This window comes from Polyodon spathula, chromosome 2 (genome assembly GCF_017654505.1).
Source record: "Polyodon spathula isolate WHYD16114869_AA chromosome 2, ASM1765450v1, whole genome shotgun sequence".
NCBI lineage: Eukaryota > Metazoa > Chordata > Actinopteri > Acipenseriformes > Polyodontidae > Polyodon > Polyodon spathula.
Genome location: NC_054535.1, coordinates 62,200,098 through 62,344,276, shown reverse-complemented (window position 1 = coordinate 62,344,276; position 144,179 = coordinate 62,200,098). Strand labels below are relative to the sequence as shown.

At 40.1% G+C, this 144,179-nt stretch overlaps 2 protein-coding genes across 2 annotated transcripts in view; one reads left to right on the top strand and one right to left on the bottom strand.

Annotated features, from left to right (window-relative positions):
• The first annotated feature begins 53,297 nt into the window (after positions 1-53,297).
• On the top strand, positions 53,298-119,788 carry LOC121299003 (guanine nucleotide-binding protein subunit alpha-14). Its single transcript, XM_041226432.1, has 7 exons — positions 53,298-53,798; positions 82,772-82,956; positions 105,861-106,015; positions 113,778-113,906; positions 115,570-115,699; positions 116,404-116,557; positions 118,580-119,788. The coding sequence occupies exons 1-7, from the start codon at positions 53,678-53,680 to the stop codon at positions 118,768-118,770; spliced, it is 1,065 nt and encodes a 354-aa protein (XP_041082366.1). The 5' UTR covers positions 53,298-53,677; the 3' UTR covers positions 118,771-119,788.
• A 22,606-nt stretch (positions 119,789-142,394) lies between these two features.
• LOC121326825 (vacuolar protein sorting-associated protein 13A-like) overlaps positions 142,395-144,179 on the bottom strand; it is a 120,378-nt gene continuing 118,593 nt past the window's right edge. The window contains 2 exon segments of the mRNA XM_041270379.1: positions 142,395-142,543; positions 143,826-143,900. Of these exon segments, the coding sequence (XP_041126313.1) occupies positions 142,493-142,543; positions 143,826-143,900 (126 nt within the window). The 3' untranslated portion in view covers positions 142,395-142,492.

Sequence of the window (144,179 nt, the reverse complement as noted above, 5' to 3'; positions counted from 1 at the left end):
CCAGGGAACGTCCGTGGCTGCAGCTGTACACTGGGTAAGGGCTCGGAACTCTTCCCTCTGCAACACTTGTGGCAAGGGCAGTAAGGGCCCCCCACTGTGGCCTGCCCAATGGAGGTGGCTGGGTCCAAGACATCCAATCTGGACTCCGTGAAGGACAGCTCGCCTGGGCTAGGGGGTATAGGCAGAGGGGACGGGGAACGAGAGTGTAGGGGGTGGCGCTGCCCGGTGGTAGGGGGCAGCCTGCCCTATGACTTTAGTAGAGTGTCCAGCATGGTCTGCTGAGCCCTTACAGTCTCTACCAGTACCACGAAACCTCGCTCGGCAGAGCTTGGGCACCTTCGAAGCGACTGTGACTGTGATCATCTGTGCCTACGTAGAGAAGGGGAGTGGTGCCTGAGAGGCGACCACCTGTCCCCTGGTGAGCGTCCCCTCAAGTAGTACCACCTCGGCAGTGACCATCTCGCCTCCCCTGAGAGGTGTCTGTGCATCTGTATTGGTGGTAGCGAAGGGAGGGTGACCCAGATGCGTGTGAGAGCTCCCTGGCCACTGTAGCAGGGGGAGTCCTGGATGACCTTTGCAGAGGCTCTTGGACAACTGATCTCCCGAGTCAATCAGAAGAGGGGTCAAAACCAGCTCTAGTCAGTAAACTGATGTGAAAATTAGGCGAGAGCACTCTTTAGTAATGCTGGAAAGCACGATTTTACCATGGAATTTTTATAAATATGTGGATAAATATCCAACAAATCAGACCATTTCGATTCAAGAAAGCAAAACACAATCTGATCTGTCTCAGTGAGATGAGAGAAAATGGTGATGTGCTACTGTGAGGACGTCCCTCTTCAACAGGTGGGAGGGACTTCCACCTCACAGGAGGGCCCTGATAGGGCAGCTTTTTTATATATGCTCCGTAATTGACGGTCAGAGAGGCTCTTCCCATTAGGTAATGGTTTTCATTCGAATTGAATGGGAAACTCTTTTTGCTCATTATCTTGCCTGGAACATCCTCTTCACAATTTCTACATTTATTCAAATTGCTATTATCTGTACAAACAGTTCGATCTGAATCTGATTTTACAGAAATTGTGGCAAAATATTTTCGTATAGCATTTTTTCACCCACCATCATTTTGTGAGATTTAATAACTGATGCTACGGACAGAACATGCTTCCTTCAACTGTTTGAACAAATGCCACCTTTCAGAACACTGTTTGTGCTGCCAGATTATGAATGTTCAAAAATTCACTCCATTTTCAATGAAAGCTGGGTATTTTGAAGTTCTGAAAAAAATTCTGCAAGGAAAGCAAAAAACTGCATCTTATTCGCATTCCAGCATCTTATTTGGCCAGCTTGCTATTCGCATTCCAGCTTCCTATTCACATTCCAGCTTCTTACTCGCATTCCAGCTTCTTATTCGCATTCCAGCTTCCTATTCCCATTCCAGCTTCCTATTCCCATTCCAGATTCTTATTCGCATTCCAGCTTCCTAATCGCATTCCAGCTTCTTGTTTTTCCAGCTTCCTAATCGCATTCCAGCTTCCTATTTGCATTCCAGCTTCTTATTCGCATTCCAGCTTCTTATTCGCATTACAGCTTCTTATTTGCATTCCAGCTTCCTATTTGCATTCCAGCTTCTTATTCACATTCCAGTTTTTTATTTGGCCAGCTTCCTATTCGCATTACAACTTCTTATTCGCATCCCGCAAATGTAACACAAATTGAATATGTAACTTGGGTATTTTGAGGCACTTATTTCAAAGCTGATTCTCACACAGGGGGAACCCCTCTATGTCACTGTGACAGAAATACAATGAATTCTGGTGATAAATCTCTCTCCCGACCTGTGAGGGCGCTAAAGAACAGGAGGAGAAGTATCTGGAAGGGCTGGCCTGACAGTTCATTTCCAGGACCGGGAAGTCGGTCAGCCTGGAAAGAAGCAAGACTCTGTTGTAAGACCGTATTGACCTGAAAGTTAAACAAGGGGCAGCTGCAAGTAATAAGGCAGCTGCAACTGTTTATCTAGATGTCATGCGGAAGTACATATAGGGGCCAGGGTAACGCTGATCTTTTCCTTCGTTTGGGTTAAACATTATTTGACGGTCACCAGACCTGGAAAAAGAACAAATAAACCCCTTTTTCTGTTATATGTTACGTGTGGTGTGTTAAATGTTGGTGTATAGGCATTGGTACACGGGATATAAACGGGTCTGTGTTTCACGTGTGTTTAGAAATGTATAATTGTATTTAGGTATGAGGATTGCACAGCACTTCACGTGCAAGTAAAAAGTAATAATATGTGAGCATGGGGAATTGCACTTTATTAATTCATGTGCAGTTGTACCGAGACACCAATTGAATGATTGATTAGCAATCCAGTCTATGGAACAGCTGCATAAAAGCAACATGTTTTCACCCACTCGGGGTTGGGTGTTCGGTGAGTGGAGAACGGGAGAGAGAGGAGGAGAAATCGTTTACAACAATTGCTATTGTGTGCTGGTGGGACCAGCACAATACTTGTGTATTCAAAACTCACTGTGTTTGTCAGTGTGTCTGTCCGTACACCGTTTTGTTAAGTGTAGTCCGTTTTGTTTATGTCTTTTATTTTGGCGTACAGTGCCGTGTCCTGTTTCTGTTTGTTCAACCCGTTTATTTTGCAATAAACCTGCACAAGCAGGAGCCATCATTGTTTCATTTCATCCATCCTGTCTGTTGTGTTCATCATTTCCGGGTCTGACGCCGCCCACTTCGGCCGTCTTTGTGACACGTGGTGTCCTGCGTGGGATTTATCAGCGCCTCCAAGCGTCAGACCAACAGAGGTGTTTTGTGTGGGAAAAAAAAGACGAGCATGGGGAAAAGTGGCCAGAGAAAGCAGCAACCTCCCCAGCAGCCAGAGCAGGTGCTCTGGTTTGAGATGACTGCGTCCAGGGAAATTCGGGACAACCTGGATGCATTTGTGGAGGCTTGGGAGAGACAGGGGGGATGGTGCCTCCTGTGCAAGCGCTAAGGGCATGGAGTGGCTGACTGCCCTCTCCCGGATACAGAAGGGGGGCAGTCTCCACGCCAGCAGCCGGAGCCAGAGCGCCTAGAGGCCCAGGAGAGGAAGATGAGGAGGAGGCAGAGCATCCACCGCCCAAGTGTCCACCAGCAGGGGAAGAATGCCTCCTGATGTTGCATCCAGAGGGAGAGGAGCCGTCTCCAGCGCCAGAGGGAGAAGTCCCAACGCTGTCTCCAGAGCCGCACCAGTCCCCTACAAGAGAGGCAGAGCCGCACCAGTCCCCTGCTAGAATGGCAGAGCCGCACCAGTCCCCTGCAAGAGAGGCAGAGCCGCACCAGTCCCCTGTAATAAGGGTAGACTACACGCCGCTCCCACCTCCGCCGCCAGGAGACTACACGCCGCTCCCACCTCCGCCACCAGGAGACTACACGCCGCTCCCACCTCCGCCACCAGGAGACTATAGGCCTCCGCCACCTCCATCGGCAGGAACAGTGCAGCAGGAGCTGCCTCTGCCTCCGCCACCTCCATCGGCAGTAGCAGAGTAGCAGGGGCTGCCTCTGCCTCCGCCACCTCCATCGGCAGTAGCAGAGTAGCAGCGGCTGCCTCTGCCTCCAACACCTTCACCGGCAGGAGACTAAATACCTCCATCACCTCCATCGGCAGGAGCAGAGCAGCAGGAGCTGCCTCTGCCTCCTCCACCAGCAGAGGGTGAATGCCTGCTGGGTCCCCGTCCACCAGCAGAGGGTGAATGCCTGCTGGGTCTCTGTCCACCAGCAGAGGGTGAATACCTGTTGGGTCCCCGTCCACCAGCAGAGGGTGAATGCCTGCTGGTTTCACTTCCCCCACCAGCAGAGGATGAATGCCTGCTGGTATCACTTCCCCCACCAGCAGAGGATGAATGCCTGCTGGTATCACTTCCCCCACCCTCACGAGGTGAGGAGCTGGAACTGCCTCTGCCACCATCACCATCAGGGGGAGAGGAGCAGGTTGCGTTCATCATTTCCGGGTCTGACGCCGCCCACTTCGGCTGTCTTTGTGACACACCTATTCACCGAATCACAGTTGTCTGCTCATCACTCCTGCACTGCATCACAGCTACACCTGTTCCCCTTACCAGCCACTTTGCCACAGTCACCCATATGTATTTATACCTAGATAGATATATAGGGATACCTAGAAATTTAGTGAGCAAGGCATCTAAGGGTGTAAGGGGCATCCAAAAATGTGCACCCATGCATTCTGTACTGGTTATAATGGGCTACATTTTGGGGTGCTTCTGTTTGTGGGGTACGGCTTGCTCACTAAAATCTTTAGTGTTCTTGCAAAGAGGGGGTGATAACCTATCTAGGGATACCTCGATATTTAGTGAGCAAGGAGTCTAATGGGGTAAATGGGGCTAAACAAGTGGGTAATATCGTGTACCGCTATTCTGCTTATACAGATTTATTATTCATATTTTTGTTTTTTTGTTTTTATGTTTTTTTTTTAAAGAAAGAGCGATTTTTTAAAAATAGTAGCAATATATTAATTGATCATGATGTGTAAGTGAGTTAAAACACACAGAAAAAGGACACGCTGCTTTGTCAACTACACCGCTAATAAGGAACTGGGAATAAGTAACCAATTTCCAGGTGGTGTTTAATTATTGGTGCTGATATGAATGCTGTGATGAACACGGCTCTTGATAGATTGAATATGCAGCAGGGAAATACGCAGTCTTTGGCATCCTTTACACCACAGAGAGTTGATGCTTGGCGGGTTTTCAATCCATTAGTTAAGAATTCACTTTTCTTTCGGCGAGATATAAATCATTCTCTAGGATCAATTTCATTTTTGTATCGAAATCTCTCTTTTCTAATGTGCTATGCACTAAGTCAACCTTTTTTGGGTACTGTACCCCCAAAACACTTTCACCTTCCTGAAGTACCTCCTTATGTGTGTGTGACCGGTGTGATTCCTAGATTAGGTGTAAATTTGACTAAATTAGGTTTAATATCGATATTATTTGTCTGTCTGTCATTTACCTGTGAATAATGATAATGTATTACTATAATAATACTCATACTTTTCTCAGTTTAATATTTGTATGACTTTTTCACATCTTCAAGAGTCCAGACCAGTTATACAAAAACAAAGATCAAATTTTATACACATAATAGCAGCCTACTCTCAATATCACCCATATCTATAGATTTGCGTATGACACATGAGGACTCACCAATCAATGAGAAACTTGACCCTGTCTCTCAATCATAAGCTTTGTCAGTCTCGGGGACAGTATGGCAACAGCTGTTATCAGGCTTTTCTCCAAGTTGAGTCTTTTCCTGTGCCTGGTCTTGATTATGGTCATAGATGAAAATGTCACTTCACATAAATATGTAGATCCAAATTGCAGCAGTTCATTCAGTGCATGTTTCCCCAAATCAGAATATTCCTTCTCCACATCACACCAGAACTGTGACAGTGTTGTCTCTGAGTACCTCATCTTCAAGCCACGGTCTGAGAACACATCCAGCAGATTTTCCTGCAGTCTGGTAGGAATGTTGTTGTTCGTACTTTCAGTCATGAAAGGATTACGCAACCAGTCAAGTTTGGCAGACTTATTTTCAGTGTCAGGGAAGTAGGAGTTGAACTCACTGTTGAGTTTGGATAAATGTGTGCTTACTAGTTGCACCATAGGAGCTCTGTCAACATCACCTGTAGAAAGGTAGGCTTCAAGCTGCTGGAAACAACTTATGTCCCCATCTTCACATTTCCTCTACCAGAGTTTGATCTTCTTCATGAATCCACACACTTTGTCATATATGTTTAGAATGTGTGTGTCTTTACCTTGCAGAGTTAGATTCAGGTTGTTCAGTTTGGTGAACACATCAGCAAGATAGGCAAGGTGAGCTACCCAGTCTGTGTCCTCGAACACAGCCACAAGGGGTGTGAGTGCTCTGACAGAAAAACACTTACTTCGTCGCTCAGCTCAAAAAGCCTCTGTAGTGTTTTCCCTCTCGATAGCCAACGTACGTCGGTGTAAAGCAGTAGCTGCTGGTGCTCAGTCCCACTGTCATGACAGAGCCTTTCAAACAGTCTGTGATTCAGAGGCCTGGACTCGATAAAGTTAATTACTTTCACAAAAGATCATGCAACTCAGGACTCATTCTCTTGCTGGTCAGTGCCTCCCTGTGAATGACATAGTGATTCCACTCAACGTCGGGGTTGACCTTCTTTATTTGGGTAAGTAATCCTTTCACCCTCCCAGTCATTGACGCCGCACCATCCGTGCACAAATGAGTACAGGATTTCCAATCCAGATTGTGCTCTGAGAAAAAGCTGTCAATAATGTGAAACACATCCTCACCTATAGTGCTCCCCGTTAGCTTCTTGCAGAACAGAATGTGCTCATTAATTTCCGAAATGTCTCTGTATCGCACAAACGCAAACAACTGGGCTTCCCCGCTGACGTTGTTCAATTCATCCAACTGCAGAGCAAATGAACCGGAATGTTTTAACTTTTCCACCACTTGATCAATAATATCAATGCCAATGTCATCGATCCTGCAGCACACCGTGTTATTTGACAATGGTACAGTCTTCAGCGCATCAGCTGCTTTCTTATCAATCATTGTTTCTGCGAGAATAACAGCAGCAGGCAAAATTAGTTCCCCAGCTATAGTAAACAGCTTTTGGACTTCACCACAAGTAGCGACACAGCATATGAGGCTTCCAATGCTTTGGTTGATACTGCAGTTGCTTTCTTTAATTTCTCTTGACTTCCCTTAAATTCCGACAGCTTTCTATGGAAAAACTCTGCTGTCTTACCCACACAGGAAAGATGCTTGGTACTGAGGTGCAGTTGTAAATGGGCTGGTTTCATGCTATTATTTGAGAGCACATCGCCTCAGAGGAAACATAGTGGCTGAGGCGGCTCCGTAGGTGTGGATATGAAACCGAAGAGGACATACTGTTCATGAAATTGACGGTACTTTGACTTGTCAACTTTCTTTCTTTTCTCCACGTGTTCACTTGACCTGCCGTTAGCGTTGCTGCTGCTTGGAACAGTGCGTTTTTTTAGCCATTGATCCATAGTTAGTGTCTTTCTTCTACTCAAAGCTAGCTGCCTGTTACCTGAAATCGTGAGTGACTCTGGCGTGTGGCCGCGGAGGAGCGAGCAGAGGGTCAACTGGTGGGAAATGACCAGGGTGAATAAAAAATACACACCGAAACTAAAGTAAAAAATTGTCCTATAAATATAAAATAAACTAGTGATTTCACACCAGCGACCTCAGTAAATGTTTTCCTGCCTATTGAGATTGAAATAACTTGAACATTATTGTTTGGAAATATTTTTCCCAATATATATATATATATATTTTTTTGCACATTTTTGAAAATCTTCTCACGTACCCCCTGGGGACTGCCCACGTACCCCTAGGGGTACGCGTACCCCCGGTTGGGAAACACTGCACTAGGTTAATACCAGATGACATTCCGAATCGAGCCACACGATGGCGCTTCAATACTACTTTGTTACAGAACGAATAATTTTGTATTTCATTCCAATCTAAAATGGATGAGTTTCTTGATTTGAATTGTGATTCAGTGAATGATCCTCGTATTTTATGGGACACAATAAAGGGCTTTATTAGAGCCTCTGCTTCATTGTTTACCTGTAGTCTCCGAAAAATACAGTTTGAGCAAAATTAAAGATCTGGAAGTCAAATTATATCATTAATCACATTTTAATGGCCTATAAAATGTAAAAAATAAAAAATACTATTATTCTTAATAAACACTGCTGCATCCATTTCAGTGATTAAAAAAACTGTCTCGCTCTGCTACCATGAAAATAATAATTCTGCCTAGCCCTGTGAATGAGAAACTCAGCACGCCGTCTGAGTAACAGATTGAGATCTTTCCCAGTAATATCCAATTCGAGTGCAATGCTTTCAGAAAAAGAACTCTGTAGAGTATGTTCTAAATATGGATCATGGACCACGCCTACCAAAAACACCACTTTTTTGTTTTTGCCACACGTGACGTATTAAAAGGGAAACAGTTCTCAGTCTGTATGTCAGGCTGCGGAAGGGTGGTGGGTAATTCACTGACACAGGAGACAGACAGGTGAATTTGGCAACACCGCACAGGTTCCCAGTTTTATTTCAGGGTGCCATTTTTTCTTTAGTCCCGCAGATGGCGCTGTGGGTCCATGGTCTGATTTACCAACGATGGTAAACAGAACCACGGGCATACCAAGAGATGGTACACAATACCGGCGCCCTTGCAGGTGCTTCGAAACAATAATTCAAAACAGAAGGCACAAAGAAACAGGGAAAATAAAACAGTAACAAAAACTACAAAGAAAAGGTGCTGCACTATGCAGCGATATCCCGGTCGCCGCTGCCCGTGCGACCTGGATCACCGTCCTACACTGCCGGCTCACTAGCCTGCTCTGATATACTAATCAGGGGTTTGCCCAAGGGTTCCCCGCCCTCAATGTCTCGCTCTGCACCTCCATTTCATTCTCTCACACTGGTTCTCGGTCATTAACCAGCACTTCTGCACTCTCGGCGCGTTTAACAGGGCAGATCTGAGGAAACAACAGAGCGTTAATTTATAGGGCTAACAATCTCCCAAGACACACCTCTCAGCCATTCAGAGAGGGAGAAAGTCCACACACCCACTTTTCCACCTCCCCGTGTCACTGCCATGACTCACAGGCGGTTGTTGGACGACTGCCGCCCTCTTCCTGCAGCCCGTGAACACGCCAGCAGAGTCAGCACAGATCTCTCTCTGTTACACAGGCCTACAGGTCTGTGAGAGAATAATAATAATAATAATAATAGAGAGTGGAACAAGCAGTGTTTTTGGTGATATATGTGTTGTGTTTGTTTATTAACTGTCTGTGTTTGTTTCACTGTAGACAGTTAGAGCACTACTCCGGAGCTGTCGCAAAGTGTCAGCACTGTCCGGAGCACCCCTGCACACCACCATATCTGTGTATTCACCACGCACCCTCACGTCTGCACTCACCCAGGACTGGTGACCATGGGTTCATTTTTGTTGTGGACTGTGCCCTGTTTTGTTATCTCCGTGCTTTACACATTTTTGTGTATCGCCGGGGATTTATTATTTTACGGTCACCAGACCTGGATTATAAATAAAATCACCTTTTCACTGGAAACTGTTGTCTGCCTGTCACTCCTGCATCGCATCACCGCTACACCTGTTCCCCTCCACTAGCCACTTTGCCACAGGAAGGCTGTAATCACCTTGGGGAGGGAAGCAGGGTTGGTGCTCAGAGCCACCCTAGTGCCATCCTCCCAAATATGCATGCAGGAGCTGTGTACTTACAGTACCTGCAGCTCACTGATGTGCTTAGCAGTGGTGATAGCCAAGAGGAAGGCTGCATTATATACAGATACTGGAGTGTAAGGAATCAAACGGGGCCTTCGTGAGAGCCTCTAGTACAATATTAAGGCTCCATTCGGGGAGAACAGTCCTCCTAGGAGGGAATAATTGCCGTGTGCCTTTAAGGAAACGAGTAGCCAAAAAATGTACAACCGGAGACATAGAATCTACGGGGGCATGGTAAGCAGAGATAGCGGCTAAATACACCACTAAAGTGTAAAGCGATCTTCCAGCATCGAGCATTTCTTGCAGAAACTGCAAAATGACTGGCATAGGGCAAGTAATGGGGTCATGGTTCCCAGCCAGACACCAAGTTTGAAAATACTTCCACTTACAGGTATACAATGACCTAGTGGAGTCTGCCCTAGCACTCTGCATCATTTCCACAACCCCGTCTGATAGCCCTAGGGCTTGCCAGCGGTCCCTTTTTAGGGGCCAGACCCATAGCTGGAATCTGCCCGGTTTCCGGATGCCAAAGAGAGCCTTTCACCTGACTGAGGAGATCCAAACGAAGTGGAATCTCCCTGGGCTGGCCATTCAACAGCGGGCATAGGGTCGAGAACCATATTCTCCTGGGCCACTTGGGAGGCGGTTCAGTACTACTCCCATGTGCACACCTTTGAGCAGGTGAGGGAATCCTCCACCAGCGTAGGGCTGCTGAGTATGCATAAGACACAGTCAGCCAACGTTGTCTGTCGCGTTTGGCATTGAGGTGCAATGCATTGATCCACACTTGCAGCGGGCGCATGCAAAGCAGACCCAGATGAATGGCCGAGATAGCTGCGGCCATCAAACCCAGTAGTTTTTGACACAATCTGAGGGTGACCTGAGAACCCTGTTGGAACAGGGAGAGGCACCCCCTGTATAGCTGTAGGTCCCAAGCGAAACTGAAGTGCATAGCCGTTTTGCACGGTGGCGAGCACCAATGTGTCTGTCAGTACTGCAGCTGTTGTACTGAAAAGGGGGTCTGAGGCCACCAACCTTCAGGAGTCATGCTCGGGATGCCGAGGATGGGGCTGGGCATATTGGAGCGAGTAAATATGGAGATGTGGGGACTAGTGACAGTTCTATTCTGCTCGCCAGCAGCTCGACCTACCCAATGCAGAGGCACGGGGAGGGAGTAATGTGGCCACCTGACGGGACGTCTCACATTCCTGGTGGAATCTTTGCAATATCTCTTGCACAGCTGGCCTAAATGTATGACCTGGGGATATAGGCACATCAAGCAGTGTGACCTTATCCGCATCAGGCTTGAGAGCCATAGCTGTCTACGAGCCACCACTAAGCTAGTCAGGCTCTGGCCAAGGGCTTGACTTGACAACCGGAGACTTGCAGCAGTGTGCTGGGCAAGGAGGCGCAGCTCCTTGGCCACAGGCTTGGGGAGCGGGGTCTTGCACAGTACACCATCCAAATACGCAGTCAGCACACTCGTTGTATTAGCCAAGTGAGTTGCCTGCACTTTTGCTGCGTATGCTCACTTCAAATGTGTCTCCGTCACCCTGCATTGGGGGTTCAGGCACGCCTAAGATCACCCACAGGCGGGGCCTTAACCAGAGCCGTGATGGTGGAGTCTACTGGGGGGAATCCCTCCAGGCCAAGATTATCTGCACCTACCAGGAGGAGCATACCTCCTCCAAAAAATCTGGGAAGACCAGGAACCTCTGGGGGTGGGGAGCCAGCGCTTGCGTCTGGAAAATGAACTGGCGTGGTTCAGCCCCTGGTGTCCAGGGGACTTGCAGGAAAGCTGCAGCACATCCCATGAGTGCCGAAATGGAACTGGACAGTGGGGTGGTACTGCCCTCTGAGACACTTTCAGAACTAGGCTCTTCCTCGGCAAGGGTCTCACCCACTTGCATCTCTGAGCAGAAGGAAGCCCCGTCACCCGAGGCCGCTATGGACTTCGTGTCCTCCTGTGCCAGCTGAGGCGACCCTGCTCACCCCTTCTGCACTCCCATGGGAGATGGGGGGTATGGCGATTGGGGCTGTGGGACCTGGACAGGGGCCTGTGGTGCCTGTTTAGCCAAAAGCTCTAGGACCTGTGTCATCTGGGACTTGAGGTCCATAATGTCCCTTGCCTGCTTGGAGCGCTTCACCCGTCTCGCGTGTGGAGATGGGGAGCGACTGCGGGCGGCCTGTGCATTGGGAAAGCCTGACAGGGGTCCCTGGGACAGGTCATCTGGGGCGCCCCGAGCCGCTGGCGATCTGGCTGTAGAGGACGCGGAGCTCGCCCCTTTTGGATCTATCTAACGGTGCAGCTTTGTTGTGCACTACCACTGAGGCACTGGGCACCGTGTGTCGCTTATACTAAGCACCTGTACTCCGAGATAATAGTATCATGGGTACCGCAGCACCAGGGAGGCCGCTACGCAATGTGCCTACCCTAACGCTGTGTGGTCAACAAACACACTTGGTCAGCACGTAGTGTGTACCAGGGGGGGAACGTAGGTTGAAGCCGTGGTGGGCAAGTTTAAGCAGACAATAAACATGGTGAAATTTGTTTACAAGCCCCGACTCACCGAGGTGGTGGTGGCGGGCCTGTGTGGCCAGCAGTGTCTACTTGACAGTGCGGATACGGCAAGGCCTAACCCGTGGAGAGCATGGCTGAAATGTCAACTCAACAGCGAGGGTACGGCAAGGCCTAGCCCCGTGGAGGACATGTGTACTGTAGGTAAAGGGAGAAAGAGTACACTCTTTACAAGGCCTGACTTACCGAGGTGGTGGCCTGTGTGGCCGGCAGGGTCTACTTGACAGTGGGGATATGGCAAGGCATACCGCCGAAGAGGGCATGTGTACTATCAAGAAGAATAGACAATTATTCGCGGATGACTGCACAGGCAGTCACTCACATACGACAGACAGATAAAAAGAGCGGCCTACAACGCAAGCGAGGAGGCCGCTGAAAGACAGAAAGAACTCTGTCTTTTAAGTCGTTGATTCCTGGAAAGTGGCAAGCCGGCTTTCAGCATGAATGCAAGGGAAAGAAAACAATACTCATTCGATTCAAGATGCTCTTTCCTTATCCACACTCAACTAGACATAGAGGTCTTACCTTACTGTCTTGAGAGGGAAAAAGAGGAGGATCTTCCTGCGAGTGACGGTTTTATTCCCTTGATAGGCGGGACCGAGTGTGTCATCACAGGAAGGGGCCTATCGGCAGCTCCGGTATAGAGAGCTCAGCAATACCTATCTGGAGGGCAGGAATATTCCATACCAATATATGTGGTGGTCGTCTTCGTATTGAAAGGGAACAACATGTAACAGAGCATCAAAACAAATCCACCAAAACAGAAATAAACTAACCAATATATAAACTGGAGCACAAGAGAGTGAAATGTAAAAAGAAAGTTGGTTAAGGTCTAAACAAAGGAGTTATAACAGTGTTAAAAAGAAAGTACTGTTTAAATAATTGATACTTGGTCTGAATTGCTGTTGTATGCAAAGTAAACTACAGTCCCAAAAATCTATGTGAGCGCAGATCGTACCTGACAGGAATGCTGGGACTACAAAGGCTGCCAGTATAGGAAGCATGGAGAAATTAAGTGTAGTGTGGTCCTAGGGAGAACGGTAATCTTATGTATGGAATGGTACTAGAGAGGTGTATTGTAAAGATTTAAAAGTATTGTGTATGCTTAAACAGGTCTTGGTAAAATGTGCCCACTTAGCGCAATACTGGGAAGGTATAAAGTAATAGACCTACGTGCAGATAAAGCAAAGAAGTAGTAACAAGCTAAGACTACAATATGTTACAACACAGCAAGTGCTAGAGCAAGCGTGGAACTGAATGGAAAGATGGTTTGTCTGTTTTCACACAAGACTGCTGCAGCTGTTTACAAGCCAACACAATGTGTCTTTGCCTCAAAGTAAGAACTCTTATTGTATTCTAAAACAAACATCAAACAGTGCAACAACGAAAACCAAACCAAGTATCAGTTCATAATAAGAAGCCAACACTGAAAGATGTTAATGTTGTGGTGCATAAATTAAAATGTAAGAGATGAAAAGAAGGTTACCGTGAACTGTGTTTAAAAGAAGATCGGCAATATGTGAATGTTTGTACAAGAACCCTATTGTGAATACAGGAAGGTGTTATTAATTCAGGGGTTGCTAAATAAACCTGTCCAGTCAGCCCAATTGGAAAACAGGCTGAACTACTGTGTTTTTAAAGGACAAGGCCTGTCACGGAAAGTAGGTTCAAATAAGGACACAGAGACTGGACATTGTCAGAGACTCTTTGTTTCAATCGCTTTGAGAAAGACCATTGCAAATGGTGTGGTAGCATCACAGGAGTCAAGCAGGTGGAGCCACAACCTGTAAGAGAAAAACAAGTTCCATTTCAATTGAATGACAACCATTACCGAATGGGAAGAGCCCTCTTTGACCACCAATCGCTGAGCACATATAAAAAATCTGCCCTATCAGGGCCCAGCTGTGAGGGGAAAGTCCCTCCCACCTCCTGCTGAAGAGGGTCGTCCTTACAGTAGCACATTGCCATTTTCTCTCTCACTTCACTGATACAGGTCACAGATTGCCTTGTGCTTTCTTTTCCTGAATTTGGCTGGTTTGTTGATTTTTTACAGTCAAATTTTCACTTTTCCACGGTAGAATCACGCTTCCGAATATTCTAGAGAGTGCTGCTACTTTATTCTCACGTCACTTTACTTACTAGAGCTGGTTCCGACCCCTCAGGAGATTGGTAAGCAGCCTGTGGCAGAGCAGGGCTCTGCCCTTGGAAATACTGGCAGGGATGGAGTTAAATTCTTCTCCCTGCCCAGGTTGATTGCCCCAATTAATCAATAATCATTTAACCACCTGGCATAAAAGGAGACCTCAGCCTCCCAGTAGAGAGGAGGGAGTTGAGGAAGCAGGTTGGTAGTTTTTGGTTTGTGTGTATTTTTGAGATTTGTGAAGGCATTGCCCAGCCTGTAAACCTTTATTTTGTACATTTTGCTTTTTGTCTTTCTTTTTGTGTTTAAATCCCTTTATTTTGCCTTTGTGCACTTTTATTTTGTGTTATTTATAATAAAATTAGTATTTTTTTGAACTGCAGACTGTCTCTGGGCCTCTATCCACTCACCAGCCTGCCACACCGCCATTACTCTTTTTTTCACTGCACAAGGCTTCGCGTAGTTTCCAGATACCATGTTGAGAGCTGTTTCCTGTGCTGTAAGGAGACCCCACGGGCTCACGGTGTCGTCCTCTATGCCGATTTAATCAGCCACAGCGACCGAAAAAAAAAAAAACAGCTCAGGCCTAGCGCCACTCTCAAGCCTCGTGCTCTCCTTGCGCAGCTGCACTCGCCCTCGGCGACCACGCCGACTGAATCGGCTGCATACCCTGGTTGATTCGACAGTGGTGAACCTCTTTGGAGCAGTATACAGCCCGGTACCGACCGTGCTGCCCATCGGCACAGACAGCGCCCTCTTCGACACCGATCCTGGCACCGATTGATTCGGCACCAATGAATAGCTTCGGAGCCATCTACAGCCCGGCACCGACCTCAGCGCAGATTACCAACCACTTACCAACCACTAGATCTCTGCACCGAGCGCAGCAGCCTCACCTACGACGCCATGTCAGTACAGTCGACTGGGTCCTCCGCTGTGTTCCACCAGTGCGACCAGTGCGCGGCGAAGCTGCCCAGGCAGGATAAGCAGCGGTCCTGCGTCAGCTGCTTAGGGCCAGACCATGCGGCCAAAGCACTGGCAGGTGAGCTGGACTGCTCTCCGTGCAGAAAGTTCTCTAAACAAACAAAGTGCAGGAGAGCAGCCACATCCCCAGCAGAGTCTCTGTCCCCGAGCCAAGGGAGAATGAGGTCAGTGGTCCAATGTCCTCTGCAGAGGTCCTCTAGGACCCCCCCTGCTACAGTGACCAGAGAGCTCTCCCACACACCTGGGCCACCCTCCCCTTCCCCACCACTGGTACAGAGGTGCAGACACCTCTCAGGGGAGGCGAGATAGTCACCGCCGAGGCGGTACGGCTCGAGGGGAAGCTCACCAGGGGACAAGCAGTCGCCGCGCAGACACTGCTCCCCTTCCTCACACAGGCGCAGATGATCCCTATTGGAGTTGCTTCAAAGGCACCCAAGTTAGGCCGAGCGGTGCTTTGCGGAGCTAGTGGAGACTGTAAGGGCTCAGCAGACCATGCTAGAGACCCTACTAAAGTCGCAGGGCACACTACCTCCTACCACCACCGGGCAGCCCCACCCCCTACACTCTCGTTCCCCGTCCCCTCTGCCTATACCCCCTAGCCCAGACGAGTTGTTCTTCACGGCGTCCAGATCAGATGTCTCGGTCCCAGCTACTTCCATTGGGCAGGCCACAGCGGAGGGCTTGTTACTGCCCCTGCTGCATGTGTAATGCAGGGAAGAGATCCGGGCGCTAATGTAGCATGTAGCTGCAACCACGGACGTTCCCTGACCAGTAGAACAGGAGGGAAAGGGGAACCGCTTCCTCCAGAAAAAAAGGGCAAGCCCTCCCTTTGTGCCAGGACTTCCTGGAATTGAAGCGCTCCTCTTGGAGCAACCTAGCATCTCCACCCTCAGCCTCCAGAACAGCAGAGTCTCTGCTGCACACTGCAGGAGCCCAAGAAGCGGGCCTAGGCACATTCCCCACTATTGGGGACATGGTCACGGTATTGGTGCAAGGTTCCACCTTCACCAAGGGGGATAAGGGCCTGTCCGTTTAAACCTTGCAGGGCAACGGATGCCATGCTAAGGAAAGCATACGCATAGGCAGCGCTGTCAGTTAGAGCAGAGAAAGCTGTGGCTATAATGGTGCTTTACCAGACCCAGCTAGCAGAGAGTCTGCAGGCAAGATCCACAGAGGCAGACATAGGGGAGCTCCAGGTGGTAGCAAAGACGATGACTGACTTAATAGGGTAGTGAGGCATCAGGGAGGTTGCTAACAGCGATGGTGGCCGCTCGCCGGCATTTGTGGCTGACGCAAGCCAAGGTTGTGTTGACCAAGAGGGTGGCGTTACTGCATGCTCCCATTACACCAGGGCAGACATTTGGGGCGAACATTTATGTGAGTCCTGAGAGGTCCCACAAGACCACAGAGGTTGCCTCCAAATTCTCGCACCTTCCAGCTTTCCATCAGAGCCCAAGATGGCATTCACAGCCTGCTAGGGCAAAAGGACCTGAACACCGCCCTCCACCCCAGAGCAGGCAAGCAGGCAGAGGCAGAGCTGGTGGCAAAAGACCACCGCTGGCCAGGTGTAACCGGTTCTCCGACTGGAGACCGAGGCCGGGGCCTAAGAAAGAAACAAAGGCTCTCAATACACCAACAGAAGACCAACTTTGTACCGTCTCAGTCCACAGTGTTCTTTGGGATCAAACTGAACTCTGTGAGCACGCTTGCCTCACTGTCAGAAGACAAGATTTGGTCATTGGAAGCTACACTCTCCCTATTCAGAGAGGACGCTCTCCTACAGATCAGAGTATATCAAAGGTTGTTGGGGCTGATGGCAGCCACCTCGAGAATCCTTCCACTAGGGCTGCTGAGAATGCACACGCTTCAAGCCTGGGTAAATACGCTCAAAGTGCACCCGATCTGAGATCGGTAACGGCTGGTGTGAGTGTCCAGACAATGCCGGAAGACACTGGAGTGGTGGCTCCATCCTGGCAATCTGCAACTCGGATCTCCCCTCAGATTCCCTCACAGAAGGGACGTGATCACTACAGACGCTTCCAGCCTGAGCTGGAGAGCGGTCTGGAATGGGAGAGAAATAAGAGGTCAGTGGAAGGGACATTGGAAGCGAGCACACATAAATGCCCAAGAGCTGCAAGCAGTGAACCTGGCGTTATCTCTTTTTCACCAGAAGTTAGTGCACAAACATGTGCTGGTCCGGACAGACAATACTATAGTGGTAGGCGGCTTGCGCTTGCCGGGCCTTCACCATGCAGTACACAGACCCCTGTCCTGGACGCACAGAAACTTGCGTTCCATCAGGGCAGTTCATCTCCCTGGTGTGGACAACAAGGCAGCAGACTTCCTGTCCAGAAGAGCTCCAAACATCTCAGAATGTCCCAACTCTGGGTCTGGCCATTGAACTTAGCCATCTGTTCAGACGAGGTTTGCCAGATGCAATAGTAGAGACAGTACAGTCTGCTAGGGCGCCGAACACTAGAGCCCAGTACTCATATAAATGGAAAGTTTTCCAAGACTGGTGCCTTGCCAAAGGTCAAGATCCTATGACCTGCCCTATTGAGACAATATTAACCTTCTTACAACACTTGTTTGACGCAGGAAAATCAGCGTCCACTTTGAAAGTATACCTGGCAGCAATATCAGTGTGCCATGACAAAATTGACTCGGTGTCCCCTGGGGCACATTTCCTGGAAGTGCAATTTCTTGAAGGGGCTCGGAGGCTGAGTCCTCCCATAAAAAGTATGGTCCCCAAGTGGGATCTAGAACTGGTACTGCGGGCCCTTATGAGTCTCCTATTTGAGCCCATGGTGTCAGCAGAACTGCACCCTGTTTCATTGAAGGTGGCATTTTTACATCTGCCCAGATGAGTAATTGAGCTTCACGTTCTGTCCATTGATTACACATACATGGCTTTTACGGGAAATGACTTGCGGGTAACATTAAGAACAAATCCATTCAAAGGTGGTATCCTCATTCCATATTAACCATATATTCCATATTTTGGAAACTTTCAGACCTGACCCGCACGAGTCAGAGGAGGACTGTAGACAGCACATGCTATGCCCAGTTCGGGCTCTGCACTGTTATCTGGATAGGACGGCGTCCTGGAGACAGTCCAACCAGCTGTTTGTCTGCTATGGGTCCCACTCTAGAGGTCAGTCTAGCGCACTGGGTGACAGATGCGATACACTTAGCGTATGAACAGACGGACTCCCCATTACTGGGGGACATTACGGCCCCTTCTACCAGGGGCCAGGCAACTTCGTCTCCTTAGATGAGTTATGCAATGCTACTACATGGACAGCCTTGATGTGGCAAACCAAGCGAGACCCTTTCTGGGCTCTAGGGTGTTGCAGGCGTCATGCCCTTAGGCATCATGTGGGCTCTGAGGCTATCGCCGTGAGGCTGTACTGTTGGTAATCTGGAGCCACGACAGCTTTGGTACAGCTTCCCATTCGGTAATGGTTGTCATTCAATTGAAATGGAATGTTAGGTTATTACCATAACCCTGGTTCCTTGAAAGAGAATGACAACCATTACACTTCGAGGTCGTGTCCCCAGCTGACCTCTGTTTTCGAAAGAAAATGGCAATGTGCTACTGTGAGGACATACCTCTTCAACAGGAGGTGGGAGGGACTTTCCCCTTACAGCAGGGCCCTGATAGGGCAGCTTTTTTATATGTGCTCAGTGATTGGTGGTCAGAGAGGGCTCTTCCCATTCGGTAATGGTTATCATTCTCTTTAAGGGAACCAGGGTTATGGTAATAGCCTAACGATATCACTATTATCATTGCTGTCAGTGTACTTCCAGTGAAACTGTGGCAATTCTAGTTGCAACCACAAGGACTGTGTACACTGCCATATCAGCTCTGTCCATGAAGGGGCAGGGTACAAGCACCAAAGTATATTTCCAGGACTGTCCAAAGGAGGGCAGTCTTGATATTTACCTGCAACTATTGGGTCCACACCGACACCTGCAGGATAAAACAGTGTTGCAAAACATCAAAGAAATCAAAGTCAACACCTGCAGTAAAACAAACAGGACTCTATAAACAAAAGAGAAACTGTTTAAAGTGTGTCACTTACTATGTGTTAAAGTCTCCCAAGGAAGGACTGTGTTTTGTTATGTTGGTTGTGACACTGAAGAGTGCTTGTTTATGAACTTTTAATTTGTGTTGAAAATCCTAAGTTCTGATATTTGTTAAAGTTTAATAAAAAGATCCAAGCTGCTCTCTAGTGGCCAGCCTCAGTACTACTGTGTCCAGATTAATTCTTCATACTGCCAGCTCTAAATTCTCTTAAGTAGAACTAAAAGTTCACAAATGATTGTTTACAGATGGGCGCTCGATTGAGACTTGCTGCCTGCTAGGTTTGGTTAAGAGGAAGGGCAGCGAGCGATTGGCTGTGCCAGTCCTCAATCAGGTGTAGCAGGTTCCTAGAGCCAGATGCCTCGTTCAGTAATGCTAGCACTCACCCTATGTAGCACCTTTTGTTTGTAGTTTTTGTATTGTGTTTTATTTTGATTTTGTACAGTCTTCTGTATGTGTCCTCTATGTGTTACCATCGCTGGTAGAGTCACATGAACCGTTTGTTTACTTTCTGTTTTGTGGTTAATAAATCCTGCGCACCTGTGCAGCCATTTCAAAGTCAACTCCCATGTCTCTGTCTTGCAATGCGGTTACTCACACATGTGACACAAGTACCTTGTCACAATACCGTGTTGATCAATCTGAAGGAATCTTCATGAAAGTACTATATATTGATGTTCAATTCAAATTTGCCATTTTGTCATTATTCTGATATCAGGCATCAGTGCCTGAGCTCTCCAGGTCAGAGAGAGGAGAGGAGAATAGCATGATTGACAGTATCAAAGGCAGAGGAGAGGTCAAGGAGAATTAGGATGAAGAAGAGGGAGGCAATGCGAGCAGGGAGGAGAGAGTCTTCCAATATAAATTGAAGTAACTTTAAAAAAATGATGATGATTAAGTAGATTCAAGAAAATGCAGAGTCCTTTTCTTCAATCAGTTGCCAGGTTTACTGAAATATGCAAGGAGTCTGGTCCCAGGTACAGGACAAACAGAATACTCATCATTACAATGTTTGCATGACATTAAATACCCTTCTGTATAGATGGTCCACCTCCCCTTTCTCTGACACTTAACCAGTGGTCAAGGTAATTTAATTTATTGTGTGAGTGTGTGTGTGTGTGTGTGTCTGTGTGTGTAGTCTAGTGTGACAACCTCTGAACTCTGTGCATTATTCACACTCCTGGAGACAAAAGGTCCATACTTCTGCCTTTTGTTATCTTCTTGCGACCCCCTTTGATCTTAGTGGCATTATCTCTTTCGATCTCTTTGAAGTCTTTAGAGCCTGTCCCCTTCTAGTCCACAGCATTGTTATCTCGTTAGCTTGCAGTCAATGCTGGGGAAGAAACTTGTAGACACAAGGTCTCTATCAATTGTAAGCAGTACATGCAATTTGAACCTGCAGTCTGCTATCTGCAATATTAGTCTCTTTTCAGAAAAGAACACCAGTATAGCTCTGCCAGTCCACATGCGTAGCAAACTGCTAATCAATTCTCGATCCATGTTTTCCAACATAAATACTAAAAAGAAAGTACTTACTCATTTGTATTAAGTGCATTTATGTACATTATCTTAATTCATTGTAGGCACCGACCTGGCCATCCACTCCGCAACAGGGATATAGTGGAGTTGTGTGCATGCATGTTGTACTTCTACAGAACTAAATATCTAACTGTGGTGAAACTTGGAAATTATTTAGCACAACTTAATGAAGGTTGTGGTAGAGTGGCCGGGTGTCTATGGTGGTCAGAAGGCAGAAAGGAGACTCAGGACTGAAGTGCAAGTTTATTTTTCTTAAAGCAAATTATAAATAACAATATAGCTCACAGAGCCAAAATAAAAAGGTTAAACAAAAACAAGTCATGAACATAAAATGAAACAGAAAATCCCTCACCCAAGTCTTTCACTATCACGTTGGGTTTTTAAAATAAAAATACAGAAACAGGTGTTTCTCTTCCCATAGCAACAAACCTCTATTTTCCCAGCTCCCTGGTAGTCTCTCTAATGGAGCTTTGGGCTCTCTTTTTATAGGATGTGGTTGTTCCAAATCAACACCATGTTAACCCCATCCCTGCCAACCACCACCAAAGCACACAACAACACTTGCACTATTTACAGGCAGAGCTCTTGTTGCGCCACAAAGGTACTGAGAGTTTAGAACAGTGCAGGTCTGATAGCAGCTATACAGATATTCATTGTTTTCTAACAAGCGAGCAAAAGGCAGTGAACAAAACAACCTGGCAGTAAGACTCTCCCGACAAAGCTAAGAACACTGTGCAGCCCACCTGATGTACTGCAAGTGAAATTCCACCTCATCCCTGCCGTATCCATGGTAAAGACATGCCCATTAACAATATACTATTCATGATGTCATTTAGTTTGTGTACCGATGGTAATCAGGAAGTCTATTGTCGTGCTACTTTACTGTTTTCATTTGGTTAAAACAAACTCACTTGTGAGGTGCTCAGTAAACATTAGGGATTGCATTGCAACCGGTTAAACTGGTGAATTATGTTTTGTTCTGTTTGGTATTTACAAATATATGCTTTATGTCTGACTGTAGCCCAACACTGCAATTTATTTTATCTTAAGGATCATTGAAAGAAAAGCTTAAAAAGTCCTGTTTAAAGTATTGTGGTGTTTATCATCTTGTTTTATGTCGAAATGTTTCAAACAAGGCAAATAGAAAAAAAAAAAAAAAAAGATACAGCCTGAAACCGCATATTGTAGCTGCATCAGCAGATTATATCATAAATTGTATGTAGAAGGTTTTGCATTTAATTTTCATTAATAGAGGAAATGGTAGCCGTATTAGTCCAGAGATGATAGACAAAGAGAAGTAGAAGTGATAGCTTTTATTGGACTAACTAAACAAATATTAATCACAAGCTTTCAAGACCTCAAAGGTTTCTTCTTCAGGTGAAAGTAGGAAAGAGAGATTGATGTTTAAGATACCTTTGAGGTGTTGAAAGCTTGTGATTAATTTTTATTTAATTAGTCCAATAAAAGATATCACATCTCATCTTTGTCTAGCATTTCATTTTGAAACAACTGCAAATGTATTAAAACTGGTTTTGAATACACTAGGTTTATACCTTTATGAATTAACTCCTAAAAAGATGGACTTAGTGAATAATATATCTGCAAGCACCTCTTATAATTATAGTTAATCTGTAAAGACTAACAACAGGATGTTCGGTGGAGAATACACTATGAATTTCAATTACTTATAAATAGTTTGTACCACCCTCTGTAATTAATATAAAGTATTGAAATGGAATGCTTGTATTGTTTTTGGTCTCCTGCTAGAAGTAATTTAATGGATGTATGCATGCCTATACAACATATTTGCAATATGCTACACTAAATATGCAGGATTTTGAGAAAAAAATAAAAAGATTATCTACATAGTCAGCTAGAAAAAAACTAAGTTGGTGCAGGAGACATGTTTGCGTACTGTAGCTTCCTGGATTGTTCTGGGAACAGAGATCACAAAGTTATGCAAACTGGCCTGTTTGTCTGAGCTTCTGCTGAGATGAGCAATGCAGACAACAGTGAGCCTAAAATGTTGAAGCATGTTCACAAATCTGCATCTAAGGGATCAGTGGAATGCTAAGTAGAATATGCAGCACCCTGAGACTTGATGTTATTTTGGCTGCAAGGCTAAATCTTTATAGATTTAGCATTCCAAGTGCTGGGGTAGTTAATAAGGAGTTTTGGTTAATAAATAACAAATGCCACATGTGTCTTGGGAAACTCCCTTCATGTACTACCACATACATACTGCAGCTAAATGGACCCTGAGCTCATTGCAACTGCTGTGCCTGTACTGAAAGTAATGTGAATGGTGACACTGTCAGGAGAAGGATATAAGAATGTCTGTGTTTATCCTCACTGGATATTGATCTTATGGGTAGTGTACAACAAGAGCCTTGTCAGCAGCTGGTTACATGGAACAGTATTTGAACTGTTAATATCTCATAAACCTGAAGGTGTTTTTCATTGTGGAAACTGTAAATCTCAATCTAACTCTACTGTTCAATTTTACCTTCAAGCTAAGATGGTGCCATTGGAGTCGAGTGGGTTTTTGGTTTCAGGATGATAGATATATCACTTTGAGATATTCTATGATTCTCTATGTTCCAATTTGATTATTGGTACAAGACAAATTAATAATTTTATGCACACTGTACACTAAATGTGTTGGTGACCTTGGCATTCAACTTTGACCTAATCTGACTGCCATATTGCTATGTCACAAGATTTTCAATTTATAGACTAGAGACAGTAGAGCTGTATTCTATGATTTTCTCAGCTGTTCTACTGAGCTTTATCTGGAAAATGTCTGTGTAGAGGTGGCAATCTAAGTTTCCATTCATTCATGCAGCTCAAATACTGTATTATTTTCATTTAAATTTTTATATTTGTTATATTCTGCTTTGGTAAGTTTGTTAAAGTAGCCTAATACACGCTGACATTATTTTACAAAAATGTTCCCTGCCGTTCTGAAAAAAACCTGATAAAGTGATTTTTTTTTTTTTCTCATTGCAGCTTGAAGGTTAAAACTAGTTCCATTCCATTGGTATTGCACTTGTGGGTCAAATGTATTGAGCTTTTGTAACAAGTATTGTGATTTACTGTATATAGACAACTTTTAGTGCTACAAAAGGTACTTTTGATTATGATTTTATAATAAGGTTATAATTGCATTAATTCGCTCTGAAGGTAATACGTTTTACAGTTATACAGATAATACATCACTTGGTGGGGAATACATACGAAAAACAATTATAAAATTGAAATAAACAAAATCCATAGGTCCTGTGGTCCTCACAGTTGATACCAATTGTATAAAGTCAAGTTGCAGTAAAACCTAAACATTATAACCACTGTCCATATCAATGATACAGATCACATGATATGCTAGAATGATTTGTGGACAGCAGTCTTCTTTCCTGTTTGCTTTGTTACAGAACCAAATGGAAGAGAGCAAAGCATTATTTTGGACGATAATCACATATCCCTGGTTTCAAAATTCATAAGTCGTTCTCTTCTTGAACAAGGACCTCCTTGAAGAGAGGATCATGTGTTCTCATTTAGTTGGCTACTTTCCTGAATATGATGGTAGCTCACTCATTCACTTGTTTCCTCCTTCCCTCCCATTGTCCATTGCTCCTTCACTCACTCCCTCACTCTGGGTGAAATAATCCATAAACATTGTGTTAACTTTCACTGCTATGCTATGCTGATGACACAGCTCTACATATCTGTAAAACCTGATGATACCCTGGCTGTATCAGCCTTAGCTGAATGCTCTACTTGTGTGAATAAGAACATAAGAACATAAGAAAGTTTACAAACAAGAGGAGGCCATTCGGCCCATCTTGCTCGTTTGGTTGTTAGTAGCTTATTGATTCCAGAATCTCATCAAGCAGCTTCTTGAAGGATGCCAGGGTGTCAGCTTCAACAACATTACTGGGGAGTTGGTTCCAGACCCTATTCTCTGTGTAAAAAAGTGCCTCTTATTTTCTGTTCTGAATGCCCCTTTCTCTAATCTTCATTTGTGACCCTTGGTCCTTGTTTCTTTTTTCAGGTTGAAAGTCTCTTCGGTCGACATTGTCAATACCTTTTAGAATTTTGAATGCTTGAATCAGGTTGCCACGTAGTCTTCTTTGTTCAAGACTGAATAGATTCAGTTCTTTTAGCCTGTCTGCATATGACATGCCTTTTAAACCCAGAATAATTCTGGTCTCTCTTCTTTGCACTTAGCAGCAATATCATTTTTGTAGCAAGGTGACCATAACTGAACACAGTATTCAAGATGAGGTCTTACTAATGCATTGTACATTTTTAACATTACTTCCCTTGATTTAAATTCAACACTTTTCACAATATAGCCGAGCATCTTGTTGTCCTTTTTTTTTATAGCTTTCCCACATTGCGTAGATGAAGTCATTTCTGAGTCAACATCAGCTCCAAGGTGGATGTTACAAACATTTTTGCAGTTAAACTCTGATAAGACAGAGTTTCTGTTATTAGGTTCTCGGCAGTAACTAGAAGCAACAACATCTCTAAAAATAGATCTAGGCAATTTGACCAGGGGTCTTACTTTCTCTCTTGTCTGATGGTGAGAAATGAATTCATGCTTTTGTGTCTTCTCAACTTGACTATTGTAATGGTCTATTTGCTGAGTTTCTGGGTCAAGCTATAAATCACCTGCATCTCATACGGAATGCAGCTGCTAGGCTTCTCAGCAGAATGAAAAAAAGAGACCATGTAATCCTTCTCCTGACAGTGTCACCACTTCATTTTTAATCTGAATTCTAAACTTAGTTTTTCTTAAATTTCTATGCATATGAATTGTATTTAGATGTTCTTCTGTTTTGTCCTGTACATCGCTTTGGTATGCTTTTTATATGAAAGGTGCTATACGAGTATTGATTGATTGATTGATAACAGGAAACGATAAGCATAATCTTGAAGTACAAATTTTATATGTGCTCTTTCAAAAACTCCTACTAAGACAATGCCCTTTACTAAATACTATTCAGCAGAGAATATAATAGCCATGGCTCCAAGTAAGTGGCTGTGGCAAAGTGGCTGCTGATAGTGAACAGGTGTATAGCAGGTGCAGTGCTGGTGCAATAATCCAAAGAAACCAACAGACAACAAAATACGGATGAAAAGGTTTGTTTAATATTTGTTTATAATCCAAGGGTCTGATTACCAGACAGTAAATAATAACAAGCTTGCAATACACCACCATGTGTACTGCACAGTATTGAAAAAGTGTTGCAGTCCCGTAAATAATACACACAGTACTTAAACACACACAATTAGACACACACACACACCATCACCAGTACAAAGTGAGTGCTCTCAGTGCTTGTGTTGCAGTACAATATATTACGTGCTTTATTTGTGAACGACAGTGATAACAATGTTAATCGTGACTGAAGTGCAGTGTTGATCCGGTTTGTGCTGGCCCTTAGCGACAGCTCCGGATTTGTGTTTAGTCGTCTAGTGCTACAATCGGAAAACACACAGTTGCTAAACAGACACGGACAAACAAACAAAAAACAATCCCAAATATTTCCAATAGGCTTTCTCTGCGTCTCTCGCAGTCCTTCCAGTTTCTCACCAAAAACCAAGCGAAGGAAAACAGTAACGTTTCTTTAGCCCCTTTTATGCTACCCCGCATAACCCCTTGGTAAGCGATTCCAGCTGCGTCTATTGCTTGTAGCTGCTACTTCATTTACCTTCCGGGTCTTTACGTTCCTGCAACGGCGTCTCGCTTTCATCCAGGCTTTTTTTTTTTTTTTTTAACCTACTCTGTAGTTTAGCAGGTTGTTCCGCATCACATACGCTGGTTTCAATAACTTAATGCAAATTAAGTTATTTGAGCAACCTAGTAAAAACTGGGACCTGAAACCCATCGTATCCATGGTCTTTAGATTTGAAATTAATCTTACTCTGGTAGAGAAAAAGAACTGAGATACTGTGCAGTTAAGTCCTATAGTGAAAACCAGCGTGGTAATTTTAAAAACCTGCACAACCAGTTCTGGTCAGCTAAAAGTGCACCTGTCTCCTGTCACTGATCAGAAAATGAAAGGTTCTTTGCAATACTTGTTTTCAAAAGGCGTGAACTATTTCCAAACAAATGCATTTTAAAGGTAAAAATGCAGTGCTACTAAAATGAGGACACTGAAGGCCACATTTTAAAGTGTGAAGGACAGGGTTTTCTCAGTGGAAAAGTAAGAAGGACAGGGTTTTCTCAGTGGAAAAGTGAGAAGGACAGGGTTTTCTCAGTGGAAAAGTGAGAAGGACAGGGTTTTCTCGGTGAGAAGGATAGGGGTTTCTCAGTGGAAAAGTGAGAAGGACAGGGTTTTCTCAGTGGAAAAGTGAGGATGACAGGGTTTTCTCAGTGGAAAAGTGAGGAGGACAGGGATTTCTCAGTGCAAAAGTGAGAAGGACAGGGTTTTCTCAGTGGAAAAGTGAGGAGGACAGGGTTTTCTCAGTGGAAAAGTGAGGAGGACAGGGTTTTCTCAGTGTGAAGGATAGGGATTTCTCAGTAGAAAAGTGAAGGGCAGGGTTATGTCAATGGAAGTGTGAAGGACTGGGTTATTTCAATGGAATGGTGTGAAGGACAGGGTTTTCTCAGTGTGAAGGACAGGGTTTTCTCAGTGGAAAAGTGAGGAGGACAGGGTTTTCTCAGTGTGAAGGATAGGGATTTCTCAGTGGAAAAGTGAGAAGGACAGGGTTTTCTCAGTGAGAAGGATAGGGATTTCTCACTAGAAAAGTGAAGGGCAGGGTTATGTCAATGGAAGTCTGAAGGACTGGGTTATTTCAGTGGAATGGTGTGAAGGACAGGGTTTTCTAAGAAGGAAAGTGTGAAAGGCCTTGTTTTCTCAGTAGAAAAGTGAAGGGCAGTGTTATGTCAATGGATGTGTGAAGGACAGGGTTATTTCAGTGGAATGGTATGAAAGACAGGGTTTTCTAAGTAGGAAAGTGTGAAGGATAAGGTTTTCTTGGACAGGGTTTTCCATAGAAATAACGCTGTCTTTCACATTTTTTTTTTACTGAGAAAACCCTGTCCTTTACACTTTAATGTGTGTCCTTCAGTTTAGTAGCACCCAAAATGGATCTCTGACACTTACTGTTTGTGATGACTTAAGAATGAACTGCAGAGAAATTGCACTTAAATACCTGTTTCCATTTAATTACCTACAGATTTCAACTTTAACCACTCACAATACTGATGTGTATAAGACTACATGTATACAGCAATAACTTGTATATGAAATAAACTATGAAATACTGAATAATACATTTTTAAAAAGTTACTCTGAATAGTTACTACTTCATAAACATTTGCATTTCACATGGAATTTTTGATAAGTTGGCATTATGTTTGCTGTACTTTTCAGGAAATGCGTTGATATGCTCACTAGAAAAGTGAAGGGCAGGGTTATGTCAATGGAAGTCTGAAGGACTGGGTTATTTCTCCAGTGGAATGGTGTGAAGGACAGGGTTTTCTAAGAAGGAAAGTGTGAAAGGCCTTGTTTTCTCAGTAGAAAAGTGAAGGGCAGTGTTATGTCAATGGATGTGTGAAGGACAGGGTTATTTCAGTGGAATGGTATGAAAGACAGGGTTTTCTAAGTAGGAAAGTGTGAAGGATAAGGTTTTCTTGGACAGGGTTTTCCATAGAAATAACGCTGTCTTTCACATTTTTTTTTTACTGAGAAAACCCTGTCCTTTACACTTTAATGTGTGTCCTTCAGTTTAGTAGCACCCAAAATGGATCTCTGACACTTACTGTTTGTGATGACTTAAGAATGAACTGCAGAGAAATTGCACTTAAATACCTGTTTCCATTTAATTACCTACAGATTTCAACTTTAACCACTCACAATACTGATGTGTATAAGACTACATGTATACAGCAATAACTTGTATATGAAATAAACTATGAAATACTGAATAATACATTTTTAAAAAGTTACTCTGAATAGTTACTACTTCATAAACATTTGCATTTCACATGGAATTTTTGATAAGTTGGCATTATGTTTGCTGTACTTTTCAGGAAATGCGTTGATATGCAGTTCTGATTTCAATGCAGATTACTCAATTCATAGTGTTTTAGGGGAGGGGATATTTAAATGTCAGTGTCTGCTTTCTAAGTAGGAAAAGAACAACTCTGAATATCACAAGGAGAGCTTCATGTGTTGCCATGAAGATAAAAACATTTAACAAGAGAAATTAATTCACGTGTTGTCACACACATTCTGAATTACGCCATGCATTAGCTACTTGCTTGGTTACCTTTCCAACACACACACGCAAGCACGTACACATGCACACACAATTATGTAAAATATAATTTCTACTAAGTACAAGTTTTACTACTTAGAATTTATATTTGTGTGTTTGTGGACATTTAAAAGTTACATTTCATTAACACTAGAACTGCCTTTTACAATAAGTGCTTTTATTTTGAATATGACCAACAATATTCAATTTTTTAAAATACAAGCTTACTGTTATCTCTACTGGACCTGGCATCCATCAAATCCTTCATTTTGTACAAAGAATGCACCAGGGAAAATATCAGTAGGAGAGATTTTATCTTGAAGCTAGCCATAGCACCTCAGCAGAAACATTTTGATCAAAAAACTGCAGACTGCAGCAGCTCAACCTGGATTCTGTGCTGCAAGTGACACACACCAAGAGAAATCATATGTTACTTCAGTTTTAGATTAGAAACTACTTATGTTGTATGTACATAAACCTGTTTACACCTGTTTACACATTAGTTTCTTTTGAAAAGTTTATTTTATTCTAGTTTTTTTATTTTCTTTTGAAATGTTTATTTTATTCTAGTTTTTTTTTTAATTTTTGAAGTAGTGCTTTATATGTGGCAAGTTAATAAATAAATCCATTTATGTTTAATTGTTAATTTAATTGCGACGTTTTGGCAGTTCGGATGTTTAATATGTGCTGGAATAAAACTTTTGAGCTGTATCCAATAATTTGTCTTTCATTTTAATATTGATGATGTTTAAAATGTAATGTGATAATGACTGCCACCATTATTTTTAAATCAGATCTGTCCCATTAGAAGGGCAAAAAGTATTACAGTTTGTCTTTCTTCTTAAACGCTTTCTAATATTATGGAACAAATTATTTCTGTTTATAAGAGTCTACATCTAAGTTATGTAAGTTATTCAATTTACAGAGGCAGTCACTGAACAAACAAAAAAAATCCTGGATCTCTGAAGCACACCCTGCCAACTCACCACAATCAACTAATCAACAGCCTAAAGACTGCTAGAAGGGTGCGTTCATAAACATACTCTCAACTTAGAGCGCACTCTGGCAATAGCGCTCTAGATTTACTTTTGCAACACCTGCCAAATTGTGGAAGTAACCAACAAAAAAGTAGCCAAAATAAGCTAAATCCAGTACCATACTTGTGTTTAATAATATATATTACAAAAGCATAAATATGTATTTAAAAAGAAAGTAATATAAACAATGTATTTATTGATCTGATTTGCTTGTTTGTTTTTTTTTTCTCACAATTAACAGTACAAGCAGAATGTTGTCTAAAATTAATTTGTCCTTAACTGTCTCTAAAATATAAATAAAAAAAATAAAAAAAAACAATATGCACTGATACAGTTCTTAGTGAGTTTAGCAACAAACATAAAAACCTTTTATTTCTCCATATTCTACAATTAAACAAGAACCCCAGTCAAATGCATATGAGTGTCAATCTTGTGTAAGAATTCTGATATTAACCGGTGCTGTGGAAAGAAGTAAGCAGGTTCACCATTTTCTTGAGCTGGATTTGTTGAATGCAAGTGTGAGCGATAGTATGATTTGTCATTTTATTGGGTGCTGAACTCCATAACAAAGACAGGGCTTGGGGAGGGCGTGATATACTATACAGGGCAATGTGGTGTGTGACAGGGTAGCGTCAAAACCCAGGCTGGTTACCTGGAGTTATGTGCAGATACAGAAGTTGCAGTGAAGCACTGCTGCGCACTTCATTAACCAAAACAAACAAGAACAAGCAAAACACAAGGGCCAAAATAAAAGGTTTAAACAAAGAACAACACAATTGCAGGCTGGGTATTAGCCTTCAGTACTATGTTGCCAAAGAATCTCTCTCTCTCACTCACTCACTCACTCACTCACTCACTCACTCACTCACTCACTCACTCACTCACTCACTCACTCACTCACTCCTCCTACAAACAAAAGATTTTGCTCTCTTTTATACAGGTGGCCACTCCCCAATTAGTATCAATTACCTAATTGAGACATGGCCACAGCTGTGATTGCTGGCAGGGACAGATTTAACCCCATCCCTGCAAACCTTACAGTCCCACACACACACACTATTTACAGCAGCAGGGCTTGTGCCACATGGTGATTGAAGTCCTGCACTGGTGACAACCTTACAATCAAAAGGAATAGCCAAAAAATAGTCAAACCACCAAAGACAATATTTACCCGTTAGGTGCTGTAAAAACAAACCACATTTGGCTGGAAAAACTCCAATCTGGCAGCACTGTCTGGCTATTCACAAACTCCCTTATAAAATGGCTTAGATAAATTAATTGCTGTGTTTGGCTTTGATTGGCAATTATAAATGCTGCGAATAATATACGCAGTGACTTTGAAAGTTAATTGTTACATTTCTATTTCAGGGAACCAGGGTTATAATAATAACCTAACATTCCCTTTCAAGTATGCATTGTAACCATTACCGAATGGGTGAGTATACCCAAGCCGTCGCAAGGGCATGATTGCAAAACGACCAGAATGTTACAAAGCCAAACCGAGAGGCTGCCTGTGCGTTACCATTCGACATCCCAGTAACAATTAGTTAGGGTGAACAATTTAAACTCTATATTGACTGGGAAGTGGCCTTTAACACTAATTGCAAAACCAGGGTTTTGAGGATCCACGACAATTAGCATGTAGAACCTAGTGAAGGTATGGAGAGTAGCCCACACCACCAGAGTGCCCTAGACTGGATGGCCAGGCAATTAATTCCCAGGGTTCGGTGGAAGTCAGCCATTTTGAAAGGGGACTGAGCTATGGCACACATAATCGTCGGCCTGGAAGGGAAACGATGCGGCAGCCGTGGATTGGAGGAGCGGTTGCAATCGTTAACCAAGGAGACGTGATTGAAAGTATATAAGGGGATGTAGCGAGGTGATCTGTTCCTTTGTTATGGTTAATGGTGAACCGGAAGGAGAACCCATATTGTTATTGTGAGTGTTTTGTTTGTTTTTTTGTCGTCTAAAATACTTGTTTGTTGTTATCAGACGGCTAACACGATCACGATCAGGCCACACACAAAACTCGGACAACACTGCACTTGAGTCCACCACGCCGTGTATTGCCTGTTATCACCTATTATTCACTGTTATCATCAGACTGTGTGTAACGGACTGAGTATACCGTTACTATATAAAGGGAAGAAAAAAAAGTCTGTTTGTATCAGAACGGCAGGGTGCGCAGAGATGGCGGAGTTCATTGAATGGAGGCTTACGTTCAATGAACTTGCAGTGCCTCTGTTTAGAAAAATAAATAAAGTAAAACTCACTTTAATTCAGCTGAGTTATTTGGTGGGTTTGCACTTAAAATAATAAAGAAATGTCTAACTGGGTGCAGTATTACAGTCGTTGCGTGACAGTAAATTGACTGCAAATTAAAATAAGTGTGCGTTTGCATTGAAGAAAACATAGTATATCGGTTTTATAATGGTGAATGGGGAAATAAAACCCCAAGATCGGAAAATACATGCAATACAAGCCTGTAAGCAGCCGGCAAATAAAAAGCAACTAGGGGCACTTCTGGGCCTAATAGGTTACTACAGATTCTTTATAAAATATTTCGCTACTCGATTAGTTACACTGACAGAGTTGACAAAAGGAACAAAATCAGACAAAATTGTGTGGAACTCGGAAGTGGACAGGGCATTTAAGGATTTAAAAGCAGCCATTTGTAAGGAGCCAGTGTTGATCAGTCCAGATTTTAATAAAACCTTTATTTTATAGACAGATGCTTCAGCTGTAGGTTTAGGGGCAGTGTTGTCACAAGAAAGGAATGGAGAAGAACACCCCATAGATGATGCTTCAGCTGTAGGTTTAGGGGCAGTGTTGTCACAAGAAAGGAATGGAGAAGAACACCCAGTCTTGTTTTTAAGCAGGAAGTTGTTGCCCAGGGAAGTCAAATATGCCACTGTAGAGAAGGAGTGTATGGCCATTAAGTGGGCAGTGGAGGCACTTCGTTATTACCTATTGGGTAGAAGGTTTACCTTAATGACGGACCATGCACCCTTAAAATGGCTGTACCGCAACAAAAGACAGGAATGCAAGGGTGACCCGTTGGTTCTTGTCATTGCAGCCCTATTGTTTTGATCTCCAGTACAGAAAGGGCAAGGAACACATCAATGCAGATTTTTTTTCGAGGTACCCACAGTCTGAGATCAATCTGTTTGCACAACAGGTTGAGGTTAAGCCGAGAGGTTGGGTTTATGACGGAGTCTACATTTCCAACCAGCACTTAAAGGCCCTTGGGCCTTGGTGAGAGGAAAAAAAGTGTGTTTTGTTGTGTGCTTGGCTTACCTTCTTTCTTTTCCCAACCATACGGGCTAGGGTACCCTAGCACGTTTTCCCAGGGTTAGGGGGTTAGGGGGGGGGGGGGGGGGGGGGGGGGGGGGGGGGGGGGGGGGGGGGGGGGGGGGGGGGGGGGGGGGGGGGGGGGGGGGGGTAGTGTTGGGTGGGGGGGGGGGATTGGTTAAGTAAAGGAGCAAAATATGAAAGAACATAAACTAACTGGAGGGTAAACAAAGAAATTAAATAATATAATGTGCTTGAGGTTAAAACTAAAGATGAGATAATTGATTAACTACTAAATGATAATGATGTGATAAAAATGAGAGTTAAAATAATTAAATCTGGTTTAAAGTAAATAGGTCTTATTTAGCAGAGACCATACATGAGGGGCATTGGGGCCCAGTAGAGGTTACTGGAGTCAAGAACCAATGCCAGGTTTAGTCAATGGAGTAATTAGTGGATTAATTAGTTAGGTTTAAAAAGAGGTGAGTGTGTGTGTATATGTTTGGTGTGGGTGATGGTAGGAGTTGGAGAGTTGGAGAGGAAGAAAGCTGGTTGTTATTGTGAATAGTGTGAGATGGGAAAACAAACTATTGGAAAAGGTATTTGGATTACGATTTGGTTTTGGTGACGAGGTATCAGACTTAGCCTGCCTTGTTATTAGTTAGGGAAACATCTGTGTAGATAGGGCACGAGATCGGGTTTTGTTTTATTTTCTTTTATATTGTAAATAAACACATGCTATGGCATTTCCTGGTATCCTGTGTCTAAGTCTTTATTTAAACAAGGAAAACATTTGACCAGAGGGAAATCTGTCACTACATATATATATATATATATATATATATATATATATATATATATATATATATAAATATAGTATTTTTCCACATAGATTGTAGAATCATAACTGTTTGACAAATCTGTTTGGAGTAAGCATGATTTACATGATCAATAATTAATAATTAAATGTTTTCTATTAGAAAATATACAGTTTTTAATTAAGAGCACGTAGTAAGTATGATAAATGAGTAACAACAATTTCGAATAAGAGCAATTACAAAAAATGTGAATATGGATACATTTAAGAGTCAAATCAAGTACAAGATACAGAAAATAGTTAGAATTAAGAACAGTAGTAGAATACGACTAAGCATCGAGCAGTTGAGTGCAAGTACAGGATGATGCAAATTATCTTGGGGCAATGCGTTCTTTGCATAGCAATTACAGCTGCAATGAACCAGGATGTGGGTGATGTCCTTTCAATAGTTGGTACAAGTATGTAAATCTCATTGCCCCAAACCTTTAACTATTCCCCCTAAGAGATACCAGTCTATTACAAAACATGTCGCTTTAGCCTCTACTCATTAAAATTTCGGTGTTCAGAAATGTTTTCCGAAGCTTCATTGCTTGCAAGGTTTATTTCGACAGCCTTTTTCTGTTGGATTTTTCACCTGTTTTATACATCAATTAAGGGTGTTTTACATCTGGACCACCTTAAAAGTAACCTAATTTGAAGAAGTTGCCCGACTTGTTGACATTTTTGCAACATGTCATGAAACAGCAGGCTAATGAAGCACACATATCTAGAAGGGAAGGGTGAAAGCAGCACCAAAACAAAACTGCACAGACTGGGCACTAAAACAATGCAAAGCGTCTTGAAAAATCTCTAGTCTAAAATCATAATTTTTATTGTGTTCATACTTTAATGGGTGTAGACGTTTGTAAGACGTTTCTCACTGATTTAGTGTCCTCATGGGGCAGGATTGACTCTTCCGTGAACATTTTGATTGCTAAAAGATGGAAATGATTATTCTTTTGAATATTTATAGTGAAAGTATAGCGTTAAAGATGTTTTGCATTGTTTTAGTGACCAGTCCAGGCAGCTTTATCCAGATTGAAATATGAATTAGCGTTGTGTTGAAGCAAGGCTGTCAGTTAGATTAGGAGAGACCTGGAATAGTTGTAACATTTCTTTACCTTTCCCTCCATTACACACACAGATGGTTTGAGCTCAGACTTTGACACAAATAACTTACATCTGTCCTTTATCAATCCCCATAGTTATCCTATTTTAAGAGCTGATATACACAACAAGAGGGCTTGAAATGTAAGGTGTCCAATGTTACAATTAAGCCTGTTTGGATTTGCCAAGTGGTCAAAGATGGTACTGCAGGAAGAACACAGACAACAGAAGTTTGCAATCCTTTTTATTTTCTTTAAGCTCCAGAAACTTAACCAACAGTGTCAAAACAAAAGAAAATTTCAATGAAAATAAACACAAAATAAACTTTTTAAAAAGAAAAGAGAAATTCCTAAATGCAGGAAAACAGGAAGATGATATTTTCTGGACACTCAGGAAGCACCCATCTCTCTCTCTCTCTCTCTCTCTCTCTCAACCCTTTTATACTGGAGCTGAGCTTACTCGTCCCCTTAGAAGAAACCAAAAACTAGATCAATAAAATTTACAAACATTTAAATACAATTCCCAAACTCCTTTATAAATACATCACAGTAAGTATATAAAATAACTAGGTTTTGGCTTAAAATCCCACCTAGAATAATCACAATAAGTGTTAAATTATACTTAGTACAAGTTAAAACACCACTTTAATGTATAAATGACACCTTTTGCCATGAATGGTAATATCAAATTTCATTGGCACCTATAATCAGGACTTACGGTAAAATCAATGCCCCACATAAACATGGCGCCTCACTTGGTCGCTTGTTTCACTAAAGCACATTTCTGGTGGTTAACTGACAACACTACTTCTTGAAGTCTCTGAATGATCCACTTCAAGTAGCCTAGGTGATCTCCCCAACTCCCCTTCGCACTTATAATACAAAAGACATCACAGTGAACTGAAAATGTCCTATACGTGTCCATAAAGCTTAATTTCCTTTGATTCAGGTGCCAACGGTACCTGCCAGTATCGTTTACACAAGTCCAGATTACTTAGGTACTGCACCTTTCCCAACTTTTCCACCATCTCATCGATCTGGGGCATTTGGTATGGATCAAACTTGGAAATGGAGTTGATTTTTCTGAAGTCAATACAAAACCTCAACTGTCATCTTTTTTTGGCTCCAGCACTATGGGACTGCTGCACTCGCTATTAGATTCTTCGATCACCCCTAAAGATATAATTAACTCCACCTCAGCTTTCAGTTCTGATAGCAATCGTTCTGGAACTCGGTAGGGCCACTGACGAATTTGACTTTTCCTCTTTTGCTTGATTTGATAGTTCACAAGGTTTGTAATTCCAGGCTTCTCCTGAAACACTTCAGGACTGAGACAAGTCATTATCTCTCCTTGTTGTTCTTGTGTCAAATAACTCAAGTCCCACCTCCCTGTCTCACCTTTTTGAGGGAAGTATATTTGTTCTTCCTCCTCTTCATCCTCAACTACTCTGATGCACATCTGGTGGCTTGCTTCCTCCAGTCTTGGAAATCACTCTATTAGCAGGTTAATATGGGACATCTGCCTTGATTTTCTGCGTTACAATCTCAAGTCACTGGGCTTTCCTTCCCCAGCAAACCCCCTTCAAATGGACCTTGCCCCTTGGCTAAAAGCTTAATCTCTTTAGTTGGTAATACTAGTAAAACTTTCCATCCTGGATTAAAAGAACAAGATCATGCTAACTTGTCATACCAGGTTTTCTAGTATCTCTCCGCCTCAGTCATATTCTCTCTTGCCAGGGTGGACATCTACTCCAACTGGTCTATCATTTTCAGGACATAAGATGCTATGTTCAGGCTCGTAGGTGCTCTGGACTCCCACTCTTCCTTCAAAATGTCCAAAGGCCCTCTGTAATAGAGATCTAATGATTCTTGGTGTTAGAGCTCCCTACCAACCTGTGAGGATGCTGTGTAAAAGGAACACAGTACCCTGGACTAAATGGCATGACAATTTATTCCTTGGTTTAGGTTTAAGTCAGCCATCTACTAAAGGGGCGGAGCTACAGTACCCAAACTCAGTGACCCAGATGGGAAATGGCGTGGCATCTGCGGATTGGAGGAGCTGATGCGCTCATTAACATAAGGGCTATGGGGGGCGGTATATAAAGGGTTGTAGTGTAAGTAATCTGTTCCTTGGTAAATAGTTAGATTCAACCTACAAGGAACCCATGTTATTTACTGTGAAACCAAAAAGTGTTATGTTTGTTAGTCTGTGGAAGTAAGAAGGAGACTGTTGTTTGTCAATTCTAGACTACTAACACGATCCGGAGTTGCCACTGTTCAGCCAGCATCAAACCCGGACACCAGCATTTTTGCTTTGTTCATGGAGAACTGTCTTTGCACCATGAGCACTAATATCACTCACTGTTAACTGTGTCTCTGTTTTGTGCTACGTGCCGGTGTGCAGGACTGGACTTTTGATTACGGGTCAAACCCGGGGATTATAAATACAGCATTGTATCATGCCATCATTATTATTTACAGTTGTTTGCCATCAGGCTCTGGACATTGTTCATTCAATAAATACCCTTGCACCTGTAAATCGTTGATTATTCAATCTACTCTGCTGCATTGCCTTCACCTGCACTCATTTACCCACTTGTCCACACCCTCTTACTTGCCTGCCATACAACAACTCAAAGGGGGAAAATCCAGTGGATACTTGAGGAACTTCGCGGAAAGCAAATCGATATGAAATCCACTGGTCCCAGTCCGAGCCGGTATCTGACACAAACTTGCACAGCATGCTCTTCAATGTGCTATTAAAACGCTCTACCAGCCCATCTGTCTGCTGTAATAAGGCATGGTCTTTATTGCCTTTATTTCCAACAACTCATAAACCTGTTTTAACCCTTTGTGGTCCATTTATTCAGCACCTGTTATGCGCATCAGGTCCAATTTATTTTCACACATGCTGATTATTTTACATGCGCTGTTTAAAAGTAATTTTATTCAAAGTAAAACAGGTTTAAAAGGATATCAACAGGACACTCAGTACTTCACTCCATCCCCTCCTCACCCCTTGTTCACTGTATTTATCACATACCTCTTCATAGTCGTGCATACTGATAAATCATCTCCGGATCACTCCTTTTATCAGCAGAAAAAAATGACTGAGTCCTGTGCTTGACGTCTTTTTGTTGATGTCGGATAGGGTCATTGTTGTAATGTTGGACATAGGACCACAAAAGGTTAACTGCTGCAATCTAAACTTTGTACCCTGGTCAGTAGCACCTTTTTATAGAAAAGCCGGCCTTAATGGAGTACTTCTATATAGACCTGCGGCTGGATGTTTTCCCCTGAGCTCCAGTGGCAGATGGCGGGAACCTTTTTCAAGGCTCCTGCCCAGTGGCAGTCAATGCCCCAACCTGAGCACTTTCCCAAACCTCAGTGGCAACTAGACACAGATGCTCCATTCACTCCAGGTCGGGGATGTCGTCCATGTGGATCGCTTAACCCGCTACTTGGGACATGACCGCAGGGACGCCGCTATAAGCACCTCAGCAAGCCCTACTCCTGACTTGCTTGGCCCAGAGATCAGCCACCTCAAAACCATCACTAACCCAACCAACAGCTTCGAGTCTGCAACCAGGAGCCTCTGTCCACAGTCAACCTGTCAGAGCCGACGCCATAGGAGACTGCCTCAGCCAACGGGTGGATTAACACTCCCGACCGGGGCGGCTAGGAAGTGAGAGGGGGCAATATAGCGAGCAGGCAGATCACTCTTGCTACCGCCACCTCTCGGACTGTCTCCCCACAAACACAGCAATGGGAGAACCTGCTGTGACAGAGCTGCCAGGACCCCAGCCATACAGACAAGGCTCATTTTCATGAGTGGCGGAGATGTGCATGCTGGGGGACACTGTTATGATTGTTTGGCAACGCTCTGCCGGACCGGGACACTTAATTTCATGTTCAAAGGTGTTTTTTATGCCTATTTTTGACGGTCCACCTGTCTTTGTCTCGTGTGTCTGTGGTTAAATTGTGTGAGAGTCACCTCAACTCCCATTTAATTACCATTAAAGAGATTCTAAATTGAAATCTGTTTCCTGTCTCTTTATCCTGCATCATGCTGAGCAAGAATGCAATAATAATAATAATAATAATAATAATAAATAAATATTCAAGATTCAACTAAAACAAATTACTTTACGCCAAGATAATGTACTGTAGCTATTTTTGTTTAAACCACTGTACTTTGAAACGTTAATAACAATCTGTGTTTGTTCTGATTTTAGGTGAGGTAAATAAAGGAACTTGTGTAACAAGTATTTTTTTATATTTTAAAACGGCTCTCGTTTGAAACGTTAACTATCTATTTTTTTATATTTTACCCAACGATAAAAATAGTACACATTTACGTGTTAGTATTAAAATCTCCGAAGAAGGGTATAGCTTCAAAAGGTACGCATCCCATCTGGTATATCCAGTCTGGTACATTGAGTCTGGTACATCCAGTCGGGTACAGTTGCGCGTGCACACCCCTACAGTGACACAATGGGGTAGGTGTGACACTGAGAGAAGGAAATAAAAAAAAAAAAACAGCACCATTTTATTTCAAACCAACAACAGAAGAGGAGAGTTTGACACATGTAGTAAGTTTAATTCAGTCCCATGTGTTGATAAATACACATGAGTATTAATACAATAGTTTTTAATGACCTAAAAGGTCTAATCTGAGAAATCATTAATGTAATGACAAAAATCATATCAATGTTATATTTATTCATGTGCGTCATATAAAACATCTGCATAACTGAAAATATACAAATATACAAAATTAACATAAATGTGTGTGTGTGTGTGTGTGTGTATATATATGTATATGTATATATATATATATATATATATATATATATATATATATATATATGTACAAAGATCCTGCAACTCTCATGGTTCGTTGCCCCTTTAAATCAGGACACAGGACACAGAAATGTATGTTTATTTTCAACCGGGCTCCTTCACACAGCAGCAGCCCTGAGCAAACTGGTTGCTTTCTTTAAATACCCTGCACCTGGCTCTAATTTACAATAATCACCAGGTGCATGGAATAATTGATAATAAAACAATTAACACAAATATAAATAAATTAAACCAATGCGCATTTGCATATGTTTTTTTCAGCAGGTAGGAAATTAACCCATATAAATTAACATACATAGAGTGGTGATCAAAGGTATTTGCACCCTTAATTGGAAACAATGTTATTCTCTGATTTTTTAAGAGAATCACACTGTGTCTTAAATTTCTTCAATACACTGTAATCTTTCTTCAAGCAGTGTAATCAATGTGTTAAGTTTAACCAACAATATGTATAACACTTAATACATTGGCAAATTACATTGTTGGAAATAGAGAGTCACGTAGAATGTGCATACTTACAACTAATATATATATATATATATATATATATATATATATATATATATATATATATATATATATATATACACACTGAGGAGACTCGTGGCTTGAAAAACTGGTGGGGCACAGCCCCCCCCCCCCCCCCCCCAAAAAAGAACTAAAGAAGCGAAACCGTGCTCAAATCCGACGCACAAATTTTTATGTAAACATTAACCTAGCTTTCTAAAGCTTTCTAACTGTCCCAACCCAAGAGGGCACTAAGCAGAGGTACTTGCATGCCTGTTCAGAGATGGGACGGCTTGGAGAGAGGGGCAGAAAAGGAAGTCAGCCATCTTGGTGCAGGGCGGAATGACCATATTAGGTGACACAATCACTGTGATCAGCTGTGTTGCATTAGACAACTGGCAGGTGTGCTGAGTCTCGCTGATCATGGGGTGGAGTCCACTGGTATATAAGGGCTGTCATTTTGTAAGTGCGAGGCTTGTTGAGGTAATACTGGAGCTAGGTTCCTGAGCTGTGTGTTTGTTTATGTGGTTATTTTTGTGCTACGTGTTTGTGTTTATTGTCAGAGTGATCCCTGACGCCAAGGAGCTGCCGCACCACTGCCAGCACTTTTCACCTTGGAACTGGACACTTAAGCACCTGAGCACCTGCACTTTTCACCACCCCAGGAGTGCATCCAAGGAGCTGAGAGGGACTCCTCTGTTGGGACTTATGATTTATATTTTTGTTGCTTTGAACTGTGTTTTTTTTTGTTAATAAAGTTCACCCTACCATTGTGGTAGGGTATTTGCAAATTTAAAAGTGACTCTGTGATGTCTGCTCCACACCCACACCCACTGCACCGTCACATTTGATGTTCAGAAGAGGGATCACTAGAGATGGATCCGACTACCTTGGTGACGTTATTCACAACGCTGGACCAACAGAGGGAGGATGCTGAACGGAGGAGGGAAGCCTGGGAGGTGAAGAGGCAGGAGGAGCTCGCTGCCCACTACACTTCACTTATCAGTGGCCCAGATGCACCAACCTGGTGTGGGGCCAGCGGCGGTAGGGGAAGATGGACTCCCCATAGGTTCAGTCCCCATCTGAAGCTGCAGAGGATGCTACCGGAGGAGGACCCGGAGTCTTACCTGGTCATGTTTGAGCGCGTGGCACTAATGGCTAGGTGGCCCCAGGAGTGGTGGGCGAAGCCCAGGCGAAGCCCAGGCAGCCTACCAGGCTCTGGACAACACCGCCGCTCAGGATTACAAACTGATTAAGCAGGCCATCCTCCGGCGGTACAACATCACTGGGGAGACCTACCGCCGCCGGTTTCATGAGTACCGAAGGCCTCCGGCTACCCGCCCCCACGTGGTAGCACAACAGCTGAAAGATCAATCTGACCGGTGGCTCTGCCCCACCGAAAAATCGGGCCAGGAAGTGGCCGAGCTGATTAACATCGAACAGTTCACAAGCGTGATGGGGGCAGAGACCCAGAATTGGATTGTACAGCACCAGCCCACCACGCTGGAGGCGGCCATCAATCTGGCTGAGGCCTTTGAAGACGCGTTGTCGCCCTCCTCAGCATCAACCCCTCCCCCTCCCAAGAGTCGGATCCAGCTCCCCAGCCCACCTCCACCTTCACCGAGACCATCCTTGACACCCGTTCCAGCACGTGCCACGATGGGCCACCTCCCTCCCAAACAGTGGAAGCCGAGAATGGCCCCTAGCTGGGGTATAACAGGGGGTTCATCCCCCCCACTTGCTCAAGGGCAGTGGGACAGGTCGGCTCCCTTGGTGTCCTCGGCCCCCGTCTGCTGGAGATGCCACGAGCCAGGTCACATTCAGCAATTCTGCCCTGCAGCGATGGAGAGTGATGTGGCTTCCCACTACCCGGCTCTTGAAGCAGGTAAGTCCGGGGGAAAGGGTCGGGAGGGGCCTTGTGTCATTGCTGTGAAGATTGGTAATAAGAGTACCCATGCCTTAGTGGACTCAGGATGTGGGCAAACTATGACTCGGTCTGCTCTCGTGGAAGGTACATCTTGGCAGCCACATGCCCAGGTGGCTATTTCCTGTGTTCATGGAAAAACCAAGGTATATCCGACCACAAAATTATATGTGACTGTGGGAAGTCGGACAGACCGCGTAGTTGTGACTGTCGCGGATAGTCTGCCCTATCCTGTCATTTTGGGGAGGGACTGGCCATGTTTCAAACAGCTGTTATTGGGTGAAACAGGGCCAGCCCAAAGTAAGGTAGTAGTTGCAAAGGAGGATCGTATTGGCCAAATTTTTCCGATGCAAGCTGAAGTGTTCTCATCTCGCTTCTGGTCCAGGAAAACAAAACGAGAGCGACGGGCTGAGAAGTGGGAGGGGATAGCAATGAGACAAGGGTGGGACTTGATTGGAGAAACTTCTGTGCCTGTTAAAAGCAGAGGAAAGGGTATAGGGGTGCAGTGTGACCTGCGGGGCAGAGTTACTGAGAACCCCAGTGCACGGGCTACCATAACCTCGCTCGACATACCGAAGTTCTGGGACCGGGATGTTGACCTGGCGTGGGAGCAAAGTAATGATCCCACCTTAGTTAACATCCGGGCGCAGGTTTGGTCTGTCGAGGGGAAGGCTATTGATGATACACATCCGCTCACATTTCCTCACTATGTCATATCCGGGCAGTTACTGTATAGGGTAACCCAAGCCCTGGACACAGGTTCTCCTGTAAAACAATTATTGGTTCTGGGGCCTTTTCAAGCTGAGGTGATGCGGTTGGCACACGATATACCTTTTTCGGGGCACCTTGGTTCTGAAAAGACACTAGAGTGAAAATTGGCTCAGTTTTATTGACTTGGGGTATGTGGCAAAGTGAGGAAATATGTAGCGGAATGCTTTGAGTGTCAAAAGGTGGTGCCGGGTCGAGTTCGCCCTGCCCCGCTGGTCCCACTGCCCTTGGTGGGGGTTCCCTTTGAACTTATTGCAATGGACATAGTGGGCCCATTGATTCCCTCTGAGTCAGGATATACGCATATTTTAGTAGTGGTGGACTATGCAACGCGATATCCTGAGGCAGTACCTTGAGGTCCACTAGTGCAGCTGCGGTTGCAACTGAATTAGTAAAGATTATGTCTATAGTAGGGATCCCCAAAGAGATTTTGACTGATTTCATGTCTAAATATCTTGTTCAAGTTTATAAATTATTGCAAATACGCTCCATCCGCACGTCAGTTTACCATCCGCAGACTGACGGCTTGGTGGAGCGGTTTAATCAGACCTTAAAACAGATGCTGAGGTGGTTTGTAAACCAAGAACAGAAAAATTGGGCAAGGCTTCTCCCACACCTTCTGTTTGCAGCGAGAGAGGTGCCACAGAGCTCAACTGGGTTCTCCCCATTTGAGCTGCTGTACAGAAGACAACCCCGAGGCATTCTTGACCTAATAAAAGAAGGGTGGGAGGAGCCTGAAAATAAAACCAAAAATCTAGTCCGGCACGTAATGCTGTTGAGAGAGCGGCTAGAAATAATTGGCAAACTGGTGCAAAATAACTTAAAACAGGCTCAGCATCACCAGGAGCAACATTATAACAAATATGCACGGATTCTGACCTTTCGACCTAGGGATAAGGTGATGTTGCTCCTGCTCTCAAGCGAATCAAAGCTGTTTGCTAAATGGCAGGGCCCATATGAGGTGGTGCGGGCAATGGGACAGGTAAATTATGAGATTCGGCAACTCGACCGCCGGAATAAAACTGAAATTTACCACATTAATTTGTTGAAACCGTGGAGGGAAAGGGAGGCCCTGTTCATTGCGGGAGATAGTTTCGAGGATGATTTTGGTCCTGACATTCATCCCCCTAGCAACGCGGAGATGGTAGTGGGGGATCAATTAGTTCCCAGTCAAAAGCGAGAGATACAAGAGTTAATTGGGAAGTTCGTGATGTTTTTTCTGATTTGCCAGGTAGAACGAATATAATTGAACATGCTGTTGTTACTTCCCCAGGTGTGAGGGTGCGAGAGAGACCGTACCGCATCCCTGAAAGTCAGAGGGGGACGGTGAGCTGAGAAGTAGCGTATATGTTAGAGCTTGGAGTCATAGAGCCTTCACGGAGCGAGTGGTGCAGCCCGATTGTCTTGGTTGGCAAGAAGAATGGCACCAATCATTTTTGTATGGATTTCCGCAAAGTGAATGCCATCTCCAAGTTTGACGAATACCCTATGCCTCGAGTGGATGAGCTCTTGGACCGGATAGGAGGGGCGCGGTTCATCTCCACCCTCGACCTGATGAAGGGATACTGGCAGATTCCCTTAACTCTAAGCTCTCGCGAGAAGACCGCATTTTCAACGGAAGGTTTGTTCCATTTTGTGACCATGCTGTTCGGGCTGCATGGGGCTTCAGCAACCTTTCAGAGACTGATGGATCAAGTGCTAGCTCCACATCAGAAATATGCGGCCGCGTATATTGACGATGTGGTAGTGTTTAGCTCTTCCTGGAAAGAGCATTTTGTTAGACTTGCAGCCATCCTTCAGTCTCTAAGGAAAGCGGGGCTAACAGCCAACCTGAGGAAATGTGCGTTTGCCAAACTAGAAACGCAATATTTGGGTTATATTATGGGTAATGGTCAGGTGAAGCCGATGCCTTCTAAAGTCCAGACTTTGGTGGACACTCCGATTCCGAAGACCAAAACCCAGGTGAGATCCCTCCTCGGGTTAGCAGGTTATTACCGTAGGTTCCTCCCCGAGTTCTTCACTATTGCTACCCCTTTAATGGATCTCACTAAGAAGCAGGCACCAAATTTGGTAAAGTGGTCAGATGAGTGTCAGGGGGCTTTTGATGTGATAAAGAGGCGACTGTGTCAAGCTCCTGCACTAATATCTCCTGATTTCAGCAAAGAATTCATCCTCCAGACTGATGCGTCTGATGTAGGTCTGGGGGCGGTCTTGTCCCAGGAGATTGACGGAGTAGAACACCCCATCTTATACATCAGTAAGAAGATGCTCCCTCGGGAGTGTAACTATTCCATTATCGAGAAGGAGTGCTTGACTATTAAATGGGCTGTGCACTCTCTCCGGTATTATCTCCTGGGGCATCATTTCCTCCTTGTCACAGATCACGCTCCGTTGAAGTGGTTAGACACGATGAAGGATAACAATGCTCGGATAACTCTGTGGTATCTGGCGTTGCAACCCTTCAACTTTCGGGTGAAACATTGTACGGGTAAGGAGCACTCAAATGCAGACTTTTTCTCTAGAGAGGGGGACCACTTGGGGAAGGTAGTATTGGCCGAGTGTGCCTTCGGCTGCACTCTGAGGAAAGGGATATGTGACAGGGAGCGTGAGGATCTGAGCTGCAAATCTCCCTCCCGACCCAAGAGGGCACTAAGCAGGGGTACTTGCATGCCTGTTCAGAGATGGGCCGGCTTGGAGAGAGGGGCGGAAAAGGAAGTCGGCCATCTTGGTGCAGGGCGGAATGACCATATTAGGGGACAAAATCACTGTGATCAGCTGTGTTGCATTAGACAACTGGCAGGTGTACTGAGTCGCGCTGATCATGGGGTGGAGTCCCCGGGTATATAAGGGCTGTCATTTTGTAAGTGCAAGGCATGTTGAGGTAATACTGGAGCTAGGTTCCTGAGCTGTGTGTTTGTTTATGTGGTTATTTTTGTGCTACTTGTTTGTGTTTATTGTCAGAGTGATCCCTGACGCCAAGGAGCTGCCGCACCACTGCCAGCACTTTTCACCTTGGAACTGGACACTTAAGCACCTGAGCACCTGCACTTTTCACCACCCCAGGAGTGCACTCAAGGAACTGAGAGGGACTCCTCTGTTGGGACTTATGATTTATATTTTTGTTGCTTTGAACTGTGTTTTTTTTGTTAATAAAGTTCACCCTACCATTGTGGTAGGGTATTTGCAAATTTAAAAGTGACTCTGTGACGTCTGCTCCACACCCACTGCACCGTCACACAGTTAAACACCACATATTGTCACAATCAAGAGAGCTGTAAACAACATTTTACAGGCAATGGAAGTATCTTCACACTCTCGTGCTGTTAATAACATTCTGAACTACAGAAGTCAGGTTCGGTTTCTGTTCAGCTGTATTTTTATCATTGTGCAGGGCTACATCAAATTCATTCCATTTTAGCACATATTTTTGATGACTGACACACTTTGGTTATATTATTAAGGCTTGAGAGTTTGAAATAAACTGTGCACTTACATATTCTCTCCCAATGTTTTTTTAAATATATATATATATATATATATATATATATATATATACGATAATAATATATATATATATATATATTGGGACCGTGTCCCCGTACCGTGTCGGGCATAACCAGGATTTTATTTCAGGAGGGGATGAAAAAGATAACTTTAAGGTTGAGTAATCACAGTGATGCAATTGGCAACCTAGTTCCTTATTCGTGCATTGATGTTTTATTTTTGAAAAATAAAGATCAAACTTTTTTTTAACATTAGACCAAATATACCGTTGTGTAAAACAGTTATTCTGTTTAGAACACTTCTGATTAAAAACAAAAAAGGAAATACAAAGCAAAGGACTTGACGTGTGCATCAAATTTCAATTTCACATTATGATAATAAATTAAAATATTTATATATATAATTTAATTCATACTTACGGTTGTCCATTTTTGTTAACTAACATTTTGTGTTCAAAGCAAAGCAAAGCAAACCATTTTATTTAATCTCACAAATCCTGACTAATTTAATTACCGTTTGAATGGCGCAGGACTACTGGTGATAGCTGCTAGCTTGTTGTCTTCAGACGGTTCATTGACAGTTTTCTGACGTTTAGACCAAAACAAATAGAATTTTTTTTTTATTATTTTTTCTTTTCCCCTACCGCTGTCAGGCCATATTTCATGTCTCTCATTCAGTGTTCCTACACATTGCGCGTCCGTTTGTACTGTAAGTGTAAAGCTGTGCGCATTTTCCAATCAGAAGAGTTCAAGTTTGAACCTCTTATCAATGACAGTAAATAGCCAAATCACAAACAGAAATTTAAAACATGCACTTTGGCAGACAGCAAGCATGTCATTGGTCAGTTGTGAGTAGCGGTTCATGTGTATACTAATTGAAAGTGGTACTGATTGAGCGTATTGATGCTACCAAAAAAAATAATGTTTTCAGCACTTTTTTTTCATGTCGCCTCGGTGTGTGTGTGTGTGTGTGTGTGTGTGTGTGTGTGTGTGTGTGTGTATATATATATATATATATATATATATATATATATATATATATATATATATATATAAACACAGCTTGGAAAAATAAATACCTCTGATTAGTTAAACGGCATCACATGACCATGCGTATATATAGCATATAAATCACTACGCACCACTACATTCTAAATTCCATGACAAACTGCCATTTTATTTGTTATTAGTTACAAAAACACTGCCAAAAATGAGTGGATTTCACTTATTTCCTTTAATATATTTGGGGATGAAAATCCACATAACTGGTACAACACCAACTTTCTGAGTGAAGACAGCAGTCCATCTGAAAAAATAAAAATAAATAAAATAAGTGCACCAGCAAGAACAGACACAACAGTTGATGAGGAACAGCTAAATGAATAGAAGAAAACAAAGATTGAAAAAAAAAAACTACAGCATGGGCTGGTTAATGTACTTAAAGAAAAAAAAAAAATATGGACATTCATTTTATGGAAATAAATCCAAAAAAATCTCAACAACATAAAGGAATTGTATGCCATTGCAAGAAGTTAAACTAAGGACCAGTTTTCAGTCTCCAATTGTATAACGCTGAGCTGGACTACACATATTTTAACAGTAGAAGTTTTAGCATCTCTGCTGACAGCGAGTTTAAATCCAGCAGTAATGTATTCATGTCAGTCAGGAACACTCTTAGAAAAGCAGGTAACAACAAGGCCAGACATGACCGGTCGAATTAAACCTGCATAAACCCGGACATCACTTTCACCCCTGCATTTTGACAGAGAACTGTAAATACACCATGAGCACTTATTCACTATCACTAAGAACTGTGATTGCGTTTTGTCTTTAGTGTTGGTGTGTTAAACTGGACTTTTTGGTTGCGGGTCAAACCCGTGGAATTTTACAAACAAAGTGATACACGCCGCTGTACTCACTTCCATCATTTATTATTTACAGGTGTTCATCATAAGGCTCTGGACATTGCTAATTAATTCAATAAATACCCTTGCACCTGGAAATCATTGTCTGTCTGTTTTTGTATCCGTTTTGCACTGCACGCATCTGTATTCACTCACCACTTTGCCACAGGCAGATATGACGTTTTCTAGTTATTTGTAGTAATTGCCCTGTAATGTACAGTATTCCATTAATTTTTTTTTTTTATTTATCAATCAGGAATGTGCAGGCGATGTATTAAACTATGATTAGATTAGTCTGCAGCCATGTGAATGGCGTCTTGTAATATGAGCTGCCTATTGTAACTCAATCAGCCTCTTGTAACATTGGCGTCTCACTGTCTCTCACGTGAGAATCAGGTCTCTTTTGTGATATACTTTTAGATTCAATCAAGTTGAAATGGGGGAGTTTCGGGGAGGGGGATGGGTGTAGAAAGTTAAGGACAACATGATCCTCAGGATGAGGGATGAGGGATGAGGGATGGGGGATGGTAGAAAATCAACAATTACAAAATAAAAGTAAAATCTAGATCTTGGTATTGTGTCTTTTCCCTTATTAGGCTTCCAAGCCAAAGGCTGGGAAGCCTATTGTTATTGTTAAAATGTATTTATTTATTTATTTATTTATCTTCCCAAACCATTAAACTGCAGCTGCTTTGAAGCTGTGTGACTGATCAGTCAAAAATTTTACTGCTGTGTTCTTGCAATTGGCGCCGTGACACATTTTTCGATAAAACCTTTTGAAATCTTCTTGGGAACCGGTGAAGCGATTGATCTGAAACTTGGCATATATCATCAGCATCCAAACCTGTATCAAGTTTGCGAAGCAGAAGTTGCTATGATAAATTTTCATGTCTAAATGGCCACCACAAATCTTATCGAAACATGCCCCTAACAACAAACTGCTGCTGTTTGAAAACCATTTGTCCAACAAACTCCAAGCTTGGTAGTTATCGTCCCATATGAAAATGGTAATGTTTTATAAAACAAGATGGCAGCCACTTATAAGTTTACATTTGAAATTTGAACCTGCATCAATTGACAAACGATTTACTTGACTAACTCCAAACTTCACAAGCGTCTTCCCTGATACTGTATCAATACAACTGAATTTTAAAATATTGTGTTGACCAGAAACAAAACCTGGCCATTTGATGCATTTTTTAGAAATCTTTCGAAATCCTCTTCTTGGGAACCGGTGAAGCGATTGATCTGACACTTGGCATATATCATCAGCATCCAAACCTGCATCAAGTTTGCGAAGCAGATGTTTCTGCGATAAATTTTAATGTCAAAATGGCTGCCACAAATCTTATCGAAACACGCCCTTAACAGCAAACTGCTACTATTTGAACACCGTTTGACCAACAAACTCCAAACATGGTAGTTATTGTCCCAGTAACAATGGAATACAAATATGTCAAAATGGTTATGTTTTATAAAACAAGATGGCCACCAGGTGTATGTTTACGTCTGAAATTTAAAACTGCCTCAATTGACAAACAGTTTACTTGACTAAACGTTCCGAAGAGTCCCGAAGGGCGGAGGGGATGCAGGATATTTCACAACACCTACACTGTGATTATGAAAAGCTTTTTGACAGAAACCCATTTTTTATTTGGGGGCAAAGGTGGGGGCCCCACTATAGAATCTGATGGGAATAAACTGATTTTTTAAATTTATTTGAAAAAAATATCTCATGGCTCTACAATGCTACAGATGTTGTTAAGATGAACACATATTTGAATTAGTATATTGCAGCTCTCTCTAACATATTTTCTCTTAGTACATATGACAAAATGTATATTTTGTGAATTGTCACAAAGAAAATACATATTGCGGTATGTTTGCGCTGCGAATCTTAGTACATCTACCCCTTAGGAATCCTTACATATCAGGGAAGGGTTTAGATTTGAGTATCGTGTCCAATTCTGGTCACCACAGCTCAAAAGGGACATTGTGGCCTTAGATAGAACCCAAAGAAAAGCAACCAGACTAATCCCAGGGCTTAAAGGACTATGCTGTAATGAAAGGCTGAAATAACTGAATCTATTTGTCCTTAAAAGGAGTTGACATAGTTAACCCAAATCAATACTTTAAGCACAGTACAGAAACCAGAACCAGTTAGAAATGAAGTGGAGATACACTTAGGATAGAGGGAAGGAAACACTTCTTCACACAGGGAGTGGTGAGGGTATGGAATTTGTTACCTAGTCATATTGTTGAGGCAGAATCACTTGGCTTCTTTAACGCTACAAAGTTCAATCAACTACTAGAAAACGTCCAGACTCTTGTTCTTACATTTACTTACGTTCTTCTGATGTTTTATGTTCATAATGACACACTTTCTTGTTTTGACTGAGGTATGTAGTATAGCATGAATGACAACATCTGACGAACCAGAACTCACCATCTGTTCTACCATCAACATCCTGGGTACTCACATAAGCAAGATGTACATCTTGCCAAGGGTATTATAAACTAAAGGCTAGATTCTCAAAGCTGTTTACTTCAAATTGTTGATGTTGAAAGGAATAAACCCAAATGACAAAAAAAGGAATCCTAATGACGATTATGGAGTACAGAGCTATGAGAATTTAACCCTATGTGATGCTCTGTCTCCCAACTGTAACTCTCTGATGATGAGCTGGACATATAGTCATAGCAGCTATGAAGAACCATTTGGTGGACTATATGTAGCAATGTACTACTTTTGGTCATGTATCATGATACACCATTAACACAATACTTTTTTTTTTTTACCTGCTTTAGTTTAGTAAAATCTTGTAGAGGTGTGCAATGCACATTTTTTAAATTAATGCTTATTCAAGGTTAAAGCAAGTTTTGCATTTTTTCAATAACCAGTGTGTTGAAACCATGCACTTTAATGTATGGAAGTTGTATTGAATTGAGGCACAGAACAAATAAATCATGCAGTTTGTAAAAGAGCTATGCATTCATATACAACATCAAGGAGAATGTTTTTTTTTTTTAAACAAGAATTGTTTCATTTGTTAAAGCAACAAGACAGTGGCTTGGGTTTCTGAACAGTGAATATGCAAATATATCTATATGCAAGAGTCAGTATTATGCATATCTTCTCCAGACACAACTAGTTATGGTTTTTAAAAGTGACAGTTTCAGGATATTTACCCATGTGTGATGTTACTGAAAGGGTGTGCCTTCCAGCTTGTCCAATGCAACAGAAGATATCCTATCTGTGGTTTCTGTGCCTTGTCTTTATAACGCTGCAGCAGTTAAAGTCACACTTGCCAGTTAATAGTAATTATTGAAACCATGCATTAGGCAAAAAAAGGATACAATTTTACAAGTTAATAAGCTGTTACTACAATTGTAGTATAGCACTTAGCTTCCATATATATGAAAATTAATCCATCCAAAACAGTAACAAATAATTTAAATAAAGGTACCTTTGTAAGATTGGCAGTTGTATTATCATAAAACATGTTTGAAACTTCACTGTAAAGTAAACACATTTAGCCCATAATGTTCTGCTTGTAGTATATTTTGAATGCACATTTGTTTAATTGAAAATGTAGTATGAGGAATCAGATAAAAAGAAAAGAGACACCCCTTCAGGTTATATGATCCATGGAAGACAGCTTCTGTTCTTAATAGGAGGATATTGCAATTCATTGTCTTGTCATGTTACTATAGGTTCAGCCCCTGCAATATGTGACTGTGGAGGTAAAGAAGAGAAGACCTGATTAACATTTTAAAATGGGTCTTTCCCATCATATTGTAGAGGAGGTTTAGTAAGGCTTGGGTTTGAGTGTGCTGTTAGTTTTAAAACCCCAAAAGTATGTTTCTTATTAGTTATGTAACCATTCTTTATACTTTAAGAGTACAGCTTGAAAACTGCCTCCTAGCAACACACCTATATTGCATTTTTTATCTTATCGAGCCAAGTTATAGTCAAATCAGTCTTTGTAAACCAATGGCAAAGATATTCTTACTCCCTACAAAATACAGTATTAGATTGTTTATTACAGCAAGACTGCATTACACTTAAAACAAACAGTAGAGCCTCTGGTCATCTGCTAACTTGGCAAACACCTAAAATGCATAACTTCTAAAGCCCTGAATTTTTCTATTGACCTTATTTTGTGGGATTTTCTTTTTGAATATTGCATCTGATCAAATGTAAGGCATTTATTATTATTATTATTATTATTATTATTATTATTATTATTATTATTATTATTATTATTATTATTATTATATAATAATTACAATAATAATAATAATAATAATAATAATAATAATAATAATAATAATAATAATAATAATAATAATAATAATAGGAGAGCTGTCCTAGTTTTTACGACCAAGTAACATTACAAAACACACACACACACACACAGGCATAAACTTATAAACAAGACAAGACATAAGTATATTGAGATCTTCGAAAGGCAACACTGCTTTAAAAACAGGCGCCATTGCCCTTTACAGCCCATCCCTAGAAGTGGAAAGAAAAAAAGACGCCCCGCCTCTGTAACTCCAACAGGAAAAAAAAAATCCACTTTTCTGTTATCTGCGAACACTCTCCAATTCATTCACTCCCCTGTTCATGCGTCAGCTTGCTTAACAAGCTGCACAACCTGTCACTGCATTAACGTCACCCACACACGCAAACCAAAGGACTAAACCATAACAGACTGTTCCTCCAGGATTCAGCTGAATAAAGGGATATTGCGTTTTTCCTAAATACAGGTTTTTATTTTATTGTTCAGTTTTTAGAGGCAAATGATTCTCACTGTAGTTGTGGCAGAACTACAGATTGGAAGTTTGAAGTGAAGTGGAGCTGGCAGAAACTTGTTTTCATTCTCTGACCTGGCTTTTTTGTTTTCATAAACGCGCTATTATATACACTTTAATTTGATTTAATTCAACATTTTTTATTTGTATTTTTTTAATTGATCATGGCCGGGTGCTGCATGTCTGCTGAAGACAAGGAATGTCAGAGGATAAATCAAGAAATTGATAGACAGCTGCGCAGAGACAAGAGGGATGCTCGCAGGGAGCTTAAATTGCTTTTGTTAGGTGAGTTGCAGTTGGTTAGTAATTTTAATTAACCTTTTTTTATTATTTTTTTTTTTTTTTTTTTTTTACCAACGCCAAAAACTTCGTACTAACTGAGTGTCTCAAAGCACATCTGCTGCATTAGATTTCCACATCATTCCTATTAATAAATAAATAAAATTTGATTTATTGTATAAACTTAAGTAAATGTCTCAGACAGAAATATCGGTATTTATATAGTATTATATTATGTTCTTTAGTCGGATTCCAGGACAGGCCCAGGTAGGCTGTGTGTATGTGTTCAACTTCATGAAACGGAGCAGGTGAGGTAGGGTAGGATTCGCTGCACAGCCGTCAGTAGGAGAAGGCGCGGTAGAAGCAGTGACACTACAGACCCGGGCCACAACGTACAGCGAAGATAATTTGAATTGTATCCATTTCGTATTTATATATTTCATGATGATTTTTTTTTTAAATTAACAATGTGGAGAAGCTAGGTTTTATCTGATTGACTGTTTTTGTAAATTGAGTTAAAAGTTTTTTACTCAGTAACAGAAAGATAGCAAAGCAGGTAAACGAAAATATATTTCTTTCTCTCATTCTTTCTATCACTGAAAATTAGACTGGAACATAAACCATACCAACACGTTTTTATAGGGAAATGTAGGCCTACCTTTTACTTTCAGCAACTAGTCATTGTCTATATCAGCAGGTGTTCCTAAAATTAGATATTTGAAATGAGCTCTCGGTTTTACATTATGCCTAAGACAGTTTGTAAAGTATGCCATTTTGTGAAGGTAAAGTTACTGTGGGTTTAGTGCGTGCCACCCTTTCAAGAATGTCTTGCTTTTGGTCACATGACCAAGCGTCAATTGTATAGTATGTCAGTTTAAAAGCCACACTCCACGAACTGGATGGGTGTGGTGCTACAGTATATTGTTGCCACAGCTTTAGGTGGTTTGTTTAGTTTTTGTATAGTTTGGGAAGGATAAAGGTTTCTTTTCTGCCATAGAAGAGCGCAATGTAAATACACTTTAGCCTAAGGATGACGACACTCAATGCGTTGATATTTTGCAGCTATGAGACAGAATCACTAAGCTTTATGTAATTTGATTAAAATGGTTGTAACATTTCCAGTTGGTTGTTTTTTATTCATTTTAAAAAAAAAAGTTGTCTAGGATGCAGACTACCAAACTGTACCAAAAACATATCAAAAGCCCTTTCTTGTCAAGTTAAGAAAGAAATTGTTATGTTTATTGAACCATACTTATACATAATACACACCTGTGTCTATGTTTTAGGACCTGCCTGTACCAAGCAATAGTTTTATTTAAGAGAGACTATCCATAAATGTGAGCTGAAGGGAGTATACAGTATGTTCCAGATGTAGTTACAGTCCGCTGATAATTACACTGATCATATTTCCACAATGCTGCAGTTAAACTGGTCAAACTGAAATGAGTTTTTAAATACAGGTGCAGTAGGTACCTGCAATAGTTGATCTGAGGACGTTTTTTTGTTAAGAGATATGAGCAGCAGAAAACATGACAGAATGTACAATGTGCACTGCACAGTTAATGAGAGCCACACTGTAGGAACTGTTTATTCACAATTAAAAACAAATTAAGTCAATTGCCACACTGGCAGATTGTTCTGTGTTATGGAGCAACATGCTGAACACTAGTTTACAGAAGTGGGTGAAAGAAGAACAGTATCCCTGATCAGTAGGGTTTTTATACTGTTCTGACTGCAACGGTTGCTCTCCACATCTAGCAGAAACAAATAGCATACATATTTCATAAAACTGGTTTTCCTGCTTGCCTTTGCCAGTTTCTGAGAATTGTGTGCAGGTATTTGGCAGAAAACTGAAAAGTCTGCACATTGTAAAGATGCGTTGCCTGTTGGACACGTAGGCTAGATAATGTTTCATTTCCCCAGGCTGAAAAATCACATGTCGAAACGTGTAAGCTAATTTTTATAAGAATAAAACTTTATTTTGTTGAAACTTGATTGTGGGCCTGGATTTTTGGGAGTTGCTGTCTTTTTCATTTCTGTGCCGTTACGGCTGGAATGGTACTTTTTTGATACATCTTTTCCCAGGACAAGGCATCCTGGTTGAGAAAAGTTTGTAAACTTTCTTTTAGCGCTGGTATACACACACACACACACACACACACACACATATATAAATATCAGGGTTCGACAGGGAGGCTACACAAGCGACAATGCTTTATATAGTTTTGTTATTATTTTGTCTTATGAATATTGCTTTAATAATGTTTATTGTTAGGATTAGGGATGGGAATTTCGAATAGTTTCTTATTTGTATACATAAGGTGCAACATTTTTGTGTATTCAATTACCCGAACTCTGGTCTCTTACGCTACCAACAAGGCATAAATGCGTGTGCACAAGCAGACATGCATAACAGTGTAAGCCGGTAAAATTTAGCTGGGTTCACAAAGTGTTCAAACAATGTCCAAAACGAGAGTTCTTCAATTTGTACCCTATTTCGTTAGGCACAAGTTTTTACTTTTGTTTACTGAATTAAAATACAGAACTCAATGAACAGCAATCATATTGCATGTATCTCTTCCAATTAAAGCAACAGTAGCATAATATTGCGCAAACCACCAAATAATAATTTTTGCTGTAGTGTATTCAGAATAAAATAACACCTATTATATAGCAACCTAAATATTTTACATCTGTTTAATTCTAACAAATAATATTTATAAAATAATTTTAGTGTAAATATTGTAACCTGGCCAAAATAGAAAATACATTCCAACATAATAGAAATAGTATAATAATAATAATATTATAATAATACAATAGTTTAACTTTACTAATTACAACTAGCTATCGAGTGCTGACATCAGAGGAATCAAAGTCAAGTTACTTTGTTTATTCAATAACCTGTAAATAATTCAAAACAAGGTACTTTTAGTGGTCAGTGCAAATGTTGTCGTTACTCCATCCATTCACAGAAAGTCAACAGTAGATGTTTTACATTGAACTGCAGTCAGTTAAAAAATAACTGATGTATAACTGTTGTGTTCACCACTTGCAGTCACTGCATTGTAAAGTATTTATTTAAATGTGTTATGCTGAGTGCAAACACTATGACATTTTCACACTGTGGCAAGTGGTTGATAGTGTGCAGGCGCAGGTGATTAATGAACAGACAGACAATTGTAATCCAGGTGAAAAGGTTTCTTTTATTTATTTTTAAGTCCAGTGCCTGACCACAAAACAAACAAAATAATAATGGAGGTAAGTCATACAGTGGCGTGTATTACTTAATTTATAATCCCTGTGTTGCCCCACAAATAACAATCCTGTTTTTATTATACACCCACACAAAACACATACACAAGTCCGTTAGTGCGTGAAGTAGTGGTGCAAATACAGTTTTATTTGTGACAAAGGTGCAGTGTTGTCCGGTCTCGTGCTGGCTCCTGGCGACAGATCCGGAACTGTGTTAACTGTCTGGTAATGTATAAGTCAAGACAATACAATTACAAATAAACAAAAACACTCACTATTTCTGGCAACAATGCACTTTTACTGTCCTTCTGGTTTATATTCACTACAAACCAAATGCGAAGGAACAGATTACGATTATCTGTCCCCCTTACTGTCACGCATGACCCCTTGGTAAACGAATGCAGCTGCCTTTACAATCTGTGACTGCTACATTGTTTCCCTTCCAAGTCAATACGTTCTTGCAACAGAGTTTCGCCTTTTTCCAGGCTGACCGACCCCCCCCGACCTGGGGAAAGAACTGTCAAGCCAGCCTGTCAAAAAAACTCTGTCCTTGCTTAGTACCCTCACAGGTCGGGAGGGAGATTTACAACCAAGGTTCATTGTATTTTTGTCAGTCACCCATTCCAGTCTGTTTTAGGTTGGTGTTAACTGGAACAGTTTTTCTTAAATGCAGCCTTAAATATTACAACTGAAGCACAATCAGCCAGTGTTTCCCTTAGGTACACTTCTATTCTGGTTAACATGTTTGTGTTGCCATTGAGCTCAACCTCACAGCATAATACTCTGTTTGAATGTGGGTCTTTTGATTTGTGCATAACCTAACACAGGAACGCAGATCAATTGTCATTGTTGGTCGCAGTATGCTGCCCTCTAATTGTGAGCCTGAAAGAAGTTCAACTTTTACATCAAGCGTAATACCGTAAAATTAAGAAATCTCTGTTTTCTTTGTATGCATTTTGTGCTTAGTCCATTCTGATAACATATTGCATTGTTTTTGAGGAAATCACGCAATACATAAAGCACATTGCAGAAACTTCTTTATATTTTGAAAAATTGTAAAGATGTATATCAAATGTTCTGGGACGGTTTTTTAAAGCTTGTAATTTTGATAAAAATGATCTGGCTATTGTAATCCTATATTTTGTGATCAAGATTACTTTTATCTGGATCGTTTTGATCTGTTTTATCAGAAAATGTCACTGCTGGATTACACCGTGTAACAATTTATTTATTTATTTTTTGTTCCTGGGTAGTAAGTGTTATTTCCTAATTGCTTATGCCTCAAAAGTATAGAAAATGGCTATTATTCCCCACAAACTTTGCTTTTGTGACCAGGATAGTGATATTTCAAAATATCACTATTTCCAGTGGGAAAACGGGCAAATGTGTGTCTTTTCGTTCACATAAAGTCTGAGTAAAACAACATGTGAATCCAAATTAACATGTATTTATACTAAAATTATACAAAAATGACTACAAAAGATTTAGAAGTGAGTAGTTTTTCGAGATTTACGATTATACTGTAAATATCAATGTCCTGGTCACAAAAGCAAAGTTTGTGGGGAATAATAGCCATTTTCTATACTTTTGAGGCATAAGCAATTAGGAAATAACACTTATTACCCAGGAACAAAAATTGTGTTACATAGTGTTATATTTATCCAGACTACACATAATCACATAATCACAGTCCGGTTTTTGAAGTAGTTTTTTTTGCTTAATTTGCTTGTCTGAATTACCTGTGTATGGAACCGCTACAAGCATGCAACATAATTCTAGCCTGCATTGTTTTGCACAATATCGCTATCAATCATATCAGCCATTTAAGGTGTGGATTTGAGCGATGACCTGCTGGAGCCTCAGGCTGGACACAACGATGCACCTTTAGCAGAACCACGACAGGATCGACTTGCTGGATAGCAGTGACAGATGCCACTGTAAATAACTACTCTGTCGGACATTATATAAATAAATAAAAAACTGTTTTTTGTTTTCTGTTGTTCTTAAAAAAGCTTTACCACTAAATGTATTTTTTTTTCTTAATCGGGCACATGTTTTAATTTGCTAGCATGAATACAAAACTTAAATAACTTAAACATGTATTATAATACTCTGTTTGGACATACAGTGTGTGATGTCTGTCAACATTCAAACAATATCTATTTTCTATGATTATTTAAAATTTAAATCCACCTTTGCAGGAGGATCAAAATGATCCTGCTATTTTGGATAAAAGTAAACCCAATTACATTATAGCTCAGTTCACACAAGCAGAGTTACTGATTCCAGGGAACTGACAAGCTAACTTCCGTGGACTTAAAGGTTCCGTGTTTACAAGTCCCTGTTTGTCCCACACACAGGAAAGGGAAACGCCTTCGAATTTTCTGTACTGCCATTATACCTCGCCTTAGCCCCCTGCACGTTTTCAAAGTACGTGGATGCCATCCTGTCCACCTTGTGACTGCAAGGGATCAGGGTGTTGAACTATCTGGATGACTGGTTGATCTGTTCCCAGTCACAAGAAGGATCAGTGGCCCACGTGGCGATTGTGACGGAGCATCTGTCGAGGCTGGGTCTCACCCTCAATGATTCCAAGAGCGAATTAGAACGGTTTACTTGGGACTCCCTTGCAATGCAAGCCTACCCGTTAGCTGACAGAGTGGCCGTCATACAGAATTGTCCATCCCTGTTTCAACAGGATTGATAGTACCTCTGTTGTCAAAAGTTGCTGAGTCTGATGGCCTCAACCTCATCAGCCATCCAGCTAGGGTTACTCCATATGCAACTGTTTCAGGCGTGGCTCAACGCCTTCCAGCTACATCCCAAACGTGAGAGACACCGTCGGCTGAACGTGTCTCGTGCATGGTGGGAAGCCCTGCGCTGGTAGAGGCAAGCCTCTCAACTGCACAAAGGTATCAAGTGGTGATGACAGATGCATCCAAATTAGGTTGAGGAGCAGTCTGGGTCTGTAGAGGAGTCCTGGTCGGGCCGTTGGCCATCCCCGCAAGTAAATGTGCTGCAACTGTGAACAGTTCACCTTGCTCTCCAGCATTTTCTCCTGGTGCTCCAAGGGAGACATGTTCTGTCTGGACAGACAACATTTCGGTAGTATCATATGTCAACCACCAGGGAGGACTTCGGTCACTGAGGTTACATCGCATAGCCTTCCAACTAATGACTTGGGCACAATGGAACCAATGGTGGAGCACATTCGAGTCGATCCCGACAGGTAAATAGCTGGTTTTGGCTATCACTGTATGCCTGATGGTTCTAAATCTTTCTTAAAGTCATTGGCATTTAATCTTGGATATTTTTTGCTGCTCGGACTGCTCTACTACCTGCTGTGCCAGTAATAGTTTGTCACTTTCAAGCTCTTGTTTCAGTTTGTTCTGTGGTACTTCTTGATTATTGCTTTGATTGTGGGTTTTGGTATTCCATACTGTTCTGCAGCTATTTCCTATGTTGTAGTTTGCTACGAGTGCTTTTCTCAAACATGAATCCAACTCCTTTATCTTGACTATCATCTGCTGTGTTGCCAAAATGTTCTTCTTTAACAGATGTTAAATTGGAAATAATTACCACTCTTTCTGGCTATTGACTTTTTAATGCAGCTTAGTTACTGTGTAATTGTTTTAAATCAATCTATATATATATATATATCTATATATATATATATATATATATATATATATATATATATATATATATATATATATATATATATATATATATATATATATACATATACACACACACACACACACACATACATATAATATATATATATATCAAGATATTATTTAATATGAAAATTTACATACTTTTAAATGTAAATACTTTTGTCATGTCATAGTTTAAATTGCTTAAGTGTTTTTTTTAAATAAAAAGATTGCTTGTTAAACTACCAGAAATTATGTATTTTGGTCTTTGTTATATTAATAGTGACTAATGTTCACTAAATGCATGTATTTAACATGTTTTCTTGAATTATCTTACGTTAAGTGTAGGGCGTCAATACCTTGCCTTTGACTTTATATATAGTACCACATTATGTAGCACGAAAGCTTAGTTACTGTGTGATAGTGAATTAGTTGAATTTGTTCTATTACATTGTTACAGACTTTTATTGTATAGGTATGAATACTTTTGTCATGAACAAAATATCTGAAATTGCTGAAGTGCTTTTGTCTTTATATGGATTGTTTGTTAAACCGCCAGAAATTGCGTACTTTGGTATTTGTAATATTTAGTTGATTGAGGTTAACAAAACTGTTTGGCAGTCCATGCATTCTATAGGTCTCAAATGTCTAATTCCAAAAGAAACAAATATTATAACATGTATTTTTTATTAAACATGATATATAGTATCAACAGAAATCTCTGTTTGAAAGCCATGCTTTCAGACAGTCTTGCACTAGCTTGGTCATTTAACCTGGAGTGTGAAATTGTCCTTATCCCTTCAATGGCCTCTTTCTTATCATTAACCAGCCAGCTGCTTCCTTTATTGACTGATACTTTCAACCAATAAAATACATTTGCTGCAACATGTTTCTTTATAAACTGCACATTTAAGACCTACTGTATATAGATACTGCAGTGCAAAGCAGATAGGATTTAAGGAATTGTTTGTGGCTACAATTACTTTAACATTGTTTTTCATTCTGTTGACATAATCCAATCTTGTAGTTTTAAAGTACAAATAAACACCACTGTTTTCAAAACCTGGTAAGGGTTATTCTAATGTTTGTATCAGTTTGTGTTTAAGGACATTGTTTATGAAATGTGATACCAATAAAAAAGTGTAATAAAACACACAATAAAGAATTGTAAAGCCCAGGAAGATACAGTGTGGTAAAGCATATTAAAAAACACAGCAAACCATAATAAACTATATTAAATGCATAACATAACCATGGGGAAAGCATGGTCAGGGTATTTCAAATTATCATGCAAATGTACTGTGGTAAACTTTAGATAATCTCTGAAACTACCAAAAGGAAATGTTTTTGTATTAGAATAAATAGGAAAAACATAAAAAATAAAAAAAGTAACAAACCATTACCCTTTAAAAGTTGGTCATTAAATTATCTGTGCTTACTTCCCTTTTGGTAAAGAAAGTAGAGAGACAAATATGAAGTCTATCAGTTGATTAAATCAGGGGAAAAGGAATGTAAAAATACAAGGTGTTGACAAGGAAATGTCTTGTAATTTTAATCATTGTTTATTATGAGCTCTACATCGCCTTTACTGCATTCACTTTGTTCAGTTTATTAAAATGTTTTCCACAAAATGTTCCTAAACCTCTGCATCTGTAAAGCCTTACATGGTCACGAGGGTTTGACTGTCAGAGGCGTCTGACATGATATTGCCAGTCAGTACTGCACTGCGAATGCCCATTGAGACTCCATTAATTTATATTTGACTACTAAATTAACACACACACGAGCTAATTCTAAACACCACCCTTCCAACCAAAAAATAACTCTCTAACCCTAAATATCAGCTTAAAAACCAATGACCATCACCACTAGGGGTGCTAGATTCAGTTCAATTAAATAAACGTTTACGCTTTTTAAAAAAATATTGATAATATATATATTATATTTAATCTAAAATACATTTTTTGAAAAGCCAGTGTGAGAGGGGGGTAATATGCGTCCTGTTTGATGTGCGGTCTCGACAGCAGGAGAAAATCAGAAGTCGGCCATACTGGGGGAAGTGTGTAGCTGCAAGGGCTCTGAGCATTTTAAATAAATAGCTTTAAATAAATTACCGCATATATGTTTACAAATAGGTCTTTTACATCGGCATGTCTACTCTCCTTAAATGCAATTAATACCTGTTAATTCATTTGTGTATGTCAGTCACAACTGAGAAACACATTAATAGTAAAATTGGTTTAATTTATGTTTTGTTTTGTTTTTTTTCTAAATGGGTTGGTCCACAGGTGCGCAAAGGCTAACTGCATAAGACCGGTTGGAAAAACATGAACGGTTACATGCATCCCAGTGCCACAGATAGGAAGTGGCTATGAGCCCCCCCCCCCCCCCCTCCCCCAAAAGATGAGGCTGCCAAACCATGAATGAAAAATAATAATGATTAACTCTCCCCACAGTGGCGCATGCCACCCACCCCCCCAAATATTGAAAAATGAATGCAAATGAAAGCTGACAGATGGCCTGTCCCCCGGCGCATGACTGCGCCGGGGGAAAGAGACCAGCCTCTACAGCCCGACCACACACCCTGCAGAACTAAATATGAACTGCTCAGCACTCAGGTAAGGAAAAACCCCCTACTCACATATTTGTAATGTTTAGGGGGAAACCTCAGGGAATCTGTGGGTGAGGGTAGCCTTTCCTCCAGGCTCCAAGCGGTCAACTCCCATTTCAGCCACCCAGCGGTTGACTGAGCAGCTGAAACAAACAAAGCAACATGAGAGAATAACACACAGAGCCTTTATGCGCTTGCTGATGACGTGTTGGTTAGAGGCGGATTCTCCTGCAGAAAAGCTAAATACAACCCCTTCAATACCTCTGTATCTTCTACAAAAATATATTGCATGCCTTACATTCATTTTATTTTTATGAAATGTTGATAGTGTAAGAGTTTTTTTTTTTTTTTTTTTTTTAGCAAAATCTAGAATGACATTCAGTACACTAAACAGAAATGACAGGTTATCTTTGCCAGGATGTTGTCTTCTGCCAATGAGTGAGTTTGTTTTGTAATACTGGTGAAGTGAAGATACAAGTGTGCAAGTGAAAGCACATGTCAGGGCTTGTTCATTCACCACATTCAGGCTGTTTGCAAATACTGTATGTGCACATTTTCAGCCTTCATCATGTAAGTAGTTTGAAATTCTGTCAACCTCTGTGCACTCGATACTCTGGCTGTAAAGGCTCTGTATACTGTATAGCCTTTTAATCAACCTGATTTACATTAGGTCACTTTTTTTTTCAAAAGATGAATCCTTGGTAGCTGAAGGATTTAAGTGAATCTGACAGCCTGTATGCCGATTCCACCATCTTGTTTATTGTAACTTGCTTAGGAAATTAGCTGATCAGTACCAAACTACCACAGATACAAAATATGGCTTCTAAAAAGTCGTTTATGTTTTCATTTGTGTCTTAAAGTTGATTTTTCACATGTTTTGTTGTTTCAGTCTATGCTGACACATGTATTTTGATATTTTAAAAAGCCTTAACTACCAATACGGTACCTGAACTTGCTGTGATATTTGTAATGCGTAAGGCTAACCCCATTTCAATAAACTGAAAAGAAAGCAATCATTGTTTTCACTGCCTTTACCCAATGCATCTCTTCAGCTACTATTCAACATCTGATTTCAGCATAATTCATTTGCTATGTTTTATCGCAATTGTTTTACAAAATGAATTTAAACAAGTCTTAAATAAAATTAAAAAATACAAAAACAAACACAGCAGTGTTTAAAGATTTGCGGTAATATTGTAGTTTGTCTGGCTTCTCTTGTATATATACTGTCTTTAGTTCTCTGTTTTCAATGCTGTTATATGCTTTATACTTCGTGTTTGGCAAAATATTTCAGATACAAGCATGTTTTTTCAGTAACTTAAGTTAACATATTTTTTTGCTTTCTTTAGACTTTCATGTTTTCTTGTGTCTGTGTTCACCACTTTCTGGGATTTGTAATCTCGTTGTCTGCATACAGATATATTTTATTGATTAATAAGCTTTGTTCTGTGACTGTGAGGTTCATAACTGCACAATTAGGTATACACCACCCACTCGATGTATCACGGGTATCGGGGTCCAATATAAATCCGCTATATATCGAGGGCCACGATATAGCGACAAAGCCATAGAAAAACAAATAGGCTAATAACAAATACTGTACAACCACTCCCTCGTTTTATTGAGGGCATCAGGGTCCAAGATAAATCCTCTACTCAACCTGCTTTAACTCATTTTTTGTCGAAAAATCTGCAGTATAGTGAGGAGCGATATAACAAACGGTGGGTGTTACTTTGTTGTTAAATTTAGTACAGGGCTTATGTATTTATTCATTTGATTGCTGCTTTGTAATTGCATTGTACAACAACATTGATATAATGCATTTGATACAAAGGATAAAAGTTCTGAGTAGATAGATACCGTAGCTCCTAACTGACTTGACCATACCAGAGATGCAGTGACAATATAGAGCCTCTTTAGTCAGAACAAGGGCATCGAGAAACAATGAATGCTGTAATTAAATAAATACCAATACATACAAAAAGCAAACAAAAAAACATTGTTTAAGAACTGTAGTATAATATGCAAAAAACAAAAAAAAAAAAAGATTAAAAAATGTGTTGCTAGAAAAATGTGTTTAGTTCTTCAAAAACAGAAGGAAAAAAGTGAAACACCACCACTGGTTTCAGTGGGAGTATGTACAGTACGTGCCAACCTTTGGTACAATCCACTCATTTGATATTGGGCTGAAGTTGAGGCTTAGTATTTATTTTAGCTTTTTTTAACTGTGGCTTAATATTTAACTGTGGCTTCGCCATAAGTTTAACCATACACCCTGTATCTAACTAAAAACAGTGATAGTTCTAAAAAATTATATCTGCTTGTTTTGGTATCCTTTAATAGGTGAAACAGTACTGCAAAAAAATGAAGGCACCTTTCTCTTATCTCCTTTTCAATACTGCAAACTAAAATGTTAGATTCATTTAACAGAGTTCTTTTATCCTAGACATTAGGGAGAATTATATTAACAGGAGTCAAGGTGTGTCATTCTGCTGTCAGTGTTGAGTTAATTTAGTCTTTTACTGTTCTTTCTGAATGTAGTATTTTATTTAAATTTAACAAACTGAGCACAGGGCAGGAGCTTCTATTTGTTTCTCATTGGAGCTTCTATTTGTTTCTCAATGATAATAGCCAGATATTTGCCACAAGAAAAGCCATCTGAAGTTTAAAACTAGAATAATCAATTAGGAAACATATGGACAATTATAAACTTACTATAGAATTTAACAGTTTGCAGGTATTTTGATAAACATACAACTTACGTTTAGCAGCTGTCCATTATGATGTGTAATGAACTGTGCTGTATCAGGCCTATTTTTGAGTGTGAAAGCAAGTTGTTACATTTCTGTTAGCTATAGTCAGCCCCAAATAGAAATGATGCCTCCATAGGTCAGCTGAATACATTACTGGACAAATGTAACACTATGGAATGCAGTAAAAAAATACAAATAAATAAAATAAATAAATAAATAAAACATTAGACACATGTATATTCATCTGAAATTTGCTATTGCACATCTGGTATTTGCATCTGTACTGTAATCTTTTTTTTTTCTTTTTTTTTCAACCGTGAGCAATCATGGGCAGCTATTTCTGCTTGTACATAAGAACATTAAGAAAGTTTGCAAACGAGAGCGGGCCATTTGGTCCATCTTGCTCATTTGGTTGTTAGTAGCTTATTGATCCCAGAATCTCATCAACCGCTTCTTGAAGGATCCCAGGGTGTCAGCTTCAACAACATTACTGGGTAGTTGGTTCCAGACCCTCACAATTCTCTGTGTAAAAAAAGTGCCTTCTATTTTCTGTTCTGAATGCTCCTTTATCTAATCTCCATTTGTGACCCCTGGTCCTTGTTTATTTTTTCAGGTCGAAAAAGTCCCTTGGGTCGACATTGTCAATACCTTTCAGAGTTTTGAATGTTTGAATCAGGTCGCCGCGTAGTCTTCTTTGTTTAAGACTGAATAGATTCAATTCTTTTAGCCTGTCTCCATATGACATGCCTTTTAAACCCAAAATAATTCTGGTCGATCTTCTTTGCACTCGTTCTAGAGCAGCAATATCCTTTTTGTAGCGACGTTACCAGAACTGAACACAATATTCTAGATGAGGTCTTACTAATGCATTGTAAAGTTGTAACATTACTTCCTTTGATTTAAATTCAACACTTTTCACAATATATCCGAGAATTTTGTTGGCCTTTTTTATAGCTTTCCCACATTGTCTAGATGAAGACATTTCTGAGTCATCATAAATTCCTAGGTTTTTCATAGATTCCTTCTTCAATTTTAATATCTCCCATATGATATTTATAATGCACATTTTTATTGCCTGCGTGCAGTACCTTACACTTTTCTCTATTAAATGTAATTTGCCATGTGTCTGCCCAGTTCTGAATATTGTCAGATCGTTTTGAATGATCTTTGCTGCTGCAACAATGTTTGCCACTCCTCCTATTTTTGTATCATCTGCAAATTTAACAAGTTTGCTTACTATACCAGAATCTAAGTCATTAATGGAGATTATGAGTAGCAGAGGACCTAATACTGAGGCCTGTGGTACTCCACTGGTTACCTTGCTGCATTTTGAGGTTTCTCCTGTAATCATTACTTTCTGTTTTCTACAAGTTAACCACTCCCTAATCCATGTACATACCTTTCCTTGTCCATTCAGTTTGGTAATTAATCTTTTATGCAGGACTTTGTTAAAAGCTCTCTGGAAATCTAAATAAACCATGTCATATGCTTTGCAATTATCCATTGTTGATGTTGCATCCTCAAAAAAATCAAGCAGGTTAGTTGGACATGATCTCCTTTTCCTAAAACCATACAGACCATCTCCCAGGATACTGTTACCGTATAGGTAATTTTCCATTTTGATTCTTATTATAGTTTCCATAAGTTTCCATATAATAGAAGTCAGGCTTATTAGTCTGTAGTTACCTGGTTCGGTTTTCTTTCCCTTTTTGTGAATTGGTATTATGTTTGCAACTCTCCAGTCTGTTGGTACAACCCCTGTGACAAGAGACTGTTGCATGATCTTGGTTAGTGGTTATTTCATTTCTTTGAGTACTATTGGGGAGATCTCATCAATGTTGTTGAAACAGATCTTGCATAAATCAGTAAATCTATACCTATAAGAAAATGTACAGTAGTTAGGACAGCTGTCAGCACTGGAATTTATTGATCGTAATTGGCTAGCCCAGGTTTATAACAATTATGAAGAACAGTACTATAATCTGTATTTTACATTCCATGCCAGTGTCATTGGGACACTGGTGTTTGCAGTGTTGGAATTAATCTACAAATAGGGACTGTTTGATGACCACAGACTATATTAAAGCTGTGCTTTGTGCCTTTACTTAATGTACAACCTTCTTTAAGAGCAGTGAATTAATTTTGTTTTAATTGAACATTCAAAGTTTGAGCCATAGCATTGATAGCTGCTAGTAGTATAAAATATAGTGTGGAGGACCACCTCCCCCCAGAAGGGAGATCTAGTTGCAAAGGAGGCGATGGAGAGGAGGGGGAGGAAGACTTTCAGAACGTTTAGGGAAAGGTTGGCTTGTCTATATAGTATTGGTTAGCCAGTAAGTTTAGCTTAGCAGGCTGAGCCCCGCCCCTAGAATTACTGCAAACCTTCAACAAACAAAGGTGTTCTCTGTAGTGCTTTATTATTATCAATACTTTTGATTAGGATTTCAGCATCGCTTTTTAGCGATTTTAGTCAAATTCCACTTTTTTATTATTTTTTTTAAACAAAATAAAACAACAATACTGCGACAAATACAATGCTTCATTATGTGACGAGCTGGAAACTAAGAATAGAACCTTGAAGTTGGAGTCACAGATGTTGTCAGAAGGATAACGATAAACTACAGAGCTACATGCAGCAAAGGCAGGAAAACCATCAATTTGTTTATCACAATGCATGCATTAAATTGCTTCTTGAATGACACGAATGTTTGAGTATTTACAGTACAATTGTACCAAACAAATAGATACTGAAGCAAAGATACTGAGGTCAGAAGTAAACAAAACTAAACTGAACCAATAAACAAATAAGCAGCCTTCTAGCTTTCTTTCCTCCTCACCCACTGCCACCACAATCCAGTGTAGCAGCTATTCAAATTACTGAATGGGCTGCCAGGGATGTACTTAGTTCCTCATTTTTGTGTTATGTACAGTTGCACTGTGGCCATTTAACATGTAGACAGTCCAGGTCAGGATTATTTAAAAAAAATGAACAGGTTTGAAGATCGCCTTTAGGGAACACCACAGAACAAGCCTGTTGACATATTTTGTACATGTCTACAAAATCTGGTATTACTGCCCACATTACCTAGTCCAGTAATTGAGAGGGTGTTGCTCAGGAAGCAGTTTATTTTCCCACCACTCAAACTGTCACTAGAGAACTCTTGTATCTTGGTGTTTGGGTAGCAAAATGACTTTGGTTCACGTCTTACAGAAGCTATAAGCATGTTTCTTTTAGTACCATATTCTACCATTCAGTGTTTCTCACAGAAGCTGTATTTTTATATTTTGGAAAACTGTGTTTAGGGTGAAATGTTCAGGCTTGAACTGAGTTTGTGAAGACAAGTTAATGTATACAGGTACTCTAAAGGCAGGGTTTCTTGTTTTTCAGGATGCAAATACTCCTTTACTCAGAACCTGAAGAACTTGTTCTGCACCATGTTGGTTTTTTTCAGCATTAACTTGAACTTCATGCCTTTTCAAATGAGTTGAAACATTTCTCTCAGGCTTTGGATCCCACTATGTGCTCACAGCATCCTAATTACAGTGATTGTTTACTTCCAACAATGTTGTTAGAAACAAGGTGTAAGGTTATCTTTTAAAGCTCACATCCCTACTCTCTCCCATTCCAGAGTAAACATTCCCTCTCATTTTACAGAGACTGTAACATTTGAACATGAGGTTTGCCTCTTTATCCTAGACAGGGAATACTGCACATACTGATGACTGCATGATTCTTTATCAGTATATTAACTTTTTCTATAGCCCTTACAGTATATGGTAATTGTCTACCAAATTAATCTATTTTATAAAAATAAACTTGTACACAAAACTAGTCTCCATACTTTCAGTACTAGGTACCATTTGGTCAATAAAGATTGATCATTATTTAAGCAATAAACCCTGAAGACATTCTGTATATTAAAAAATGGATCAGAGATTCCCTTTAAACAGAAAAATACATGAATACAGTATTTTTATGTATTTTAACTTGTTTTTTTGCTTGATGAAATAAAATCTCTGTTCTATCAGCACTATCACAGGTAGGCTACTAGATATTTGTAATTACTAACACTATTTTTTTAATTTTTTTTACTTTCGCTAATATTTTAGCACCTATTGACAACATTGATACTTACACAAATACACTCAACTCCTTGTTTAACAAAATGTACAGGTACTTTTATTGTTTTACCTGCTTTAAAATTTTTAATAGGTAGATAGATACCTGAAGTGAAGAGCAGGTTTCCGGTAAAGCCCTAGGGAATGCACACTTGTTCACACGTGTTCCAGTACAGACAGTGCAGCATCAATTCAAGCAAAAAGAAAGTGCAACAGTTTAAAAAAACGAAACAAAAAAAGGTATGTTTGTCGGTGCTATAGACCGTGCTTGATAGTATCTGAAAAACGTAGTGAGCACTTTTTTGTTTGAAATGTAATGCCTGTGAACATCGGCGCCGATATAAAATTAAGGATGTGCTTTTGGCACATTTTTATGAACATTTAAATGCTATCCTGGTGTCACCATTTAAACCATATTTACATACACACACTCTCTTTACATTACATTCTGATCTATACTGACAGCCCTGGTTAGTATTTTCCACGCAAAGAACCCCTAAATACCACATTACTTCAATTTGGCGACGTCCTCATATTAAAGATGCCCTCGTATTGAGACCGCAGTCATATATCAGCTTTATAATAGAGACTGCTCTTGAATAAACGCTGCTATCAATAAAGAAACATTAAGGTATTTTTTTTCTCCCCCATACTAAGAAAAAAAACAACACACACACACAGTAAACAAATAAATGTGCAACACTATGCACATGTAACGCCCCCGAAGAGACGGGAGCCTCAATCTAGCATGTAAAATACAAACTAATGTACACACAGAAAGTAAGCACATCTTATTTTACGGTAGTACAGTTCTGAAAGAAAATGCAAGATCAACTACGTACAGAACAGCAGTCCTTCTGAGAAATTACAAACAAGCAAGTTACAGTGAGAAAAAAAAATGAGTAGGATATACTGTAGTTTTTTACAGAAATCAAACTGATATTCTGAGGTAATTTTGGTGCAGAAAAAACATCTACGTCACATTCTTGGATTTAACAGCCACAAAGGCATTTTCCCACCCCTTAACAACTAATACACACTGATTCGCTGGTACAGTACTCCCCTGATCTTCCAACTCCCACCTAATAGGCTCTCTGTAACTGTCACCGATAAATGTACTGTAGTCAAAGTAGGTTAGCCACACATACTGCTACGTACAGGTAGTCTACCGTATTACAGAAAATAAGCAACCGCGATACGTCTAAAATCTCATAAATCAGGTAATAAAATATTGCAGCGTTTGAAAATCGTAGCATTATTAACAAAGGTCGCCCTCTTATAAAGGCCGCCATTTTTAAAGTACCGCAGTCATTTTGATCAATTTAAAATAAATGCTGCTGCGCCAAATTGAAGTAATACTGTATGCAAATAATGTTTTAACACAGGCTTAACTACAAAGTAAAAAAAAAAAACAAAACTGTATACACCATATATAACTTATACAGTGATTGAAGTTACTAGTGAATAAATACCCGTATCAACTAATTGATCACTCTAAGTAGACACGTTGTAAATATTATTTCCATTGTTTGCAATATCGCGGACAGGAACAAACATTATGACTTTTTAGTTATCTTAAATACTATATAATATTATATATATATAGATATATATATATATATATATATATATATAGATATATATTATATATCTTTATATATATATATATATTATATATATATTATATATATATATATATATAATATATATTTAGGGGTTATAGTTAAACCCAAGACCAAGAATTTTTTCGTACACAAAAGAATGAAAGAAAGACATGACGTGATAACTCTACGTGTACACTAACGGGACACCCGTGTTTGCCCTGTATTTTTATTTAAAATAAATTAAACTTTTTTTTTTTTTTTTTTTTTTTTACATTATATTATATTCAAAGAACAAAACAAAACCAATAATAATAATAATAATAATAATAATAATAATAATAATAATAATAATAATAATAATAATAAAAACACAGCTTACATATGTTACAGAATCAGAATGCACAGATTCTAATACATTGTTATATTAACTGCTGTTCAGGGATTGGTGCCACAAACAGGAAATCGATTGTGATTTTATTTTTTTAAATATCCCCTTCTGTAGACAAATAACAGATATCAAGGGCATTTTTTTATTTTTTTAAACAAATGATTTGCGTAAAAGTGTACTGGTAAATTAAAACCTATACATAATTAATTTACACTTATGCGTTCTCTGAATTAATATTAAACTTTCCCATGTCGTCGTTTCTTATTAACTACCAAGTCCGAGAATGCACAAATGCATTAATAAATAAATACTACATTTTTAAAATGCATTTGCGAGAACTGTGATTTTGAACACTGTTGATTTTATAGTTTTGTTTCTGTTGCATTTTTTGTAAACATTAAATCGATTTCTACAATAAGGTGTATTCTTTTTTCTTTAGTTTTTAAAATTTTCTTTTTAATTAAAATAAATACAAATAACAGTAAATAATGTATTGGCGTTTACTTGAACCATAGTAAAAGTAAAAGTCCAGTACATAAATATAAAGTTATAGATCAAGACATGGAAAAACATGGAAACTACTTCAAATGGAAAAGAGTAATGTTGAAATGGAAAATCACTTTGGTGTACAAATTACATATAAATGGTTTTAGGTATTTCTTATTCATTTTATTAGTACAGATTAGCACAAACCGACATACCACTTCTTTAGGAGATTGGCATGAGGTACTATAGGAAATCTGGAGCAGCTTCCCATTTTGCTGGTGCTTGCAGTCTGCCACAAAACACTGCGATACACAGCTAAATAGCATTAATTTGTATTAAATTAAAGTACAACTAATTACTGTAGAAATCACATTAATGTTTATGTAGTCACGCTGGACAAGGGTAAGTTATTAACGTAGATTGTGTACACTCTGTTTAAGAAGTAATACTGTTGTAGCACAATTTTACCACGAGAGACACTCAAAACGATGAGCCAACTATATACTTGATGAGTGAGTAGGAGCAGGGACCCTGAAAATAGAGGTTCTTGGGGTGCTTTGCATGGCTTCCATCATATACAGGGGTTATAGTTTTGTTCAATGCCTTTGAGCACCCCCACTTTAAAAATTGTTCCAGTGCCACTGTGTAGGAGTCAAAAGTTTCAAAGTGAAAGCAAACACAGATATAACCCATTCAGTAATGCCTACATTTTTATACTGTGTATCTGTGTTTGCACCATGCCTTTCAGCACCCTAAAGGCCTGGACACACCATTGCTTCGCGTCGTGTTGCTTCTCTTTAATTTTTTTTTAACGCGCAGTATACAGTGCCACACAGCGTACAAAAAATAAAATAAAAAATACTTTGTAGCGTTACATTTAATGCGAAAATACCCTCCCTTCCCCCCGCGGTTGCTCTTGCCTAGTATACAAAGATAATATGGCTGTGTTTTGGGAAGACATGGAAAGTGTGACCTCAACAGAAGAGGAGGAGGAATAGATTTGTAATGTACATTAAACATACATTTCCATTTGACTTCTTAAAAAGGGAATTTAGATAGTCTTCTAAAAATAACAAACTTAAGTTCTGTGCCTATTTAAACATAGATAGATAATCACAGTATGTGCTTATGTGTGTGTGTGTGTGTGTGTGTGTGTGTGTGTACTTTTTATCTGCATTTTGTGTGTAAACTGTCAATAATATTACTTGACCACAGTTTTACAGCAACTGATTATTCAGTAGAAGATCTGACCGGTACATCTTGTAGCTCATATAGTGATATTATTAATTTAATAAAGGCTGAATCAGCAAAACATAGCACTTGAAAATAAAATAATCAGTTATTTTCATTAATTGTGCAATGCGACTATCGTTTCCTGAATTAATTGTATATCCTACATTTCAGATCGATCTTCTAAGTCAGTGCAATAACATATACTCACTGTATTTCATACACTTTGAGTGAAAAAGATGATCTTACATAGAAAACATAGGTTGTTTGTTTAAAAAAATAAATAAATAAAATAAAATAAAGTTACACAATGTCATAACTCTGCAGTAAGGTTACTGACTCAGGTATATGATTGTACAGTTCGGCCTTCATCACCAACATCGCTTGTAAGTTCACGGTATCCAGGGAAACATAAGCCTGGAAACAAAATGCCCTTTGAGAAGAAATGTTTTACTCGACTTACATACGTAGTGAATTGTGGAAATTGTCGCTATTTTACTGGAACAAAATAAACATTTTCAATACTATTGACTGGAACTTATGAGCACTGTAAAGAAAACTACTTTTTTTCCTTTTTGAAATAACTATTTTAGACAGCTCATCTAGCAAGGTAGATAGCAGTTTAGCCAGCAGCCGGCTAGAAATGAGAAGGCTGCCATCCATTTTCTAATTAATGTTTGGCACCTTTTTGATGTCATAATCTTCTGCAGCTGCCTTCTCCCATTGGTCACCAGTCATGTCTAACAGCACATAGTAATCCGTTGTAGTCTTCTGAGATGTTTGCTAAGGCAATTAAGTAATGTACTGTACAGGTTAGCATGTGACACACAGGATGGTTCACCTCCTATGGATGTCGTGTCTCATACAGTATGTGATTCCTAATAAAGTTCCCTGTTTTTTTTTTTTTCTAAACAGGGAAAACAGGATTAAAAGTAAAAATGAAACTGGCCTTATCTCTTATGATGAATTCATTATTTCAGAATTAGATCTCATAATGCAGGTTCGTTTGATGTAATATGTGCTGGTGAAAAAAGGACTAATGAAACTTCAAAGATAAGTTCGGTGGTATAGCAGCCAGGTTCTACAACTGCATCAAGCTGCCCTTACCAATTACCTTTTTTTGTTTTGCTCAGGAACAAATTGTTTTTCAGACCTTATTTAGGACAAAAAAAGCCACAAAACTTATTCTAACCTCTATTTGTCAATAACTTTATAAAATATACAAGTGTTGAGATTTTACCAATTTTAAAGAACCCAAAGGTCTAAAATTATCATTTTAGTCTTTTTAGATTATTTTTTATGAGTGATGGATTAACCAAGTTTTCTTGCTCAGCCATCTTTGAAGGGAGATGTGTAGTGTATCAATGATTATGATATTCTTCTGTTTAGAATGTTCGCTTTTCTCTTAATAGTGGTGTCCAATTAGATGGGTAACGCCCTTATTACAGTTCAAATTATGAGATAGGATGGTAAATGAACCGCACAGTTTAGTCTGGCAACAAAAGTACTGCATGAGAACATAGGATAAGCAGAGTAATATATGGCATATGCATGTTTTAGGTATGGGACAAACATGGTGAAATGCAAAATTTACACTCCAAATGTACAGTGCAGGTGATTGAAGTGTAAAGTGTTTTTTGGGGGGTTTTTCCCTGCTGTAGAGACAGTACCAGCTATGGCCAAAAGTTTTGCGTCACCTAGAATTTTAGGATTGAGACATAATTTATGCAATAAACAATGAAACCCATATTGGACGTGTTCAGAGAAAACAGCAGCAATGAAAATGTTCCTGCATCAATTAAGTAATCAATTGTTAATAGGTGACAACGTTATCCTCACATGTTCTGTCTAGAACTGTGATTATGTAAGCCTTAGATGTACAGATATGCCTCAGCTGATAGAATAAACAAAACAAGTTGAATGAAATCTGCTGAACAATGTTACGTTAATATATTGAATTACATACTGCTTTGTAGTTTTCCATTTACTTAACAAAAAACTGACAAATTGAAAAGTATAATTTTGTAGTTTCATTGACTACATTATGTTAAATACAAGATCTTAATTCTGTTCATATGTTTTATGTTTTTTTTTTTTTTTTTTTTTTTTTTAATTGTCTGAATCCTTAAATTACAGGGAATGCAACATATTTGGCTATAGCTGTACAGTATAATACTAACATAGTATTAAATTCAGATCTTGCCTACTTGCAACAAAATGCACTGTACTGTACCGTACCTTTGCCAATGCATTACCACAGCCCAGAAACGCATTTATAAGTCACACTGTAGGCTCACCCAGAACTGGGCTAAAGAAGGAACCCACTGGAAATAGATGCTGCATTTTACCTGTACTGACACTTGGCAAATAATTAAAAAGGCAAAACTATCTACACGTTTCCGGTCGGCCCCTCTTTAAATAGAACTAGTGCGTCAATCATAGAAACCTTTATCTCTCCCCTGCACTACCACACTACCCAGTTTCTGTTTCCTAAGAATTTTATCACTGTTAACAAATCCTCTTTGTTTCACCGATTCCTTATCACCATTTGCAAACAATTAATGGCAGACTAAAAAGGAGAACTGAACCACCATATTGTGGCTGCGAGTGACTATCATTACTTTTAGTTAAATCTAATGAAGCACCGAGCCAGCAGAAGTCATTTCCACTGTGTTTTGTGTTGTATTTGATGTTTTGTAGCCTAACAGTATGTGTACCATAAGGTATAATGGATTCAGCTTCTGCAGAGGTTTAGATTTAAAACATTAACATGCTAATATGCTCATTATTGTAAATTAAGTTGGGATTTACTGTTTGCTTTAATGCAGATCAGTATTTGCATTATGTAATCCAATTTTCTTCTAAGGTGTTTTTTTTTTATGAATCTACTTTTTAATAATCAAGTTTTATACATTCAGCATGTTCACTGTATATACATTTTTAATTTGCGTATTGAGATACTATGATATGAAATGAACTGTTTAAAATATATACAAAAGAGTGACATTAACTGAGTTTACAGTACATGAAGAGGCGGTATATGAGGACCCCGAGATAGCTCACCCCCTTAACACTAGAACTGCCATGCGGGTCAGTTTGACCCATTTTGCATTTAAAATGTTAAGTTCTCTTCCGTTGTAAATCGTATGTGTATGTCTGTTTTTGACTTTTCCTAAATACATGAATTAAATACCCTGACGGCGTTTGATAGCCAGAATTGCAAAAATGTAGAACCGCCACATGGGCCAATGTGACCCATGCATGTCTTTTTTTTAAATATAAATGTAAGATATTCTATTATTTTTGTAAATGCAGCAAACAAGACATGCCCCCTCCTCCTAGCACACAGGTCTTTTTTTTTTATTTCAAGCCTTTGTTTGTAGACTGACTACGAGACAGAGATTGCTATGATAGTGGATTTGTCAAGATGCCAACTCAGTGAAAGTCTAGTTGCTTATTTTTCAATGTACCTGGGAGACAACAATCCTTTGTTTTATTCCACAAATGCAATTGGGAATATGTCAGAAGGAAATATTTAATCTTGAAAGTAGTCATTTTGATTGGAATATGGCAAGTTGCACTCAGATGCATACAGCAAACTGAAATGACTGGTAGGATAACAACTTATGTGCCTAATATGAAACGTATTTTATATATATTTTTATATTACTTTTAGAAAAAAAACATTTTTGTTTTGCAGGTTTGTATTTACCAGTTTACACGTGTTTACACAATAGTGTTCAATGGAACTGCGTCTGTGTTTACAACACAGCTCCTGCTGGCAGAGTCAGCTGGTAGACACATACACTCCTCCACAGAGTACAATGCAGCCGTCAAACCGGAAGTGGTGTTATATTTTGTTTTAATCTAGTGTTAGATTTCGGTTTTGTAGTTCTGTGTGTGCATATACCCGTTTACACATGTACACAGGTTTATATACATACCCGTTTCTTTTGAAATGTGCATTTTATTATATTTTTTCACTGTTTGTAGTCGTGCTGTATGTGCAGTCATTATAAAAATAAAGCCTTTTATGTTTAATTTTACATTTAAATACTGTGTTTCTGTGATGCAAATGTTAGCTATGATGTTCATGAATACAAATTTTCAGTTGTATCCTATAGTATGTCTTTCATTTTCATAACAAAGCAGTTTAAAAATGTATGGGTCACAGAGACCCGCGTGGCGGTTCTAGGTAGTTTGAAAATCCGGTGGTTCTAGTGTTAAACATAGGTGTAGTTTAGGGCTTGGTTAATGGGTTGATGATGCAAATTATTAACAGAGTAGGCGAGAAAAATATTTTGTGCTTAACAGCTACGAGAGATATCACTGCAAATTTTGGCTCTGATTAACCCAAGGCTCGAAGCTAACGTATAATTGGTAGTGATTTGCTACCCAAAACTCTTAATTTGCTACTAGTTTTTTTATGCAGTAGCATAAATTTCTCGTTTATGTGACCGACCCTGAATGAACACATACATAATTATGTACAATGTTATGTTTTTATATAACTTGTATACAATTTCTACAAACCCAGGAGGCAACATAAGTGTTTTGATGCATAAGCATCTTTTGTGCCAAATAGAGTCTTCTGGTTTACAGATTTTTTTCCTAATTAATTTAAGCTTTAAAACAGTCCATCTAAGAGGATGAGCCTGATGAGTGAAGCAGTTCAGCAATGCATCTGCTTCACTGGCTTGCTGTAAGGTGGATGCTAATACCACTGGAAACATGTATGGAACATCATTGTTTTATATTAATATATACGATTTAGCAGTCCTGCTCCTGAATCCAAGTGGGCGCTATAGTTAATCTTGGAATTCTGCAATCCCAGATCTCAGTAGGGAAGATCTTGTTTTGTTCATCAATACCTTATAAATATGTTAGTAAAAAGCAAGTGCTAACAGTTGGTACCCCCTAAAGCTATATGCGGCAAATACCTTTCTTTTTATAAATGCAGCCAGGTTTATATTGGTCTGAAAAGTGAAATCATTCTGGTGGTTTGTCTGTAATTAATTCATTGTGTGCAGTTCATATAGAAGAAATAATATAATATAATGAAGTTTCACCACATCAAACCACTTCAGATCGCTTAAAAATTATTGTGAAGATTTCCTGTATGATTTGGCTTCAAGTCCAAGGATTGGGAGCTTCCGGCAGAATTTGGAATCATTTCTCGCTGTGGAAACTCCCTTTGCTATGTGTTCCTCAAAGTGAACACCATACAGAAACCACATACAGCAAGTTAAAGGAGTTTGACAGTTTCAGTGTAGGTTAAGTACACCACATTACAGAACCACCAAACAGTTTTCCATTATTTGTACTGGGCATCTTTGCAGGCTGTTGAAAAATACCAATGATCAGATGGAGATGAAGACTGAACTGCTCCTATTCAGAAACATGCCATTTGTAAAACCATTGATAATGTTGTACAGGATGGAGTATGCAGTAAGCTTGACAAAAAGCATTTCCCTTGAAAAGTTGTATTGTCTGTCTTGATGATGTACTTACTGTATTTAAAGGTCCCTTATGTAACTCACTGTATGACATTTACCCTTTGGTATTCTTTCAGACACTACAGGGTCATGGGTATAAAACCAGCCTTTGAAAAGAGAAGGCAAATATTAGAGTGTTGAACATTGACAAAATGTCTTTCACTAGACTGTTGCTAAAAATAATTCTACTGGACAGCTGTGCTATCAGATAAATTATTGTTGCTGCTTTTACCGTTAGTAAATCCTAAATGACTGAATAAAGCATGAGTATGCTGTTACTATTATAGTATACTATTGTTCTGTTCTGTTCAGTTTTCTTGGGTGTTGCTATAGGACTGAGAAGTTTGAAGTGACTTACTGACTTACAGTTCTGTGATAGATGAGATAATAGTAAGTAGCTTTCTGTAGTTTTAAAAGGGATATAGCTAATTTAAATAATTCCATTAAAAATCCAAAATTTAAAAAAGTACTGAAAGTTATTTCAAGTGATCTCAGAAGAAAGGAAACAACATACACAGATCCAATGCAAGTTATAATTTATATGGGCATGGTACTGGCTCTTTATTCATATCTGCAATACACTTTCATTCTCTTTGTGCAATGCAGTATTTCTCAGAAGTGAAGATAAGATAAATGGAAATGAATAGGCCAGTTGGTATGCGTATGAGAGATATCGGATTCTCTTCACACTGTTTTAGGATACAAAAAACGATATACTTAAAATGACGGGACTTTTGTTGATTTCATTTAATTCTTAGAAATGTTTAATACTTTAGTTAAATCAAAAAACAGTGAGCACATGGCAGTTTGTTGTGTGTGTGTCACCTCATTACTGTGTCCCATGTACCTACCAAAGGACTGAAGATTAACTTTATCTACATTTAAACCTGCTGTTTATATTTGGAGCGGTTACACCCATGTGACTTGTGGCAAACTTATGCTCCTGACTGTAATAACAATATCTGAATAAATGGTCTCTTTCATTATGATGGCAGCCCAAAGTAATAATCATTATGCAAGCTTTTCAAGATAATTCTGTAGTTGACCTGCTTTTATGTTATTTTTTTCCCCATTACTTTAAATGGGTTATATACAGTATGGATGATCAAAAAGGTTTATATTCAGACCATTCATTTTTTTTGTTCATTTCTTCTCTCTGACATAAGTGTCCATGCTGCTCTTCTATATATTTTGGTTCATGATTAGTTTAATGCATTTTGCAGCTGCTCAGTTCTGTTTAGTACTGTTGGGTGTTGCTGTAGGACTGTGAAGTTTGATGTGACTACTCATGATATAATAGTTCCCCCTAGAACTGCACCTGTTTACTATTGACAGTAGCTGCCTTAAAAATAAATCCTATACTGTACAAATTATATACCTAAATCTCTAAATAAGAGATTCAAATACAATACCATATTGAGTAACTGCATTGAGCATATTAGAGTAACATGCGAAGCTGGTACATACAGAAAGCATATAATTATGTCATATAGAATAAAGTATTTTTGTAAGCATGTTTAAACTCTGTTGACAAGAGATGAGTAGTTATTTATTGTATTGGCCACACAACATATTTACTTCCTATTCCAGAGCCATAAACCCACGTGTGCTCTGGACCCCCTCCCCACTCACCTCTTCCAGGCTACTGCCCCTGCTGTACTCCCTTTCATTTCCTCTCTTCTTATCACATTTCTGCTCTCTGGCTGTTTCCCCTCTGCCTTCAAACAGGCCTGCATCACCACATCTTAAAAAAAAAAAAAACCCTCCCTTGATCCCTCATCCCCCCGAGAACTACCGTCCTGTCTCCCTTCTCCCGCTCCTCTAAAACCCTCAAGCGAGTTGTACATCGCCAGCTCTCTGCTTTCCTGTCAACACATTTTCTGCTCGACCCCCTCCAATCTGGTTTTCACCTGGCACACTCCACTGAAACTGCTCTTCTCTCCATCACTAACTCTCTGCTCTCTGCCCTTGCTGCCTCCCTCTCTTCCTGTCCAAATTCTCCTCGACCTCTCTGCTGCCTTTGACACAGCCTACCACTCTAGTCTTCCTTCACTGACGTGGGACTGTACTGCATTGCTTTTGCCTAGTTCTCCTACCTCACTGATTGCATGTACCGGGTGTCCTGGTGTGGCTCATCCTCTACCTCTTGCTCTCTTTTGACTCACGTCCCCCAAGGCTCAGTCCTGGGACCCCTTCTGTTTTCTTTCTACACCTGCTCCCTGCATCCTCTTACCTCTTCCCATGGCTTCTCTTGTTAAATATATACAGACGATGCCCAGAATAATTTTAGAAGCAATACACCTTTTCTACATCTCACCTATCTTTATTCTGCCAGTAAATCTATTCTGCCAGTAAGCAGGAGCTGTAATTGTAGTATGTAAAAAATGTATACTATTTGCATACCTTGAAAGGCAGAAAGGGGTTAAAATGCACCCAAAAAATATTCTTTGTGCACTTTGAAGAAGGATATTTCCAGTCTCCAGAATTGGATAAGGTATCAAAATGATAATCAAATAACGTTTGATCACACGTAAAGATATCCGAGCATGTTTAAAATGAACTTGAGATGTGTTCATTGTAAACACACTAAGGTACATTTGCAACCCTTGCTGCTGATGAAGGGTTAACATAAAGCTACTGTGGCAGGATGGTCGCCGTGTGCAGGTGCGTGGTGATGTCACGGACCAGGAAGAAGCGAGACAATACACAGACGTGGGTTTTTGGTGAAGCTGAGCGCTTGCTTGCACTCAGCATTTAATAAGTAAACAAACAGAAAATAAAAAGATTGTAACAGAAAACACAGGACACGGCACTTTACGCCAAAAATAAAGAGACAAACAAAACGAGTAGACACTAACAAAACAGGGTGGGCAAATGCTGCACAAAACAAGTACGGTGCTGGTGCTTCCAGCACTCGTAGCAATTTATCTTGTTATATTTTACTTTACGTTCTCTCCTCTCTCTCTCCCATTCTCCACTCCTGAGCACACAACTCCGAGTGAGTGAAAACCTGCTGCTTTTATGCAGCTGTAAAAAGACTCGATTGCTAATCAATCATTCAGTTGGTGTCTCGGTACAACTGCACGTGAATTAATGAAGTGCAATTTCCTGTGCTCACATATTATTACATTTTACCTGCACGTGAAGTGCTATGCAATCCTTGTTCCTAAATACATATATACATTGTAAACACTTGTTCTTGTAACCCATATTGTATCCCGTGTACCAATGACTATACACCAACATTAACACACTACATACAACATAAAACATTAATAAATAGCACAGGGGCGGGAACTTTGCCACAGCTGCTTACAAAGTTTTGAAAATACATGACACACAGTATTTTAACAGTGTTTTTTCCTTTTCTTTTTAATAGGAACTGGAGAGAGTGGCAAAAGTACATTCATCAAACAGATGAGAATCATTCATGGTTCAGGATATACAGATGAAGACAAGAAGGGATTCATTAAACTGGTCTATCAGAACATATTTACTGCCATGCAATCGTTGATCTGGGCCATGGATAACTTGCATATACAGTACAAGGATGAGCAGAACAAGGTAAGAGGACTTCTTTATATTATATGTTTATTCATAGATTTTTTTGTGCTTGGTCTTGTTTCTCTTTTTGCAAAGTTAATTTATGAATATGTCTCTTGAGACATTTATGTCTAACAAAGATTGGAAAAAAAGTATATTGATCCCAATCAACCACAAATACTGTCATGAAAGCAAATGAACCATTCAAATTGCCAGAGTGCAAACAGCAAAGCGAACCAAATTGAAAAGGTAACTTGGAACGTCAATGCCAGAAAAAATCAGCTGCATGTATTTATTGTATTGGGTTTTACCTTGGCTGTCATGATATATTAAAGTCATTGTCATTTTTTCAAATGGCTAGTTTGCAAGTTGAATTTAGGAACACTGTTTGCCATCATTACTTTTGAGGCATAAAAAAAGAAAGTCTGCAGCAGTATTTGACAAATGTTTTGGCTAATGCCTTAATCAATGTTGTCATTGTATCCCTTGTTACCAAACTGGATGTTCTGTTGGCTTTCCCCTGATAATGACAACACATATGGCACACAGTTGTTTTACAATGAGCAGCTGTTTTTATGTTAAACTAACTAAACTGCTTGCAGATTAAATAATATTGTTGCCCTCTTTTTGTATTCATTATCTGCTTTCATTTCAAACCTTTAATGATTGGGATTGAGGACCTTGTTGGTTTGGGAGGTGTGCCAGGCAGTCCCTGATATTGTGTATGTATCCATGCTGGAAAGTTGTACCAAGCAGAAGTGAGGGGAGAGTGTGTGTGTGTGTGTGTTTGTGTGTCTGGATTACAGGTAAACCCATTAAAGTGTTTATTAGCTGTACTAATGCCTTTGCCTACTGCTGTGGTTTTCAGCCTTTTTTTAAAACTGTATCCCTTCTTTCTGAAGGTTTCAGCTCAAGTACCCCTTACAATTTTCGCTGAATGGTACCACAGTTGCAATGGTAGGCCTACCACAAAGGCAGAATAATCAGATTAACAAATACCGTACCCCACTCCTGTTTATTTAATATCTAATTTATTTCACAACAGTTTGGGCCTGCATATCAAACAGTAAGTCTTTGGATGCACAGAATCAAAAGACAATATTTGTGAATCTCCTTTCGAAAACACACATTCATTTTCTTTGTGACAATATTCGAAATAGTCTGCACTGTAAATGTTTATCATGTTACCATTTCCCATATCAGCATAATTTTGTGTCACATTGCTTACAGCATCAAGATAAAACTATGAACTAACAGTAATGAACATTTTATTAAATCCAACGTAACAATTATCCAAAGACTTTGCACTTTCTGAAGACTCTTGTGTTTTCTTCCTTCTTTTTTGTTTTGCAAGTAAGAAATGTATAATTTTTTTAATTGAAACAATACACAGAATAATCTGGATGTATTAAACATTGAAAACAATTCAACCAGCTGCAATTTCCTGTTAATAAAATGCAGCCATGCCTAATGAATAAATAAAACAAAAAACATCAAAGTATGAGTATTGCGATTATTATTTATGTTTAGTATTTATACTTAAAAAAATGTAGAAAGATTGTGCGACACTGATTAAGTATTCAATTATACGATCTGCACAGAAGACTGATAGGCAGAATCGTTTTGAGATAATATATAATATCGTTAAAAAATTCATTTTTTATTTTTGTATTTCTGATTCATCCTGTGTACCCCCTATGACCCTTAGAAAGGACCCCAAGGGTATACATACCACCGGTTCCAAACATCTAGTATTATTTATTTGTTTATTTAGCAGACACCTTTATCCAAGGCGATTTACATTGACAGGTGTGTGAACTATGCATCAGCTGCAGTCACTTACAACAACGTCTCACCTGAAAGACAGAGCAGAAGGAGGTGAAATGACTTGCTCAGGATCACATAGTGAGTCACTGAGTGAGCCGGGGTTTGATCCGAGGACCTCCTGGTTACTTTTCTTTAACCACTGGACCACACAGCCTCCTATACTTTATACTAGGGATGTGCTGGAGTCCGAGTACAAGCGAGTACTCATAACGAATATGAGCATTTTTTTTCTCAGTAATTTTGCTGTTACTTGTTATTGTGAGAACATCAGGCCGTGCGGTTCCTGTGATATATACCATGCCTGAGGCGTAAGCCAAGGGCTTTTAACCACCCCAGAAGTGGTGCGTATCATTGGAACCGCATGGCCTGAAGTGGTTTACACTGCTTATAACACAGCTACCTATCATTTGGGGAAAAAAATAATAATTTAAATAATTAAAATGCATTTTAAATTAAGACAAAACCAGAAACTTTTATTGTGTATACATCTGCATTGATTTGTATAATTACAGTGGCTCTCCCCTCCCCCCCCCCCCCCCTTGGACTTTTCCACATTTTATTGTGTTACAACATGGACTCAAAATTGATTTAATCAGGAGTTTTTGCCACTGATAAGCACAAAAAAAAGTCCAAAATGTCAGGTAATTGGTTTCTACAGGCTACATGTTTGGGGCCAATCTGGCCTAATTAGACTTAACTAGTTTAAAGATTAACTCCTAACTAGCTGCACGTGCAGCCCGTTGTCCAATTAGTTCCTTGACGTTATGGCAGGCTGGTTCCACGGCCACCACAGGTACCCCTGGTGATCACTTGAGGCTATTGCGGGCTCGATCCCAGCCCACCATGAGTGCCTCCTGGTGGTGACAGTGGGAGCTTGCTCACATATATATATATATATATATATATATATATATATATATATATATATATATATATATATATATATATATATACAGCTCTGGAAAAAATTAAGAGACCACTGCAAAGTTAGCAGTTTCTCTGGTTTTACTATTTATACATATGCGTTTGGGTAAAATGAACATTTTTGTTTTATTCTATAAACTACTGGCAACATTTCAACCAAATTTCAAATAAAAATATTGTCATTTAGAGCATTTATTTGCAGAAAATGACAACTGGTCAAAATAACAAAAAAGATGCAGTGTTGTCAGACCTCGAATAATGCAAAGAAAATAAGTTCAGATTCATTTTTAAACAACACAATACTAATGTCTTAACTTAGGAAGAGTTCAGAAATCAATATTTGGTGGAATAACCCTGATTTTCAAGCACAGCTTTCATGCGTCTTGGCATGCTCTCCACCAGTCTTTCATATTGATGTTGGATGACTTTATGTCACTCCTGGCGCAAGAATTCAAGCAGCTCGGCTTTGTTTGATCCTCAGAGTTGGGGAACATTGTCAGAGCAGAAGGAAGCAAGTTTTCTTCCAGGACAACCTTGTACTTGGCTTGATTCATGCCAAAGCTGCCCGATTCCAGCCTTGCTGAAGCACCCCCAGATCATCACCGATCCTCCACCACATTTCACAGTGGGTGCGAGACACTGTGGCTTGTAGGCCTCTCCAGGTCTCCGTCTAACCATTAGACGACCAGGTGTTGGGCAAAGCTGAAAATTGGACTCATCTGGGGGTGCTTCAGCAAGGCTGGAATCGGGCAGATTTGTCTTTGTGAAGGACGCATGAATCAAGCCAAGTACAAGGTTGTCCTGGAAGAAAACTTGCTTCCTTCTGCTCTGACAATGTTCCCCAACTCTGAGGATTGGTTTTTCCAGCAGGACAATGCTCCATGCCACACAGACAGGTCAATCAAGGTGTGGATGGAGGACCACCAGATCAAGACCCTGTCATGGCCAGCTCAATCTCCAGACCTGAACCCCATTGAAAACCTCTGGAATGTGATCAAGAGGAAGATGGATGGTCACAAGCCATCAAACAAAGCTGAGCTGCTTGAATTTTTGCGCCAGGAGTGGCATAAAGTCACCCAACATCAATGTGAAAGACTGGTGGAGAGCATGCCAAGACGCATGAAAGCTGTGCTTGAAAATCAGGGTTATTCCACCAAATATTGATTTCTGAACTCTTCCTAAGTTAAAACATTAGTATTGTGTTGTTTAAAAATGAATATGAACTTATTTTCTTTGCATTATTCGAGGTCTGACAACACTGCATCTTTTTTGTTATTTTGACCAGTTGTCATTTTCTGCAAATAAATGCTCTAAATGACAATATTTTTATTTGGAATTTGGGAGAAATGTTGTCAGTAGTTTATAGAATAAAACAAAAATGTTCATTTTACCCAAACACATACCTATAAATAGTAAAACCAGAGAAACTGATAATTTTGCAGTGGTCTCTTAATTTTTTCCAGAGCTGTGTATATATATATATATATATATATATATATATATATATATATATATATATATATATATATATATATGTATATATATATATATATATGTATGTAGTTTTATCTCTCCCAATAATGTGCATAAAGCACTGGGAGGGGGACTTGCAGATATTTACACTAAGACTAAGCGGTAGGCTAAAACACCCCTTTGAATCCAGTTGCTTATTTTAACACATTTTGGAACCAAATCAGAGGTAATGGTAATTAATGGTAATTGGTAATCAGAGCCGGATTAATCCATCACAGGGCCCTAGGCAAAGATATAATTCTAGGACCATGTCTTCTTGTAGGAATAATAATATATATATTAGCTTAACACTAGAACCGCCATACGCGTCAATTTTACATTTTTGGGATTTAATGTTAAATTACTCTGTTTTGGTGAATGCTATGTGGTTGTCCTTCCTTAGGCATATGAGCGTCTGAACCACAAAAATAAGGATGTTATAAAAATGTATACCTAGAATTGCCAGGTGCGTCATTTTGATGCATATTACAAAACATGTAATCATAACATAACATGAGCAGGAGCCTTTGAAGAGCGGGAAACAAGCTGACGATACTCAACGTCATTGTATACTATACTCTGCTGTGTGTAATACTTCATTCATATGTGTATTATTAGGACATAATAACAAACAGCAAAATCTCTCAGAGGAGGTTCACAAAATAACAGGTGCTTGACGTGAAGTGTCAGAAGATGACTCTGATGCCAGGGATGTAAGCGATAACGAAAGTGACCATTCCTAGGTTCTTGAAAGCAGTTCCGAGAGTGAACGTGAGGATGGCGAGACAGATTTGACAGCAGGCTTTCCAGAAACAGGGCAAAAATTTACATTTTTAATTTAAATACAGAGTATCTCTTATGCAAATGTTATATTTGATGTTTATGAATAAAATGTATTAGTTGTGTCCGATAGTTTGTATTTCTTTTTCATTAACGTCAAATTGATGCATCTGGCTTTTCTAGGGAGTAAGGAAACATGGCGGTTATAGTGTTAACTCAGATTAGCAAATTATATCATTTTTGTTTATTATTGTACTTCTTTTTGATCAGAAACGGTCAATTATGCTGAATATTATTGTGTTAATGATGATGGAAGTTTCACTCACTGCTCTGAACTGAACAGATGAATCAGAATGAATCTGAGAGAAACATTTTAATTGAAGGCAGTCTGCTAATTACATTTCAAAATAAATTAATAAATAAACCTGAAGCCTACATCAAATCCCATTGTGGAGCTTGATAATCACCTTTCCCGATTTACTGAACAAATATACAACAATTCGAATATGGACAAGAACGCCATATGTTGATTGTTATCCAATTAAAAAATAGACATATTCTCCCACCAGTCTGAAACATATATATATATACATATAATGTATAATATATATATATATATATATATATATATATATATATATATATATATATTTATATATAATAACATACCTGTACATTGTTGTGTTGTCAAGTCAGGGTTTGTTTTGACTGACATACAGATTTACAGTGGTCTTTTTTTCTGACACATCATTTAAAAAAAACAAAAAAAACATGCATTATAAAATAGGCTTGTTTTGTGCACTTACATTTCTTTAGGTTGTATTTACTAATGATCATACATGGACACATCTGCAGGCTGGATCATTTCCTTCGTTGGTATGAAACTGTTGCTGTTTTTAACACAGTCTTGATGGTTTACATTTAGAATGTCTATAGACAATTGATTTCTCACATTTGTTTTTACAAGGTTTATCTTAGAAAAAAAGTGTTCTTATTCAGCAGTACTGTGTGTGGCAAAGCCAGTATATTAATGGCAAACTTGGCAAGTGTAGGAAAACATGACTCTCTGCTAGGTGTAGACAAGAGTGCACTTTTGTGCCAGTTTTCACCAGTTGACAGATCCAGCCTAAGATCCATCAAGTCAGTTACTTGTTACTGCATAAATTCCATCTAGGTTATCCAGCATATTTCCAATAACAACAAAAGCATTCCAAGCTGGATGATGTCTTCCGAGCTTGCTGTGCTTTTGCTACTTGGTTGAAGAACGCATACTAATTTAAGCACAGTATTGTTCATTGCCATTCTTCTGTTGATACTTTTCACTGCCATCACATAAGGTGTAGGTATATGTCATTCGAGCTGATTGGGAAAGCCACCAAGCAATACAAAAATATATACCATATTTATTTTGATTCAAAATCACAGACCTTTTATTCAATTTTTACATTTTAGAATTAAAGTGTGACTTTTTTTTACTGACTGGCCTTAAATTTATCGATGGTTGGCAACCTTAAGTCAAGTGTAGTTTAACATGGCTTTGCTGCCCATGAAAGAGATATTGTTTGCTGTATTCAAGCAAAGTCAAACTGACTGACCTGGAATTTACTTGCGTTGCCGTGAAAGTGATCAAGATAGCAAGTTCTGGGTCAGCCAGTTTGACACTGCCTCGGTTGAAATGTCAGTGTGTGAAGTTCTTCCAGTTTGCACGCAATTCTGTATCTGTTTATAAAATGAATAAATAAAACTTTTCATTTTGGGCCCCCTTCATGACTTTGGGCCCTAGGCAGGTGCCTAGTTTGCCAATGCGTAATGATACTACTGTAGGAACAATTCAATAATTGATAATTTAATGTTTATCTGGGTTGATTCTCTTACTAACAATATTTAAATGATGTGTTACAAAGATCGAGGATATACTGTGAACACTCATTCATGCACAGACACAAGGAATGTTTAATCAATAGTGGTATTTTATTAAGTACACAAGTAATAAACAGAAATCACAAAAGTCAGATAGTATATCTCTTCATCTCTAAGCACAAACACAATTCAAAAAGCTCTCACTACACTCATGCTGACTAGCAGGCAATTGAAATATGATACCACCTGTCTCCATACACACAAACAGCAGCTTCAACAGCAAGCAGGCTGTGACGTAGCTAGTACCTGGCTCAAACACACAAGCACGCCCACATACGAACACAATCTCAACCGAGATGATGCAGACAATCTTAGAATATATCACATTAAGTTTATTAGTGGTATATACACTGAACAAAAATATAAACGCAACATGTAAAGTGTTGGTCCCATGTTTCCTGAGCTGAAATAAAAGATCCCAGAAATTTTCCATATGCACAAAAAGCTTATTTCTCTCAAATTTTGTGCACAAATTTGTTTACATCCCTGTTAGTGAGCATTTCTCCTTTGCCAAGATAATCCAGCCACCTGACAGGTGTGGCATATCAAGAAGCTGATTAAACAGCATGATCATTACACAGGTGAACCTTGTGCTGAGGACAATAAAAGGCCACTCTAAAATGTGCAGTTTTGTCACACAACACAATGCCACAGATGTCTCAAGTTTTGAGGGAGCGTGCAATTGGCATGCTGACTGCAGGAATGTCCACCAGAGCTGTTGCCAGAGAATTTAATGTTCATTTCTCTACCATAAGCCACCTCCAACGTCGTTTTAGAGAATTTGGCAGTACGTCCAACCGGCCTCACAACCACAGACCACGTGTAACTGCGCCAGCCCAGGAACTCCACATCCGGCTTCTTCACCTGCGGGATTGTCTGAGACCAGCTACTCTGACAGCTGATGAAACTGTGTGTTTGCACAACCGAAGAACTTCTGCTGTCAGAAACCTTCTCAGGGAAGCTCATCTGCGTGCTTGTCATCCTCACCAGGGTCTTGACCTGACTGCAGTTTGGCGTCATAACTGACTTCAGTGGGCAAATGCTCACCTTCGATGGCCACTGGCATGCTGGAGAAGTGTGCTCTTCACGGATGGATCCCGGTTTCAACTGTACCGGGCAGATGGCAGACAGCGTGTATGGCGTCGTGTGGGTGAGCGGTTTGCTGATGTCAATGTGTGAACAGAGTGCCCCATGGTGGCGGTGGGGTTATGGTATGGGCAGGCATAAGCTACAGACAACAAACACAATTGCATTTTGTCAATGGCAATTTGAATGCACAGAGATACCATGACGAGATCCTGAGGCCCATTGTCATGCCATTCATCCGCTGCCATCAACTCATGTTTCAGCATGATAATGCGCGGCCCCATGTCGCAAAGATCTGTACACAAATCCAGGAAGCTGAAAATGTCCCAGTTCTTCCATGGCCTGCATACTCACCAGACATGTCACCCATTGAACATGTTTGGGATGTTCTGGATTGACGTGTACGACAGCGTGTTCCTGTTCCCGCCAATATCCAGCAACTTGGCACAGCCATTGACGAGGAGTGGGGCAACATTCCACAGGCCACAATCAACAGCCCGATCAACTCTATGCGAAGGAGATGTGTCGCGCTGCATGAGGCAAATGGTGATCACACCAGATACTGACTGGTTTTCTGATCCATGCCCCTACCTTTTTTTTAAGGTATCTGTGACCAACAGATGCATATCTGTATTCCCAGTCATGTGAAATCCATACATTGAAAAAAATGAAAAATCTTTGAAATTGTTGCATGTTGCGTTTATATTTTTGTTCAGTGTAGATTAAGTATATGGCAAGTTTACTTTTAAAGAAACTAGTCATACAACAATATCAGGTAAATTACTTATAGTTACTTCATCAAGTTTCACTAAAAGTTATTTCACGTGCAAAGTGTACAAGCTAAATAATTAACAGTTCAATTCTATGTGAATATGTTACAATCAATCAATTTAGTTCCATGAAAGGAAAATGCAACTGGAATTATACTCAATGGTTTATTAAGGCTTAGACTTTTGGTTTGCTGGCTTGGAAACTCAGTCTGTTGAAGTGTCCAGTACAAAAACTCTCCTCTCTCAGTCTTCAGTCCTACATTGGATCAAACTCTGCAACAAAGCTTTCAATTTTCGAAAGAATCAACAAACAAAGTCTTGAGTCCTCGGTATAGGATTCACAACAGCGTCTATCCACTCTGTCCTCTTTGCTGATTCTTTTAGTTATGCAGGTAGCAAGGCACATTTTCTTTCGGATACTGTGGTTTTAGGCATACAGCAGACTTAGACTGTTTTGTCTGATAACAGTCTCTAATATAGTTTTATGGCAGTCCTCCAGCCGGGCCTCAGTCTCGTTGCTTGTGGTCGTGACTCGCTTGCAGCTTGCTTCCTCATCTTGGTTCCGTTTTAATGCAGAGTCCCGGAGTTGCAACTTAGCTTAGCAGAGTGACAGCACTTTGTTTAGCATTGTCTTGTCCTCTAATCAATAGGTCACATAGTTCAATATGTCTGCCAGGAACCAAGGGGCCCTTTTTCTTAAGACACAATAGTTTGCCCTGTTTCTCAAGACACACAGTTTCATTAATGAATCCAGTTACATTTCTAATACACGTTCATGTATTGTCATATTCAGGGAAAATGTCCCACACTACATGCATCTACTTTGGAAAAAGAGATTTCCTAAGGATATGTTTTCCAAAAACACATTATTTCAGAAGATTTTTGTGTGTTCATATTAGGATTATTTGGGGATTTTAGACTTTTTTTTAAAAAAGGTTATTCTTTATGTCGGTGTGCACATGTCCATGAAACAAATTTTGTTACCATTTGTCAAAGAAAAAAGCAATATCATATACTTTTTAAAGGTTGGTATTTCAGTCATGTTCTTTGTTTCTTTGGGAGGTCTGTGTCAATTCCATAGTATAACTATTCCCTTGTCTTTCTCTAGGCAAGGGGTATAAAATAAATAGAAGCTTGCTACTGTGTGCTTTGTTAATTTTGTTTAACAGAAAAGCGATCGTATATCTCTGAGTTTGTAGTTGTTTGTTTTGGGATGTGGTGTCTCATACACATTTTAGCTTGCTATTTTTTGCACGCTAAGAAATTACCGTTTCATTATACATTCTGTTGAAAGTACTGTACAGTCAACCTTGGTTAACTCGACTAGTGGATAACTCGACACATTCGACAGTCTTGGTCCCGGATTTGTCATCTAAAATATATGCATCCTGCCTCTTATTTTTTAATTCGACACCACGCTTTACTCGTAACTCGACACTTATTACCGGTACTGAAGGTATGACTACTTATATAATACCTTTTAAAAAGACTAGTGGATAGCTTGACACTCGTTTCATACAATTGGCTTTAAAGTTCAGGTTATTTGGGATAACAAGTTTTTTTTTGCATGTGAAACGATTGTCAATGTTTGATTTCTATGTGAAACTGTAAGTTGTTTATTATTGTTTTTGTTCACAGAGTTAATTCTGTATAATGTACATTTCTTAACATTTGCTATTTAAGCAGTCAAATTAAGCAATACAAGCAAATAACTAAAAGTATAGCCAACAGTGTTTGGATTGTTTTCGCAAAAATAACCCTGTAGTTATTATATTAATTCTTATTTCAATAGCAATATATACGAGTTGTACTGAATTTCTGCAGTACTGTACACTGTAGTTGATTGATTCACTGCAGTTCTTTTCATAAGGACATTTAACTAAAAATAAACTTATAAATACTGTAAACATGTGACTTCTGTTACTTATATGCATGTTAATGCGCACCCGTGGTTAACTCGACCCCTTGGATAAGTCAGCACTAAATTAGTTAATCGAGGTTGACTGTATTTCCTCCTGCAAAAGGAGAGGTTTTTTTTTTTTTTTTTTATCGTAAGAGTAAAATATATTTTGAGTTGACTGTGATGCAAAGAAAAAATAAATAAATATTTATATATATATATATATATATATATATATATATATATATATATATATATATATTCCTTCCTTGCTCCTTGTTCAAAATAATATTTAGCATCAGAAAAATCTAACCATTTTTTTCCCTTGTTAGTTTATTTGATATCCAGTGTATTATTTAATGTTCTGCTAATAAGTCTGATTTTAATTGACTTTGCACACAAAGTATTGTTCTTTTAGTTGAAAAGCATTAGCTTTTAAGACATTTTTTCATGGCAAATATATGTTTTTTTGTGCGTTGTTTAAAGGGCCACACACATCTTTTTGTTTTGTTTTTTTTGTTCACAAGCACCTCACAATCTCAATAAATACCTAAACTCCCATAATAACACTGAAATAATAAGTAGTATGACTTACACATGTGCTAGTTTTTTTTTGATTGCTCTCATCATACTTTATTATGTACTGAACCCCTCCCCCCCATCACAATAATCCCTAAAATAAGTCATAATAAATAAACCTTGCAGATTTGCAATCTGGTCAAAGTGGTTTCCACTTCAACTGTGTACAATACCCGAAACCCCATCAGGGACATCCCATACATTTTTATAAGAAAAAATAATCTTCCTCTACAAGATAAAAGGACACATTAGGATTTTGACTCAGAATTCTTGTTAAATAACCATGAAACCATGTCTGAATGAAAATCAGGACCAGAGATTCATTTTAACAACACTTCAGGTTTCAACCCCACCCACTTCCGATAATGTCGGCCGAGTATGAGTATTGGTTTCCAAGTGCAAGTCACCCCTGCATTATACATAGGGCTTGAATTTTTCGGGTTATATTTTTTGTTGAATTCGGGGGTGTTTTTTCATGTTTTTATTGTTTGGCAAAATCAGTTATTTTCTGTAATTGATAAGAAACAACACTCAAACGCATCAATTTTCAGTTTCAATAATACATTGAAAGGACATCTTAGTAATGCATATACAAACGTTAACTTACTGTGTTGAAGTGAGGATGTCCACATTAGGATTTAGGAGAGCTCTGGATGCATTTTGAATCTGAAAATTTGTTTTGCGCTCCATTACTACCCGCATATCTAGCACACTGTAATGTAAATAACTCTTATACGAATAATCCAGCTGGACAGTAATACTACTGCAGACAGATTCCCCTGTTCCAGTTGTATTACTGCAGCTCACACATTGTACATATTGCTTTCAAGTCAACTCTCTTCTTGGTTTATCACTAAAGCTTATTGAATACAAGACCCTTCAATAACTTATACAAGCAATCAGAAGGCAAACAAGCAAGCTTAATGTTAACAGGAGAGTTTAACCAACTGACTTATTATTAGCCTTTAACAGTAAATATTTTTATTTCTAATAAGTATTTTTTTATTAATCATAATACTGATGCTGTTTTATTCATTATTAATGTTTTACACAAATGATTAATTTTGTAAATATAAATGCTAACCTAACTTTGACATAATAACTGGTCCTGAATATATTGGTCCTAAACAATAGTGGTGATGTCAGGCCAGTAGCACGAACTGCAGAGGCAGACTCGGGTGCAAAGCACACTCTTGCGCCGTTTTTATTGAAACAAAAATATATCAAATATTTAAACACAAAAACACTGCTCACAGAGCAAAATAAAATTTTAAACAAAACAATAGACCGAAGGTTGCCTTCAGTGATCTTTACTTTTTTCTTTTGTTTTGTTTTGTTCTCGGTTCTTCTCTTTCTCGCTCCAAAACACTCCACCTCGAACAGGGGATTTTAGTATTTGCGTGGTCGACAGCAACTCTGTTTATAATTAATACGCTGCCGACCATGCGTTGTCATGGAGATGTCTGGCAGAGACAAACTGTTAACGATCGCCCCTGCCAGACCACATCCAAACCAACAATAACAAACACAAAACATTGTGTTGTAAATAAACATGAAATACATTTTAAACACACTAACCCACACTGTTTCCAGTGATAAATAAAATTATAGAAAACACATGTGCAAAAGCAGCAATACTAATTTACTAGTCCCTTTTGCATCCTTTTCATGACCAGTGTTATCCAATTTGTGCTAGTGGCCAGTGTAAACTCAAGTACCCACTTGAGCTCAAGTGTCAACAATACACCTGGCCAGTAGAACAGATTGTGTCTCTCTAACCAGTGGGAGCGCTGGAGCTAATGGAGAGAACAGTGTGTAACTTCATAGCCAGGGTGAGAACCTATGCTCTTCTGATTGTATGACTGACCTTTCACACCTTGCAGAAAAAAAAATAATGCAATTAAACCGCACATTTTGAAATTAGTTTTTTTGAAAAAACAAAGTGTGACGTGGACATAAAGTTTGTGCTGGGTTTTCCATTGCAAATCACGCAGAGAAAAACAAGGAAAATGTTTTCCTTTGCTGTTGCCTGTAGCATACACATGCTATCAATTTACATTTTGGAGTTACCCTTAACCAAAGTATGTAAATTATGTTTGGTGTATTGGTCAATAGTATTTGCTTTTTTTTCAGATGAAGAAGAATACTACTTTCGAAATGACAGTGGAATATTTTGTGTGCTTTATGTAGGGATTGTGACATTTCCTTGTTGGCCATTCCATGTAAATGGTATGCTTGTTACATGTTACATCAATTTCAAGCTAATAGCAAGCCCAATTTTGTTGTGTTAAAGAAGTTGTTACATTCTCATGGAATGACCCTGGTGCAGTTGTTTGTTGCAGTTTCAGGTACACCTTTTCTGTTTGGCTAATAATAATAATAATAATAATAATAATAATAATAATAATAATAATAATAATAATATTTGACTGATCATTAAAAATATGTTTATCCTGTATGGCTCATCCATTAATTTGTACAGAAGTGCAACGCAGGAAAGGGGATTGTGTTTTAAGCATTCATATTTATTTGAACTTGTTTGTGCAGTATGCACTGTATGTTCAGGGGTCTGTTTCATGCATGCAGAAACTGTTAAGCAATGACTTCACGCAAAGTAGGGCTACTGATTTTCCATTCTGGGAAATAGCAAATTCTGCTTTTCAAAAATGACCAATTTCATTGGGGTTAAAGATCAAGGTATTAATAGTTACATAACATGGCATGTTTTGTGTGTGTTCTTATACAATATATATATATATATATATAGATATTATATATAATATATTATATATATATATATATGTAATGTGTTGCTTGTTATACGTACATTAATAAATGAATAAGTATGAATAAATATTACCACAATTTCTCCCCTTATACGTACATTAAGTAAATGAATAAGTATGAATAAATATTACCACAATTTCTCCTTTTTTTCATTTTTTATTTAACAAGAGATGTGTCTCCAGACAGAATGTCTTTATGAAACAAACACTGTGTAGTGTTGTAGTGACTACATCCTTTACACAGTAATGTTAATGTACATATTAGAATTGTAGATTAACTAGTTTGTAACTGCATAACCACTGAACTGCACTCTGGGATGCATACCTATTTACACGATCAGATTTAAATATGCAAATTGGCAAGTGTAAAGGCAAATGGAGACAAAAGCGTGGTTTACAAACTCGAAATTCCATCTGCATTGTCATGAGAAGCATGCACATTCCTCATGCTATAGAAAGGGTTCGGCCAAACCATGGTACGGCTTGAAAGGATGGGTAAATCCCCTTCTCACTCTAAAAAGCCATGCAAATTAATAAAAAAAATAAAAAAAGCACATTTTTATTGCATGTTCACGAGCCTTCAGCAGTGACGTAATCTCATGCATCCAGAGCTCCAGAAGCAATTCATTATACACTATCCTTAAGCAGTATCAATCACGGGCACGTACTAAGGACAAAAAATCAATGTTTGCACCCCAAAATGTATTAAATTGGCATACAGCTATGACCAAAAGTTTTGCATATCACTACCTATAGAATTAACACATTTTGCTTCACAAAGTTGAATGAAACCTGCTGAAGAATGTTATATTAACATATTGAATTGCATATTGCTTTGCAGTTTTCCATATACAGAAACATTCAAATATACCCTCCCTGTATTTTTATATTAATTAGACAAAGAGAGGAGATGTGATACCATTTATTTGACTAACTAAGCAAAAATTAATCGCAAGCTTTCAAGACCTCAAAGGAAGGAAGGTCTTTTCTTCAGGTGAAAGTAGGAAAGAGAGATTGATGTTTACATTTTACAATCTCTCTTTCCTACACATCTCCTTCTCTTTGTCTGTCATCTCTGGACTAATACGGCTACCATTTCATATATTAATTAGTAGGGATGCACCGAATCCAGGTTTCGGTTTCGGATTCAGCCCGAATACCTACTTTTTGAGCATGGTTCGGATTTGGCCGAATACTTGGGATTCAGTGAATCGAATCCAAATCCTATATCCGCCTAGACGCACAACCATTTTAATACATCCCTCAAATGTGTACAGTTCTTATTTAAATAAAAGACACGAATCTGGTATTTCACTTAACTGTTATATTTAATAAGAACACGTTTGATGAACTTGCAGCTGTCAACTCCCTATTACTGGTGGCGCACACACTAAACACTCATGCAGCTGCTGAATGCAAACATACCCCCATATGCAACATCACATCCCTAGATTCCGGAGCCTGTTGGCAACACTACTCTCAGATCAGGCGACACAGGTTGAAACGTCATTAAAGAAAATAGGGGGTTACGGCAAAGATACAGCTCTCCTTTCTTGTAAAGTTAAAGTAAACGGTTCTGTATTTTGACGTTTCTGCTCTGGAGGAGGGGGCTAGCGGTAAATTGTGTACGTTTCAAACTGAAATCTTATTCAGGGGTATATTTCCATTCGGTAATAAAAATACTATTAACTAAAAGGCTCAAAATTATAGATTGTGCGCGTCCCAGAGTTAGTAGCTGCCAATCTGTTTTTCATTCAGCAGTTTCCTTCAATTTTCTTGACAGATTTTGTAGATTCGGTATGCGGTTCGGTATTCGTTCGAATCTTTTGAGATGGATTCTGTATTCGGCTGAATCCCCAAAACTTGGATTCGGTGCATCCCTATTAATTAGGTAATTTGCGTTTGGAAGGGGAATTTCTCTGCCAAAAAGGAAACTACATGTAAGCCCAAATTACCCAAAAAGGGGGGTTTATGTTACCAACATACTTCTTTATTTGGTTTTATGGCCTTTTGAGAGTCACAGCCTATTCTTACTAATCATTTGGATATCAGAAATCAGAATAATAGAACAAGACACGGATAATTCCAAATTTTATTAAAAGGATTTTATCACACTCACTAGCAGATCCAGACTGTTGTCTTTGTCGTAAATAGAGCTATAGTGTTTGATTTGTTTTTAGTTCTGGATTTAAAATATATGCCATATATATCATACAGTAAAGATAAAGTTATCACAGAAACAAGCCATCCAGTAATACACTCAGAGAAACTACTATGAACTGATTTGATCTAATCTCAGTTTTGTAAATCCTAAAATATTTTAAGGCCTTGAAAATAGGTCAGACGGTAAGCTAAGTAACATCAGCACAGTACTGTACTGTCTTCCTGAAGCTTTTATTTATTTATTTATCTAGTCTGAAAGTTATTTTGTTGTTGTTTTTGTTTTTTAATAATCCCTTTGTAGAATGTAGTGTAAATGGAGATACACCGACTAGGGTCATGTAACAACTACAAATGTGCACATAATATAACAGGTTCAAGTAAATAATTGTGAAGCAGTGGTTGAGAATGGAAGAATGTATAAACAGTCATAGTTTAAAGTGTAACATCTAAAATATCTCAATTGTGATTTTTCAAATCACTGAAAGCTTGATGGGAGGCAATTAGAGATTTTTGAAGTATGTTTTTTTTTTTTTTAAATCTTACCGTGATAGTGTGCCAACCTGATCTTTTGTGTAACATTATACCTGAACCAGCAAGTATGACCAGAGATCACAAACTGGTTCTGGCTCACTATCTTTTTCACTTCTTATTCCTTTTGGTTTGGGGAACATGTTTGTTTAAACAGATAAAGTAAACTTTTTTTTTTTTTTTAAATGAGCAAATAAATAAATACTTTTTTTTTTTCATCCAGTGCAATTTGAAAAACTAGAAACAGTATAAAAATCTTGACTCTCAACTACTGAAAGGCAGAAAAACAACACAAGCAATTGCAGATTGACCGAGCACAAGGTTTCTTTTAAGACTCAGGTGCATTACGTTAATAAACACATTTTCAAACTTAAGAATCTTAAAGTGTTACTGTCCCTCTAAAGTACTGTGTGTCCCTGATATTTCAATGAATTACGCCAGCTATAAATTCCTTTCACTTCTTATGATTAACTGAGTATATGTTTTGATCTTTCTGACAATGTCAAATTGTGCAGATTGGGGCTTGTTCGGCAGAAATAAACATCCAGCTTTCTTGATAATTACACGATGTGTGGTCAGTACAATATTGATATCATTTGTTGTGATCAGGCAGATTTTGTTTTATACAAAAATCCAATCCATTGATCAGTTGCGATGAATACAGGTGGTTAACATCCAGCACAGGAATCTTGTATGTATGCAACCTTGTCTTATAGCAAATACGATAAAGCATGTGTTCAGAAAATAAGAAAAGTATTTTACTATGTGGAATTTTGTTTGTCAGTTTTTTTTATATTCACAGCAAATGAAATAAGCCAAAAGCCCAAAATGGCATTAATGTAAGAAACGATGTATTGCATATTGTACTGGTCTAACAAGTCTGTACACATACATCATGTACATGAGGCAAAACCTGAAAACTATTTTAAAGTGGAAAGCAACATTTATTTATTTTTGGGAAAGAGGAGCTCGCTCTTCCTTGATTAGCAGTGAAACTTAATCAGTTGAATATTTCCCAAAACAACTTATTTATTATATTTAATTTAAAATTGCAATTGGTGTCTTTTCGTATCAGAAAAAAAGTGCTAATCACAATTGAGTAAAAAAAGCGTCTGGACCTCTATTTTCAGTGAAGCATTGCATTGTAGTTATAGGAGGATGTGTAGACACAGCTATTGGTTTGGTATATTGACCAATATACCAAACATAATTTACATACTGTGGTGTGCTTTTAAAATTACAAATACATATAGTAACATATAGTTCCCAGTGAACAATGGAGTTACCTGTGTAGAATAGACAATTTCATTAAAAAAAAAACACACATAGGTTCTGTTATTATTCATTTACAAAGTTAAAAAAAAATAATAAAAAAAAATATTTCCCTCCTGTGACTTTTTATAGCATTGTACAAACAGCCCAGTGATGAATACTCCAAAAAGATCCCCCATTCCCCCAAATAGGAAATATATAAATGTCATGTATAACTTACCTTCCAAAACAGAGATGCAGAGATGATTAGGCAGTAAGTAGATGTTTTTGATTACATTGTATATATTGCTAAAAACAACATGCATGGCAAAAAACAGATTTTTACAACATGTACAAGATTCATTAGTCATTACTCATGTAGCACCAATTCCTCATCATGCTATGAATACTTTGCACCTGCTAGTTCACGTTTTACACTGTGAAACTAAAATATGTAGTCATAAAGTCCACTCAAGGGATAAGTTGGTCTTTATGGAAAAGTAGTCTTATTGTGATTAAACCCTGTGTATATAAGATACCAGTCAAAAGTTCTAGAACACACCCATTTTTCCAGTTTTTATTGAAATTTAAGCAGTTCAAGTCCAGTGAATAACCTGAAATGGTACAAAGGTAAGCGGTAAACTGCCAGAGGTTAAAAAAAAAAGTTTAGGTTACCAAAAACTGAAAAATAATGTACATTTCGGAGTTATACAAAAAGGCCTTTTTCAGGGAACAAGTAATGGGTTAACAACTTACAGCTGTTCTGCAGCAGTGGAAGTACATTAAGCCTTGAAAGTTGATGCTAACAATTCCTACAGGTGTCCCAACTTTTGTTGATTACTTACAAACCCTCTGTCTGTATAAAAGCAGTGTTGGAACAGACTGTGTTACTACACCCTCTTAAGCATTATTTGAACAATATTGTACTGCAGGAAGTAGTATATTGCTATCATAATGGTGAGAAAAGGGCAATTAACAAAGGAAGACAGACAGACCATTATAACCCTTAAAAGTGTAGGTCTTTCCTTTAGAGAAATTGCAAAGAAAGCCAAGGTGTCAGTGAGTACAGTTTCCTACACCATCAAAAGTTACTTGGAAACTGGAGGAAACTCTGACAGGAAGAGGTCTGGCAGACCCAAAGCCACAACAGAATCAGAAGACAAGTTTCTGAGAGTCAACAGCTTGCGTGTTAGGCAGCTCACAGGACAACAGCTTCAAGCACAGCTTAACACTGGTCGAAGTAAGCAAGTCTCAGTTTCAACTGTTAAGAGAAGACTTCGAGCTGCAGGTTTGACAGGTTGAGTGGCAGTAAGAAAGTCATTGCTAAGATGGCAAAATAAGAATCCATGAATCACCGCCAGTGGACTACTGAAGACTGGAAGAAGGTCTTATGGACCGATGAATCAAAATTTGAAATCTTCAGTTCATCATGCAGGGTTTTTGTACGCCGTTGAGTAGGCGAAAGAATGGTTCCTCGGTGTGTGACACTAACTGTCAAACACGGAGGAGGAAGCATGATGGTCTGGGGCTCTTTTGCTGGATCCAGAGTCGGCGACTTGCACAGAGTGAGTGGCACCCTGAACCAAAACAGCTACCACAGCATTTTGTACCGCCATGCAATACCCTCTGGTATACGCCTAGTTGGTCAGGGGTTCATCCTACAGCAAGATAATGACCCAAAACATACCTCCAGGCTATGTCAGAACTACCTTTGAAGAAAAGAACAAGACGGTAGGCTTCAAATCATGGAATGGCCAGCACAGTCTCCAGACTTATACCCCATTGAGCTGGTTTGGGATGAATTGGACAGAAGGGTGAACGCAAAGCAACCTACAAGTTCAACACATTTGTGGGAACTTCTGCAACAGTGTTGGGAAGAACTTTCCGAATAATATTTGATTTCCATTGTAGAAAGATTGCCACAAGTGTGTTCGGCGGCTACTTTGATGAGTCAAAAATTTAGATTAAATTTTGTTAAACAAAACGATTCCATGATTTCTTTTTTTATCTCTGAAGTAACTTACAAAAAATAGACGGTGAGTAAGTAGATTCAAGAAAATGCACAGAGTCCTTTTCTTCAATCAGTTGCCAGGTTTATTGAAATATGCAGGGAGTCTGGTCCCAGGTACAGGACAAACAATACTCAACATTACAATGTTTGCATGACATTAAATACCCTTCTGTATAGATGGTCCACCTCCCCTTTCTCTGACACTTAACCAATTGCAAAGGTAATTTAATTTATTGTGTGAGTGTTAATGTGTGTGTGTCTGTGTGTGTAGTCTAGTGTGACAACATCTGAACTCAGTGCATTCTTCACACTCCTGGAGACAAAAGGTCCATACATCTGCCTTTTGTTATCTCCTTGCGACCCCCGTTGACGCCAGTGGGATTATCTCTTTTGATCTCTGTGAAGTCTTTAGAGCCTGTTCCCTTCTAGTCCACAGCATTGTTATCTCGTTAGCTTGCAGTCATTGTTGGGCAGTTTGTAGACGCATCGTCTCTATCAATGGTTAGCAGTACATGCAATTTGAACCAAACAGTCTGTTATCTGCAATATTAGTCTCTTTTCAGAAAAAAAACACCAGTATAGCTCTGCCAGTCCACATGCGTAGCAAACTGCTAATCAATTCTCAATCCATGTTTTCCAACAATCTCCAATTGTTTATTTGTTCTATGCTTTAATTTCAGAGTACATTGAGACATTAAACTGCGTAAATTTCAATAAAAACTGGAAAATGGAGGTGTTCTAAAACTTTTGACCAGTATATAATAGTAATGCATCATGCATAAAAACCTTAATCACCTTTTTATTTTTTAAAACAAATCATGTTGTGAATTTGCCTTTTTGTGTACTTTAAACCTGTTAAACCAATCTTAAGAAAATGAACTTTTAGCACCCTTCTAAAAGCTTCTTGCAGAATGGAATTTCTTTTGCCACTTCACTTCCTTGTGCTTCAGTACATTCGACAGACACATTACTGATGGATGCAATGGGTGTGGCTAATAGAAGCAATTAAAGGATTGCTCTTTCACTAAAGTTTATATACTGACACACCTAGAGTGGAGCACTGAAAAGTATCAATTGTACAACTTAAAAGGTGATAAACACATGTTGGAACGTGATTGTTATGGGAACACATGTTGTTTGCTTGAATTTGAATTTGTAATGGTGATGTGACAGCTGTCCCTTGGATTAGGACTTGAAACTACACAAACTTGTTTTTTTTTAACACATCAACCGCAATAATGTAAGAGGACTTTACTACCTACCTTTATAAACTCTACAGTAATGCATGGATTTTTTTCCCAGAAAGACTTTTGCATTCCAGGTTACCGTGATAGTATGTAAAGCTTCAACCTGCATCACATTGAAGTATTTGCAAATTGCAGATTTATGGTAAAATGATATGCATGTTGATGCGTGGTTGTTAGGCATACATCTACAGTATTTTACTTTTTTTTTTTTTTTTAAACAACTAAGGACTGCCTGTCTTTTCTTGAATTTGTGCCTGGATACTGCATTATAAAATTCAAGATTTTGTATATATTCAGTTTGGTTTATTGTACTTTTGGTTTTAGGTGTTTCAACAATCATAGCTAGTTACACAGAAGGTATACTGCAAGAAAAATGATGTGATCTATATATGTTTTTGTCTTTTACATTACAGGTAGACATGCTGCAGGAGCCTGTTGTGTATCATATAAAACACAGACTGTTTACACCAGCAGAGAAATAAATACTTTTTTAAAAGAATAAACTCTGCTTTGAGACAAGCTTTTCCTCTGTTGCAGTTTTCAAAAATACCAGTCATGAAACAAAAAGTCACTTGCCTTTGGTCATAAGACAAGAAGATAACAGAAACAAGGCCATACAGTATGTGCGCTGTAGAAAACCGTTAACCTGGCCTTGCTTAGCCACAAATGTCCTCCTGGGCAACAAAGAAGAGTGTAACCTTTTAGCCACAATTACAGTGTACCATTCTAGCATTGCGTTCAAAATCTTTGGGTACCTCATGCCATGTGGAAGGGTGCTTGTAAGTGCTAATGAGCTATTAGCTGTCTAATCAGTGTGCAGCACAGCTGGAGCCCAGCGTTGACAGCTTGAAATACAGCACATTTTATCATACAAAACACAATGCTCCCTATAATTTGCATTGCAAATTATGCCTGCCCTTTAGTCACGAGGCGCCCCTGTCTTGCGTAACCTGTATGAGTAGGGAATCATATATGTAGCATGAAGCTACAAATTTCAGTTATGTCAAATAAAGCCACACTTTTGGGAAAATATAACACTTTAGTTTATAAATTATAAACAATCTAACAATTATTTAATATGATTAGAAATAATAAGACTATTATTATACACTTTTGCTATTGATTATAATTGCTTATAACGGATCTAGTCGGTCTGTCTTTATATGTCTGGGTGGCAGGGTGAAATCAGGGTGAATTCCTCCCTGCAAAAACACATGATGAAGTGTATTTTACAGGTGTATTTAAAGGGTGATCACAGGTGTTAGTGAGGATTGTAATGGTGAAGGAACGGTGCAGTGGGTTTGTGTATGTTTGTTGTTTTTGTGAATTGTGTAAATAAATGCGCATGAGTGCTAAACTGGTCTCTTAAGTCTCCTTGCTAACGCCACCTCGTCACAGTGTGTCTCATCATTTATATGGGACTGCTTTGCTTTTACGATGTTTTTTAGTTATTATACACTTTTGTTTTTTTTTGTTTTTTTTTGCTATTGTTTATAACCACTTTAAACAAATCCCTAAACTAAAGTGTTACCCACTCTTCCTACACAGACTGAGATGTTACAGATATGATTTGTGTTTTTTTTTTTTTTAAATGTAGAACAGTATCCAAATAAACACCATATTTCTCTTCTTTATCTTCAGGAAAATGCTGATTTGATTAAGGACATTGAGGTGGACAAAGTCACCGTATTAGAGAAAAACCAATCAGAAGCAATCAAGAGTTTATGGAAGGATCCTGGGATTCAGGAGTGTTATGACAGACGGCGAGAATATCAGTTGTCTGATTCTGCAAAATAGTAAGTAAATAGCTTTATTAATATATTGAGGTCTTGTTATTTACTATATATTTTGTTTTTCTTTTTTTACAAAATGCAATTGGTGAGAAATAAGTAAAATAATTATTGCATACAGCAAGTAGCCAGTAGTCCAAACATCAGCTGTCAATAGTCAAAACAACAGCAGATCCAAATGTCTGCTTACTGTACTTCATAAATCATAACAGCTCACTCCTTTCCATTAAACAACTCAATTTAAAATCCCATATATGATCCTGCATACTGTAGTTCTTGGAAAACTACTTGACATTAAACAGATAATGATAGGTTGCGGATGCAACCCGGGTTCCTGAAAGAGAAAATAACCATCAAGGATGGGATATTGCCCCCAGGCGGTAGGATTTAGCTCAGCTTGTGTCAAAGCTGCTGATAAGCTGGTGCATGCATTGACGTCTAAGCCCGCCCCCTTGTCAGCTTAGAATACCCAGTGCACGCAACATCACATTCTCCTTTGCTTCACTCCGCGAAGACTTCCGAAGCGACCTCGCGACTTGATGGTTATTTTCTCTTTCACTGAACCGGGGTTGCATCCGCAACCTATCGTTTCCTTTCAATATGAAAATAACCATCAAGGATGGGAACAGTGTACCCAAGCAGTCGCGAGGGAGAAAGCGCGGCAGCAGAACAGTCTTACATCATAACGCAACTGCATAGGCGTCCATCTACGCATGTGCAGAGCAGCGGCTCAGCTATGCTCAAAAAGACATCTGTCCGAAGGAGGAATTGTCACACAGATGCTCCAAATGATGGAGCAGAGGAACCCAGCACATTCAATCTGTAAAACCTTGTAAATGTATGCTGTGTAGCCCAACTGGCTGCAGCACAAATCTCAGACACAGGCACACCTCTGAATAGGGCCCAGGAAGTCGCCATTCCCCAAGTGGAATGTGCCTTCAACGGCCCTGGCGGCAGAAGGTCTGCAAATTCATATGCTAACTTAATAGCATCCACTATCCAATGGGAAAGATGTTGCTTTGATAACTCCTTTGATAAGGTCTTAGAACCATGACACACAAATAACTGCTGTGTCTGCCTCACGCCTCGTGTACGATCAATATAACACCGTAATGCCCACATGGGCAGAGCGTGTGTAACCATTCTTCCTCTTGGGAAGAGAAAGAGGAAGGATGGAACGCCATCAACTCCACCGACTGGTTCACATGGGCCGGGGATATAACCTTCGGCAAGAAAGCCGGATTAGGACGCATGCAGACCCTAGACCCATCTCCTGCAAAGCAAGTACAAGAGGGATGCACTGATAGTGCGTGTAACTAACTCAACCTCTTAGCTGAAACCACAGCTAGTTAAAATGCGTTTTTTACATAGGAGCTTCAACTCCACATTGTTGAGAGGCTCAAATGGGGTCTTTGTAAGGACTTCCAGCACCACATCAAGGCTCCACGATGGTAAGCTGGTCCGTTTCGGAGGTCGCAAATGCCTTGCGCCCCTCAGGAAATGAGATTCCAATAAATTGCATCCTGGTGACAACCCGTCAAAACATACATGGCAAGCTGATATGGCGGCACTCTGAATGGTCGAAATAACTGTTGTCGACAGTCCTAAGGTGGACAGGTGTTCCCGTTCAGGGTACCAAACCCATAGCTGCATCGACTCAGGACTCAGATGCCACAGCCTTCCCTAGGCTTGGGATAAGAGGTCCGCTCGCAGAGGGACTTCCCTCGGGCGACCATGCAAGAGCTGCACCAGGTTCAAAAACCATATTCTCTGAGGCCTCCGAGGGGCAACCAGAATCAATGTCGCTCACTCTACCCTGACCTCCAAGAAGACGGGGAGCATTGGTATCGGAGGAAAGGCATACTGGAGCCTTGGCGGCCACTCGTGGGCCAGTGCGATGACTCCTAGGGGGCTGTCAAGGTCCTTCACCGAGAACCACAGCGGGCAGTGTGTGGATGCTCGCGACGCAAAGAGATCCACCTGCGCTCTGCCGAACCATTCCCAAATGCTTGAGGGTGAAGGCGCCATTTGCCCGCAAGGGGACTTCCTCTGGAGAGGAAATCCACTGCTTGATTGTCCACTGCTGTGAGCTCCAAGTGCCTGCCCACACTCCGCGGGTCCCTCTCCCATTCCAGACCGCTCCCCAACCTTCGTTGGAGGCGTCTGTGGTGATCACTTCCCTGTGGATGATGGGACCCAAGCGCATGCTGGTGAATATGGGATGGAACCTTCCACCAACGCAGGGTTGTCCAGCACGTTTGGGAAATCTCTGACTGACAGTGTTTGTCTCGCTGCGGATGCAGCTGGAAGGCATTGAACCAGGCCTGAAGAGGTCTCTGGTGTAGTAAGCCCAATGGGAGGGCTTGAGAGGCGGCAGCCATCAACTGTAGTATGTGCTGGCATAACGTCATGCTCACTGTTCTTCTCAACTTGAAAAGGGAGAGACACTGCTCTATTGAGGCAACTCTTTGCGACGATAAGGTTGCTTCCATGGACAATGAGTCCAGATGCAGACCCAGAAACGGTCTTTTGGCTCGACATGAGACGACTTTTGTCTGAGTTCACCTTCAGACCCAGTCTCTGGATGTGGTCTGTGACCCACACTATGTGCTCCACCAACTGCTCCCTTGACTGCACACAGACGAGCCAGTCATCCAGATAGTTCAGCAGTCAGATGCCCTGCACTCGCAAAGGGGCCAGAATGGCGTCCTTACACTTCGAAAAGGTTCGAGGAGCGAGTGACAGGCCGAAACTCGTATGCCTTGCCCTGAAAGGCGAAATGCAGGTACTTCCTGTGACCGGGACAGATGGGGACATGAAAGTACGCATCCTTCAAGTCCACGGTGGTAAACCAGTCGCCGTGCCGGACAGACTGGATGATGTGTAGGTGCATGAGCATCCTGAACTGTAACACCTGAAGGTATTTGTTCAGTAGCCTCAGCTCCAAGATAGGGCGGAACCCGCCGTCCTTCTTGGGCACCAGGAAGTACTTTGAGTAAAACTCTTGCTCGATCAAAGCAGGTTCTACTGGCTGGATAGCGTGCTTGCTCAGCAAGGCTTGAATTTCCATACCCAGGGTTGAAGACTGGTCGAAGTCCTTCACTGTGGTCACCACCACTCCCCGAAAGGAAGGGGGGGGGTGTTAACCAGAACTGAAGGCTGTAACTGATAACTACGGTTTTGTGTACTCAGATGTTGTCGGTACATAGTTGCCATAATTGGAGCTGTGGAGGAGTGTAGGGGTGTCTTGGAGGCTGCCTGGATGTCTCAGGGCTTTTTGACCTGTGGCCAGTCCTGAGAGGTCTGGTGAGCATGACAACAGGCCAACACTTCGGATAGAAACGCTAGAAGAGCAAGCGTTGAAAAGTGAAAGAACAATATAGTTTTAATCACTCAGCAAGCTAACACTGAATCAACTCAGGGAAGGGGCAATAGTCAGCTTCCCAAGCTTAAAGCTAAAACGAGTACAACAGTGTAATACAAGGGTGTAAGTGATTCTCAGAGAGAAAAATGCTTACGTGCGTATACCTACCTGGCTGAAAGCAAAGGAGAATGTGATGCTGCATGCACTGGGTATTCTAAGCCGACAAGAGGGCGGGCTTAGACGTCAGTGCATGCACCAGCCTATTGGCAGCTTTGACATAAGCTCACCTAAATCCTATTGCCTGGGGGCAGTATCCCATCTTTGATGGTTATTTTCAAATTGAAAGGGAGCATGGTTCTACAAGCTTACTACTACTCTTCACTACACAGTATGCAGCAGTTTGCTATGTAATCCGCACTGGCTCAAACAGTGACACAGTTCGAATATTCATAGCAGACAAGAACATTTTACCAGTATCAATTTGCACTCAAATGTAGTAGGTACCAACTGTAATAGAAGTGTAAACACTTTAACTGTATAGTTACAAACTTTGCTTTGGAAAAACGGAAATAGTTCATGACAGCTATTAAAAAAAAAAGGGCTATTCTGAGTTTTTACAAATGCGCTGTTAGGAACTTAGTTTCCTTTCAAGTACGAATTGTAACCACTACCGAATGGGTGTTTACCTCCTAAAGACCGGAATCATGAAAGTTGTATACCAAAGCTGCTGTTTGAGCCTGTGATACTGTCGTGGCCCTGTGCCAGAGGGCACAAAAGGACTGCGCTCACTTATGTCAGCACCATTTTTCCTTTCAAGATTGACCTGACGGACAGTCTTGTTCAGATAAGTACAATTGCTGCTTATATCTGTATATATTTCATTAAACCAATCGCTGTAATATTTTTTCTATTTACGCAAATTTGTATGCACTATAGCCTGTTGCTAGTTTCGTCCCGTTGCAGCCTTGTGCCCCGCGTGAAGCCAGCAACTCGAGTTGCTCCTTCCTAGGGATCCAGCAACATAAACCGTCTGACTATGTGCTCTCCCCCAAGCTGCATATCCCCGGCTGGAGCTTATTTTATTTCTCATTTTTGCTTTGAGACATTTTATATTATTTATGTAATTGTTTAATTACTGTTTTTTGTTGAGAAAGTCTTTTCTCTTTGTGTTTTTTCTGTTTTACAGGCCTGTCTGCAGCGTGGTGTTCAGCACACGTGCAGTAAGAGCAGCTGCTGGGCTCAGCAGCTCTGCGCAGGACCGAAATACTTGCTTCGGTTGTTCTTGTTTGCAATCTCTTCCACAGTATCTTGATGCTGTTTTGCTGCCAGCTTTTAGTATCACCATTGCAAAGGCATTTAGTCCATTTTAGTCCACCTACCGAGTGGTGTTGCCAGTGTCTTTACTTTACATTGCTTGTACATTGCCACCTATGGTAACTGCAATCAGATGGACGCTTTTGATCCTAATGTGGTTCCGTACAAGTACCAAAACGGGGCCGAGGTTACTGACCTAGGTTACTGGTGCTAAAGTTACCGAACCGGTGCCGACCCGACCTGATACCGACCTGATTCTGAACTGGCACCAACCCAGTGCTAAAGCCACTGATTGGTACTGACCTGGTTTTGACTGGGTACTGTCCCTGTACCGAACCAGTGCTAAAATCACTGAACTGGTACCGAACCGCCCGGTCAACACATACAAGCAGAGTGAGGCAACAGCTGTACAACACTATACATTGCATTGCTTGTTCCTTTCATCATGCCCGGGTTCTATCCCTTTGAGACATGCCTATGGAGGACAAGCACAACAGGTGCGCTTTGCCTATGGCTAGAGCATGCCAAGGAGGCATTGGTTAACTGCAACTTCTGCAAATTTTGTGCCCCTTTCTCCAAGCACACGCTTCAGAAGAGGTTATCCTGCAGCTCTAAGAAACGCTCTGTGTCCCTTACTGCTGCTCCGTATTCTCCCCTATCACCCTCTCATGGAGAGGTTGCTTCGTCCTCGCCCCATGGCTCTGCGCCACGGGAGAGCGGCCGACACACCCGGGATGTAGCCCAGGCAGGAAACCGGCTTCACGGTCTTCCTCATTCTCCTTAAGCTCTGCTTCTCCTTCCCCTCTCCCATGGAAGTGGAAGAAGAGTCGCCGTCCCAGACGACCTGCAGACTTGGAGCAATTGAGGCCCCACAGGGCTACAAGGACAAATTGGCCAAGGAGGACATACTGTTCATCGCTGCCTCTGAGGAGATAGGCGAACAGGAACTGGCCTTCCCATCTAAGGAAGTGGAGTCAGACAGCACGTCTCCAATGGTAAAGCTTTCATAGCACAAAAAAAAGGCTACTGGAACCTTGCAAGTGCCCTGGCCTACAGTAATGGAAACAAGGCAATCAGTTTTTGACGAGGACCCTACCGCCTCTCCCATATCCCCCCCAAAGTCAGAGTACTCAACTAGCTATACAACTGGTCTTCCAGCTCAGGTAGAGGCCCACAGGGAAATTGTCACCTTCAATGATTGGACTTTATGTTGAATCGTGTGAAGTGCCAGAGCACAGAGAATAGCCACCTGTTTGGAGCACTTTCAGGTCAACAAAGCACTAATGGTATGACGTCCCAGAAACTTCTGGGTCTGATAACAGCAGCTTCCCAGACTCATCTTTTGGGTCTCCTGCATATGCACCCTTTTTTAGGCCTTCCAGCCCACGGTGAACCGCGACCCTGTTGACAGAGTCTGTCTAAGGGCACTTTCTTTTGAAACAGCCGGCCCAACTATGCCTAGGCATAGTGCTGGGCAGTGGCACCAGAAGGGAGGTAATCAGCACAGACATGTCCAGACTGGGCTGGTGCAATGTGTGAAATGGCCAAAGCCAAAAGGCCTCATTTATGTTTTTAGAGCTGCAGGTAGTTTACCAGGCCTTACAAAAATGTTTGCAAGAGGTTCAAGTGAGATATGTGCTGGTCCGCAACCACCAGGCAGTCTGCTTGCCATGTCAAGATTGACTTTGTCTCCCCAGGAGCTCACTTCCTGGCAGGGCGATTTTGAGAGGGATTTGGCGGCTTCTTCTGCCTATGAAGGACATTGTTCCTCACTGGAGGCTAAGCAAGGTGCGCAATGCACTCCTGAAGCCTCAGTTTGAACCCCTGCATTTAGCTGAGATGAAATTGCTATCTTTTAAAGTGGCTTCTTGCTGGTTATCACCTCTGCGAAGCGAGTGTGTGAGATGCACGCTTTCTGTAGAGCAGGACAAAGGTCACGCTCTGCACCAATCGTGCCTTCTTGCTGAAGACTATCTCAGCTTTCCATGTCAACCAGTCTGTGGAGTTGGAGGCTTTCCATCCACATCCTTTTCAGTCTGACAGGGAGTGACAGCTCCATGCGCTCTGCCCAGTCCGGGCACTGGTGTATTATGTTAACAGGACAAAAAAGTTGGAGGCTGTCTGAACAGTTTTTTGTCTGTTATTAGGCCATGGTCAAGCCCTGACTAAGCATTGGCTGTCCAAGTGGATAACAGATACGGTCAAGACTGCCTATGAACTGGCCAACTTGCCCTCTCCAGAAAAGCACATGGCCCATTCAAACAGGGGCCTTCATGGGCTTTATTCCAGGTTGCATCTGTTGAGGACACAATGCGCGGTGTGGGCTACTCCCCATACCTTTATTAGGTTCTACAGGCTAAATGTCCCGGATCCTCAAAACCCTGGTTTGTCTTAAGGGCATCTTCCCAGTCGACCCTTATAACATAAGCATAGAGGGGAAACTCCTTCAAATTTCACCCTATCTACTTGTTACTGGGGTTCCGAATGGTAACACACAAGGCAGCTTTTGGCTTAGCTTTGTAGCATTCCGGTCGTTCCGCAATCTTGCCTTTGCAATGGCTTTGGTACACTCACCCATTCGGTAATGGTTACATTTTGTACTTGGAAGGGAACATGAGGTTTTTATCATAACCCAGGTTGCCTGAAAAAGAAACATAAGCGTTTACCGTTGAGGTCGAAGCATCCATGATTGCAGCAGGCTTGAAGGAAAAATGGCACAGAGGTCTGTGAGCGCAGTCCTTTTGTGCCCTCGGGGGTAGGGCCACAACCGCGTCACAGAATCAAAGAGCAGCTTTGCTATACAATTTTCAGGATTCAGGTCTTATCCCTTTGGTAATGGTTACATTTTTATTTCAGGGAACCAGGGTTATGATAATAACTTAACGTTCTTATGCATTTTGTGGAAATCTGAAGTACAGTAGGTCATGCAGCCATTTTTCTCTGCTGTTGTTGTCTGTATAAAGCAATTGCTGCAGATACCAGAATACATCATTTAGTTTCTCAGTACATGTTGATTATTGTTGTATTTTGCTGGTTAATCAGGAGTGGTTTGAAGTGGTTAATAAACGTGTCTATGCAATTTTATCGTAGTTACCTTGATGGCTTAGAACGCATTTCAGTCCCATCATACATACCAACCCAGCAAGATGTCCTTCGAGTCAGAGTGCCCACAACTGGAATCATTGAGTATCCTTTTGACCTAGAAAACGTCATCTTCAGGTATTCTTGATAGTCCTTCAAAGTATAACCAGTCATAACAATGTATTTTGTTTTATTATGAAACAAGACCAATTTTATGGCAATTATTATTATTATTATTTTTTTACTTTGCAGAAAATATTGTCTTGATCGAGCATATTGAATACAGACAAACCACAATAGCAAAATGTATAGTGCAAAGATATACAGAAGTAGCAGACTCCTATTGCTGTCTCCCATAGGACTGTTAGAGTTCAGTTTCAGTAACAAGGGCACAAATCTAACAGACTTTGATAGAGGGATGGAAGTTGTCAAATGCTGCTGTTTACGGAACTGTGCATCTTATTTTTCAAATGCAACCATCTCAAAAGTTATGACTATTAGAGCATTGACTTCCTCAAAAGCAATGATACGTGGTAACCATTGAGTAATGGTCACATAGTCATGCAGGATAAGTTAAACATGTTGTGATGTAGAATCAGTGTAATCCAGGCCGCATTTAGGCCCTGTATACCGTAAGACTTTAAATAAACGCCCAAATGTTTATTTACAATATTTGCCAGTCGCCCTGACACCTATTGGAGACGAGCAACTATTGAGCTTCGGCGTTTATTATGTAAGATCACTAACATCTGCAAATACTTCAGATGCAATCATGAAAAAACTGCCTGCAAACAACCTTATAGAAATGACAAGTAAATTAGAACATTCCAGCAATGTCATTAAAGGTTGTGTCAGTGGGTAATAACAGTTTGAATTGTAATCATAATAAAAACTGTAAAATCCACTAAACACAGCCCTGTAAATATCAGAACACAAGCCTGTATTAAGGTAAGGTAATAAAAAAAAAAAAAACAAACATGGTTTTAAAATGAACAAAAGCAATAAGTATCATCTTTATTAAGACATATTATATTTATTGTTCACCCTCAAAACGTGTACATTGGTAAGCATGGACAACCGATGAAAGATTAACCAGCAACGAATCTTCATTGCAAAACAACCGCATGAAATACTTTGTTAATATGAAAAATAATTTCATACTGTTGGCCCACAACACACTAACAAATGCTTCAAACTGTTTAAAGATTAATAAAATCAATACAAGTACCAGTTTTATCACAAAATCAAAGCATAAAGTGTCTAACTTGTTTTTATAACATGTACATTGATAAGTAAGAACGCTAGAAAATGAGCAAAATATGAGCATTCATTGAAAGACTCAAATGCATGAAATACAAAAAAAAAAAAAAATACACTGAAGGGCAACCCTGTTAATATCAGAAAACAAGTTTGTATTTTACTTACTTTCAGCATGCTCAAAAAAGCTTCACAACTGGTTTTAAAACGAATAATGTCTCAAAAAAAACCTGTAAGCATTACGTGTACCTTTTAAAATAAATTAAATTCAGTTTTGTTATCATTCATCCTGAGCCTCAGGGTCTCCTCATCTCCTCATTGGCAAGCTCGCTGTACAGCCATGTGTGTGTATTGGCTAGAACATTCAGTATGACGTGCATTATATTATTATTAAAAATAATAATTTCCCAGAAGCCTTGGCACTTATTAGAGAACCTGCGAGTATTCAAAGTTTTATGGTACTATTCAGAGTTCATTTAGCACTTTCAAACATATCTAATACATTACATTCATGACAGCTTTTTCTGGGTTTTGTCTGTTGCAGAATGGTAGATGTAGGAGGTCAGCGATCTGAAAGAAGGAAGTGGATTCACTGTTTTGAGAACGTTACCTCCATCATTTTTCTCGTTGCACTAAGTGAATATGACCAGGTCCTTGCTGAGTGTGACAATGAGGTGAGTTTTTTAAACTATGCTACCCCCTCTTTTAAAGAAAGAAAAGCTACCAATCAGTAAAGAGGGTAAGAATGTAATATTTTCTGCTGCAAATTCAACAATTTCCATGTTAAAGCACATATCAGTCAATAATTTTAGTTAGTTCATTATGATTCATGGATGCAGGTAAGCCCTTTTTGTGTTGGGCTATTTTATATCTGCCATATCAGAAGATTATTTATAAATACCACCCTTTCATAAATTCATTAAATGTCAAAATGTTTGTCCATGACTGGACAGGATAGGACACCATATACTTAGGGCTTCTAGTTTTCAGTTTTTATTTTCCATCTCTCCCTCCCTTTAAACCTTAATTAGTAGTTGTTAAGCCTTAACTGAATACCAGATTGTTTAAATTAGCAACGCACTACTAGAAACTAACGCAGTGGAAATTAATAAGCTGAATTGAGCCAGAACGAAATGAAGGTTCAAATAGAATCAGGCGAGATCAATGCACGTCGTTTGTTAACTCAATCAAGATATGAGGGTAAAAAGAAACAACTTCCTTTGGCAATTAGTGTTTGATTAAGAAGGCAAATTGGCTGTTTTTATAAAATATATATTTATATATATATATATATATATATATATATATATATAATAGATATATATATTATATATTCTTTCACAACAAGTCACTGGAACGTGTTTTCTTTTGTTCCTAGAATCGAATGGAAGAGAGCAAAGCCCTATTTAAAACGATCATCACATACCCCTGGTTTCAGAATTCATCTGTCATTCTTTTCTTGAACAAAAAGGACATTCTAGAAGAGAAGATAGTATATTCTCATGTAGTTGACTACTTTCCTGAATTTGATGGTGAGTCTAGTCCTTGTTTTTGTATTGCTTAGTCCCTTACAAGCTATTGCAGCATAAAAATACTGATTGTAAAATGCATGATTCTCTTGTCTTCACTGAACTGTAAAAGCTCTATTTGAAGTAGTCACTGAAAACAAGAAAACCTGTATGTGATACAGTATGTACAGCTGCAGGCAAAAGTATTGGCACCCTATGCTTATTATACCATAATTCAAAATAATAGACCACTTTAAATATAAAAAATAGCAAAATACACAATTTCTAGTCATTCAACAAATAATGTTTATCAGAATAAACAAACTCACTTATTTTATTTACAGTATTCTTTCATGTAAAATGTATTGGCAACACAGCTTTAGTATTTTGTTTGTTCTCCTTTTGCTTTTATTACGGCTTTCAGATGTTTGTGATCATTCTTAACCAGTATGTTACATCTTGTTGGTGAAATCCGGGGCCATGCTGTCTGAGATCTGGTGATTGCAAAGACCATTCCAGAGCTTTTATCTTCACTTTCTTCAAGAATTCCACAGTTGAAGTATGCTTTGGTCAGTGTTGTGTTGGAAGATAAACATATATATATTATTAGAGAGAGAGAGAGAGAGACACACACACAAGAATGGAAATGAGACTTATTGCATAGCACTTTCACCCATTCCTAGCAACCATTACATGTATTGAACTAATTCAGTTATCAGCAAAAGATAGTCAATTAAATGATTATTAAAAGTATATTACAAATACTAAAATTGTCAAAGAGCAGACGTTACATAATCTTGGACTTTTTTTGTTCTGTGGTACGTCTTGATTATGGCTATGGATTTTGGTATTCCACATTTCTTTGACGCTGTTCTGTAGCCATATCCTGTTATGGTTTGCTACGAGTGCTTTTTCTCAAACGTGAATCCAGTCTTGATTATCAACTGCTGTGTTGCCAAAATGTTCTTCTTTAACAGATGTTAAATTGGAAATAATTACCACTTTGTCTGGCTATTGTCTTTTTAATGCAGCTTAGTTACTGTGTGATTGTTTTTAGTCAATGAATATATATATATTTTTAATTAGTTCTGTTAAATTTTAACAGACTAAATGTAAAGGTGCCAATACTTTTGTCATGTCAAATATTTGAAATTTCTTAAGTGATTTTTTTAAATAGAGATTGCTTGCTAAACTACCAGAAATTATGTATTTTGGTCTTTGTCATATTAATTTGTGACTAATGTTCACGAAATGCATGTGTTTAACATGTTTTCTTGCATTATCTTATATTAAGTGCAGGGTGTCAATACCTTTGCCTGTGACTGTATATAAGAAAGTATGTAGCATGAAAGATAATTTCTTAAATGTATTTAGTACATTTAAAGGAGTTATACTTACTATGATAAATGTCTATTGTTAGGCTTCCAGCTTAACCGTTCCTGTGGCACTGACGATAACCACTACACTAAGATTCTATGGGGGGATTTCAAAGTCCAAAATTATAAAGAAAGAAAGAAAGAAAGAAAGAAAGAAATACATACATGTCCTTCTATTTATGTCAACATTTATTTATTCACTGATTTATGATTTTGGCATAAAATATCCTCCATATCATAGATCCAGAACTCTGGTATAAGACAGTCTGCCATGTCCAAAATAGTGACTGAAGTGAATAAATATATATGCTTTCCAAAAACTACACAGAATAGTTTCATACAATTGCAAATATAATGAACCTGTGAGGGCAATTTCCTTTCTGGACATTGTTGATTTCGTAAATCACAGTATTTTACTCTGATCAAAACAAAACGGGGTATAAAATGCGATAATTGAATTACTGTAACTGCTATGACTGACAGTACCTAAAGTAAAATCTGGTTTATTTTCTGTTATGCATTGCTAATATGTTAAAATTACTGAGGGATAACACACATAGAAGTAGACAGTAAGCCCACATTACCCGTGGATACAGTACAAGGAGCATGGGTTGCTTCCAAGGCATGTCTGTCAGCTATGTCTCACCATCTTCTTTTTGTGATTTGTTAGGACCCAAACAGGACCCAAAGGCTGCCAGAGACTTCATTTTGAAAATGTATCAGGAGATGAATCCAGATAAAGATAAAGTCATTTACTCTCACTTTACATGTGCCACAGACACAGAGAACATCAGGTTTGTCTTTGCTGCTGTCAAGGACACTATCCTCCAGCTGAACCTCAAGGAGTTCAACCTGGTGTAAACACTGGTAACAGCCTGCTTAGCATCTGCAAGCCTTGGTCAAGTAAATATAGAATAAGTGCAATTGATGCAACTAATGCTATTTCTCATTTAGGCCTCTCCAATATTTTCTTGCATTGTAACCAGAGTTCTTATATTTACCCCAAAAATGTGAAGACTGCTGGGAAGCAATCAAATCAGGGCTTGTGTGAGGGGTTTGTTAAGTTTACGTTTATGAGATTTGTTAATTTTTTAAGCCCTATTTTTCACCAAAGTAGGGAAGTTTTAAAGTGATCTCTAAGGGAAAGTGAATTTTAAATAACAGTGTACTGATTCAAATGCAAACAAAAATGCCTTTCTAGCCTTTTATTGTATTATTTGAAACCACCTGGAATCAAATACAGTAAACAGTAAACCAAAGTGCCTTTTAAACAGCAAAGTTAAATGTATTTAGTGGATATCAAAAATATGCCACTTTACTGTTTTCACAAGGATTATGGGTAGAATTGTAATTTTTGGGGGGAATTGTCTTTCATGGGTGAATTACCTTAAACGGTTATATGGGTTTATGTATTTATTTTAAATAGTGACACTTGCTAATACTGGATAAATACGTTTAACAATTTTGTATCTCTATGAACAACAAAAACTGTCAAAAATATACACAAAATAAAGCTGAAAAGTTTCTATTTTTGTACACATTGTGCCAATATGTAACATTTAAGTAACAAAGAATAGTAAGTAAATTAAGAGAATGTGAATATGATACTTTGTTAGTGTGACAACAGAATTGCACAGAAGTACATTGCTGTTTTATCTCTATATGATATCTAAATATCTACTCACTCTCTCTCTCTCTCTCTCTCTCTCTCTCTGTACATATACACACATTTTAAGGGCCAAATTAACTGTTTATTGGTAAATTGTACTTTGATGCAGTTTAGCATTTACAAAAAATAAAATGTACATGCCTTATTAATTCAAAAGACATAGCTAGGTATACAAAACACTGTTTTACAAATCCTTTGTATAAACAAAACATTTTTACCTGTGAAATGTTTATTGTATAATAGTATTTTAAATATACTGACATGAATATTATAATCGAAAACAAACATGAACATCTCAAGTTTATATATATATATATATATATATATATATATATATATATATATATATATATATATATATATATAAACTTATCACTTACATTTGAGCATCAAAAGAAGCGTATCACTCATATTTGGATAAAATGCACTAGATGTGATCAAAAAATGACAAACTCAGAGCAGGTGCAGTGACTTTATTGTGCTGACCAACGATTGACATTTTACTGTCTGAAGTTACGGGACAGGGGATACTCTGAAAGTCACAGACTAGTAGCGTGTGTGGCCACTATTGGAAACAATACAAGCATTACATCTGCGATGCATGCTTTGCACCAGGTTTTGGGTGTTGTCTTGTGGAATCCTGGCCCATTCCTCTTGTAGTGCCTTGATAAGTTCAGTTCCTGTTCAGTTCTTTCTGAGCCCTTGAAGCCACATGTCACCCAAGTTCATCCCACAAATGTTTAATTGGGCTCAGGTATAGGGAGTAAGGCATCCATGGCATGACTCTTTCGCATTCTGCAAGAAAGCTGTCGTGACACAAGCAACATGTGGAGATGTGTTGTTTTGCTGGAATGTTGTCATATTAGGATGGGCTTGCAAGAAGGGCACCAATTGAGGCCTGAAGCCTTGGTCAACATATCGTTGTGCAGTCATGTTGCCATTAATCACTACCAGCGGAGTTCTGTAGCAGCTAGACATTCCTGCTGAGACCATCACACTTGGACCTCCCCAATAGCTGGTCTCTCGTACCATGTCTATGCCATACTCACTGATGTTCATCAGGGCAGCCTATGCAGAATCTCGATTGCACTGAGGAGGACCTTGCTTCGTTGAAGGCGAATCAACTTAAGGTGTTGTTGGCACCACCTAATCCTGTTGCGACGGTGCACATTGCTGAGCTTTGGACCCCTGTATGGTCGTCTGGCCTGTAGATAATGACTGTGTAACCGCCTCCTTAAAGTTGAACTGCTGATGCATGGATTGTTACGACCTGCAGTATCAGATGCTGTTCGACTTGCGGTACAAAAACAATCACAAAGATGTGCAAATGACTTTGGGCAGGTGTTGTAACTCTTAGACTCCCAGTTTGTGGCCTGTCATTGACAGGGTGTGTTTCTCGCTAGGTTTGAATATGAGCATCCAAGACGACGAACCACAGTATGCTGCCCTAGTCCAGCCTCCAACATGCTGATTGCACGAAGGCTGTGCTCTCTTGACAGATGTGACATAGGTGTTTTTCTGTGATTTTCTTTACTGCTTTTATTCAAGCTTGCAGTTCAACAGCTGAAATCACTCCGATCAACATCTAATCAACTGACTCACTAATTAGGTGATTAAGTGCATATGCTTCAGTCATAGTCATTCAAGCGTGTCATGGTCAAGGATGAATGATCAAGTCATTAAAAAGAAACCAAAAACATTTTGTCAATGTCCATCATATATACCTTATTTTTTTCTGAAAATAAATGTCATAACAGTGATGTTTCTTTTGATGCTCAGTATATATAGCTGGATCATGTAAAGATAAACTATTTTGTAGTTTTTGCTTTCGTAGCTTTAAAGCTTCCATTATAAAAATGTATTGTATACCTTCACCTATTCGAAAAGTAATGAACTGTTAAATATGATGTAACACTGCACCCCCTTTCAGAAGTTTGCATTTACCAAGGTGGTCTTCACTTAGTGTGACCAAAGAAAATAGGGGCGTTTAATGTTATTAATCAAAAATACTGCACTAGAAAGCTACAGCAAATATGACCCAGTGTGAGATAAATATTTACTTGTTATGTACATTTACAATTATTGTGATTTTTAGATTTCTTTAAAGTTTTGTTTTGTAAACCATACCTTAACATACACAGAAATACTATGGAACTTGCCAAATTTGCACCTTTAATGGCATAAGTTGTAATTATTTTATTTAATCAGAGAAGTCTTAAGTTTAGTCTATACACTCCAGATATAGCTTATTTATAAATAAATAATTCTAAAACAATATGTATGTACCGGTATACAAGGTTCTGTATAAATTCCGCAATGCAACAAAAGAGAGACTACATCTTGGGACCTACAGCTATGACCAAATGTTTTGCATCACCCTATATAATTAATTCATTTTGCTTCATAAAGTCGAATGAAACTGGCTGAATGATGTTACGTTAACCTATTTAATTATATACCGCTTTGTAGTTTTCCATTTACTTAACGAAAAAGTATTTTGAAATCTAAGATGAACTACTGTCCTACTATTATGGCTCCTGGAAGAGTTTTGTGATATCATTTTGTAGTTTCTTCGATTACATGATGTTAAATAAATGGTCTAAATTATATATATATATATATATATATATATATATATATATATATATATATATATATATATATATATGTTTCAAACCTAAAATTCTAGGTGATGCAAAACTTTTGGCCATAGCTGTACTGTAGTTACTGTAATAATGCAGTAAGTCAACACTCCTAGCAATCTGTCAGGGTGGACTAATGCACAAGCACTGATAACCACTTCTTGGACAGAAACCAGCAAAAATTTAACAATTTAATTTATTTTTTTTTATTTTTGTTTTTCTAAACCACTTCCCCCCCCCCAATTGCGCACACATGGTATAGAATGTGATTGTAACAGACACAATTTTCTTTTTTTTAAATGCACCAATATGAGCCATACAGTTGCATGTACTGGAAAACAGCATATCACAAGCTACCTTGCTGGTTCATATACTAAATACAAACAAGTATATCCAAATGATATCTTATTACACCAACATTGAAATTAACTTTCATTTCACCGTGGTTGGTCTGTAAAACTGTGATATCAACAATTCAACTCAGACTTGCTCTTTTATAATATTAAAACTGTAACCATCAGATTGGAACCAACTCTTTTGCCTTGTAATACAGTAAACATGCTATAATTGAACTATTTTATTTGTGAACACAGAGTTACTACATTAATCATTTGCCCATACAAAATGTTTGCCGGTGGGGCGGCGTATTTATGTTTAGATTATAAGTTTGCAGTTTACAAATTATATTACAGGAAATTGTGATCCTTTTATGAAACCTCAATAAAATTGAAAAGTAGAACTATATACTGGTGTTATTATACTGAATATTCCTTTCACAGCATTTCAAATATTAAAAGGTGGTGGTTTTGTATATTGTAATATTTTCGGGTTCCGACCTTATGGACTCAGATAGAGGCAGTGATTGTGGTGAACGGGTGAGGTATTTATTTAGAATAAATGATTATTTAGAATAAGTGATAGAGGGGTGAAAGAGCACAAGATAGGCAGAAGTATGGGAGGAGAGGTTGAACACACCCACACACTGCTCTCCTAATGCAGCTCCTCTGGCTCGTCACTCAGACTCCTGTCCGGCTTCCCTTCTCCTCGCAGTCGCTCCTATGGCTCGTCTTCTTCCTTCCTTCTTCAAGGTTCCCAAGGGGGGTAGTGGTACAACGGTGGTTGAGGCCAGTCTCTTGGCTGGCTGTATTAACGGTGGATGGTGGTGGTTCTCTCTCTTCCTCTATTCTTATTCATTAGTTCGCTTGCCGTCTCCCTCTTTCTCTTTGCGTCGTTCTCATCGCTCTAATATGCTGGCCCGCCCCGTCTCGCTTCTCAGATCCGGTACAAAGAGATCTCTTTGCAGCCTTTCCCCACCGCCCATTCAGCGTCCTCGCCACCTCTCCATCACAGGGTCCTCCGAAAATCCTGCCACCTCTCGAGGTAGTTACAATATACAGTCCTCCCTCGCTATAACGCGGGTCTTGGGACACACAATATCAGCGTTATAAATGGGGGAGGGGTGGGGGGCACCGTGGGACACATAACACACATCTGACTAAAATACAACATAAAATAACTTATACCACACATATAGTGAGGCAAAAATGTAACTTTCCATGAATTAACTGTGCATAAAGCACTATGTAATCAACGCTAGATTTTTTACAAAAGTAAGAAAAACTCTTACCTACTGCCAAACATGAACTTCTTTAGATGTGTAATGACTGCAGTGTAGGATACTGACCTAAAGATTCAGTGTTTTATTAACAATAATATGATAGCCGATCAGAATTTTGTGTTACCTTGTAAAGACAGCATTTTAATTAGCTGTTTTTAAAACTATAAATGGCCTGACTAAACGGTGGTCGGGAGTTCAGCTGGAAGTGACAGACAAGCAAACCAAGTGCGAGAAGGAGAGCAGGTGGGGAGACGGAAAGAGGGAATGGGCTCACCCCAAGTTTGGCTGCCGGAACAGGGCTGAAGAGTCTCGTCTCCCGGAGAAATCCACAGCTCCTCTCGCAGCAAAAAACAAAATACATTAGGAAAGACAACCATGTAATAGGCCGAATGCTGAATAAGATGTCTGTGTTATAAAGTGCCAGTACAGCTTTCCTTCAGTTCAGATACTGTATCAAAACGGAGAGACAGAAGAGGAAGTTAGACTGAGAAGTTGTTTACAGTTTGAGCAACACAGATACTGTATTTACTGTAGAAATATTGCATGAATCACTAGTACAGGGAATTGGGGGACATGCAGTAGGAGCATTATATCCGAGGTGCGTTATACTCGAGAGCCTTACAGTGAGGGAGCACTGTGTGTGTGTCTATATATATATAAGAATGATCTCTCCCAGGTTGAAATTTCAAGGCAGACAGGGGCTTCCAGATGTGCTGTCCAAGCTCTTCTGAAGAAGCACAAAGAAACGGGCAACAATGAGGACCGTAGACGCAGTGGTCGGCCAAGGAAACTTACTGCAGCAGATAAGACACATCATGCTTACTTCCCTTCGCAATCTGAAGACGTCCAGCAATGCCATCAGCTCAGAATTGGCAGAAAACAGTGGGACCCTGGTACACCCATCTACTGTCCGGAGAAGTCTGGTCAGAAGTGGCCTTCATGGAAGACTTGTGGCCAAAAAGCCATACCTCCGACGTGGAAACAAGGCCAAACAACTCAACTATGCACGAAAACACAGGAACTGGGGTGAAGAAAAATGGCAGCAGTTGCTCTGGACTGATGAGTCAAAATTTGAAATATTTGGCTGTAGCAGAAGGCAGTTTGTTCGCCGAAGGGCTGGAGAGTGGTACACAAATGAGTGTCTGCAGGCAACAGTGAAGCATGGTGGAGGTTCCTTGCAAGTTTGGGGCTGCATTTCTGCAAATGGAGTTGGGGATTTGGTCAGAATTAATGGTCTCCTCAGTGCTGAGAAGAACAGGCAGATACTTATCCATCATGCAATACCATCAGGGAGGCATCTGATTGGCCCCAAATTTATTCTGCAGCATGACAACAACCCCAAACATATAGCGAAAGTCATTAAGAACTATCTTCAGTGTAAAGAAGAACAAGGAGTCCTGGAAGTGATGGTATCCTGACAGAGCCCTGATCTCAACATCATCGATACTGTCTGGGATTACATGAAGAGAGAGAAGCAACTGAGGCTGCCTAAATCCACAGAAGAACTGGTTAGTTCTCCAAGATGTTTGGGCCAACCTACCTGCCTATTTCCTTCAAAAACTGTGTGCAAGTATACCTAGAAAAATTGATGCTGTTTTGAAGGCAAAGGGTGGTCACACCAAATATTGATTTGATATAGATTTTTCTTCTGTTCACTCACTTTGCATTTTGTTAATTGATAAATATAAACTATTAACATGTCTATTTTTGAAAGCATTCTTTACAGCATTTTTTCACACCTGCCTAAACTTTTGCACAGTACTGTGTATATATATATATATATATTATATATATATATATATATATATATATATATATACTGATGGATGCAGGCTACGCCTGTCACCCCGTGCACCAAACTTAAAGCACAATCCCACTCGCAGTGAAAGCCTGTTAACCAAGTTTCAGTTTCCCAGTACACAATTTCAATAGTATTTCACTCAAAAACAAACTCCATCTCCAACAGTCTCCTTCCCTACACCAACCTCGAGTGTTGTAAAAAGCCCCAACCTTTTAAAGGTAACACAGTTAGACCATTAACACTTTTTTAAACCCCCAATTACTCCACCTGGTTTCAACCCTGACTTCAGTAGTTCCTGTAGTGTCCTAATGCCTCTAAATATCATTCCCATTAAACTTGACATTTATTATTGTATTCCTAAACCCAATAGTTTTTCTTAATCAACACATGATAATCATTTACAGATTAATATAATTAACTGTTGTTAGTTCTGATCCCCAAACACTTCACATTATTTACATACTGTAATTACCAACCAGTTTGTTTGTTATTATTCCTTAATTCAACACCCAATCCATCACACTACCACACTTCTTTTCTGTGGCAACAGCTGAAGCATCTGTTTGTAAAATGAACAGTTTGTTAAAGTCTGGACTGACTAATACTGGTTCTTTACAATGGCCTCTCTTAAATCCCTGAATGCTGTGTCCGCTTACCCATTCCAAACTATTCTATCCTACTGGTTACCTTTGGTTAATTCCATAAGCGGCCCTGCTTGTGGAGCAAAATCTTTTAAAATTAGTCTCTAATATCCTATTAACCCAAGAACAGCTCTTATCTGATTTTTATTGGTTGGCTGCTTACATGAGAGTATAGCCTATACTTTCTTTTCCTGGGGTTTTATTTCCCCATTTCCCAGTATAAAGCCTAGGTATTTAGTCTCTTGCAGAGCAAAGGCACACTTCCTTTTATTTGCAGCCAGCTTACTGACTCAAAACGAGTGCAACACTATGCTCACTTGGTTTCCAGTCCTCACTAAAAATAACCACAACATCCAGGTACTGCTGATGGGGTCTATTCATAAGGAAAGTTGTAGGGGCACCATGCAAACCAAAAGGAAGCACTGTAAATTGAAACAGACCTTCTGGTGTCGAAAAGGCTGTTTTTTTTTTTCTTACAACTTAATTCAAGAGGAACCTGCCAATATCCTTTTGTTAAGTAAAATGTTGTTATAAATTTAGCCTGTCTAGTTTCTCAATTATTTTGTCTATTCTTGGCAAGGGATATGCGTCAAATTTCGAAATTTCATTTACAGCTCTAGTCTATACAGAACCTGACCGTGCCAGCTGATTGTGGAACCATCACAACTGGACTTGACCAGTTGATGTCAGATTCCTCTATTAGCATGCTTTGAATCTCTGAGATTTGGGATGCCGGTACAGCTCGTATGTCTACAGGTTTCTTTACTTGTTCTTGAAGCAAACCCATTTGTTGCTGGACCAGGCGATTTGTTTCCTGCTGTGTAGTAGTGAGCTGCAACAGCACATTTATTTCTGCTTCCTTTTTAGTGATTTATCACAAGATAACAACCGGGGTAAGACTCTGAATTGACCAACAGAAAAAAAAAAAAAAAAAAACACAATAAAATAGGCCCCACTTCTGGTACCTCTTGTGACTGATTCACGTGTTGCAGCGTGTTGTCTTGTCTTCCTCATGAGACAGGAGCCCAGGATTCAATGAAAATGTTGTACCATACATATATTAATTACAAATATGAAAACCAAACCAAACCTTAACCTGGTATTGGGGTTCTAACTGAACAATAAACATCCCTATACTATAAACAAGGTAGGCTAATCTTGTTTCCCTGTGCAACAAACCAAAATCACAATCCCACTCGCAGTGAAAGCCCGTTCACCAAGTTTCAGTTTCCCAGTACACAATTTCAAAAGTAATTTACTCAAACATAAACTCAACTCTAAGGGTCAATTTCAGCGTACCAAAGTTAGTCCACTTGATGCGTCTAAATAGTAAATTAAGCAGGTTTAGTCCACTTGCTCTTACTAAAGTTAGTACACTTGTTAATCCTGATTGCAGTGTACCAGACGATAATCACCACAGGTGGATCATCAGCTAAATCGGACTAAACAAGATCCTGATTGCAGCGTACCAAATCGGATGTGAGATGATCCTGTTCAGGAGGACTAACTTAGTACTATGAAGTATAAGACTAACTTAGTATGCTTGCTCGTCCTACATTTATACAACACATTTTAATACATACAGCTCCATTATTCTCTGAAATGAGATCTGAAAAGTATTAAAATGAAAAGTGAAGCCCTTTTGTTCAGTAAGGTTTGCTCACCAATGTCGAGTCAGCTGAAACACTTCATGCTCAGTGCAAGATACTGTAGACTTGCATAAGCCAGAGTCTCAAGTGAAAGGCATCACTAAAATGTAACAATACCAAACTATATACAATATTGAAATTAGTACCGTATTACTTCAAGTAGGCGCCACATGTTTATATTAAATTGATCAAAATAACGACGGTGTCATTTATACAAGGGCGGCCTTTATTAATAATACTACGATTTTCAAACGCTGCAATATTTAATTACATGATTTATGAGATTTTAAATGTATCACGGTTGCTTATTTTCTGTAATACGGTAGCCTATCTGTATGCAGCAGCGTGTGTGGCTAACCTATTTTGACTACAGTACATTTATCGGTGACAGTTACCAATGGGCCTATTAGGTGGGAGTTGGAAGGCAGGGGAGTACTGTACCAGCAAATTGGGAGTGTGTATTCGTTGCTAAGGGGCGGGACAATGCTGTTGTGGCAGTTAAGTCCAAGAATGAGACGTAGATGTTTTTCTACATTAAAAATTACCTTAGAATATCAACTTGATTTCTGTAAAAACTACAATATATCCTACTCATTTTTTTTTTTCTCACTGTAACTTGCTTGTTTGTAATTTCTATGCAAGAGAACCTGAAAATAAATCTTCTCATAGATAGTAAGCACATTGTTTTTATTTGTACAGGAATTACAATTTAACTAAAAACAAAACAACAAAACCACCTGTAAGAACTTCAGAAGGACTTCCTTTCTGTGGGTACCTTCCATCCTCTGTGTTTTGTTGACTAGTCCACGACACCTCACGAGGGCTCAACAGGGAGTCTGGTGTCCCAGCATCACCCCCCTCCATCCCCCACTCAGCTCAGTCCAGCTTGCTTACCTGTACATAGCCAGTTGCTACTTCTTTCTGCTGCTTCAGATAAATTCTTCACTATGCAACGCAAGTCTTGGCCACTGAACTCGACGTCTCTGAGAAACTGGGTTGTAGAGTGTGCCACAAATCCTTGACAACCCACCTCCACTGGGTAAACTCGGACTGTCCGTCCTCGGTGTTCCACTTCAGCAGCTAGTTGAGCATATCAAAGTTTCTTCCTCTCATATACCTCATCCACAGCATCTTCCCATGGCACTGTTAACTCTACCAGATGAACAAGGCGTGCTGATCCAGACCAGAAGACAATGTTGGGTCGAAGGTTAGTGGTGGCAATCTCAGGTGGAAAAATAAGCCGTTGACCAACATCTGCCAGCATCTTCCAGTCTCTAGCAGCTTCCAGTTGTCCTGGACGAGGTTTGGTTTTAACATCTTTTCTTGGTGGTTGCTCTCCTGGATGGAGGAATATTGTCGTTTGTGTGTAATATAATGCTTTGATGGAACTGGTGGAAACTTATTGGTCAAGTTATGCTTGTCTTCCAATGCTAGGCCAAACATCGCAGGACCTGGTCATGGCGTCAAGTAAACCGTCTTGGCTAAGATCCACCTTACATCCTTTACAAAATGTGCCTTAATGTTGCAGGTGATGAACACAAAGGACATGAGGGATCCTCACCCACCCAGAGGTTTAGATTCCGTGGCGACGGGAGAGCATCATATGCTGATCTGATGAGGAAACCGATTCTGCTCGGTGTTCCATTGTCCATAGGTCTTGCCAGCCGATCTTGCGTTGTTCCACACTCTCCCATCGCATCCATTCTCCCTGCTTGGCCTGGAAAATGGCCTTTACACACCTGATCCTCTCCTCCTGCTTTTGCACCTCATTGACCACCAGCTTCCTCCGTTGAGCTGGGGTTGTCTTGTGCTATGTAGGAGGAGTTGAACTGAGACCAAAACCTCCTTTTCCATGCTGCCCCATAATATCTCCGATGCGAAGGGCAGCCTTAGCATCTTCCACAGCTTAATTTGCCATCCATTTTCTTCCAGTTTTCATTATCTTGCATCGTTGATGCACAATATTAAGCAATATTTAGTAACATTTTTTAGGTAGACTGAGAATGTAGCCTATAATTTAAATATGTGGCACTATTTCCTTTTTTCTCATTTATTATGGTTGAGGAACAAAATATTCTGAAGAGACTGGTTTTGTTTTATTCATAAAAATGTTGCAAAAACTGTAATAAAGTGCCACACAATAATATACTCCTATATTTAAATAATAATAATAAAAAACGCATGTTTTAACCGACTGAAATGCCACATGAATAATTAATATTATGTAAACAACAAATTTAGAACTTAACGTTCAGTGTCAATGCAGCAATAGGGTACCGGCAAGTTAAAATGCAAGTATGATCCGCTAGTGTGGAATGTGCACAAAAAGACAAATAAAAATAAACAAATACATGTACAGGGCTCCTTGCCCTGTTACAGTGGGTTAGTTCTCATTGTCTGCTAACTTGTTTTATTTGTTCAGACTAGCTAAACCACTTGCTGAGACTTAGTACAGAGCTGCAGGACTTGCTAGACCACCTTTAGTCCACTTTATGCAGACTAGTCACTGGTAAGCTGCAATCGACCCCCACTGTCTCCTTCCCTACACCAACCTCGAGTGTTGTAAAACCCCACCCTTTTAAAATGTAACACAATTAACCATTAACACTTTTTTAAACCCCCAATTACTCCACCTGGAGTCAACCCTGACTTCAGTAGTTCCCGCAAGGTCCTAATGCCTCCACATATCTTTTCCGTAAAAGTTCACTTTTACTATTTTATTCCTAACCCCAAACTTACTTGTTTTTCTTAATCAACACATGATTCACAATGATCTGACAATGACCCTATTAGATAACCTCAGATGGCTGAATGCTGTCTTTCAGGGGCCAGACCCAGAGCTGTAGGCTCGGTAGGTCAGGATGTCAAAATGTCCTCCATGGCTGGCCGCTCAGGAGCTATATCAGGGTTGAAAACCACAGTCTCCTGGGCCAACAAGAGTCTACAAATAGCCCCGTGGCCCAGTCCTGCCTGATCTTCTCCAAGCACAGCAGAAGCATTGCAAGTGGTGGAAAGGCTTACAGAAGCTGCCGCGACCACTGGTGTGCCAAGGGAAATATTGCCAGCGGGTCCACAGCTCCTGTTATGGAGAATGAGATGGGACAAAAAGTCCACCTATGCTCTCCATTGTCAAATGAGGCTCACCACATCTGGATGAAGCCTCCATTATGAGGCACTGGGGACTCCACTTGAAAGGAGACCCACTGCCCAATTCATTACCCCTGGCAGATGTACTGCTCTCAGTGAGAGGAGATGATAGTGCGCCCAAAGCAAACACCTTGCAGTCTACCCAATGGAGACTGGTGGACCTGGGGCCAACCTAGTGGTTTATGTTACCCACCACTGTAGTATTTTCTGTCCGGACAAGCACGTGTCTCCCCCGAACCTTCTGTAAAAAAATCTGCAAGGCTAAAAACACTTCCTGCAGTTCCAAAATATTTATATGGACAACCTACCATGAGGGGTCTCCACACTCCTTGCGCTCCCCTGCCATTCCACACGGTGCCCCAGGAGAGGTTGGGCAGATCCGCAGTGATAACCTCCCTTCAAGTAATGCTGCCCAGTGCTACGCCAAAGCACAGGTGAGCAGGCTGTGTCCACCAGGATAGCAGACAGTGTCGAGGCACAGTCAATAGGCAGCCTGAGTTAAACGTGGGCTGAAAAACCTTTCTGTTGAACCAGGCTGGGAGGGAATTCATGTGCAGAAGACCCAAAGAAAGGGCCTGAGAAGCTGCTGCCATCAAGCCCAGAAACCTCTGAAACGTCACTACTGTAAGCTTTCTGTTGAGCTGAAAAAGCTTCAGACAACGGCTATTCTCTGCACTCTGTTCTCTGACAGAGTGGACAGCATGGACCTGGAATCCAGATGCACACCTAATAGGAGGCTATCTGCAAGGGTGTGAGCTGGCTCTTTGCACGATTCACTGAGAGACCTAACCGATTAAGGTTCCATGTGAGTCACTGCTTGCACTGGAGGCTGAGTACAAATGAGCCCAGGTAATTGAGTACTCTCAAATGGAACCAGAATAGCCTCAATGCACTTTGAAACAGCACAGGGAGCTAGAGAGAGGCCGAATGGCAGTACCTGAAACTAGTACGCTGTCTCTTGTAAAGTGAACCTCAGGTACCTCCTGTTCCCTGGTCTTATGGGGATGTGAAAATAAGCATCTTTTAAGTCCACCGTGGTGAACCAGTCGCTTGGCCTTATTGACTGCAACAGCTGCTGCATAGTCAACATTTTGAACCTCAGTCGACAGATACAGGTTGACCTGTCTGAGGGCGAGGACGAGTCTGAGGCCACCAGATGTCCCTGGTGCATGGACGCCAGTACTCCAGGTGACTCCCTGAAAAAGGGCCCTGGGCCTGTGGCAGCAAACTGCTAGGGCTGCTGCTTTGCTTGGGGCTTAGCCTGAGGCTTTTGCCTTTGTGCTTGGCGACAGAACTTACTGAAGTTTTCTCTTTCCAAAGTCACAGGTTGGTTGTGAACCCCCACTGGCTTTAGCAGGAACTAGATTTGCCAATCTCTGAGGCTGCTGAAGCCTTTTTTCTCCAGTTTGGTGAGGGTGTCCTAGTTCTAGAATTTAAAGGGGAGGTTCCATTGTTTCTAATGTCTACGAGCTTAGGCTGGGAAATAAGTAGATCGAGCCTAGATTGGATATATTAACAAACAATAAATCACTTTAAATCAATTTTGTAAGTATAATTTATATTAATAAGTAGATCGGATATATTCGACAGTATAACGCTAGATAAGGGAATGTTAATATTGTTGTAATATATATATCGTTGCAACAAATACATCATTTAAAATGAAATTTGGAAGTAGCCTGTGATATGAATGTGTATTTCTGTCTGTGTAACAAACGTTAACGAGAAAAAATGTGTCACATATTTAACATTGTTTTGCATTTCTGGAGGTGTTCTTGTTTTGGGAAGCACTACTGTATGGACAGGTATGCAAGCATTTTTCCAAAAGTTAAAGCATGAGTTTCAGTAACTAGGCAATGGTGCACATCACTCACATGATGTACTATTATTATTTTGTATTATGCGCTTTGTTGTTTCACTTACTTTTTACATACAGTACTTTGTATAATTAAAATTGACAACATTTTGACGTGTAAAATCATTTAATGTATAAATAAATCTCCCTGATTACACATAAACTACATCTGATTGACAACAATGTTATAGAACCATAAAAAGACAGGGGTTTAAAACAATTTACCATATAAAGAGTAGTCGAGCACACATTTTAAAGTTCATACGAAAACACAGTGGCACGAACACACACCAACATACACAGTCCTGCAAATAAAACGGTCAGATAAAAATAAAATGCCATGCAGTGAACCTCCCCTTTAATCAAACTGTTGCCCCACCTCACTTTTGCATTACTGCACTTGCGCGATACACTTATTTCCCGGTCAGCTTATTTCCTACGACACCGGTCTACGTACTGGAGGAAGCCACTTTGGAAGCAGGCGTACCAGTTCCTTCGTAGACTCTCGCGCATGGTGAGAATGCTGCATCTCATCTACTGCAGGAACCAAAACTGTGTCCTGGAGTAATTGGAGCATCATGCAATGGTGCTTTGTCCCCATCCACTATAGGCGCTTGGGACAGCCAGAACTGCCTTCTAAAGCAGCCAGGTTCCTGCCAATGCCTGTCCATTGAACTTTGATTTATGGAGCAGGTTCTTGTACACCAACCGCAGCTTGTTGAACTGTTGTGGTGTGGATCTGTGGCTTTGTGAGAGAGACTTCAACAAACAGTTCTGGTAAGCTACCAAAATACTGTTGTATTTGCAGCGAACACACCGGCTGAGTAAGCCTTCTTCAGGATAGTCTCTGAAACCCTGCACTGTTTATTCAGGCAGGTAGGATCTTTATTCAAAAGCGCTAGCTTTGGAGTTTGCACCAATGGCGCATTAGCGGCATCTACTGGAGGAAGATTAGCCAAGCCAAGCTTCTCTGCCTCATGCAAGCTATACAGCGTCCCCTAGGAATGTGCAGCAGCCGGTGCTGTAGCTAGGTGACCCCGGGATGAATGGACCTCAAATCTTGCTCGTTTGGTTGTTAGTAGCTTATTGATCCCAAAATCTCATCAAGCAGCTTCTTGAAGGATCCCAGGGTGTCAGCTTCAACAACATTACTGGGGAGTTGATTCCAGACCCTCACAATTCTCTGTGTAAAAAAGTGTCTCCTATTTTCTGTTCTGAATGCCCCTTTTTCTAAACTCCATTTGTGACCCCTGGTCCTTGTTTCTTTTTTCAGGCTGAAAAAGTCCCTTGGGTCGACACTGTCAATACCTTTTAGAATTTTGAATGGTAGTCTTCTTTGTTCAAGACTGAACAGATTCAATTCTTTTAGCCTGTCTGCATATGACACGCCTTTTAAGCCTGGAATAATTCTGGTCGCTCTTCTTTGCACTCTTTCTAGAGCAGCAATATCTTTTTTATAGCGAGGTGACCAGAACTGCACACAATATTCAAGATGAGGTCTTACAAGTGCATTGTACAGTTTTAACATTACTTCCCTTGATTTAAATTCAACACTTTTCACAATGTATCCGAGCATCTTGTTAGCCTTTTTTATAGCTTCCCCACATTGCCTAGATGAAGACATTTCTGAGTCAACAAAAACTCCTAGGTCTTTTTCATAGATTCCTTCTCCAATTTCAATTTCAATATCTCCCATATGATATTTATAATGTACATTTTTACATAATAGAGAGCTTCCGCTTTTCCTCTACAGGACATGGGATCTGTAAGGCATTAGTGGCCCTCGTAATCAGCGGCGTATGCACTGCTGACAGTGACATATGCTCTACTTCTTTTGGTGTTGAGTCTCTTCAGAGGGAAACTCTTGATCGGCCATGTCCTCCTAGGCAGCAATTCTACATGCTTCTATTCTATGTGTGACACTCCTGTTGCTCGACAGACACAGTGGAAGCAAGTGGAGGTACGTTCACGCAGTAGCTCAGTCAACATGTTGTCTTGTTGGGAGATCACCTCCCAGATCTTATCCAGCTGCTCAAAGGTCCACGACCTATGAGACTGCTGCCTCTTTCTCTTGGGGAGGAGAGGGAGAAGAAGAGGTCTCCTACGTGAATTTTCCTGCTCTCCCTGGGCACAGAGCCCTCAGGGGAGGATACAACCCTCTCTTTTTGAGCCAAGGATGGAGGGGAGCCTTGTCCAGGTGGAATACACGAAGATCACTCTACAAAGCTGAGAAATACTCGCATCTCCAGCTTGTGCTTATAAAAAGATGCACAAAACTCACAGGAGTTGCGGTTGGCAAAAATACTAATGTTAACAGTGGCAAGTCACTCCGCCCAGATCTGTTGATACTAAACCAGGGATGGTGCTGTCTCACCTTAGTTAATTTTAAGTACCTGTACGGTGCCTAGGCTCTAGGACAGTACTGTACACTGTATGGTGCAAACTGTTGCGGTACGGTTACAAACAGTACGGTGCATGGTACCCACAGTACAGTGCGGTAAAGTGTATGGGTCACAGCACACACTTGCATGGTGCACAGTACTAACAGTATGGTGCACATGGTATGGTACAGTGCACAATGTACGGTACACACGGTATGGTGCAAGCGATATGGTACCCGCTACCCGATATGGTACACATGGTACAGTATGGCGAACAATGCACGGTACACACGGTACGATACCCAATACATGGTACGGTATGGTACAGTACGCTGCCCAATGCATGGTACACACAGTACTTGTGCAAACGATACAGTGCACAATGCACGGTACGGTGCAAACGGTACAGTGTGGTGCACTATGCAGGGTACAATGGAATGGTGCAAACTATATGGTATGGTGCACATGGTACGGTACACAAGGTATGATATGGTGCACGGAGCACGGTACACACAGTATGGTGCACAGTACGATACAGGGCACGGTACACCACTGTTGCGGTAAACTTGTTCACTAAGAACGGCGGTAGATCAGTGACCTACCGTTACCGAAGAAGCAATATACAGAGATGCCCACCTGGATAGCTTCTGGCTTAATCAAATACAGCCATAATACTGGAGGAAGCCCACTGTCTAAACCCCGACAGCCTTCACAGTGGCACTGCAAGCAGAAACCAGAGCAGCAACGAAACACTGCAGGAAGGACTGCAAGCAATCAGACCCAAAGCAGAACTGAGCCCAATGACTGCTGGTGAATCGGCAAAGGCAACCTTGTTCATTGTACAATATATTGACAGTAACGGGAGTGGGAGTATGGGACCTACAGTTAGCACGGTAGTGATTATAGGGATACCCACCTATATTGGCTATATTTTCTCACATAACACAGTATATCAAAATAAATTAAACACCTGATTAGTCTCATCACAGATGCATAGGAGACCACATGTCAAAATGAAAAATAGAATACTCCCGCACACTGTATTTTGCCAAATCTCACTTATTTTTTTACTCTTTAAAAGAAAATAGAAGTTAACGTTTTGGTTGTAAGACCTTCATCAGAGCACAACAATTTACTTACTGTTATTTTAGTATAATTTTTGTTAACAAAAAACACATTTTTATTTGCAAGTCAACTGAAGCTAGCAGCTTAAGAGAGAATAGAAGTAGCCGACTTAACGTGTTCGATCCCTGGGAAGGGGCGACAGAGCTGGCTTGGTGCAGGGCACAAGGCCACTGAGGGACTTAATGAAAAAACAAGACTGAGTGCGCAATATGTATAAATAGTAATTACTATAAGCATGTAATTAATCGCAATAAGTAATACAAACACAAGCGATAAAATCAGATATAAGTATGATACTTATCTGTTTGTAGATCTCTCTCAGGTCGGTGAAGTGAAGTCGGCTTTGTGTCAGCAATCTTTTTATGCTCTCAGGGGCAGGCACGACTGAGTCACAGGAACTGCGTGCAGCTTTGATATATTTATTCATGTTAGACTGTATTAAAGGATAAATACCCATGAGGTAATGGTTACGTTTCGTACTTGATAGGCAACAGTATGTACTTGTACTTACAAATATTCAGGAAAAAGTTTTACCTCCTGCTATAAAAAATAAAAATAGAAATAAAACTCAGAAGGGGTTCTTGTAGCCTTGTGTTTAGCTTTTCTTTTTTTGCTTTATCTGTTGTGATGCATCCAAACTCAAGCCAGGAAGTAATATAATTGCTGACCTTTGCCAGCCGATCTGCAATACTACCTCTGCGACTCCTAAACTGGAATTCACAGATGGAAAAAAGGACTATGGAGTCTAATGTGAGAATCATATAACACTTAAATGTTAGGATTAGTTCTCCTTTCAAAATCTTAGTTTAAAGTTTAACTGAACATGCATGGTATTGATTTCAGGCTGCTTAGTTTTCTTGCTGAACCCAATTGGTGTGTGTTTCACCATTTCTTACTTGGAGAGTGTTGTTACTCCACAGGGCTGGCCCGGCTGTTGTTACCCACCAGCCGCCTGCGTCGGGCCTTGTTGTTTTGATTCTAGCTGTGCGTCCCCTTGCTTGCACAGAGGACTAGCTGCAGCGTGGCTGCTTACAGCCGGACCAGCCGTATACTCCTCACCGAGGCTCCCTCGTTGCCGAGTTGAGACGTATGCAGGCTGTGTCAGCCTTGTGTAGGCTTTCAATCCAACAGACAGGGTGCTCTCCCCCATCTATACTGTAATATATCTTATATTATTGTATATTGATTGTGTTGTACTAGTCAATCGCCCGTCGCAGCTTCGGCCCTGTTCCCCTGTTGTACGCTGCACGCTGCTCAGGTGTGTGACCATGCAGTCAGGGTAGGCACCGTTGCATAGCCCCCGGTGCAATGGTGCTTTGTCCCCATCCACTATAGGCGCATGGGTCAGCCAGAACTGCCTTCTAAAGCAGTCAGGTTCCTGCCAATGCCTGTCCATTGAACTTTGATTTATGGAGCAGGTTCTTGTACACCACCTGCAGCTTGTTGAACTGTTGTGGTGTGGATCTGTGGCTTTGTGAGAGACTTCACCAAACTCTCACAACTCTCACGCAGTCAGGGTAGGCACCGTTGTATAGCCCCCAGTGTTTTTTAAATAACGCGGTGCATAAGACTCAACCTGTGCTACTTGGGTACCACGGTGCACATGGTGCTTATTGACTCACAGTACCGCCACAGGCAAGTTCGCCGGTGTTGCACGGTACTCGGTGCACGTAGTGAGCACAGTGCCAGTACACATGATGCCTGGTGCACATTAGACCGGCGCTGCACGGCACTCGGTGCACGCTTTACCTGCTGCCATGTGCTTAGTGCACTCGGTGCACCCGGTGCATATTATACTTGGTGCGGCACGGCACACGGTGCTTGCTGTATCTGCTGCCCTGTGCTTAGTACACTTGCGGCACTTGGTGCACACGGTACACTTGGTGTAAGCGGTGCGTCCGGAGCTCGATGCTTCAGTGCACACAGTGCGCATAGTATTCAGCGTTGCACGATACTCGGGGCACTTGGTGCGCAGTACACGTTGCACGCAGGCTTGCAATGTCAAGCAGGGCTGGTTTCCATGCCTGTGAGGCTTGTGGGACTCATATTAAACATGAGGACAGACACACCATGTGTGCCTGGTGCTTAGGCCCCGAGCATGCTTCTACAGGCCTACAAGGCTCTTGCGGCATCTGCACAGCTTTTCAGCCCCGAGTGCTTGCCAGTCACCTGGAGAAAGTCGAATGGGGGGTTTTCCCCCTGTAGACTCCACCATTGCAGCTTTGGTGAAGGCTCCAACGGTGGCTTGAGGCCTCAGACCCAGTTTACGGCACATCAGCTGCACTACTGGCGTGCTTGCACCTCTGATACGTGGGTGCTCGCAACCGTACAATTCAGTTTCACATGGGACCCCCTCCTTTTCACGGTGTCGCGGCTACATACATGACGGATCCGCTTCAGGCCTTGGTGCTCCAGACCAAAGTGGCAGCCTTGCTGGATAAGCGCGTCATTCATCTCGTAGATCACACCTCTCTCAAGGAGAAGAAGGACGGTGGATTTCGGCCCATCCTGGACCTGCGGTTCCTCAACCGGTTTCTGAAACAGAGGAGGTTTCAAATGCTGACTCATAGTCACATACTCCAGTCTGTCCGGCCGGGCGACTGGTTTACCATGGTGGACTGGAGGAACGCTATTTTCACGTTTCCATTCATCCACAGCACAGGAAATATCTTGTCCTTGGCCGTGCGCTGGTGGAGGATTCCCTCTCACCTGCGTCAAGGAGTCTGAATGGGAGTGGTCTACAACTGCAGGTTGGGGCGCAGTCTGTGAAGGCAGAGGAATCAGCAGACCCTGGTTGGGTCGTTGGACATCCCTGCATATCAACATGCTGGAGTTGCAGGCGGTATTCCTTGCCCTCCAGCGCTTCCTATCTGTAGTGTGGAACAAGCATGTGCTGATCCGTATGGACAACACATCAGTGGTGGCATATATCAACCACCAGGGTGACCTTCAGTCCTCGGGTTTGCATTGCCTAGCCTTCAAGCTCCTGATTTGGGCACAACGGAACCTGCTGTCCCTTCGGGGAATGCATGTTCCCGGTGTGGAAAATCGGGCGGCAGACCTCCTCTTGAGGGAGGGCCCACATCCATCGGAGTGGCAGCTGCACCCTCAGGTGGTGCAGCGCTTTTGTGGATGGTTCGGGAAGGCACAGGTCAATCTCTTCGCCTTGGCGGAGGTGACTCATTGCCCCCTGTGGTACTCCCTCTACTCCTGCGGCGGTCCACTCTGTGTCGACGCCCTAGCCCATGTATGGCCCAGAGCACTCCTTTTACCCGTTCTTGCATCTGCCATTACTCCAGGCCTTTCTCGAAAAGGTCTGTCCAGAGAAGGCATCAGTTCTCCTAGTGGCCCCCAGATTCTCAATCCTGTGACAACTATTGAACGGCTTCGCTGGGATCTCCTCAGCCAGATAAGAGGCACGCTTTGGCAACTGGAGCCTGGCAGGCTCCAATTATGGGTCTGGCCCCTGAAAGGGACCACTGGTCATCCTAAGGGCTGTCAGACGCAGTTGGGGGTACTCTGCAGAATGCTAGGGAAAATTCCACTAGGTCGCTGTATGCCTATAAGTGGAAATATTTTCAAAATTGGTGCCGTACTAACGGTCATGATCCAATCTTTTGTCCCATGCCTGTCATCTTGCAGTTTCTGCAAGATCTGCTTGAAGCTGGTGGATCACCTTCCACACTGAAGGTATACCTAGTGGCAATTTCTGCTTGCAATGCCCCCATTGACTTAGTGTCCCCGGGCGCATTTTCTTGCTAACCGGTTTCTCCGAGGCGCTCGGCGGTTGAGCCCTCCTAGGAGGGCTACTCTCCCCGAATGGAGCCTGGAGATTGGAGGCTCTCACGCAGGCCCCATTTGAGCCTATATACTCCATTGAGTTGAAGTATATGTCCATGAAGACAGCCTTCCTCTTGGCTATCACCTCCGCAAAGCGGGTGAGCTGCAGGCGCTGTGTGTTCATAGCTCCTGCATGCGCATTTGGGATGATGGTAGCAGAGTGTCACTGCGTGCAAACCCTTCTTTTCTCCCCAAGGTGGTTACAGCCTTCCACATGAATCAGTCTGTGGAACCGGAGTCCTTTCATCCTCCACCATTTGCTTCGGTGGAGAATAGGAAGTTGAACCTTCTCTGCCCGGTTCGGGCATTGAGATGTTATGTGGATAGGACGAGAGGGCTGCGTCAGTCTGACCAGCTCTTCGTCTGCCACGGGACACGGACCCTGGGACAGCCCCTTTTGAAACCTCGACTGTCGCATTGGATTGTGGACAGTCTCAGCTGCGTATGATGGTGCTAGCTTACCCCCACCTGGGCGGGTAGCCTCACATTCTACTAGAGGTGTGACTACGTCATGAGCCCTCTTCAGAGGTGCATCTATGGCTGAAATCTGTGAAGCGGCTAGCTGGGCTACCCCGCATACTTTTTCCAGGTTCTATCGCCTGAATGTGATAGATCCCTCATTGCCCTCTATGGGCACTAGGGTCCTTGAGGTTGCACTTTCACACGGCTGACCTTGGTCAAGCAGGGCTAAGGCGTCCCTCGTATGCTGCCGTTCTTCTCTCCCTCACGACGGCTCTGGTACTCGTTTTCCCATAACGATGTTTTGGTGGCCATCTTCGAATTGAAAGGGAACGTTAGTTTACCTACCGCAAACTTGGTTCCATGAAAGAGAAGATGGCCACCAACCCCATCACGGCGTCGTTGCGAAAAGAGGATGAGGCTCCCCTGCTTGGTCGCTACGTACAATCGGTAGGCGGGACCAAGGGGGTTACTGAGGGTTTGATAGAAAGAGCTCAGTGACACCTACCAATAGGCAGGCGTATATCCCATAACAATGTTTTGGTGGCCATCTTCTCTTTCAGGGAACCAGGTTTACGGTAGTTAAACTAATGTTCCCTTTCAATTTGAAGATGGCCACCAAAACATCGTTATGGGAAAACGAGTACCAGTTTTTAGCTTGCATATCAACACACTCTATGAGCACTGACTTACCTGGGTATTTAGTGGCAGGTTGGAGATTGTCAAAAAATCACAGGCACACAGGAAAAAAATGACTTCTAAAACCTGACAGTGATGACTTGACCAGTACATGCCTGGAACAATTCCTGATCAGCCTCAAATAACTCTCACAATCAGTCAGTACATGTAATGTGTACTGCTACAGAACCTACCACAGTTGTATTTGAAAATGAAGCAACAACAATAACCCGGAGTAAACCAAGTAATATAAATCAATGAGTTTAATATAAAAGAAGTGAAAAGTTATATAAAACTTTAACCATCACCAGTGATTTACAAGTCAAAGTTAAAATTTCAACAAATTGACATGCAATAGCAATTTAATGCAAATAACTTTCTATACTTTCCATGCATTTTTATGCATCTATTGAAAAAATACTGATGTTCCCCAAATAATATTGCTATGCTAAGATGAGCATTTTCAATTTCATTAAGGTTTATTAGATTGCTATGACTTCTGTGGTCAGCAGCTTTCTGCAATTGATTGAAAAGTGAGTCACATTCACCAGCAAACACCTTGACTGAAAACTTGAGATCAAATATTTTAAAAAATACTTTGTTATAGTCAACACATTAAAATAAAAACAATAGGTTTGAGTGAAAATGAGTGAAACTGTTAATACACATGTTATTGTGACACTTCATTAAGTGGAAGTGTATAGTACATTAATAACTATTATGAGCTAAAAACCAATCTTCAGCTTGAGAAGCTATAACCATCATTGCCAGTTACCTGAATAGTTTGACGATTTTGAAATTTGTTTATACATAAAATTTTTAAAACTCGTGGTGGACGATTTTAAAACATTATTGATATATATATATATATATATATATATAGATATAGATATATTATAATATATATATATATATCTATATATAATATATATAGTTTTTTATTTAAAATAAACTTAACAGTAAACGTATGCATATTTTTATCATCGTATGGTACTCTCTTGCATTTCAGAAACATCAAAGGCACTAAATGGGAGTTGTGTATTTGATGTTCTTTTTCATCAGCCTTGATTATGGGTTTTCAGTATTTTGGCAGGTTATCTCTTGCATCTTCTAATTTGGCTAGAACCCACTGTAAAAAACAAACAAAAAAAACCAAAAACAAACATTGTTAATATTTCATAAAGGAAAATAGATAATAGAAAAAATGTGGTTGCAAAGTGGAAGTAGTACGGCAGACGATTAAAACATGTGCCCATGTTATTTTTATTTTTTATTGAACAATACAAATAATCAAAGATGAGTGTGAGAATGATTTTATACAGCAATGTACCAATGCGAAGAGACTATCTTAAAAGCATATGGTCTGTATTAATACTATCGCTAGAAGTTTAAAAAAAAAAAAAAAAAAAACACAATTCATTTTTACAGAGCACTAATTACATTTTAAATGTTTTTTTTTTAATTTAGTGTCAAATTATAATTTCCCCCCTGATTTTCTGCCAATTGCTCCCAAATGCCCAATTGCTTCTCTCCTCACCACAACAATTCCCCATATGGCTCATGAGACCTGCAGATTCAGTGGGTGTCCTCCAATCCCACGACAAAGCCATCTTTCTTTTTCACCCAGCAATTACAGAGCAGATGTCAGCGAGCTACCGACCTCTGGAGGACAAAGGCCAGCCCTGCAGGTGTCTGTTCCAAGCACACTGGGCACCTGTCCAGCAGGGTTCTCTGTAGAGCGATGAGGAGAAACAGTCCCTGCTGGTTTTACCTCCCTAACCCACAGGTGCGCATTAGCCAATGGACACTCCCTTCTGAGTCCCCAGTGAAGACCGGCCAACTTCGCACAGCCAGGACGCGAACCTGCGCGGCATGACTCACCCTGTGCACAATGTGGGTGCGCTTCTACCAGGTGAGCCACTCGGGGAGAACACTAATTTAATCTGCCCATTAGAATCATCAAGGACAGCTGTACCAAATGTGAAGACAATTTTCTGTCTATCATTGGTATGGTCAGAGGTTAAAACTATGTAGTAGTGAAAACCTGAAATTAACTGAAATGAGGTAATCGTATAATACAGCTGTGTATCAATTATGTGACCACTCATTACAAAATCAGGTCAGATCTTGCTATTTATGGTTTGAGAAAATCAACAAATATACTTTTTTTTTTTTTTTTTTTTTTTTTTTTTTTTTAAGACAACAAATTTAAAAATGTGTTTAAAATGGTCTTTTTGGAAGATGGAATAAAATCACGAATGCATTAAAGCCCAGTTGAAGGCACATGTGACCATTGGTGAGTTCAGTATTATTTATCTATAGGATTCCTAAATTTATGTTTTAAAATAACAATTTTCTTGCCTATTCCAGAGTCCTATATGCATGTATAGATGATTACATTGTATACATACCTTGGCAATGTCAGGACTTTTGAAGTTTATTATTTTTCCATACTCTTTGGAGTGAAACACAGACTTTACTCTCTCCTAAACAAAAGATGAAAGTAATAATGAATCAATTACGTCAAAACATGTCTGTGTCCTCAGTCATTATGGCTTTTCCCCAATACATTTTCTTTTAATTCAATGCTTCTTCCAAACCGCATTTCCTCACACTAAAGCTAGAGACTTATTCACTGACAAGAACAAAAACAAAACTGGGTTATATACCAAAGCTTTAACTAGGTTGGCTGCACAAGCCAACCCTTACAATTTCCTTGCTGCCCATTGAGATTAGATGAGCGATGAAGTGAGTAAGTGGAATTG

What these genes read in the sequence shown, in the direction of transcription:
- LOC121299003 (XM_041226432.1), top strand. Translation starts at nt 53,678, where the DNA reads ATGGCCGGGTGCTGCATGTCTGCTGAAGACAAGGAATGTCAGAGGATA. An exon ending in ACAAGGATGAGCAGAACAAG is followed by an intron (nt 82,957 to 105,860) that starts GTAAGAGGACTT and finishes CTTTATCTTCAG; the next exon opens with GAAAATGCTGATTTGATTAA. An exon ending in TTGTCTGATTCTGCAAAATA is followed by an intron (nt 106,016 to 113,777) that starts GTAAGTAAATAG and finishes ATTTTATCGTAG; the next exon opens with TTACCTTGATGGCTTAGAAC.